At 39.4% G+C, this 144,179-nt stretch overlaps 1 protein-coding gene across 1 annotated transcript; it reads left to right on the forward strand.

The window, feature by feature from the left end:
* Positions 1 to 102,559: 102,559 nt before the first annotated feature.
* Positions 102,560 to 105,172, forward strand: LOC128103272 (protein FAM177A1). The gene has a single exon (XM_052727493.1). The coding sequence runs from the start codon at positions 102,704 to 102,706 to the stop codon at positions 103,328 to 103,330; it is 627 nt and encodes a 208-aa protein (XP_052583453.1). The 5' UTR covers positions 102,560 to 102,703; the 3' UTR covers positions 103,331 to 105,172.
* The last annotated feature ends 39,007 nt before the right edge of the window (positions 105,173 to 144,179 follow it).

Genomic DNA, 144,179 nt, shown 5'->3' on the forward strand with positions numbered 1-144,179 from the left:
TTAATAATAGGAGAAGCAGAGTGGGTCATTTATGGGAACTCTGTGTTATAGCCTCATCATGATTCTGGAGAACAAAAACTGCTCTAAAATGAAATATTCAGAAAAACCACAAAACAGATGGTCCTCTGCTGTGGGATGTTCTGTATGGCAAATGTGTTGCTCTGATTGGTTGGTAAATAAAACACTGATTGACCAGTAGTCAGGCAGGAGGAAGTATAAGCGGGACAAGAAGGAGAATAAAGCTGGGAAATGGAAGGCTGAGTCAGAGACACTGCCAGCTGCCACGATGACAAACAGCATGTGAAGATGCCGGTAAACCACGAGCCACATGGCAAGGTATAGATTTAGAGAAATGGATTAAATTAAGCTGTAAGAACAGTTAGCAAGAAGCCTGCCACGGCCATACAGTTTGTAAGCAATATAAGTCTCTTGGTTGGGTCTGAGCGGCTGTGGGACTGGCAGGTGAGAGAGATTTGTCCTGACTGTGGGCCAGGCAGGAAAACTCTAGCTACAGTCCTCTGTGAAGGGTACTGCAGGGGTCTCCATATCCATCTAGACATTCCCCACAGCCACTGAACAGAGTAGTCATACTGCATGTATTACAAAGGAATACAATGTTTCCTCCTTTATATTTAGTTAGAATGTATTATGATTCCACCTTTATATTGATTCTCTAGAAATGTACTTCAAAGATATTCTACTTTCAAGACTCTAAGTTAGACTACCTCTTTCAAGGGCAGGACAGCAATATAGAGTGACTATTCTTATAAATCAATCAATTTGTAATATGATCTTCAGTGATGCTCATAAGAAAGCAGCCAAGGCATTCTCATTAGAGAGCTCTTAATTCTGCTGGGAAAATTATGTGACAGCTACGTTTTCCATGATAATTAACATCATTATATAGTCTAGCATGGTACCAAATAGGTGAAGAAAAATGAACTTTAAAGTTAGATCAACATAGGTTCAAATTCTAGTTTAAAATTTCTAGTTCTATGTGCTTAAACATATGATTCCATCTTTCTTTACTCACCCAAAAAGAAAAAAATGTTCATCTGAATAAGGCAATATGAAATAATGGATGTCAAGTGCCAGACATACACAACTCTGAAGTTAAATGCTTCCTTTTTCCTTTCATGTCCTTCATAGGACTCTTTGTACTCATAAAACACAAAGAAGCCCCGTAATCCTAGTAAAAAACATCAAAGGTAGAAAGGTATGCCTTATCATGTCTTGACCTCTTGAATTAATAAGACAAAGAATCTGGTCACTTAAAAGAAAGCTAATAGAGGACAGCAATTGGCGTAGAATACTAAGAAAGACTACCCAAATCCTGAGCCTTCTCAGGGTGTTTTAGTGTCTTCCTTGAACCTTCAATGAAGAGACCATGTATTAGTTATTTTTCTGTTGCTGTGATTATTTTAGATCACATTACAGAGAGAGAGTCTAATATGGTAGGGAAGCATGGCAAAAATATTATGGTAAAGAAATCATGGTGGCAGAAGCAGGAAGCTGACTGATTATACTTTTATCCACACACAGAAAACAGAAAACAAAAAACAAGAAGAAAGACCAGGTCACAAACACTCAAAAGTCATCCACAGTGGCATAGTTCTTCCAGCACATTCCCACCTCCTACAGATTCTATAATCTTCCCCAGTGCTATCAACTGGAGACAAAATGTTCAAGGCTTTGGGGAAATTTTCAAGCAAACCACCATAGATCCTCATGGGCTGTGTTTCTTAGAGTGGTTGCTTCAGTATCCAGCAAAGTCTACGTGAAACATACATGTATACTTGGCATTGTGATATTATTCAAAAATGCTTCCTCAAGTCAGAATGTTTCAGGGTAAGCCAAGATCTCAATGCTGATTTGGAAATGTTCCAAACCTTCAGGATTAAATGTCATTTAAAAGAATTGAAAGCACTGATACATATAGAACACAGAGAACAATGCCTCACATATAGTCAATACCTCATGAATCCAGTAAATCATGTTCAACCACAAATGTCAATAGAGTTCTTAATATCAGAGTGGTGTGAGGATGATTGATTCTCATCGCTGTATAATATCCTATAACTTATGAATCTATTACATCCACATATTAACTTGTTAATCTATATTAATGATGTATTAATGATGTTGATGTTTCAACATGTCAATGGGTTGTTATTGTTGTAATAAGGTTTCAGTTCAAAGGAGTGGGAGAGAGATGGAGACTTGTTGAGCTAATGGGTAGAATCTGAAAAGGGCCAACAACTAAGGACTTGGAAATGCTGTCTAGAGCAACCTTGTGAAAATTCAGCTACAAAGGCTTTCTAATGGGAGTCCTAGACCACAGGCCAAGGGACTGAAAAACCTGTAAAGCAGGAGTCCAAACTCAGCAGTTTCTCTGGGTAACAAATAAAATGAATTAAGCCAAAAAGGCATAAGCAGCAGAGAAATGGTAAGAACCCTGCAACCAAGTAATACATAACCCATCTAAAAGGTACACCACAAGCAGCTCTTTCTGGTTGTGATGACTCAGTGTTTCTAGACGTTGTAATATTTCTAGAGAACTCAGAAATCTAGAATTTCATGTGAAATGCTCTACATGTTAAGTGCTGAAGATTAATATAAATAAAATGTCATGGAGCTATCTGTTTGTCATGGTATATTAGGAGCTCATCTCTAGCCAGGTATAGTGTCATACACCTACAATTCCAGTACTAGGGAGGCAGAGTAGCAGGATTATCACAAGTTGAAGGTCAGCCTGGTCTACATAGAGAGTTTTAAGTCAACTAGGGTTTTAAGTCAACCAGGGTTATATTGTAAGAACTTGTAATAAAATATAAAAAATTACCTCATCTCTATCTTAATAATAAAGTTTTGTAGGAATTATATTTATGTATCTAGGAGTGTGTGTGTGTGTGTGTGTGTGTGTGTGTGTGTGTGTGTGTGTGTATAACAACAGTCAATAAAAGAAGAGTCCACAAATTTGAAAGAGAGCAAGGATTGGTATGTAGGTGGTGTTAGAGGGAGGAAAACGAAGAGGGGAATAATGTAATTAATTATATTATAATCTCAAGAAATAATTTAAAAATAAAAAGAATCAAAGAAAGTAAGAAAGTTCGTATAAAACTCCAAAGTCAAAAGAAAGATTGATTCAAGAGATGAGCAAATAGAAGCATGGGAAGAGCAAGGGGTTCTGGGTGGCCATACTATTGCTTTTTTTTTTTTGAAAGTTTTAGTGGTTTATCCACCACCAACCTGATCTTCCTTACTTTGCAGGCATATGCATCATTTTCATGCTTATGTGAGGCAAAGGCAAAAAGCAGGAAAAATCTGGAGAAGAAGATAGTAGCAGGGACAAGTAACTGCCTAAAGCGTGTTTGTGTGTCTCCTCGCCTGTTTAATAAGTTTTTATTGTTGCCTCCCTTGTTATGCCAACATGAACTAGACAAAGAAGCTTCCAAGGATATATCAGACTCCCTTTGTGGAGATCACAAACTGGGGGGCGCCTGTACCTTCTTTTAGCCTGCTTAGAATTCTAGCCTGGGTGACTGGGACAAGATATGGATTTAGAGTTGGTGAAATCCAAGATCAAGATGCCACCATATTCTCTCTTCTTGGTATTTTCTTATATGATAGATAGGGAGAGAGATAGAGATAGAGAGATAGGGAAAGGGTTTATTTGGTTTACATGTCCATTTCCCTGTTAATCATCAAGGAAAGTTAGGGGAGGAACTCAAAATAGGTAGGAACCTGGAGAGGAAACAATTAAAAGACTAGGTATGGAAAACAGGCGGCTGACAGGTGCAAGCCAGGGGACAGCTTCATGTTGGGCAAGGTAGAGAAATAAATCTGTAGGCAAGCTTTGGCTGACTCTCAAGATGTGGAATCTGCATACAGATGTCAAGGACAGAACATTCCAGTGGTGGTGCCTGAGTCTTATTTAGAACATATCTTCTCCTGCTGCTGTCTGGGAGTGCTCTGCCTCTCACCTCCTTACCATTCCTTGTACCACTTAGTTAACAGCATAATTTATGACTCTCTCATCTGAGGTCCTCCCTCTACCTGAGGAAGCACAGTGGCTGAGTAGTTGAGTGGATTTCTAGAGAGAGAACCCTAAGGAGTCTGGGACATTGAGAAAGAAGAGATGGACTTACAGAGATGAGTGGGAATTTGTTCCTCAACCCTGTGTGACTTCCCTCCCTCCAATCTCTCCCACCGTGTTCTCTCTACAGACAGCAACACCATCTGTGGGGAAAGACTGGAGTAGTTCAACAGCCTCACAAAGTTGAGTACATTAAAAGAAGCTCAGATGTGTTGAATAGTAAAGGGCCTCCCCACCTCCTATTTCACAGATGAGGAGGTGGAGCATTGCACACTTCCAAAAAGAACCCTTTTTCCTTCTCCAAAGACTTGCTACAGTTAGGTGACTAAAAGTTACATTCTTCACCTTTCTCTTTCAGACTGTGTTGCCTGAAATGGCTAAATCTTGGATGGTTTGATTCATTAAAGTGCAAAGAATACTGTCAAGTTCAAGGACACATAAAATTTCAGAACTGGAAATAAACTTAAAATCTAGTCAGTACACCCTACCCCTGACCCTAAGCAACTACTTGTGTGTCACATACTGAAAAGAGAGCAACAAAGAAGGCAAGAAACCCATGCTTGAACTCCTAGTGGTTATCCTACCTTGGTGTATGCAAGCAAATGAGATCAGAGCCAGAGACTTCTTGCTGGGGCACGTTTGATTCTTGACAAGGTTCTTTCTGCAAATGAGCATAGCTATGTCTGTGGCCTCTCCTTCCCTCTCTTCCCTGAACTGCTGGTACCCTGAGTTTGGGCATCATAGCATGCCAAAGAGTGAGAAATTCGTTTCTACTTATAATGCTCAGATTATTTTAGAGAGGCTCAACAGATAAGGACCATATTTGAGTCAATAGCAGACAGGTCATGAGCACAAGAATGTTCTCCATTTTACAGTCATTATTTCATTTCATCCCTGTGAGTCAGGAAGATTAGTTCCTTCACCTTATGTCTTGACCTGAATGAAAATAGACTAACTCCAGGCTTGTCTAGGAGGAAACATGCCCCCATCCCATTAGTGTCAGAGGTTACATGCAGATCTAGGTCCAGTCAAATTCCTAAGCCTTTGCACTGAGCCACTGGAATCTGATGCTACAAAGGGGTTTATCTTAGGATTTCTATTGCTGTATGGAAACACCATGACCAAAAAGCAAGTTGGGGAGGAAAGGGTTTATTTGGCTTACATGTCCATTTATCTGTTCATCATCAAAGAAAGTTAGGGTAAGAACTCAAAATAGGCAGGAACCTGGAGGCAGGAGGTGAAGCAGAGGCCAGGAAAGGGTGCTGCTTACTGGTTTGCTTCCCGAGGCTTGCTCAGTCTGCTTTCTTATAGAACCCAGGACCACAATGGGCTGGGCCATCCCCCATCAATAACTAATTAAGAAAATGTCTTACAGCTGAATCTTACAGAGGCATTTTCTCAATTAAGGTTCTATCCATTCACACAACTCTAGTTTGTGTGTCAAGTTGACATAGCCTGGCCGGCACAGAGCTCAATTTCTAGATAAACAAGAATGAGGTACACCTCAACCACACTGAGCTTGCTGTACACAAATCTGTCTTCCTTTGACTATGAGTTTCCAGGAGTCAGTGATGGCCCATTTTGTTTACCACTGTTCTTCTAGCATCTGGGCACATCTAACATCAGAACACTCAGTGTTTGTAGATGACCAATTTAAAAAAAGCACCACCTAGAAGAGATTAAAGGTTCTGCATTCATGTCTTCTCTCCCTTCATAGAACTTCCTTCTCTTTCTTTCCACATTTTGACTCCTGGGCAGACCACAGAACCATATATATATGTATCATTTTTACTTCAGCTAAATTGATTTTTACACTTGATATCCTATCTCTCCAAGCCCCGTTTACAGTAACTGTATCATAAGTATCCTTTAAAACCCAACTCAAAGGCTCTTTCTTCTGAGAAATGGCTACTTCATCATGGAATATAAAGACCTACTTCCTGCCTCATTCTTCTTCAGGATTTCATTGTTGCTCACAGCTCTGCTCTGGAACTTGTTTGCCTGAGTGAAATGAAACCTTTGCCTAAGTGGGGGAAATCTGTCTGCTTCTTCAAAGTTCAAGTGACCTAAAGGCAGGAGTACATCTTCCTGTCTCTACCTGAAGTGTCTAGCACAGTGGCTGGCAGTGAGGAGTACTGAATAAGCAAATGAATGAATAACCAACGTGTGCATAGGTATTCAATAAATTTACCATTTTGAGTAAGTAGTATTCAGACCTTCAATAGCTATTTCTTAATTGTCTACATTACACTGGATGGATTCTATGACCATTGGAGCTAAAGTGTTGGATAAGTCAAAATACACAAGCAGAAACTTTAGAAATAATGAAATAGGATATTTTAGAGAGATAAGGGTGGTGAAGAAAATAATGCCAAAAAAAGAGAGAGAAAAAGCAGTTGAGTGGGAGCTCTTGTGGATAAGCAGTCAGATTATCTCTCTGAGAAGGGGATACGTGAGCAGAACCCAAAGTGACCAGACACACCAAAAGCAGGAAAGACTTAAAAAAATGATCCAGGAAGAATGAATTACCATAAGGACTCTTAGGAGGGACATATTCTGTGGGTTGAAGATACCACAAGGAGCTTAAGGAGCCTAGAGTAAAACAGTTGAGATGAGCTCAGGGACTATGCCAGCTATCTCAGTTCATCCCTGTGGCTGTAGACAGATACCTTAGAATCAGTGAATTATAAGCAGCAGAGACATATTGCTCATAATTTTGTAGGCTGACAAATTCAAAATCAAGGTGTCAGTCCATCTAATGTGTGATGAGGACCTTCTCTCTGTTTTGCTGGTGGTACCTTGTTCTGTAACCTCTCATGTCCCTTTTATAAGGCATGGATCCCAATCCTGAATGTGGAGCCCTTATGACTTAATCATCTTACAAAGACCTCACCTCTTGGTAGGTTGATGCTGGGGGTTAAGCTTCAGCATACGAGTCTGGGTGGGGTAGACATCAAAGTGCAAAACATAACACAAAGGTTCACTGCCTCTGTCTCACCCATTCACTCATAGACATATATTATTTGGGCCTCATGGGCCTTGGCAAGAATATCAAAAGGTTTTAGGCAGAATGGTGGAATTGTTGTCTTTTTGTTTAAGGAGTTCACTCTAGCTGAGGTTAGAACAGTGAATTTTTGAAACTACTATATCAAGAACAGACACAGGAAAAACAATGAGAGAACAAATGCATTAGTCCAAGTGTGAGTTGGTGGTGGCACATCCAGGAGGTGCTACAGTGATTCTGGGACAGAGGTGGGATGAAGAAGGAATTTCAGAAGTGACCTCTGCAGAACATACTGGAGTGCTGGGTTCAGACAGTGAATAAAAGCAGGACTCAGTGGTAGTTATTGCTTGCCCAGAGTTTCTTTGTAGCACATTTCATTACTGGGAGCCCTATAGAGAGGCCCTATTTCTACCACTCTTCTCCACATCCAGAAAGTGGTTAAAATCCAGCACAACCCATTTGCTTTCTCTCTACTCCCCAACCAACCTTCACTCACCTCCTGCATCTTCTCTCTTCAAAATCATTGCTTGAGCCTGGAAGCTGAAATTATTGATTTACTCAGAAAAATACAATTTTAGGAAAACCGGTTTACATTTTTTTAGAAAACACCATTTGCACAGATAAACACTACATGAATGGTTGAGACTTCCAGCCAAAGCAGTCCTCTCTCAGGGAGGGTAGAGCTTTACATTAGCTGACAATGTCAATTATGCAAGAGGAAGGTGTGAGGCAGCAGTTTTCCATAAATCACTTATTTTGGAATAATTTGGTCACTTAGATCAATGTGGCCTGAGTCAGATCAATTTATTGCTTTGAGTATTTTATACCTATTTTATTTTATTTTATGTATGAGTGTTTGACTGGTTGTATGTCTTTGCAATATGTGCATACAGTGCCTATAGGGTCCAGAAGAGGGTGTCGGATCCACTGGGACTGGAGTTACAGATGGTTGTGGGCCACTTTGTGGGTGCTGGGAGTTGAACCAAAGTCTGCTGGAAGAGTAGCAAGTGCTCTTAACAACCAAGCCATCTCTCCAGCAATTCAATTCCTTTTTGCCTTGTAATTGTGGAGCTACTATGGAAGGTTGAGTTCCTTATTATTACAAGTCTGCTGCCAGTAGCAGGCTACTAAATCCCAGGCCAGGGTATTTGGCTGATTTCTTGTACTTTAACTTTACTGGTGTGCTGTGCTTTGAATGTATGAAAAATGATCCCTAATACATCAGTATTTGTGAGGTAGCCTAGTGAAAGTTGATGAAGGGGAAGTAAATGAATTATGTGATTATGGTGTACATGAGTTAACTATCTCAGGAGAGGTTTATCTATAAAACAATGAATTCATTCTCATGGCCTCTCTCTCTCTCTCTCTCTCTCTCTCTCTCTCTCACACACACACACACACACACACACACACACTTTCTTTCTTGGCTCTTTTGCTGAGAGAAACAGCATCCCTCTGGGTTCAAGATAACATCATAGAAGTGGATCCTGGTCCTTCAGTAGCTGGCAACTTGATCTTGAACTTCCTAGTCTCCAAAACAGTGATAAATGCACATCTGTTCTTTTTAGATTATCCAGTCTCTGCTTTTTCTGTTATAGTCCAAAGCAGACCAGGACATGTTAGTTGACAGAGAAGTAGCTATTCATTCAGATCAATTGAACCTAAAGGTGATGTCTTAATTACTTGTCTGTTGCTGTAATAAAATACCTTTAGAAAAGCAACTTAAAGGAGAAAGGGTTTATTTTAGATTATAAAGAGATACAGACTTTTATGGTAGGAAGGATATGTCTGTAGGCAGAGAAGACGGAACAAGAAGCTGTTTGGGCACTTTGCATCTGCCCTCCAGAAGCAGAGCATGAACAGGAAATGGGGCTGAGCTATAATTCCTAAAGGCCTACCACAAGTGACCCATTTCCTCCAGCAAGGCTCCACCTCATGAAGACTAAATGTTTAAACATATGAGGTTATGGTTGGGAATTTCACATTCCAACCACAATGATGGATAATATACCCACCTATGACCCTCATTTTTTCCTCCTCACACTAGTGTGCACTAGGCAGGCTGTTTGGCTCAGCAGGTTATTCAATCAAATTTGCTCACACTGTGTACACAACATCTACTCATTTAATCATTCAAACAAAATTATTGAATGTCTCTAAATGTTCTGGTTATTTCTGTGAGCTGAGCAGGAGCAAGGAGCCAGATCCCTTCTGATAGGGACATTTCAGTGGGGAAGGAGAGATGGAAGTGTCAATTATACATCAATAACACAGCCAGAGAACAGTGTCATGAATAAAACCTAACTGTCACTATTTATATTGGGTATCCCCAGAACAGGGTCTAGCAAACATTTATTGTGGGAAGCTAGAATAAACTCTTTTGTTTTGTGAGCAATATGGCATCTGGCACAATAATACAGCCTCCCAGACCTAGTGTAAAAGTACCCATAGATGGATAAGGATTTGCAAAGAGAAATGTGAGGCCCACGGACAACAGTCTGACAATTTCTTGCCCTAGGAAATATGGAAAAAATGCTAAATGGGAAGAATTAAAAAGATGGTAATATTTAAGCTACGGTCCTAATGCTGAAAAAGGGTAGCCTCATAGACACTGAAGAAAAGTCATTCTAGACAAGGAAGACCATGTGCAAAAATTTCTTTAAGTCATAAGAACTTCAGCATAGAAATGTAGCCAGAAGTTTTCTCTGGTCCCACCTGCACCCCCCCACCACCACCACAGTCCAGACAACTCTCTCTTACCTTCAGTCCTGCAGCCACTCAGACCCAAGTAAACACACAGAGGCTTGTATTATTACAAACTTTATGGCCTATGGCAGGCTTCTTGCTACCTAGCTCTTATAACATAACCCATTTCTATTTATCTATAAGTTGCCATGAGTTTCATGGCTTACTGGTCTGCTGGTGTATTGTTCCTTGGGCAGCAGGTTGGTGTCTCCTGAACTCCACCCTTCTTCCTCTCATCTTCAGTTTGAATGTACCACCTAACCTTATCCTGCCCTGCCATAGGCCAATGCAGCTTTATTTATCAACCAATCAGAGCAACACATATTCACAGTGTACAGAAAGACATCTCACAGCACAGAAACATCTACCTGTGTCATGAGACACAGGCTAGAGGAGAGAGGTAGATAGGGATCAGATTGTTTTGTGTTTCAGAGCCTTTGACACAGTAGTTGTTCAGAAAACATTTCAGGAGCTCTAAGTTACTATTCAAATATATTAAACTGTCCATAATCTTTGCTCAGACCTATGTGAGCCAATTCAAGTCATTCATGCCCACAATTAACCTTCTGCCTTGATCCGTGAATTACATTTCAGCTTTATCTTATATGAAGGGAACCAACCATACCTAAACCCAGCTTCTAGAATGTAGCTTGAAGAATCAGATCTTGTATAAGCAGGCCCTCTCTGATGTAAGATAAGGAGCTAAGGGAATCTTGACTGTGGTCCTTAAAAGGGGAGCTATAACATTCATGCCCAGATGATAAAAGGAGGATGCTTGTTACATATAGCATTAGGTATATTGACAAATATTCTAGTGTACTTTTTCCCAAATATATTCCCATATCCCAAAAGTTATGTGAAGTCCATGGCATGTTAAAGTCAAATAATGACAATCAGATGTAGTGTGTCACCTATGTGTGGAAGTTGTAAGAGCCACTGTTCTAATCACCAAGTATTTCTTTCTGCCTCCATGAGTGTAAAAGCATTTGTCCAGAGGGAGCCTCCTTATAACCATGTGGGACAGATGACAGTTGCTAAAGTGGTGCAGAGCTGCATTGCATTAGGATTTTGCAGTTATGATTGCCCTGTAACTTACTCTATTCTAATGCAGAAACTGGCACTGAAAACCAGCTTGCTGTTATGAAATCTATATCATGTTGACTTAACAGTTGACAGGGGTGATTCAGGGTATCCAGGCTGATATTTTGGCAGATTATGTAGGTTCTGTGAAGCTAATGATTTTTCTGTCTGTTCTCTAAAATAGAATAAAACTTCAGCTTTAGGTTCTGCGGATATTTGTTGAATGAATGAATGAGTATTAATTTTGAGAAATACAGGAATAAAGGGGATTTTAGGCAAGGCAAGAACTTGACTTCACAATGCAAGGATTTGCATTTACCTGGATAATATGATTATGTCTTGAGTAAGAAGAAGGCTAAGGGAACAGAAGGAGAGGGGCACAGATGATCCAGGAGAATTCTGGGATGTGTTTTATGGAGACTTGCATGTCACAATATGTATAACTATTAGCTTAGAGAGCAAGCTATTCAAGGTCAAATACCCAAGAGAAGAAAAGAAATGTAAATTGTGAATTAATATGTTAAAATAAAATAAGGAGCAGCAAAAAATCTGTGCAAGTCAGATTATCCTATTTTGAATGCTTAAAAAATATTGTGATAGGCATGCACATGTCTGAAGGTCACAAGTCATTTGTAAGGAGCAAGTTTTTAAAATCCAATGGGTGAGACAATCAGGAACCAGTAAAAATTACCACAAAGAATATACAAGTCTAGAAGCCATCATTTACCCTTTTGCAACTCTAAAACCTGACAACTGAAGGTTTCCTCATGAGTTGGCAGAAGCTAATTTGGTGGTGAACACAGCTGAACCTATAAGTGTCTCTTCACAATCTTTATCCCTCTTCATGTGAATATTCATGCATGTCACTCCTCCATGTCTGAAATGAGGGTGTTGTCCCAGAGTGCACTGCTAAACCTAAAGAACATGCTGTGTCTGGCATTTCTTAAATCCAAAAGATTCTGAGACTTTCATAAAACTCAAATTTTAGATGAGGAAATACAGACCTCTCCAATGATCAGACTCAAGCTTTAGGAGGAAAACTCTGCTAACAGTTCTAATAATAAACTGGAGAAGTTAGAGGAAGAAGCTCATGAAGAAATTTTGGACAAGCTGGGAATGAAAAATATTGAGTTCTGTAACAAGCTGGAAATGCTGGCAGTGAAGGAGTTTGGGGGATATTTTCCAGCTATATCCACACAAGTCTATGCCTGATTGAAGGTGGGAAGCAAGAAAGGAAGAAATCTAGGATGCACTTCATGCTGCTAGCTTAGAAGAATGGACAGATGGTGAAGAGAATCAAGAATAATCATAGTTTAGGAAATCAATTCTAAATGTTGGTTTGACTGTGTACATATGAGGTTCCTCTGAGTATTGTAGTTGAAAACATGGAGAAGGAGTTGGAAATATGGTTTGAAGAGCCCAGAAGAAAATCTGGTGAAGGGGTTACAAATTTGGAAGGTGTAGTGTATTGAGTAGTGTTCCACCAAAATGAATGTCAAGGCTCTACTCCTCAGTCTGAATATAACCACAATAAAAAGAGATCTTTGAAGATATGTTTACATCAAAGTCTTCACATAAGATAGTCTTAGAGATAAAGTCAGCTATGAAACCACTGGTTGTTAATTTCACAGGAGAAAGAAGAACACAGAAAAAAAGCCAGATGAAAAGATAGATTGAATTCTATTTACAAGCCAGGAATTACAAGAAGTGCTGGAGCCACACGATCTGGGAGAGTGGCATTAGACAGACTCTCCTGAAAAATCTCTAATGGAACCACACACATAAACAACTTGATTTTGGAATTTCTGGACACCACAAAGATGAAATAATAAACCTTTGATATTGTAAGCCGTGTAGTGGGTGACAATCTGTTATGGTGATATAGGAGACTAATACAGAATGCTTCAGTCATGGAAGGAATTCTCAGCAGAAAATATTGTGAATGAGGAGAGAGGAACTCAAATGACACTAACATTGAATAGAAAGTAAAAGACAGAGAAAGGATGGTCAGAGGGGTAAGATGAAAATAGAAAATGGAGAGCTCAGAAAATCATGAACTCCAGGCAGGGAGACATGCTCCTTGGTATCAAATTTTGCAGAGAAGGCATTTAGAATGGAGTCTTTAGAGAGAATAATATCAGATTCACAAGGTCATAGGTGGCTTTAGATAGAAGCAGTTTCAGGAATCTAATGAATCAGTAACGCATGGAAAAAGTCAGCAGAATATTCTTTCAGAGATGTTTGACTCACTAGTGACCAGCTAGTTTCCTGGATTCACCAGGATAGCTGCCTTGGGAATAGTGATAAAAGGAAAGTGGGCATGTTTGTGGGTTGGAAGGGCTTTGAATATAGGGCAAATATTTATAGGCTGAGTAGCTTAAGGATCTCTACTGGCTATTTGTAGGTGTTTGTGTTGTGCAAAGTTGTCATCATAGGAGAAATAAAATAAAATGTAAGGACTAGTCTGTCTAATAAAGACAGTAAAATATCTATCAGCAGTTGGAGTGGAAAACACAGTGTTTCTTTATACAAGACTGTTTCTGTAAAGCAGGGGGAAGTGGAGCTTCTGAGTCTCCCTTGCAGTTAGGTGAAGACATTATCTGTTCACACTAATGAAAGAGATACGTAGGAGAGTAGAAATAGGGAAGAGAATCTTCTGAGCCCTGAGGTATGACAAATTGGCATGCCTTCTCCAGTTTTTCTCTCCCCAATATAAACTGGAAACAGAGAAGTAATGGTTCTTAGTGATGACAGAAGCACAAAGCTGAAGGATCCTGGGTTCCTCCCATCAATAAGAACAAATCCACAATGTATTTGTTATATTACTGAGAAATAAAAATTATCTTAGTCACTAAAATATGGGTGTTCATTTGTTTTAGCAGCAAGTTTTACTCTCAGATAGTCTGCACAATTTACAGAGCCAAGATTTCAAGCTGTTGGGTTCCTGTAACCTGTCATAGAGGTCAATTGGTACCAGTCATGTCACAAATGATCAGCTGACTGTGAGGACCTAGCATCTGTTCCATCCTCATTAAAGGCTTCTTGTTCTTTTAGGACAGCTATTTTAATGCCAGCTACACAAGGGCAGGACTCAGAGAAACAGCCATGCATGTGATGGATCTCTTGTGAAGTTGCTAGATAAGAAAAAAGAAAAAAGTGGAGTGAGGTAACTGTAAAGCTTATAAAGAAGCCTTCTGAGGAAATATGTGCCTGGTGTTTGGGGCACACACTGTGACCAGAGAAAGAGAATGTGCCATCCTAAGAGCAGAGGGAGAGATACAATGTTGAGCTAGATCCCGGAGCACCATGGGAAGGAGTTGGAGCACTGCCCTAAGATATAGAAAGCCAAAAAGCACTACCTGCACCAATTGGAAGAAGAGGTGAGTGATTGGTCTCCAAGCTAAGGTGTCCCAGTCTCTTGGCCTTAAACCCCAAGGCACATCCTGTGCCCCTCTCCCTCCCATCTCTGGGCCAGGAGCCAGCCAGGAGGTAAGAGTCCTGCATGAAGGCTGCTCCACCACTTATGCAACCCATTGTACATTGTAACCTACAAGGGTCACTCTGCTTCCCAAACCCACTAAACCTATCATGCTCCCACAGACAACCATTCCCCCCAACATAGCAGCCACTAGAGAAACAAGCACCACCTGCACCAATTGAAAGAAGAGCAGCCTCCCTGTAAACCATGTTCTGCAGCAACATCAGCAGATTCTATAGGCACAAGGGCCAGCCAAAACATTTAGAAGAACAGACACAGGCAAAACCTATACCAGTTGGAAGAACAGACTCCATAGATACAGGCACAACCCATACTAGTTGGATGAGTAGACCCTAAAGGCATAAGTAAAGCCCACACCAGCCAGAATAACTGGACAATACACTGGATCTAGGCACCCAACCCCCCCCCCCCCCCCCCAGGTAGCTGAGACAACCCTACCTGACTTGACAACCAGCCTGTCACCAGAAGCCTTGGCTATCCAGGCTAAAAGACAATAAAGGAAATGGACAATAAAGGAACAAAAGGCCTATCCAACAAAGACACCACAAGAATGTGATGATATTTTATTTGTGCTAAAATGTGGTGATATTTTATTTGTGCTTTAATAAATAAAGCTTGCCTGGAGATCAGAGGAAAAAAGCCAACCACAACACAGAAGTCATGCAACATTAGCACATGCCTTTAATCCTATCACTTGGCAGGCAGGATCTTTGTGTGTTCAAGGCCACACTGGAAACAGAACCAGGTGTGGTGGCACATGCCTTAAATTCCAACACTAGTTAACCAGAGAGGTCTGGGGGGGGTCTACATAGACAGACAGGAAGTGACAGAGCTAGGCAGGAAGAGGAAGCAATGTAGCTGAACAGAGAGCAAAGCAGATGGCAGAGCAACAAGGCATATAGGCATGGGTAGACAGGAAGTAAGTCACATTTGAAAGCTGCCAAGTTGGTGAGGTAAGGATAGCTGTGGCTTTCCCTATTTTCCTGATCTCTCACAGACTTTTACCTTTCTATCTGGCTCCATGTTTTTTATTTAATAAGACCATTTAGAAATTCATCTACACAAGAATCAACAACTGTACCTATAATTATACCAAACCCAAATGGGTAAAAGGCAATGTAAGAATACACTCAACAACATAACGAGCAATGAGTTCTGATGGTTCTGGTACCACCACAACCTCATTGTTCTACAACATCAAGACCTGAGCATCCCAACGCAGATGAAGCAGATGAAAATGACTTTAAAAATAACTTTATGAAGATGATAGAGGCCCTGAAAGAGGAAATGAAAAATTCCCTTAAAGAAAGCGAAGAAAAGACTCACAAGAAATTGGAGGAAATCAATAAATTCCTCAAAGAAAACCAAGAAAAGGCAACCAAACAGGTGAAGGAAACAGTTTAAGACCTGAAAATTGAAATAGAGGCAATAAAGAAAACACAAACCAAGGAAATTCCAGAAATGAAAAATGTCGGAATATAAACAGGAACTATGTATGTAAGCATAACCAACAGAATATAAGAAATGAAAAGAGAACCTCAGGCATTAAAAATATGATAGAGGAGATAGACTCATCAGTCAAAGAAAAGGTTAAATTGAACAAATTCTTACACAAAACACTTAGGAAATTGGGGACATCATGAAAAGACCAAACCGAAGAATAATAGGGATAGAAGAAAGAGAACTCCAGCTCAAAGGCACAGAAAATATATTCAACAAGATCATAGACAAAAACTTGCCCAACCTAAAGAAGGATATGTCTAAGAAGATACAAGACACTTAGAGAACACTAAACAGAGTGGACCACAAGAAGAAGAAGAGGAAGAAGAAGAAGAGGAGGAGGAGGAGGAGGAGGAGGAGGAAGAGGAGGAGGAGGAGGAGGAAGTCCTTAGCTACCTAATAATCAAAACACTTAAAGATACAGAATTAAGAAGGAATATTAAGAGCCACAAAGGAAAATGGCCAAGTAATATATAAAGGTAGGCCTATCAGAATTACACCCAACTTTGCAATGGAGACATTGAAAGCTAGAAGGTCCTGGACAGATGTTTTGCAGACATTAAAAGACCATGGATGCCAGCCCAGACTACTATACACAGCAAAACTTTCAATCACCATAGATGGAAAAAACAGGAAGTGACATAACAAAACCAAATTTAAACAATACCTATCTATAAATTCAGCCCTACAAAAACTACTAGAAGTAAAAATCCAACCCAAGGAAGTTAGCTGCAACCACCAAAACAGTCAATAGATAATCTCACACCAGCAAATCCCAAGGAAGGAAAACACACACTACCACCAGTACCAACAAAACCAAAAAGTAACAAGAATTAACAATGATTGATCATTAATATTTCTTAATATCAATGGACTCAATTCACCTATAAAAAGACACAGACTAACAGAAAGGATATGGAAACAGGATCCATCCTTCTGCTGTGTACAAGAAACACATCTCAACTTCAAAGACAGACATTACCTTAGAGTAAAGACTTGAGAAAAGATTTTCCAATCAAATGGACCTAAAAAACAAGATGTCATAACTATCCTAATATCTAACAAAATAGACTTCGAACTAAAATTAATCAAAAGAGATGGAGAAGGACATTTCATATTCATTACAAGAAAAAGTCCATCAGGATGAAGTCTCAATTCTGAACATTTATGCCCCAAATAAAAGGGCACCAACATTTGTAAAAGAAACATTGCTAAAGCTTAAATCACACATCAAGCCTCACACATTAATACTGGGAGACTTTGACATCCCATTCTCACCAATGGACAGGTCTGCCAGGCAGAAACTAAACAGAGAAATAAGGGAACTAAGAGATGTTATGTCTCCAATGGACTGAAAAGACAGCTACAGGACATTTTACCCAAACACAAAAGAGTATACCTTCTTCTCAGTACCTCATGTAATCTTTTATAAATATGATGACATATTCTACAACAAAGAAAATCTCAGCAGATACAAAACAAATGGAATAACCCCCTGTATCTTATGGGATCACCATGACTTAAAGTTAGAATTCAACAACAACACAAATTACAGACAGTCTACAAACTCATGGAAACTGAGCAACACTCAACTGAATCACTACTAAGTCAAGGTAAAAATAAAGAAAGAAATTAAAGATCTCCTAGAATTCAATGAAAATAAATACACAAAATACTCAAATTTATGGGACACTATAAAAGCAATGCTAAGAGGAAAGTTCATAGCACTAAGTGCCTACATAAAGAATTTAGAGAAATCTCACACTAGTGACTTAACAGCACACCTGAAAGCTCTAGAATAAAAATAAGCAAGCTCACCCAGGAGGAGTAGATCACAGGAAATAATCAAATTGAAGACTGAAATCAATAAAATAGAAACAAAATGAATAATACAGAGAATCAATAAAACAAAGAGTTGGTTCTTTGAGAAAATCAACAAGATAGAAAAACTCTTATCCAAACTAATCAAAAAGTAGAGAAAGACTATCCAAATTAACAAAATCAGAAACAACAGACGTAACAACAGACACTGAGGAAATCCAGAGAATCATCAGGTCATACTTCAAAAACTTGTATTCCACAAAGTTGGAAAATCTAAAAGAAATGAACAATTTCTGGATAGGTATCACATACCAAAATTAAATCAAGACCAGATAGACAATTTAAATAGACCTATAAACCCTCAAGGAAATAGAAGCAGTCATTAAAATTCTCCCAAATAAAAGAGTTCAAGTTCAGATGGTTTCAGCACAGAATTCTACCAGAATTTCAAAGAAAAGCTAATACCAATACTCCTCAAATTGTTTTACACAATAGAAACAAAAGGGACATTGCCAAACTCTTTTTATGAGGCTAAAGTTACACTAATAACCAAACCACACAAAGATATGACAAAGAAAGAAAATTACAGACCAATCTCCCTCATGAACACTGATGCAAAAATACTCTATAAAATATGGGCAAACTGAATCTAAGAACACATCAAAAAGTCATCCACTATGATCAAGTAGGCTTCATCCCAAAGATTCAGGGATGGCCCAAAATAGGAAAACCTGTTAATGTAATCCACCATATAAACAAACTGAAAGAAAAATCCATATGGTCATCTCTTTAGATGCTGAAAAAGCCTTCAACAAAATCCAACAATCCTTCATGAAAAAGGTCTTGGAGAGATCAGGAATACAAAGAACTTACTAAGAACAATATAAAGCAAACTGACAGCATACATCAAATTAAATGGAGAGAAACTCAAAGTGATTCCACTAAAATGAGGAACAGAACAAGGCTTTCCACTGTCTCCATGTCTATTCAATATAGTACTCGAAGTTCTAGCTAGAACAACAAGACAACAAAAGGAGATCAAGGGGATACAAATTGGAAAGGAAGAAGTAAAACTTTCATTATTTGCAGATGGTAAGATAGCATATAAAAATGACCCCAAACATTCTATGAGGGAACTCCTACAGTTTATGAACACCTTCAGTAGGCAGCATACAAGACTAACTAAAAAAAAAGTAGCCCTCCAATATACAAATGATAAACAGGCTGAGAAAAAACTCAGAGAAATAACACCCTTTACAATAGTCACAAATAATACAAAATATCTTGGTTTAACTCTAACCAAGAAAATGAAAGACCGGTAAGTCTTTAATGAAAGAAATTGGAGAGGATATTAGAAAATGGAAAGATCTCCCATGTTCTTGGATACATAGGTTAAACATAGTAAAAATAGCAATCTTACCAAGAGCAATCTACTGATTCAATGAAATCCCCATCAAAATCTCAATACAATTCTTCATAGACCTCAGAAGAAAAATACTCAATTTCCTATGGAAAAACAAAAATCCCAGGATAGCTAAAACAATTCTGTACAATAAAGGAACTTTCGGCCATATTACCATCCCTCACTTCAAGCTCTACTATAGAGTTTCAGTATTAAAAACAGCTTGGTATTAGCATAAAAACAGACATGTTGATCGGTGAAACTGAAGACCCTGATATAAATCCACACAGTTATGAACACCTGATTTTTGACAAAGAAGCCAAAATTGTACAATGGATATAAGAAAGCAACAAATGGTTCTGGCACAACTGGATGTCAACATGCACAAGAATGCAAGTAGATCCATATCTATTGCCATGCACAAACTCAAGTCCAAGTGGGTCAAAGACCTCAACATAAATCCAGCTACACTGAACCTATAGAAGAGAAAGTGGGAAGTAGCCTTGAGTACATTGGCACAAGAAACCATTTCTTAAATATAAAACCAGTAGCACAGACACTGAGAGCAAAAATTAATGAATGAGACTTCCTGAAACTAAAGAGCTTCTGTAAGAAAATGACATAGTCAATAAGACAAAATGGCCCCCTACAGAATGGGAAATGATCTTCACCAACCCCACATCTGACAGAGGGCTGATCTCCAAAATACATAAAGAACTCAAGAAACTAGACACCAAAATACCAAATAATTCAATTAAAGAACGGGGTACAGACCCAAACAGAGAATTTTTAACAGAAGAATCTCAAATAACCAAAGACATTTAAGGAATTCTTCAATACCCTTAGTCATCAGGGAAATACACCTTGCACCTGTCAAAATAGCTAAGATCAAAATCACTAGTAACACCTTTGTTGGAGAGGATGTGGAGTAAGGGGAACACTCCTCCACTGCTGGTGGAGTTCAATCTTGTACAGCCACTTTGGGAATCAATCTACCTCAAGTCCCAGAAATACCACTCTTGTGGATATGCCCAAAGAATGCTCAATCACACCACATAGTTGACACTTGCTCAACTATGTTCATAGCACCATTATTTGTAATAGCCATAACCTGGAAACAACCTAGACACCCCTCAACCGAAGAACGGATAAAGAAAATTTGATACATTTATGCAATGGAGTATTACTCAGTGGTTAAAAAAAAATCCCATCATCAAATTTGCAGGCAAATGGATGGAGCTAGAAAAAATCATCCTGAGTGAGGTAATCCAGACCCATAACAACAAACACAATATGTACTCACTCATAAGTGGATATTAGATGTTGAGCAAAGGATAACCACGCTACAATCCACAGCCCCAGAGAAGCTAGGTAATAAGGAGGTCCCTAAGAGGGATGCATGAATCACCCTGAGAAGGGGAAATAGATGAGATCTCCTGTGTAAACTAGGGGTGGGTGGGGGAGGGGGAGAGGGGGGGTTGGTGCGGAGATAGAGGGGAGATCGTGGGAGATTGGAATATGATGGATCAGGATGACTGAGTTGGGGTAGGGACAGTAAGGGAGAGCAATGGAAGAGATATCTTGATAGAGGGGGCCATTATGGGGTTAGGGAGAAACCTGGTGCCAGGGAAACTCCCAGGAATCCAAAAAGACAAACCCAGCTAATAATCCTAGTAATAACAGAGAGGGTGCCTGAACTAGTCTTCTCCTGTAATCAGGTTGATAACTATCTTAACTGTCATCCATAGAACCTTCATCCAGTAACTGATGGAAGCAGATGCAGAGATTCACAGCCAAGCACTCTGCTGAGCACAGGGAGTCCAGTTGAATCAAGGGAGGAGGGGTTATATGAGCAAGGAGGGGTCAGGATCATGATTGGGAAACTCACAGAGACTGCTGACCTGGGTTCTTGGGAGCTTATGGACTCTAGACCAACAATTAGGAAGCCTGCCTGGGACTGACCTAGGCCCTCTGGCATGTGGGTGACAGTTGTTTAGCTCAGTCTATTTGTGTAGCCCTTAGCAGTGGGACCAGATCTGTCCCTGGTGTGTGAGCTGGATTTTTGGAACTTATTCCCTGTGGTGGGATGCCTTGTTCAGTCTTGACGCAGAGGGGAGGAGCTTGGTCCTGCTTCAACCTGATATTCCACACTTTGTTGACTCCAGTGGGAGGCCTTACCCTTTCTGAGCAGTGGATATGGGGGTGGGAGGTGTAGGAAGGAGGTGGGCAGAGGGAAGGAGTGGAGAGGAGGGAGGAGAAACTGAAGTTGGTATATAAAATAAATTTAAAAAATTAATTTAAAAAAAGAAAAAGAAAAAGAAGTAGGAAACCCCTGACCTGGCCTAGCCTCTCGTGTGGGAAGAACTTTCCAAAGCACCTGCTCCTTCCTTGAAGACCTGCCACCTGCTGGTCTAGGACCCTGCACAAGTCTTTTCATTGTCCCTTTAATTTACTCTGAGCTTCCTCTGGACACTTCCCAGGCCAGCTGCTTATCCAATTTGCCAAGGATAAGTGAGGCAAAGAAAACGGCTTTGCTCACGGAGAAGTGAGTCCTCTGCAGAGAAAATAAAGCTTGTGGGCTTATCATGGGAGAAGCAGCCCCCATGAGGCACTGAGCACGAAGTCTATATTTGAGCTGAAAACATGCAGGCAGGCGGACGGGCGGGAACCCAAACACAACTGCTTTTCCTTATGTGATGGCAAGTGAATAATTTTGCCTCCTGAGTTTGAGGAAGTGCCTCCTGCTATGAATCGGCACCATCCCTCGTACTAGAAGGCTGTAGAGATATATGGGAGAGCTCCGGGCCTCCGCAGATGGGAACACTTTTAACAGTCACGATAACTCACATTTGCAAACTATACTTCGCTAGCTCCATCTGTGTCGCCCCAGCCTAACATCAATCTAGGGAGGATCGGCCAATTCTATTTTAAACACCAGGAAATTCTGGACCAGAGAAATGAAATGAACCTAACGCCACCAAGATAGTGGCTGCATTATTCTTGTGAAGGTAAGTCCAAAATGTCATTATAATTTCCCCTGTTTAAAATTGTCCATGAGCACTTAAATTCAAATCTTTTCTCATGTCCTACAGGGTCTTATACCAAACATCAGAGAAATAGCCCAACTTTATAAAACCTTTTATTGGAGACCATCTAGGCCCACTTGTCCACACATCATGTATGGATGTTTGTGTAAGACAATGGGAGAATTAAATAGTTGAGAGAGACCTGTATGGGCCACAAAGCTGAAAATATTTACCATCTGGCCTTTTCCAAAACAGGTTTGCCAACTGCTGTGCTCTGAATCAGGCCAGGTACTCTAACCTTCTCTCCTACTGTCTCTCCTATTCATTCTTTTCCAGGTATTTTGGTTCCTCCCCAACACACACACACACATACACACACACACACACACACACACACACACACAATTTCAGTTCTCAGATCATATGCTGACTCTCAGGGAGACCTCCTGTGACCTCTTAGCTAACATGGCCCAAGTCCTAGCATAAACTCAAACTTTTTTAATTTTTGTATTTGTGGCAATATTATTTTCTTAGTGATCATATATATGAGTGTGTGTGTGTGTGTATACTTATTGCTGATATTACCCATCAGACTATCATCTCCATGGGAACAGATATCTAGACTGCATTGCTCAGTTCATACTTGCTGGTAGAATGCTGTCTGATACATACTGGTTTCTTCATAATCAAGTACGAAGCAAATATGCAGATCAAAGAATTAATGAGACAACCACAACCCATTCTTGTCAAAGTCAGATCTCTCAACCTTGATATTATTGACCTTTGGAAATGGAAAATCTGCTGTTTTGTGGGAGTGTTCTGTGTATTATAGTTTTTGTTACACCACCCTTGACCTGCTAGATATCAATAGCTCATCAGCTATGCCATATGAATTGTGACAACCAGAAATATTTTCACACTTTGTAAAATGTCCTCTTTGTGGAGAGTTGTGCCCCAGCTGGGAAACACTGGGTTACATGGTTTTAAAATCACCATGGGGGTTGGGGTTGGGGTTGGGGTTGAGAGATGGCTCACTGAGTACATAGTGCTTTATAGTGCTTGCTGTGCAAGCAAGAGAACCTGAGTTCAGATCCCCAGCAGTAGTAGAAAAAGCCACATCTGTACCTGCAGCACTGGGGCTGTGGAGAGACACAGATCAATGGGCTTGCTGGCCAGCTGGTTTACCAAGATGATAAACTCCAGCTTCAGGAAGAGATCCTGCTTCAAAATGTAAGGTGAAAGAGACAGAGGCACTTAATGGCACTCTCTGATCTCCACACACACTCCTGAGCTAGTGAGCATCCTTGCGCATACACATTGCCCTTGGGCCTTAAAATGTAAGAGCAAGCTTTTACCCAGGACTGCAGGCATTTCAAATTGAGGTTGTACCTATGCGTGACCTCTGCTTTAAGGCCAGCTCCTTGGTAAGCTGATGTAATTGCTCCTTTAAGGAAGCATCCATACTGTTCCGGAAACACTAAGTCCCAAGTTAGAAACCACCTAATCATCTTCAGTGGGGAATGATTAACAACAGGGAGCCAGAATGCATGAAGCTACATGTTATTTCCACTTTCTGCACTGATATAAAGTACAAGTGGTGGGGTGCACTTGAACAGAGAGGCTGAGGGTTCTCTGGGGCATTTTGCCATTTACAGAGATGAGAAATATTAATGTGAGTTGTTTGATTAAGTCTTTTTCCATGACAAGAAGAAAAACGGATGGAGCAGAGATGAAGCAAATGCATCGACTGGCAAAGGCTGCATGATCTCTGGGGTAAGCAGATGAAGGCAGGATGTGGAAGTCACTTAGTGATCTTGTTTTCTATGAGGAAAGTGCTGAGTGCAGGAAACCTGCTGCTGCTGCCTCGCTCCTGTGCTGCTCAGATGGAGAGGTGGAGCAACGAATTCTGCTCACTTCCTGGGGATGGATTCTATTTTCATAGCTGCCTTTCCTCCATGGGGTATAGCTTAATGTGCCACCCAGCAGATGTAACCACATCTTAGAGAAGGGTGATTTTCAACAACAGATGACCCACAGGAAGAGACTCTGCTAGGGACAGACTATCCTGACCATAAAGAACATTTTCTGATGATAGTGGGAACTGGGGCGGGGGCAGAGAAACTGGGTAGCATAGCCATCTCAGGGAACTATGTCTGAGCAAGTAAGTAAATTTCCCCCATGTTCACTCTTCATGGTCCCTGTTCCCTCTGTCACCCTCCAAGGACTAAGTCTGCTTTTTATTCCTCATTACAGCTACCAGGACTTCCTCCATTTCTCAGACTGTACCTAGTACTAAAGTTGGGTTTAGATTAGGATGCAGCCCTGGTTCTCAACTTCCATTGCAGAGAAGAAACAAATTATTCCTAGGGTTTAAGGGCCAAAAATAGACAGGTTAAGTGAAAATAGTGCAGGAAGGAGGATGAATATAGTGTAACCAGTTGTTTCCAATTGTCCTGTACTCTTTCTCCTTTCTGATTACAACACTTACATTCTGGGGATATCTTGGAACACTTAGTTCCTTGAATATGAGTTATCCTAACTTTCTCCATGCCAGATTCAGGGACGACCCATAGCACAAGGCCTTTGCCAGTCATCGTGTCCCCTCCTTCTTCTCATGAGTACAAGTCCAAAACTTAAAGGTGACCTCACCAATTCTGTCATCATTAGTTAGCACTTTAGGATGAAGAGTTTTGGATAAGGTATGCTACTGCTACTTGGACTGAAGAGAGAACAAGATGAAGTCACTGCCAGCAGATTCCACAAGGAAAGCAGAACCATCAGCAACACAGTATAACTGCTCCATGGTGACCAGTTGTACTGGGTGGTTTTGTGTGTTAATTTGACACAAGCTATAGAGTCATCAGAGGAAGGAGCCTCAGCTGAGGAAATGCCTCCTTGAGACCCAGCTGTAAGACATTTTCTCATTTAGTGATTAGCGGAGGAGGGCCCAGCCCACAGTGAGTGGTGCCATACCTAGGCTGCTGGTTCTGGGTTCTATAAGAAGGTAGGCTGAGAAAGCCATGGAAAACAAGCCAGCAAGCAGCTCCCCTGCTTGGCCTCTACATCAACTTGTGTTTCTGGGATCCTGCCCTGTTTGAGTTCCCGTCCTGAATTCCTCAGTGATGAACAACAATGCTGAAGTGTAAGCCTAACAAACCTCTTCCTCTCTAACTTGCTTTTTGGTCATGGTGTTTCATCACAACAATAGAAATTCTAACTAAGAAACCAGATGAGCCTTGGTGTACCACCATACCTGAAGTCATGCCTGCTTCTGAGTGTTGACAATGTGTGACATAAATAATGTCAAATAGTTCTTTTAATTTTTTCTCAAGCAACAACAAGATCTTTTATTTTAACTGAAAAAGGTCTCAGGGTCTCATAAAGGTCTCAAAGGAAAGGTATATGTCCTTATTTTCTTTTGTTATCTGGGGATCCTAAGCCCCTTTATTAGACAATAGATAGGCAATTGTACCTGATAGTTTTCTTTTTATAATTACAATGCTGAAAGCTACTAAGTATGCATGTATTTAAGGACCCAAACATATTCAAGTCACCACACTTGGCTCTTTTTCTAGGAGTATATCTCTTGTCATAAGAATCTATAGTAATTTTGCCTCTAATTTAAAGATGAATAGACTGAGAATCAGATAACAAAGTAATTTCTGTAATTCACATAGCTGATAATAGGCAGAATGGGCAATCAAACCCTGCTTTCCTTTCTGGGCAGAGAAGCTTTTCTCCCATTGAAGCTTGGAGCTACAATTAGGCAGAGCAACACTTGTATCCAGCTTGGCCACTCCGTACAACTGCATGCAAGTTATTTTATGTTTTTTTCCAACTCCAGTATACTAAGTCATATAATGCAGAGCAACACTTGTATCCAGCTTGGCCACTCCGTACAACTGCATGCAAGTTATTTTATGTTTTTTTCCAACTCCAGTATACTAAGTCATATAATGGAGTTGATGTTATGAGAAAAATATTGCAGGCAATGAACTTAGCTTGGACTTGTGGTGTGTGTTCAAATGATATGCATTAATATTACTGAGGAGGAGTGGAATTAGTTACCCAATGCAAGCTATAAAATAGGTGAGAATGCCACTACAAAACAGTGACATCAGGGCAGATGATAAGCAATGGTAGACTGGGGAGGGAGGGTGAGCCAGCATAACTTCCTCCTCAGAGGGCTAAGCTCCCTTAAATTGATAATAAAGAAACTGAGAATGACTTCTAGCTGTTTTGACTTGAGCTTGAGTGGTTTACAATGACATCTGTTGAGAACAAGATGTCTGAGAGAATGACAGAGTTGGAGGATAAAATTGATAAGTGCCCGTATTACACTTGAAAAGTCCACAAGGTGCTGATTTGGACTTGCCATAGCAATCTGAAGCAAAGGAAGTCAGGATCAGAAATAGTCATTCTGAAATTTATCACCAAATACATTGTTGGCAAAGGCTTGGAATGGGTGAGATCACTCAAGGCAAAAAAAAAAAAAAAGGTGGCGCACGCCTTTAATCCCAGCACTCGGGAGGCAGAGCCAGGCGGATCTCTGTGAGTTCGAGGCCAGCCTGGTCTCCAAAGCGAGTTCCAGGAAAGGCGCAAAGCTACACAGAGAAACCCTGTCTCGAAAAAACCAAAAAAAAAAAAAAAAAAAAAAAAAAAGGAAAAAAAGCTAGAAAAGAAGCTTGGAGTGAGTCCAGGGGCAGTCAGCTGTTTTGAAATCAAGCAAATGAAAAGAAGTTGGCAAAGTATGATGATAGAACTGGGAAGGAAGAAGTCAGACAGGAAGGGCATGGCATTGAGAAGCCAGGAGAAGCTGGCACCTAAATAATGAAGTTAGCCAAGCTTGTCAATCACCCCCTCTAAATGGACATTAACACTGCAGAGAAAGGAACAGACTGATAAAAGGATGCCAAGTTACTAACTATATTATATCAATAACCATATCAGCCACTGAAAAATTTGGTTCATGCAGTAATTTAAGCTATAATCACAGATCACACCTGAGTTAATTTTGAGAGTTTAGTCTGGGAAGCCTTAATCCCAAGAACAGCATAAGAAACCACAAATACTTTATATTTTATCCCAGAGTCATTAAAGAAAGCTGGAAATAATGCTTGCACTCAGCACTACACAGGAAGTGTGCTGCAGGCTCTTACTGAGAAATGTGTGGATAAAGAAACTTACACACCATAGATTAGGTTTGTTTGTCTTCTAAATATTTCAGTGACTAAATTTCTCTATGATTCTTTGGTATTTGTTTGGGTTTTATTTCATGTATTTGGGAGGTGTCAGTAGGCTCTACCACTATGTTTGGGGGGAAAACAATGAAGAAACAAGGTCTGGAAAGAAGATGGGGGATTTGGAGAGTCAGTTCAATGGTTAAGAACACTTGTTGCTCTTGTAGAGGAGTCAGATTCCAGCACCCACATGGCAGCTCACAAGTATAACTCAAGATCTAGGAGATCCAACTCACTTTTCTGGCCTCCCTGGGCATGAGGCACATGCACAATGTACATATATATGGATATAAATACTCATACACATGAAAAATTGAAAGTTAAAAAAAAACTTTTTCTAAAAGGTGGAACTCAGAAAAACTAGAGAAGATGATGTCACCAGACACAAATCCAAAACTCAAGAAAATATTACACAGGAAAGCAGGGTGAAGAGAAAATTGTTCCTCAGGAAGTCAAGAAAATAGTAAGCTTTATAATAGTGTCTCTTAGAACATGGAATGGAGCAAATAAATGTCAGGCCACCAAAACTGTTTAGCAGGTGAAGATGATTCTTGCCACCAAAGCCTAATGACCTGAGTACAATTCCTAAAACCCACATGGTAAAAGGAGAGGTCCAACTCTTGCAAGATTTCCTCTGTCCACAATTCATGTGACATGGTACACTTGTGCACACAACTACAAAAGATAAATAAATAAATAATACAAGAAGAAAAATATCTACTTTTCTTTGGAGTGGGGATGAGTCAGGAAATAAGAACAGGCAGCAATTTATAGTAGAAGCTGTGAAAGACTTGTGCAAATGAGAGATTATTAATGATCTCAGATATGAGGAAGGCAAATTTAGCCAACAAAACTATTAAGGTGACTATTCAGTTGACTTCAGATAAACAAAATATGGGTTAGTATAAACACGTCCCAAGTATCACATGAGACATACTTACTCCAAAATTAACAAAGAAGAATTTTTTGAGTAACCATTTCCTAAATTCTGTGTGGGACATGTTTGCTTATCCTGCAAATACATATTTTTAACTTTCAAGAAATTCAAATTTAGTTTTCTGCTGTGCTTCATCGGGCAAACACACCTTATCTCCAATGACTACTTTTTCATGGTCTCTTTCCCTATTGCCTTTTAACATGACTTACTTGGCCAATAAGGTACAAGAAAAAAAATGGACAGAAATTTGACAAAAACTTGTGCATAAAAAATGGTGCTCCAGGAATGATGCTGACTCTACACAAGGATGCATGGTTTAGCCACTATGAGCATGAAAGGCATCATGGAAAGAGTATGGGCCCATGAAACCCAGCTGACTGCAGACAACGGAAGCCCTGGTGAGCACAGTACAGCCACTCTAATTGCCAGTGATGCACAGAAATGTGGGGGAAAATGTCATTGTTGTTTTAAGCCATCTCCACTGCCATCTCTGTGGAGGCTCCTGCACCTCTCACAGAGCTTCTTACATGGCTTGTTGCAGTTCCCCAAGGTGGATAGGATCCTCCTCTTGCTCCCATTTTTCTTCAGATAGCAGCCAAAGTGACCTTTGATGAGCACATATAGTCTTTGTGCTTAAAATTCCACAACTGAGTTTTAATGGTGTTCCTTAATATGTTGCATGTTATAGTTTACCTCATCTCACTGTTATTCATTTAATGAAGAGTTCTGTAGCACCTACTATGTGCAGGCCCCTGAAAAAGTAGCTGAGCTATAATCTCTAGAGTTCTGTAATCCATCTACATTTGAATCATATAGACCAGTTACTAAAAACCCATACTAATGGACCAGTCCAATAATGTCAGATCCTTTAGTGATAAGTCAGTAATTTGCATTTGAAACAAGTCTTTCTGGTTATATTTAATCCTCTCTAGGTTTTGAGGATTACTGGATAAAACGGGCACAAAAAAAAACTGTAGACACTGCTGAGCCTGCAAGCTATGCAAGCTAGTAGATTGAGGAGTTCACATGGAAATTTGATAGAGTGACTGACTCCACAGTGGCTCAAAGTGGAAGCAGGCTGAACAGGGAACTGGATTTTCTGGGTCTAGGTCTCAGTTAATAACAGCCACCATGTATTGAACACAACTATTTTTTGGAAAATAAGGTAGAATCTAAACATACATACTTTAGAATCTTCTCAGTGAATCTTCAAAGTGGGTATTATAATCACATTTTTATTTTTTATTTTGGTCTTGCTCATTCAATTTAAATCTTTCAATTGATATCGGGTATTTTCTAAGATATAGATAAACAATACTTTTTTGGTAAAATCTAGAAAAGTCAGTAAAGGAAAATTACGAAGCATAAACCTGTATTTAAAGGAAGAGTTATACTCTGACATCCCAAATAGAATAAGAATTAAATGATTTTCTCTGGCTGTCAATTTCTCTTGGAATAAAAATCTTCATAATCCATCATCCCGAAAACTCTTTAAATAACATCACTGATTGTCTGTTAGCCAGTAAAAGAAGCCACATTGTCTTTTCTGTTTTCTTGTATTTTCAAGAGAGAATCTGAGTATTTCATGTTGATTGCTTGATTGGCTGCAGAGGGACTCTTTAAAAATACTAAAAGAAAAAATAATCAGGAATCCAGTACAACTCAAACATAAGCTGTTATCCACCATGTGCTTGGATCATTATGTGAAGTTTTATTTATTTTTTTATTTTTATTATTAAGAAATTTTCTATTCATTTTTACATACCAACCACAGATCCCCCTCTCCTCCCTCCTCCCGCTTCCTAGCACTCCCCCCCCCACCCGCAAGCCACCCCACATTCCCACCTCCTCCAAGGCAAGGTCTCCCATGGGGAGTCAGCAAAGCCTGGTACATTCAGTTGAGACATGTCCAAGTCCCTCCCCACTGCACCAAGGCTACACAAGGTGTCCCACCATAGACATGGGGCTCCAAAAAGCCTGCTCATGCACCAGGGACAGATCCCAATCCCACTGTCTTGAGCCCCCCTAAATAGTTCAAGCTACCACTGTCTTGCCTATCCAGAGGGCCTAGTCCAATCCCACTGGGCTACACAGCTATTGGTCCACAGTTCATGAATGTCCACTAGTTTGGCTGGCCATCTGTGTATGTTTTTTCATCATGACCTCGATGTCCCTTACTCATAGAATCCTTCCTCTCTCTCATTGATTGGACTCCTGGAGCTCAGTCTTGCCTGACTGTGGATCTCTGCATCTGCTTCCGTCAGTTACTAGATGAAGGCTCTATGATGACAGTCAGGGTATTCACTAATCTGATTATTGGAGTAGGCCAGTTCAGGCAGCCTCTCGGCAATTGCTAGTAGTCTAAGGCAGGGTCATCCTTATGGATTCTTGGGAACTTCCCTAGCACCCTGTTACTCCCTATTCCCATGATGTTTTTATAATCACATTTTTAAAGAGAAGAGGTTTGGAAAGGAAGGAGGTTTAGAGAGGGGCTGTTGTTTGCCCAAGGACACATAGCTAGGAGTTGTAGGGTGAAGATTTGGCACCCATCTGACTGAATATAGTGTAGGAAGTTTTCATTGCACTGTGGATCCAGCTTGCCCTTCTTGGGTGTCTCTGAGATGGCATAGAGTGCACACATCATTTCTGTGGCCTGGGGTCAGATCCTCTCCGAGCCTACTCTAGATAATGACTGCACTGGTTAGGGGGGCTGTGGAGAGTGGTTTGGAAAGAAGACATCCACCATCTGGAACTGGTTACTAGGCAATCAATCCAGGAGACACCAATTATAAGTCATCTTCTGTCACCTTCAATAAGTATGGCTCCAAAGACCTTGCTTAGGGGCTGAGGAATGGCTGAGTTGGAAAAGGGCTTTCAGAAGATTTCCAGCACTTGCATTTTAAAAATCTTAGTGTTCTACTTGTAACTCAACACCGGAGAGACAGACAGGCACTTTCCTGGGGCTCACTGGCCACTCAGCCTAGCTGAATTGGTGGTGGACAGTGAGAGACCAGTCTCTAAAATAATAATAATAATAATAATAATAATAATAACAATGACTCAAGAAGACACCCAAGGTTGACCTCTGACCTCCACATGCAAGCACACACAAATTCATGTATGTGTGCATACACACACACTCACGTGCATATACACACACACATACACACACACAACCTGCCTGTCTCTTGCAAGAGGAATAGGTGGAGGAAGGCAAGCCAGTGCGTAGTTGAATGATAGAAGTATAAAAAAGAATTAAGGAATGAATGATGAAGAAACAGATGGTGGAGGAACTCTGATCACATGACTGACAGTTCTTCAGTGAAATTAGGAGGAAAATTACCTGCTTGTGAATGTTGATGATGATCTGAAAAGGGCACCAGAAACCCTGGAGCAGTAACCAGTCTCTATGCGGGGGATCGAATGCAATAGCTCACCTAAAGTGGTAGATGAGCCACTAATTGATGATGAAATGAACAGGGAGAGTTCACTGCTGAAGGTCAGTGATGAGAGTAAGATGCCTGGGTAGTGAAGAGCTGGGAGCATTAGATTCAAAGGCATCACAGGTTAATGTGACGGTCAAAGATATTAGCCCATGCTGAGAGCCCTTAATTCTGCACTAAATTAAGTCAATTCAGATCATTTAATTAACTGTGTTCTGAAGTTTTCTCACTTTGAAGAGGAAAGAAACTTGCATTTCATTTTGATTTCTGAGAAAATGAGACTTCATATGAGCACCTCAAAATGTGTTTTAAAAATACAAGAGGTTGGCATTGGTAACTAAGGAAATCCAGAAGGGCAGAAAAGAATCAACATTATTTTTATTTTTTTCTGTGTATGTATACATGTTCATGCATGTGTACATGTGTGTGGGCATCTACATGTACACGTGTGCTCATGTGTGGAGGTCAGAGGTCAGAATCAGATGTCTTCTTTAGTCACTCTTTGACTCATTTTCTGAGACAGGGTCTCTCTTCATCTGGCAATCATATATTTAGTTAGAATGTCTAGCCAGCAATCCCCAAGCATCCTCCATAGTGCTGTGGCAGCCACCACAACACCAGGCCTTTTTACAAGAGTTTGGGAGTTTTGTACTTAGGTCCTCATGGTTGTGCAGCAAGCATTTTACCAACTGAGCCAACCCCCCCAGCCCAAGAATCAACATTTTTATATAATGAAACAAACCCTTTAAGCATATTACACAATGCAATCAGAGCAGGTCTAAAACATGTCTCCAGTTAAGGAAACTGAGTCTGGAAGTCTCCAGCCAGTGAGAAGCAGAGCTCTGAAGTCTGGCTGGGTGCTTGCCTCTGGAAATGTGACTCCTATGACATTGCTTGATTTGCCTTTTCAGAACATAATCCAGACAGATTTTATCTCTTCAAATATTTGCCACACTAATGCACCATCTCCATTGCCACAAGCTGTCCTATAAATTGAACCCAATTAATAGAATCCAATTAACAGCAACCCAATCTAGGGCTCAACTTTCTAGCAATGTTTACTACTCCCTTCTCCTTAAAATGGTAAAAGTAAGGATTGGAAAGAGCAGTTGAATCCAAGCATGACACTAAGCAGAGCATTTTCAGGGGTAATCAAAACACATTACATTTATACAGAGTGTTACCATTGATAAACTGCCAAGTATCTCATGCTTGATTTCAAGTTCTAACCTGATCCTTTGATTTTTCCCAGCACTTCACACAGCTTGCTTGACTTCCCCATCTCTTTAAGAACAACTAGCAACCACCCTATTACTCAGTTGAGGTGTTCAAGATCTATCTTTTCCATTTCCCTCACCCCTTTTTGCTTCCCATCCAAGCCTGAATCCTCAAGCCATTCATTTTCTCTATCCTTATTGGCAGTACCCCACTTGTCTCACTGCCTATACTTTCTCCTTCATCTCCATTTCCATTGCTACCTGCTTCTGATGCAAGCAACACAGTGGTCTACACTATCTTTCTAACTAAAGTAAGTCATGCTCTGTCGTAATCCTCCAAAGGCCAGGTGTTGTGTTGTTAGAATTGTTTTCAATTTAATGTTTGAGTTCTGATAAAAGCACTGTGGTTAAGGGAAATGCCAATGTTAGAAGAAACTAGATGGATCATAAAGGGGGCAACTCCATGCCTTCTTTACATCTCTTCTCTAAGTCAATAGTTTTTTTTGTTGTTGTTGTTGTTGTTGTTTTTTTTTTTTTTTTTTGGTTTTTCGAGACAGGGTTTCTCTGTGTAGCTTTGCGCCTTTTCCTGGAACTCACTTGGTAGCCCAGGCTGGCCTTGAACTCACAGAGATCTGCCTGGCTCTGCCTCCCGAGTGCTGGGATTAAAGGCGTGCGCCACCACCACCCGGCTGTCAATAGTTTTTTAAAAAGTTTTTCAACTGTATTTCATTCACTTCTCTCTAAGCTCGACCAATATCACCACTCCTTGCCACAGTCTTGCTACCTCTTGCATATCTGTTCTTGTTTTTGTCTCTTGCTCCCTAAAGTCCACCCACTACAGCTCCCCCACCACCACATTCCCCAAAGATGCTGAGCTCTAAAATAATTCCCCATCTTGGGGTCTTTTCAGGCACCATCTTTTCATCTCGATATCTTCTGCCTTTGTTTTTTCATGTTGTTTCTCTTTGGTCTCTAGAACTCAGCTTAAAATACAGCTGCTTAGAAAGGCTTTCCCTGCCTACCTCATCTAAAGTAATTCCCTCTCTGCTGTGTGGCTGCTTCCTCCAAACTGCAACTTTCTGTTAAGGCTCAGGAAGTAATTAAGGCTTACAAGTCTCAGGAAGTTTCAGAAACTTACAAGATCCACAAGGTCCTTCCCCAGTGTTATACAGTAAATAATAAACACTAAGGAGGGGATCTTCTAATACTCAGGGATGCAGCTTTCTTGAGTTGTCACTCTGCTCTCACAGATCATCACCCAGGCTGTGCTGGGCTCTTGGTAATGCAGCTGCACTTGAATCACCTGTTATCCTTTAAGTAACAACTAAACCATACTTATGGTATAACCCCAACAAACTCTAACCCATGCATATAGCATAACCCCAACAAACATACTGGTTGTCTAATGCAGACTTGGATGAACTTGTTTTATTGATCTGCCATTGGGGCCCTGTTACATCTCTTCTGGAAAACCATACAACATTCTCCTTCTCTGTAGACAGTGTATAACTATTCCATGTGCTCACCTCATTCCTGTCTCATGCACCTAACTGTGTTCTCATGAGATTAGAGATTTGACCTACCTGTCTCCTCATCTTACCTCATGGCTTGGTATGAGTTCCCTTCTCCCCTCTGCATCTTCTTAAAATACAATTCCCAGAGAAGTATTTGGCATCTGTAATATATTCTGTCTTTGAGACCAGAATTCTATAAAAACAAAACAAAACAAAAAACAAAAAATTTAGCCTTTGGGGACCAAAGAAACTTGTTTCTAATAGAGCATCATGGAAATAAATTATAGACTTTCTATTTCTAGTCCTAAAATGAAATTTCTCAGCAAGGGAAATTTAAAAAATGAATAAGCTCCCATTTTGCATACTGTCTGATTCTGACCCCATGTTAGCCTATTCCTAATGTAGTCTTTAAAAAGAAAGTAGAAAACATGTATTGGGAAGGAAGAAATAAGCTACCCCTAAAACTTACATCCTGAATTCAGATAAGTGTGTCTCAGGAGACATCTTTTGTCATCTCCTTAAAAGCTTTAAATAGTCATCACCCCCAGATCAGTGTTTTGGCATTTAGATGTCTTCCCTTCTTCCATATTTGAGTTCAGTGGGTCAGGAAAATATTAAAATTATGAAGATTCAAAACATCACCTGTAAGAAGGAGACAGCTTTCAAAACAAATGGCACATAACTTTCTGTTTAGTGAATAAAATATTGTGATGCAAATAGCTTCCACTTATACCACATTTTACAGCATGCTGGCACTGAATTAACATCTGTTTTATGTTAGCTCATTGATACTTCACGTTGTCTTCTTCAGGGATGTCACCCAAATGCTGAGGGCAGACATATTACAATTGTTCCACAAATATTTACCTGTTCACAAAGGACCAATCCTCTAACAGAATTATTTTTTATATCTCTCTTTTATAGATGTGAATCTAATGTCTTAGAAAAATGAAGGAATTTTTGCAGCATGTCCAAACAGAAGGAAAGGACTCCAGACTGGTACATGCCTACCCCACACCTACATTCCAGCTGTAATCTGTTCCAGTTCCCGAGCTCATTTTGGATCCAAGTTCACTACATTCTCTAATCCTGAAGTATAAAAGCTTAACATGTCTCCAATCCTAAGGACTTTCATCCTTACACCTAATACTTCCCTATTCACTTTTCAGATGATTGGATCAGCATGCTGTTCCAGATGGGAGAACAACCTCATAAAGAGACCTTCCTTCAAACTGGCATTTGCCCTTTAAATTTGAAAGTCATATGACACTGTATTTCTTATATTAGTTCAGGGTTGCTGAGTTTCTAGTTATTTTTTCAGTCAGTAGATGTACAGGGAATACACATGGGTTAGAAAGTCCAAATCAGTTTTGTAGAGGAATCCAACGGTGGAAACACTGCTTGATTGGCCTTTTCACCAGATACAGAAGAGTCTCTCAAAAGGCTCAACCAGTTCAGTAGGCTTCCAGCCTTCACATGAAGTACAAGAAGGTGAGGTAGGGAGAAATCTTGGCAAAGAGTTAAGGGAGAGTCTGAAGCATCCTGTGGAAATAAGCACAATGATAAAAAGCACTCTTTATTGCATAGGGCTATCATGTAAGCTATGGTGGGAACAGTGTCCCTGGGATTATATGACACAATAGGCTCTATTCCAAATGCCTTACATAGATTCTCTTAATTCTCCCAGCAAACTTTTGTATGAATAGTAGAGATATATGCAATTTCCAATGAACAATATGAGGCTTGGAGAGTTAAAATATCTTATCCAAGCCACACAGCTACTAAGATAAATTTTATCAACAGTTACAAAAGTCATGAAACTATGGCAAAATGTTGTGCTCAGGTAAAATGGACTGGACTTCAGGGGACCTCTGTTTTTGTCATGAATTACTCATTTGATACATGTTTATGGGCATGATCAAATCCCTACCCTGCTTTGATACTCACTTTCCTTATCTTTATAATGAATGTTTGGACTGCACTAGCCAATTTTGTGAAGGTAATTGCATGTGGATAGTTAGCATTTGGAAAACATGAAACTACAGAAGAAAATATATGTAGATAGTCACTGGAGATAATGCTTGCCTGGAATTTTAGAGGTAAGCAAGAATTTGCTGAATGAAGAGGTGGGTCTGGTAAGTGTCTTGTAAGTATGAACTAGTGAACATAATCCTTAGGACATTGGTGCCTCTAAAGTTAGGAAGACTGAGCATACATTGCAGCTAGGTACTTGTCTAAATAGCTAGTTAACTAGTCATCTTGCTTCACTTATATGTACAAAGTAGAATTGTTTTGGGTTATTGAAAAGACTGAGATGATCCTTGTAGTTCCTGGTCAATATAAGCTTTCAATATTAGTGAGCTGCCCTCTCCATTACTTCTATTATTGTTATTAAATCCTCAAGAAAATGACAATTTCAGCATTAAATAGTGGATTTATTTACCCATTTAGCAAACATTTATTGACAGTCCAGGTGTAATATACACTGTAAACTGATAAAAAGGGGTGAGGGTAGAGCAAAGACAGTGAGAGGAAATAAAAATCTAGGTAAAGGAAATAGATCACAGAGAACCAGCTTAGCCAAGAAGAGGAAATTGGTATCATCTTGAAACTGCAGAGACTCAAAAAACAAACCAAGACAAAACAAAGCAACAACAAAACAAAAACAGCCAGGCAGTAGTGGCTCACACCTTTAATCCCAGCACTCAGGAGGCAGAGACAAGTGGATCTCTGTGAATTTGAGGGCAGCCTGGTCTACAGAATGAGTTCCAGGGCAGACAGGGCTGTTACATAGAGAAATCCTGTCTGGAAAAACAAAAAAAAAGAAAGAAAGAATGAAAGGAAGGAAGGAAGGAAAAGAAAGAAAGAAACTGCAGAGAAGTCTAGATGGATTTTTTTAAGCAATGGAACTACATGATCACAATTACAGGATGGTCAAACAAAGGACAGAGGAAGTGATTGATGATAAAAAGAAAGAAGATCCTACCCTGACCAGGAGCAGGATTGAAAGCTCCACATGGAGTCATTGATGATGACTAGAAAGTAGATATAAAAGGTGCTAATGTGATGAAAACTATAATATAAAATTTGATGACTAGTTAGATGTAGATGGAAGGAATTCAGGAAATAAATGGAAGGATGGACAAGTAGATGGATAGATACCTGAGTTTAGATGAATGGATTGATGAATATGTAGATGTGTGGATGGACTGATGAATGGCTTCATACATGAATGGATAGATGCATAGATACAATGATAGATGGTGAAAACAAGCTTAAATATAAAGCTCTTGTAGACATGTATAATTCATGCTTTCTCCTCAGATTCTATGATTACTCATATAACAGCTCATCAATATTCTCCTGAGTTAATGATTCCAATTTATATAAAAAATGTTAGTAGTATGTATTTTAAAATTATTTATGCCTCATAAATATGTTTATATTATTGTATTTCTGGCCTCTGGGAACCCTTGTGGGATACTGCCGGGAGCCATCCCCTGTGGTGGATGAGTCCTACAGAGGATGTAAGGAGTTGGCAGGAGAAGGAAGTGAGCCAGGCCATGGTGGTCAAGAGAATCTTGCAGCCTGACTGACTAGCAGTCAGAGTGTTTCTTTATTTATACAGATTTAGTTAGCAGGGATACATTCATGATGTTCCAAAACATAGATCATAACATTTTTGGTTTTGGACATGTGTTTCACTTTCTTTTGCTCAACTTTTTGTCATCATTAATAAACTAGGACAGAACAGAGTTATCATTTCCAATCATTTCTCCTCAAGTTTTGACATCTATATTAATAAACAGAGTTATCATTATTATTCATTAACCCCAAAAACCAATTTTCGAGAATCTAGAGGCATATAACAGCCTGTGCTTAGGCTGGTTGCTTTGGTTGCTTCAAGGACACTAGACCAAAACAAAATCTTCAACTAAACTGGGCATTTTGCCATGTCTCAAGCAATGTATTATTAACTCTTAGTGGTCAGAGTGCCCAGGAAAAATTCTCAGGTTAAACCTGCTATAGTTATTATTCAAATTCTGGCCTAATACAATCAATGTTCACATTTATATCCTTATAGAATTTGTCTATATGTCTAATCCTGGCATTCTGTTGTTCCTTGGTCATATGACATTATAGTGGCTCTACATGAACTAACTTCTAAGAGAGCAAGGTGCTAATACTTCATACTTTCATCATCTTTCCACTCCATACTTTGTTCACCAATATGTCTCTATGTAGGGCAGAGTTGTATGCCGTGTAATTGTCTGAGTGTACAGTGGGAAGAGGCTTGTGATCTGGACTGTGGCCAACTCCTCTAGCCCACCAGATCTTGTTGACCTTTTTGAATTTACTTTGTTTTGAATATCTTGTTCCAGTGTAAGTAGAGGGACAGATGTTTCAAGAATGTGTCATAGCCTCATAAAGAGACCTCTGGCTCCTTCTTTATGTGTCACAACCTCCAGGGCATAAGAAAGACCTCAACTAGATAAGTATATCTCCCTCAAAGTGTGTGTGGGGGGAATAGTATGTTCAGGACTTTCCTGGATAAGCTTAGAAGCAGCATTCCTGGGAGAAGGCATAAATGATTTATAAGGAATTTTCCATCAATCCAATATCCTCAGGTTGTACAAATATTAAAAGTGCCCAAGTATGTAACAGGTAGAGATGAAAACCAAAGGTGACATGGCAGCCATCATGTGGCTCAGTTTTGCTGGATCTTTGTCAAACAGCTGTGCTGGCTTTATGACTTCTGCCATTCTTTCAGATATGGCTATGCCAGGATACCACTGCTGTTTTTTGTTTTTGTTTTTGAATCTTTGAAATGAAATCATTGAGACAGATGCTCTGAGAATTTCTATCTAGCTCTACCTTTCTGTGGAATTAAATGTCTCCATGATATCATTGAGAACATAAGAGTGTTTTATTAAATTTATTTACAATAAAGAATATATTGGCCATTAACAAATATGTCTTATTTAATTGCATAACGACCCTTCTAAACTTAATGCCTGATTTAAATTACGAGGTTGCCTAGATTTGAGCCCAGTCCTACCATTCATAGTTTTGGAGCACTGGACCTTATAACATAGCTTCATTTTGCAATTCTATTATTTGATGATAAAACAGGAAAGCTATTAGGTTGACCTTCATAGTTTTGTAATACTCTCTTCAACCTGCTTTTATGCTCCTAGAAAGATGTCTAGCAAAATAAAAGGATTGTCCTTTCTTTCCTAACACTAACTCTCTACCCGGGAACTTTGGATCTGGTAGATATTCAAGACCCAGCAGTCAATCTCTCTTTCAATTGCATGCCACCCATTACAGGTAGAGCTGTAACCTACCGTAACCTGCATGGCATTTTTCATCATTTGTTTTACAAACAGCCTAATTACATCTCAAGTTTGAGTCACTATGACAACTTTCAGTCACCATAGGTGGCAAAATTTTAGTCTTTTCTAAACAAGTTGACTAATTATAATATCTTATTCCTGGTATACCATAACACCTAAAAGTCTGCTGTAATCATCCACTCTAAGCCTTACTGTAGAGCTAAACACAAAATGTTTTAACAGCTATTGCTCTATCACTTTCTAGGTTAGAAAGAATAAGCACAAGAGTGAACTTGAGTACAAATGGATCAAGTACAGGAAGGAGATTCAATGAACAATAATTTCTCCTGTGCTACAGTTTTTCTCCTGGATCCATATCAGGCTTAGAAATGCAGAAAATTGTGTGCATAGCCTTGAACATCCATCTTGGAATTCTGCTCTTCAGAACTTATATGGCTGTAAAAATACAATGTCAAATGAACACAACAATCAATACATTCATAGAAGAATGAGGCACCAATCATGTGAATAAAAGTCCTTTCTAGTATGTTTCCTAACAGTTTCCAATTTCTGTGGCAATGTAGTAACCAAAATAATCCCTTTAATATAATGTGAAGCAGGTATCAGATATTTACATTGAACACAGGGAAAGAAATCTGAATCTAGAAATGTTTCTTTATCACCTGCTCCAACAGACTGCAGAAGAAAGAGGAATTTTCTGTACAAACCCAGCTTGGACTGTGGCATTCACCCTTCAGATTCTGGAAGCTAAAGATATACTCAGTGATTTTTTTCCATGCACAGGGAAGGTGAGTCAGTTAAACATCAACTTGGCTAGAGATAATCCTGAACATTGGAAATAATATTTTTCTCCCAATGTATTTCAAATTAAAATTGAAATGTGTTTGGGGAGCATTCTTTCTTCAAAAAGTCCCACATGCATACTTCCTTCACAAAGCAATATTCTGCCTCATGCCTTGAAGAACACTGAGGTTCATCTGAATAGTTAATTACTTTGGAGTTAGGAGGATAGAAAGAGTTTGGATAATACAAGATGCTCATTGATTAGAATTTGATTCTGTCTGTGTGAGTTGGCAACATATGAGATATTTTCTGAGTTCTTTCTCTGTGGCAGACAACTCCTCAGCTTTACACTTCCTCCTACACCTGACTTTATGAGAAACCCAGAAACAAATCCACTTGGAGCTGGTGCTGGAGAATGTGCTGCAAAGGTATATTGTGAGAGGGAAAGTCATGTGGTCATTAAGAACTTCTGATTTGAGAGTTCCCTGAACTTGACCAAATTATTTGACATTTCAGAGACTTATTTTCTTCTATTATGGAATAAATATCAGAGATCTGGTCCAGACTGGCAAACAAATTCTCCCATGCCATCATGCCTCAAAAGCACTGACATGGGACCTGGCATGTGTTAAGTACAGTATCAGTGCAAGAAACTATGACAAGTGAACTGCAAGGCAGAGAAACAGGATAAAGAAGTACTTAGATAAAGGGAGAAGGGGAAGGCTCAGTGACTGATCATCTCCCTAGTATGTGCATGTTCCTAGGCCCCATCACCAGAATGAGATACACAAAAAAGTGAGGGAGGGGAGAAGAGGAGAAAGAAGAGAAAAGAAGAAAAATTGACTCCTGGAATCCCTATGGTGGAAAGAGAGAAATGATACTTGCAAGCTATTCTCTGAATTCCACATGTGCACTGTGGCATGCATTATGCCCCCCCAAATAAATAAATGTAAAACAATATTAAAGTAAAGAAAAAAATGGTGCCAGAAGAATGGTGACTGGAGAGAGTCCTCAAGGTTTAACATAAGAAAGAAGCCAGTTGACAGAGAAAGACTGGAAGCCCATCCCCACTTGTGCTACATACAATAGATGGAGCATGCTCCAGAAAGACCCTTCTGGTATATAAATGTTGGAGAGGTAGGTCCTATGCAAAATAACCCATAAAAGATTGGGGCTGTCTGACCAGGTGTTTTTTGGGTTTTTCTGCCTTAGCTTACTGTCCACTCCCATTCTTTTCCTTTCTTAATAAACTGTCTATGTTTCTATCTCTAACCATGTATCTCCTGGTCCAGTGTTTTGTCCTGAGACACAAGAGCCTAGAAACTGCAGCAAGTACCAACTGAACTCAGATCCATGTCAACAACAGCAAAGAAAAGAGAAAAGGAGGAAAGGGGAGGAGAGAAGAGAAGGCATGCCCCCAACTCTTGGGCCCACTACATGTAGTATACCTGGAGGTTGTGGACACCCTATCCAACACACACACACACACACACACACACACACACACACACACACACACACACACACACACACACCAAAATACATGGGAATACACATATAGGATGCAAACACATAAACATTAAAAATAAAAATAAATAAAAAAATTGCTACTTTTTGAAGCCGTTCATATTGACCCAGGAGAAGTTAAGATGTTCAATTTTGGATTTGCTTTTTTTTGCTGCTTCTTTATGCTTATTAAAGAAAGTATGACCACTGCTTTCATATAAATTTATGGTTACATAGTTTACTCAGCTGTAAATCCTTTTATAGAGATCATTTGACAAAGAAGATAAAAATATACGCATATCTCTTGCTGTTAAAATGCTCAACCCAGAACCTGGGTCTTTTGGGCTTGTTGATCTGGAGAGCTGAAAGAGCTTTGCTTCTAGATTTTAAAACTAGAATTTGGTAAATGATGTCTAACTTGTACCTACATCTGGATTTTACATGCTCAAACATCCCACTGTTACTGGACCTTCGTAACTGGCCTTCCACAATCCACCTGATGCCTTCTTCCTCTGTCTTCCCTTCCCTATCCCAGGCAGGGGTCTATCTGAACAACTGCTATTGGGCACAGCAGGTGATGGTACATAAATGTTTTTTCCTTTGAGAACTTGTAAGTTTATTCCTCTAGGGCTTGTGAGTTACAATGTATGGAGAAAAGAGTCTGTGCTGCAATTTGCTAGAGCAGCTCGTAAAATATAAGGGCTGAACTTAAACATCCTCTGCCTGCTACTGATATCCAAACACAGAATTTATTACACCTGCCTAAACTCTATGTGTGTGTTTGGGAACCTCTCCAGATGTGGGGGGCCTCTCCAGATGTGTGTGGAGGGCCTCTATAGATGTGTAGGGGGAACCTCTCCAGATGAGGGAGTCAAAGGCTTTGTTTGTTCCCTGATTTTGACAAGCAGTGTCCAAGTAAGACCCCTATTCTTTTTTGTGTGTATATAAACAACTGAAGCATTTAATTAAACAAATAAAATGTATGAAAAGACAACTTAGTTTCCATTTGGAAAAGAACAATACAGGTGTTCATTTGCCCAGTTTAGTTCATTCTCTCTCTCTCTCTCTCTCTCTCTCTCTCTCTCTCTCTCTCTCTCTCTCTCTTTGACAGAGTCTCATGCAGCATGAACTTGCCTTGAACTCATGATAAACCAGCCTCAGTTTCTCCAGTATGGGATTATAGGCATGTACTACCACATCCAGTTAAACTGCATACCCTTAAAACACACCTTTAGTCATAAAGTTTCAAATTTTGTTCTGGTTTCTGTTCCTGACTGCTTTGAACTACCCAGATGCACATAAAGTTTCTGTTTTAGAAGGATGTTAGGAACATAATAGTAGAGGTAGATTAGAGTAACATAGTTCTTTTTTGTTATCAATTAAAATTTTTTCATTGATTTTACATCCCGATTGCTGTTTCTCCTCCCTCTTCTCCTCCCATTCCCTCCACACACACCCAGCAACTTCCCCTCTGCCATCCCACATCCACTCCTCCTCTGTTTCTCTTCAGAAATGACAGTCTTTCCATGAGTGTCAACAAGGCATGGCATATAAAGTTGAGGTAGGACTAAGCTCCTCCCTTTGTATTGAGGCTGGGTGAGGCAGCCCAGTATGAGGAATAGGTTCCCTCTTGGAGCCCACCTATATTTCCTAGTGGCTTTACCCAGCAGGTCTGCATAAGAGGATCATTGAACCATGGGCCTGAGTACCAGGTATCTGAGATGGTCAGCACTTGGCTGTGCTGGGGGGAGGTCTTTTGCTCCACCCCTTGGCGTTCCTTTAAAAGTCCTTTGGCAGAGACAGTCAGGGCTGATGGATAAGGATCCAGGTCCTCCTGAGGCTATCCTGTTTTTGTATCTGTTTCTCTCCCCTCTGTTTCTATCTAAATCTCTTATTCCTCATTCCTCAAGAGTCCCTGGGGTAAATAAATGTGGAATCTGTTCTCCCACAGATGGTGCCAATGAACAGGGACAAAGACAAAAACAAACGAACAAAAAACCCAAGGACTTGGTGAAATGAATGAGGGGGTGTTGCAAGTGTAGGCATGCTGATAAGAAACTGATAAAGGCAACAGTATTTTATTTTCAGGTGTGTAGGTTAGGCTGTGAAATGCCACATGGCTGCAGCATAGATTTCTTTCTATCTAGGTTTCTCTCTCTCTCTCTCTCTCTCTCTCTCTCTCTCTCTCTCTCTCTCTCCATCTCTCTTTCTCTCTCTTAATTTCTATCTATAAATTTAAGGAAAAATATAAAGTAGAATATAGGAAAATAATGTAGGAAGAAATTTTGAGTAAGGTAGAGTAGGAATATTGGTAAGAAAACAGAATACGATAAACAGCAAGACAGAGGAACTATGTCCTTAATTTTACAATTGTGGGGCTAAGAACGCAAGCTGGGAAAATTCAGAGGAAAAGAAAAAATGGGCCCAAAAAAGACTCCTATGGGAGCTTTTGACCTGTGAATGGTTTAATTCAAAGTCCCAAGCAGCAGGGAAATAATTTTCCCTGAGGAAAATTCAGATGAAGTAAAACTTTTTGCTTTGCAGACACTGTCACTGTATGGAAACACCATATGGAAGCACCAGGACATCAGAATTAGTATCCCCTTGGCCATAAAGTCAAAGTTTAGAGAACAGAAGTCTTGGGGAAACTTGGTGGTCTTTCTCTCTCAAAAATTGAAAGTTTTCTTGGGAAAACTTAATCTTTCTCTAAAAAACTAAAAAGCTTTTCAGGCATTTGCCTCTCAGAGATTCTCTTTCTGTAAAGGCATAATTAGATTCATCTAGAGAATCAGTATGAGACAATCACTTGTAATGGCTTCAGAAACAACAAATCTCTTGGAATATGGCAAATATTCTCTGCTAAGTCCTGTCTCTCTAAGCTAGAGAAAAGCAGTAGCCAGAAGTTCCCTGCAGTTAGAGCCTAGTGAGAAGAAAGCTAAAGTAAGGAAAGCCTCCCCAAGGTGAAGCTGCAACAGAGGTGGTACTTGGGACCTGGGGAAGGGTCTACTGGCAAGGAGGAGGCAGTAAAACTGAGCCTCAACTGCAGCTACACTGCCATGTCAGAGACACTATCTGGGGGAGGAGCCAAGCCAGGACAGAATGGAGAACTATACAGGAGAAAAGCTCTCTTTTCTATCAGGGAAAGGGCCTTTCTGAAAACACTTTATTTCCAGTGATTTTGTTTTTCCCTCACTGACCCAGCAAGGAGAGGGAAGCCTGAAGGGTTTTTTCCTCTGCCAATAAACCAAAGTCTCAGTGCAGGTGAACAGATGGACACAACTCACTTGGGGACAGGGTCAGGTGAAAGTTCTAATTAGGGAAGTACAAAGTATACCTGTCCTAATGTGAGCTTTGGGAAGACAAAAACCTCCCTTGATAAAAAAGCAGAAGGTCAGCCGGGCGGTGGTGGCACACGCCTTTAATCCCAGCACTCGGGAGGCAGAGCCAGGTGGATCTCTGTGAGTTTGAGGCCAGCCTGGGCTACCAAGTGAGTTCCAGGAAAGGCGCAAAGCTACACAGAGAAACCCTGTCTCGAAAAAAACAAAAAACAAAAAACAAACAAACAAACAAAAAAAGCAGAAGGTTAATTTCAGCATGAACACAAACCACATAGACTCTGTAAACAGAAAAGGAAGTAGCGTGATCAAAAAGCATTATGGGAAATGTAATCTATAAGGACATCTGTAACAGTAGGTTGATTTAGAGAAGTGCACTGTGGGAAATGTAGTTTTGCAACTAACAATGGTGATATTTCCCAGAAACTCTATTTTTTTAACTCAAAATGCAGTTTCTTTTCAAAGCAATGTTAGATTCTTTCTAATATAAGTTAGTTCTGTTATAAAGTAGTCCTAAGAAGTGTAATTACAAATCTTTTCAAAGAGAAATGGGAAGTAATAATTGTTCAGAGATTTCTTTTAGATGTTAAGGTTTATAGAGTAGCCCTATAGAACATAAGTTTAAATAAGAAGTATAAATACATACAGTAAAGTAAGTCATAAGTTTAGTTTAAAAAATGTAGGTTTGTATATAAGGGTAGGATATAGGTTTTAGGTCTAGGGACAAGGTGAGGTTTTAATAAAGGGATTATATGGTGAAAGTTTAATAAAAAAAGTAATTTAGAGTAGGTTTCCCCCCCCCAGTACAAGTGGAACATGGGATGCAGAAAACAGCGTTCATAGCAGACTACAAACTTGGCAGTCTGAGTGGCTTCAGAAGCTCCAGAAGCCACCACCAGCAGCAAAAAGCCTATTCAGACACTGTCAGCTTCAGAGAGCAGCAGCAGAGTATGAGCAGCTGCCACAGTCAGGTGTCCACAACTGAGACCCATGAAGAATCATGGCTTCTCAAGCAGCAGATGCCAAGAGCCAACACAAGGAGCAGCAGCAGCCAGACATCAGCAGCTGAGACCTGTGAGGCATCAGTGCAGTGTAGGTGGCAGATGCCCGCCGAGACAGAGCAAGCAGTGAGAGTCTACAAGCTTTCTTCTGGAATGAAGCCTCAGTGAGGAGCAGAGTGGAAACACAATGCCACGAGAGAGATGAACAGCAGGTAGCAGCTTAGAAAGCCCAGCAGAGATGCTGCTCCTCAGTAAAGGTGAACAGTGGAGACTGCAGAGACCAGACTGTTTCCAGGTGTAGAAGCAGTATCAGTGCCAGAAGAGCAGCTGAGATGCATTGGAGCCCAGGGAGCTGTGGAGGTGAGAGCCATGCTCCAGGCAGAACAGCCAGACCAGGGCTTTGTGGGAACTGCTGAGACTGAAGCAGTCTGAGCTCCCAGCAGCAGGTTATGGCTAGAACCATTGAGTTGACCTGGGGCTACATGTGGCTGTGCAAGGAGGACAGTAGACAAAGGTTTCTGGCAGGACTGCTGGTAAAGCAGGTAATGGGACCCAAGGAAGCCACAGCTCATAGTGTCTGGGTTTCCTCCTGGACCCTAGGTGCTGAGAGTGAGGGCAGCCTCTTGAGCCCATGTGACATGGCGTGAGGTGACTGGGAGCCCTCTAGCCTCCAGACACAGGGGTCCTGAGAATGGCCCCATTATGGGAGGCACAGACAGATCAAGACTGTAAAAGCTGTAAAAGCCTGAACAGAGCTGGCAGCAAAAGCTTTGCAGTTTCTGTTTGCTGGCTGAACAAAGAGCTTTTTAGAAGACCTCACAGCAGCTCAGTTACTATGGCAGTTATTTCATCCTGAGGATAAGTTTCCTGGGAAATACTGCCATAAAATGCTGTTGTAACTGAAAGTGGCTCTGTGTCTGATAATGAAAGTTGCAGAGATGCTTGTTTGAACTAGAATTGTTCAAACTAGCTGCAAAAAGTGAGAAATGCTTCTTTGTATTTGGAAGACTTGGTAACAGAATTTATTCTTTTGAACTTTTCAGATTTCAAAAAATGGAATGGACAGTAGTGATTTCATTGCAATGAGACTATTTTAAATTTACTTATTCATGTAGACTCTATCAACTCTGATGACTTATGGAACTGTTTATTTAAAAAATGGAACTGCTTATGGAACTGGTTTTGTGTTAAAAATTGAGCTGCTTAAATGAAAAAATGTGGGGTTTTTTTTCTAACTAGGCTCAGAATTTAGTTTAAAAATTATAAAGAAAAGGGAGAGTAAATATTCCTCAGTCTATTTAATTTAAAAATATTTTCTTGTCACATGAATGGATTAATGTTATATTTGTATAGTTCTATTAAGAAATTGCTTTTGTATGTTTTACTAAAGTTTTTAAAGTGTAAATGGCTATATTGAGAGTATTGATTTTGAATGTAGGTTTGTAGGAACTATAATTGGTGTATCGTAATATTTATGAGTTATTATGTTAACCTATTGATATTGATGCACCATGGTTTAGTAAAGTTATGGAAATATTTAAGTTTGATATAAATATATCAGAAGTTTATACTATGTTTTGTTAGCAAGAAGTTCAAGTACTTCTATTAAGAGTTTGCTTTTGGATGTAAGTTTGAGAGAACTGTAATTACGTATAGCAATATTTATGTTTGAATTATGTTAACCTGTTAATGATGAAGGTAAGGGAGTCTTTAAGTTTGATGTGATTGCCTCAAGAGGTTTTTGATTTAGAAAGAGCTTGATGCAGCTAAGAATGCTATAGTCATCTTAGACCAGTTCCAAAAAGGATATTCCATCTATATCATCTTCTACTCCTTCATTGGGAGGTGTGACGGTGTGACAGCTATGGAGATTGTTGTGAGCTCTTAGTGGGGAGTTGTTATTTATATATATAACCTAGGTGTGCTCCTATTGGAGCACACCTAGCTTTTCTAGTGACTTAACCAGCAAGTCTGCATAAGAGGATCATTGGACCAAAGGCCTGAGTACCAAGTGTCTGAGATGGTCTGCATTTGGCTGTGCTTGGGGGAGGTCTTTTACTTCACCCCTTGGCATTCCTTTAAAAGCCCTTTGGCAGAGACACTTGGGGCTGGTTGATTAGGATCCAGGTCCACCTGAGGCTGTTCTGTTTTCTTATCTGTTTCTCTCTTTATTTCTATTTAAATCTCTTATCCTTCACTCTTCAAGAGTCCTTGGGGTAAATAAATGTGGAAGCTGGTCTCCCATAGTTCCCAAAATCCAGCCCAAGTATTAGGGACAGGCCCTGATCCCACTACTAGGAGTTCCACAAGTAGACCAAACTATACAACTGTCACACATATGCAGAGGACCTAGGTGAGTCCCATGCAGGCTCCCTAGCTGTTGGTCCAGAGTCCATGAGCTCCTATGAGTCCAGGTTAGTTGTATCTGTGGGTTGCCTTATAATTAACTTGGCCACCCTGGTTCATACAATCCTACCTCCCCCTCTTCAACATGATTCCTGGAGCTCTGCCCAGTGCTTGGCTGTGGATTTCTGCATCTGCCTCCATAATTACTGGAAGAATGCTCGCTGATGAAAATAGGGTAGTCACCAATCTGATTATAGGAGATGGCCAGTTCAGGCACTGTCTTCACTATTGCTTGGAGTCTTAGCTGAGTCATCCTTGTGGATTCCTGGGAGTTTCCCTGACCCCAAAATTTGCCACCCTCACATCAAGACATCTCTTTCATTACTCTCCCACTCCATCCCATCTTCAACCCACACAACCAGATTCCTCATGTTCCCATCCCTTCCATGCCCCTAGTTTGCCCAGGAGATCTCTTCTATTTCCCCTTCCCAGAAAAATCCATTTCTCCCTCTTTGTGCCCTCCTTGTTACCTAGCCTCTCTGGGGCTGTGGATTGTAGGCTGGTTATCCTTTGCTTTACACCTAATATCTTATGTGAATATACATACCACATTTGTCTTTCTGGGTCTGGGATACATAATTCAGGATGATTATTTTCTAGTTCCATCCATTTGGTTGCAAATCTCATTATGTCATTGTTGTTAGAACTGAGTAAAACCCCACTGTGTAAATGTACAACATTTTCTTTAATCAATCTTCAGTTGACAGGCAACTCGATTGTTTCTGGGTTCTGGCTATTATAAGTAAGATTGCTATGAACAGAGTTGAGCAAGTGCCCTTGTGGCATGATTGAGCATCCTTTGGGTAAATGCTCAAGACTGGTATAGCTGGGTGTTGAGGTAGATTGATTCTCAATTTTTGGAGTAACAACCATCTCAATTTTCAAAGAAGCTGTACAAGTTTGCACTCTGATCAGCAGTGGAGAAGTGTTCCCCTTACTCTACTTCCTCTCCAACATAAGGTGTCATTAGTGTTTTTGATCTTAGCCAATCTGACAGGTATAAGATGGTATGTCAGAGTCATTTTGATTTACATTTCCCTGATGGCTAAGGATATTGAACAATTCTTTTAGTGTATCACAGTCATTTGAGATTCTTCTGTTGAGAATTCTGTTCAGATCTGTACCCATTTTTAATTGAATTATTTGGTATTTTGGTGTCTAGTTTCTTGAGGTTTTTATATTTTGGAAATCAGCCATCTGTCAGATGTGGAGTTGGTGAGGATATTTTCCTATTCTGTAGGCTGCCATTTTGTCTTATTGATGGTGTCTTTTGCCTTACAGAAGATTCTCAGTTTCAGGAAGTCCCATTTATTAATTGTCAATATCAGAGTCTGTGCTACTGCTGTTCTGTTCAGGAAGTTGTGTCCTATTCTTTCAAGGCTACTTCCTACTTTCTCTTCTATCATGTTCAGTGTAGGTGGTTTTGTATTGAGGTTTTTGATCCACTTTGACATAAGTTTTGTGCAGGGTGATAGATATAGATCTATCTACATTCTTCTACATGCCGACATCCAGTTATGCCAGCACCATTTGTTGAAGATCTTTCTTTTTTCCATTATGTAATTTTGGATTCTTTGTAAAAAAAAAAAAATCAGGTGTTCATAGGTATGTGGATTTATGTTAGGTTCGAGGATTTGATTGAAGTGATACCACTCTCTGTTTTTATGTCAATACCATGCAGTTTTTATTACTACAGCTCTACAGTAGAGCTTGAAATCAGGGATGGTGATACCTCTAGAAGTTTCTTTATTGTACAGAATTGTTTTAGCTATACTGAGTTTTTTGTTTCTCTATATGAAGTTGAATATTGTTTTTTCCAGGTCTGTAAAGAATTGTCTTGGAATTTAATGGGGATTGCATTGAATTTGTAGATTGTTTTTGGTTAAGATGGCCATTTTATTATGTTAATCCAACCAATTCATTAGTATGTGAGAGCTTTACATTTTCTGATATCTTCTCCAATTTATTTCTTCAAAGACTTGAACTTCTTGTCAAACAGGTCTTTCACTTGTTTGGTTAGAGTTATCCCAACATACTTTGTTATTTTTGGCTATTGTAAAGTATGTTTTTGCCCTGATTCTTTCTCATTGACAGTTGTGTATAAGAGGGCTACTAATTTTTTTAGCTAATCTTGTATCTAGCCACATCACTGAATGAGTTTGTCAGCTGTAGGAACATCCTGGTAGAACATTTGGGACCACTTATGTATACTATTATATGATCTGCAAATAATAAAGGTTTGACCTCTTCCTTTCCAACTTGTATCCCCTTGATCTCCTTTTGTTGTCTTACTGTTGTAGCTAGAATTTTGAGTACTATATTGAATAGACATGGAGAGAGTGGAAAGCCTTGTCTTATCCCTGATTTTAGTGGAATTTCTTTGAGTTTCTCTCCATTTAATTTGATCTTGGCTGTCAGCTTGCTGTATATTACTCTTATTATGTTTAGGTATGTTCCCTGTATCCATGATCTCTCCAATACTTTTATTATAAAAGGGGGTTGGATTTTGTCAAAAGCTTTTTCAGCATCTAATGAGATGATCATGTTGTTGTTGTTTTTTTTCCTTTCAGTTTGTTTATATGGTGTATTAAATTGACAGATTTTCATATGTTGAACCACCCCTTCATCTCTAGGATGAAGTCTACTTGATCATGGTAGATGTTCTTTTTGATGTGTTCTTAGATTCAGTTGGCCAGTATTTTATTGAGTATTCTCATGAGGAAAATTGGACAGTAATTCTCTTTCCTTATTGAGTCTTTGTGTGGTGTGGTTGTCAGGGTAACTGTAGCCTCATAAAAAGAGATTGGCAATGTTCCATCTGTTTCTATCATGTAAAATAATTTGAGGAGTATTGATATTAACTCTTCTTTAGAATTATGGTAGAATTCTGCACTGAAACCATCTGGACCTGGCTGTTTTTTGGTTGGGAGAATTTTAATGATCACTTCTATTTCTTTAGGGGTTATAAGTATTTTTAAATTGTTTATCTGGTCCTGATTTAATTTTGATATGTAGTACCTATTCAGATTATTTTCCATTTTGTTTAGATTTTCCAATTTTGTGGAGTACAGGATTTTGAAGTATGACCTAATGATTCTCTGGAATTCCTCAGTGTCTATTGTTATGTCCCCTTTTTCATTTCTGACTTTAATTTGGATATTCTCTCTCTCTCTCTCTGCTTTTTGATTAGTTTGGATAAGAGTTTGTCTATCTTGTTGATTTTCTCAAAGAACCAATTCTTGGTTTCATTGATTCTTTGTATTGTTCTTTTTGTTTCTATTTTATTGATCTCATTCCTGCATTTGATAAATCCCTGCCATCAACACCTCCTGGGTGAGCTTGCTTGTTTTTGTTCTAGAGCTTTCAAGAGTGCTGTTAAGTCACTAGTGTGAGATTTCTCTAAATTCTTTATGTAGACACTTAGTGCTATGAACTTTCCTCTTAGCACTACTTTTATTGTGTCCCATAAGTTTGGGTATGTTTGTGCATTCATTTTCATTGAATTCTAGGAAGTCTTTAATATCTTGATTTCTTCCTTGAGCCATTGATAACTCAATTGAGAATTGTTCAGTTTCCATGAGTTTGTAGGCTCTCTGTAGTTTGTGTTATTGTTGAACTCCAACTTTCAGCCATGGTGCTCTGATAACATACAGGGGGTTATTCTATTTTGTTGTTGTTGTTGAGATTTCTTTTGTGATCAAGTATGTTATCGATTTTAGAAAGGTTCCATGAGGTGCTAAGAAGAAGGTATATTCTTTTGTGTTTGGGTGAAATGTTCTGAAGATGTCTGTTAAGCCCATTTGAGTCATAACATGTTATTTCCCTTATTTCCCTGTTTACTTTCTCTCTGGCAGATGTGTCCACTGTTGATAGTGGGGTATTGAAGTCCCCCTCTGTTACTGGTTGGGGTTTGATGTGTGTTTTATGCTTTAGTAATGTTTCTTTTACAAATGCAGGTGCCCTTGTATTTTGGCCAAATGTTCAGAATCAAGACTTCATCATGATGGATTTTTCATTTGATGAATATGCAATATCCTCTGTCTCTTTTGATTAAATTTAGTTTTAAGTCTATTTTCTTACATATTAGTCTGGCTACACCAGCTTGCTTCTTAGGTCCATTTGATTGGAAATCTTTTCCCAATTGTTGTTCAAAACTTAGATGGTCTTTTAATTAAAAAAAAAAAACCCAGAGCCAGATATCAGGGTGAAAGCTGAAAGATCAGAGAAGCAAACAGCCAGCAACTTATTCTTACCTCTAAAAAATCCTCAGCCTAAAGAGAGTGAGTTCCTCTTTCCTCATGCCACATATAACTTTCTGCACTGCCATATTACTTTCTGGGATTAAAGCCAAGTGTGCTTCCCAAGCAAAGGCCTGAGATCTCAAGTGCTGGCATTAAAGGTGTGTACCACCACTACCTGACCTCTATGTCTAATTTAGTAGCTGGCTCTGTCCTCTGGTCCACAGGCAAGTTTATTAGAGTATACAGTAGATCACCACATTTCCCCTTTTTTGTCTAAAATAATAAAATAAGTTCATAACTAATATAAGAAAAACTATATACAGCAAGTACAATAAGTATATTCAATATATGCAGTCAAGAATTACATTAACAATATACAGTCCATTAACATTTGACAAATTCAGACAATAAACTCCATTATTTATCCTATTTTGGTGAGTCCAAAATGTTGTACCTAATTCACTTTCTAGCCTAATTTATATTACCAACCAAAAACTATCTTTTAATGTCTTTGAAACTTATACACATTACACCTATTTAGTGAGTTTCTTTTCTGAATTTGTTAACAAGGAAAACTGTAACAATCTAAGTTGTAATTCCACTCCCTCAGAGACCCAAGAAGGAAATAGTATTACCTAAATAAGCAGGAAGTGCAAACAAGTAAGTTCCAAAAAATGTGAGAAATGATAGAAACAGCTGGCTGCCTGGACTATGATTTCTCTGCAATGTTGGGACCTCCATGTTCTGCCTAGCATATCTGACAGACTCATCTGTGAAGCAGGATTTTCTAAAGGGCCTTCCTACCTTGTCTTGGCAAGGTTCAGCAGTCCTTTCTTTTGTGTACTACTTGTCCATTTTGGACATCATGCTGTCTGCAGTCAAGGCAAGGGCATTTTCTTGCCAAGTGGCTAACTTTCCACAATGAAAGTAAGCTTCATATGGAGTTTCTTCGATGCCCATCATCTTCTCTGAAGTAGGTTGATGCTGCCAGGAGCAGACATGTTTCATTGTCATAAGAACAAAATCTATGTTATTAAAATATCTTAAATGCTATATTCTGTAAATCTCTGAAGTGTTTGAACATGACCTGTCTGTCTAGAATGTATCTCTGTTTGACCTTAAAAAAATACCTAACCTGATTGCATGTTTGATTGTAATAGGTGACTAAATACTAACTTGCAATTCTTTATATCCTAGTTAATTGGTAATAATGTTCAAGGATTAGCAATTTGCATTACATTGTTAAATGAGCTGTATAGGTACAATACAATTATGAGATTAGTGGCAACAAAATAGTCCCTTAATTGTGGTTTTTCTTCTGTACCATATCAGGTGGCTCTTCTGACATGGTATAGATTTTGCATTTTCTTTTAAGAAGTATGCTTGGTTTTAGAGAAGGAGAGAGGCACACTCCAACTCCAAAGCCGGCTTTAATTTTTAATTGAACTGGGACTGCATAAAGACCATTTGTATTATGTATCCATAAAGAACAGCACAAACATCTATGAAGACTTATAAAATTTTATCCTCTTAGATATGTGATATACCAATAGGCCAATTTACTCTTTTTCTTGGGAAAGTTTTCTGGATGATTTGTCCTTTTTCTTCAGATGTTTCATTCTTCCAGTCCAGTGGTCTGATTCTTTAGCCTTCATTCTGCTGTAAGACAAAATCAAAACCCTTCCCCAACTCTAACTTTGGAGAGGTTCCAAATCTAATATTTATCAATTTTGATTTATAATTTCTCCTGATTTTTTATTCTCTTCTATAGCTGTTCTATCATCCAGAGCAATATGGTTTTTTACAATAGACATTAGGTTATTTAATTGCTCTGGGAAGGGGTTTCTTCCATTTTTACTTCTCTGATATGCTCCAATAGGGAGTTTCTCAGCAGAGTCTGCTTCACTCCTGTGAAAGAAAGTCTTCATACAAAACTCATTCAAGAGATTTATTGGGAGGGAGGAATCCAGGAGAGTGGGTGCCTCTGCCAGGGTGGAAAAAGGCAGCTCCCAACTGAACAGGCACAGGGCTTATGTAGGGCTTCTTAGGGGTGGAGCTTTTCCAGGGGAAGATTTTCAGTGTGGGAATTGATCAGATTTTAATTCTTGAGCTTGGACAAGCTCACAGATTGGCTGAATTTTATGCTCAGGGATTGGTTGGTCTGGTGCTGAGTTGTTCAGGGGCAGAGTGTATTTCTTTAGCTCTGGTTCCAGGGCCAAAATGTGTTTTTTTTCACTGGCCCTTTTTAACCTTTTGGCTCTGGGTTCATGGCCAGGGTGTGTGTTTCTTTTACTGGCTCTGGTTTCAGGGTTAGGGTGTTTCTTTGGCTGGCTATGGTTTCAGGTTCAGGGTGTGTTTCTTTGGCTGGCCCTGTTACCCTACAATGATGATTGAAAGAATTGCTGGATATAGTAGTCTGGGCTGGCATCTTTGGTCTTTTAGTGTCTGTAACATATCTATTCAGGCACTTCTGGCTTTTAGAGTCTCCATTGAGAAATTGGGTTAATTCTGATAGGTATGTCTTTATATGTTACTTGGCTTTTTACTTTGAAGCTCTTAATACTCTTTTTTTTTTTTTTTTTGGTTTTTCGAGACAGGGTTTCTCTGTGTAGCTTTGTGCCTTTCCTGGAACTCGCTTAGAGACCAGGCTGGCCTTGAACTCACAGAGATCTGCCTGGCTCTGCCTCCCGAGTGCTGGGATTAAAGGCGTGTGCCACCACCGCCCGGCAGCTCTTAATACTCTTTCTTTATTCTCTGTGTTTAGTATTCTGATAGGTGGTGAGGGTACTCTGTTTTTTGGTTCAGTCAATTTGGTGTTCTGTAAGCTTCTTATACTTTTATAGGCATGTCCTTCTTTAGGTTGGAAAAGTTTTCTTTTATGATTTTGATATATTTTCTGTGCCTTGCTGTGGGATGTCTTTCTGTATGCTATGAATATGTGTGGCTCCCATTGAATAACAAATAAAGCTGTTTTGACCTATGGTAAGAAAGCTTACAGCCCAGTGGGAAATCCAAGCAGAGATACAGAGAAAAAAAAAGAGCAGATTCGGGGAAGATGCCAGCCCACCACTGAAGGAGCAAGAAGATGAGTAGACTGGTAATGTGATGGCCATGTGACAACATATAAATTAATAGGAATGGGTTAATTTAAGATGAAATAGCTAGCTAGCAAGAATCTGAAGCCATAGGACATACAGTTTGTAATTAATATAAGCCTCTGAATGATTATTTTATTAGTGGCTGCAGGACCATGTGCAAGAGAAATTTGTCTGGACCTTGGGGCAAGGTGGGATCAGAGAACTTCTGTCTACAGTGCCTTTGAGCTAAAAATCTTTATTCTTAACATCACCACACCAAAGAATACATGGGTCAAAAGAGTGATACCAAATGTGACTGACTGATAGTGTCTCCTGGGTAATTTGATCTTAAAGACAAATTCCCAGCGCTGCAGAGGTAAGCACTTGTTTGTCTTGCAGAGGATACAATCTTGTTCCCAGCACCCACATGGCAGCTTATGGCCACCTGTAACTCCAGTTCCAGGGTCTCTGATGCCCTTTTATGGCTTCTGCAGGAACAAAGCATGTATGTGGTACACACATACATGAAAGCATACACTCATACACATAAAATAATACTAAGAAGATATAAAGTTATTTGTGTTTCTAGTTCTTATTTTGTCATGGATTTTTTTTTGTTTTAGTGGTAGATAAGTACATTACTGAAAGTGCAAAACTTAATATGAAACTCTACAGCTTCCATTCCAAATACCAAACTACATGAAAGTTCATTGGGTTGTATAGACTTTGGGTCTGTTTAATCTTTGTGTGTGATGTATTTAATTATTTGAAAGTTTTTTAGAATAAAGTTTTGGGGATTTGTTGTTGTTATTGTTGTTTTGTTTGTTTATCTGAACCAGGTTCCTCTGTATTAACCCTAGTTATCCTGGAATTTGCTCTCTACACAAGACTGGCCTCAAACTCAGAAATCCACCTGCCTCTGCCTCCCAACTACTAGAATTAGAGGCATGTACCACCACTGCCTGGCATAAAGTTTCTAAAAAATAAGTAAATAAATCTTAAATACAAATTCCTGAACATTTTCCAGTACTTCTGGATTGGACTAACCAAATCCAATATGTTATTTTTTTAAGGTTTCCCCTTTAGATGCTTTATATGCTGTTTGTAAGAATATAAATTATTACATATACTATGAAAATCTTAATAGAAAAATAGAAGTACCATGGGACCCAGCTGTACCATGCCTGAACATACCTGAAGAAATTGAAGTCACCTTATTGCATGGATATGTGCCTACCCATGCAAATTGCATCACTATTTACAACAGCAAAGATATGCAGTTAGCCTAGGCACCCACCAAAATGCATAGATAAAGTACAATAAAAGAATATCACTGAGATGAATAAAGATGTCATTTGTAAGAAATTGTACAGAGCCATCATTGCATTAAGACAAACCAGGAAGAAATTATTGTGTATTATTTCTCATAATTGAAATCTACAAGGAAAAAAACCCTCAAAAGTAAAAGGGGAACTATTTGTGATGAAATGTGGTGGAGAAGGGAAGGGAAAAAAGATGGTAGGAAGAGCAAATATGATCAAAGTGTTTCAAATACATGTATGAAAATGTCACAATAAAAATCATTATTTATACAATTAATATAAATTAAGTGCTGTGGGATGTTCTGTATGGCAAATGTGTTGCTCTGATTGGTCAATAAGTAAAACACTGATTGGCTGGCTAGGCAGGAAGTATAGGCAGGACAAGGAGAAGAATAAAGATGGGAAGTGGAAGGCTGAGGCAGAGAGACACTGCCAGCCGCTACGATGACAAACAGCATGTGAAGATGCCGATAAGCCACGAGCCACGTGGCAAGGTATAGATTTATAGAAATGGATTAATTTAAGCTGTAAGAAAAGTTAGCAAGAAGCCTGCCACGGCCATACAGTTTGTAACCAATATAAGTCTCTGTGTTTACTTGGTCGGGTCTGAGCAGCTGTAGGACTGGCAGGTGAAAGAGATTTGTCCTGACTGAGGGCCAGGCAGGAAAACTCTAGCTACAATTAAGCATGTTTTAAAATTAAGCAAACAAGAAAACCTTCTCTATTACATCTAAAAACCAGTCATGTTGGGAGCCACTGACCTAAGGAAAGTTATGGTCAAAGATATTAGGCAATTGTATTTCAGTCAATGAATGAGATTTTCACACAATAAATGCCAATAAAGATTCAACTCAATAATTTAAAAATAAGTAATTTAATTAAAAGTGGACAAATGACCTAAATAGATATATAGCCAAAGAAGATTTGCATGAAAAAAGATCAACCCAATTTATGATCAGGTATTTGCAAATTAACACACAGTAATATCCTACCCCCTACCCACCAGGATGGCTTCAACCAAGAACACAGTTGATAATCAGTGCTGGTGATAATGGGAGAAACTAACACCCCCATAATCTGATGTATTCATAAATGGGACAGCCACCATTGAAAACAGTTTGATAGTCCTCCAAACAAAGTGATTAAGACAAAGCTATGCTATGACCACATAATTCTGCTCCTAAAGATATACAAGAAAAAATAAAATATTTTACATAAATTCTTATAGTAGCATTGCTCAGACTAGATAAAAAGTAGAAAAATCTGAATATTTTTGACCAAAAATGGATAAATAAACATGGAAGGTCGATATAACATAATATTGGGCAACAGTAAGAAAAATGAAGTACAGACAATGCTACACCATGGATGGACCCTAAAATTTGTAGTAGTTTTAAAATAGCCAGTTATAAATAACCATGTATTATATGATCCATTAGTGTTAGAGACTGAGAGCACATTAGTAGTTGCTGAGATGCTCAGGGAGAAGGGCTGGAAAGTGAGGAATGATGATTGATAGGTATAGAATTTCTCTGTGAGGTATGGTGATATTTTATTTGTATTAAAATGTTATTTGTATGTTAATAAATAAAGTTGCCCAAGGGTCAGAGCTATTAGCAAGCCATACGAAAGCAGGGCAGTGGTGGCGTATGCTTGTAATCCCAGCATTTGGTAGGCAGAGCTAGGTAAGTCTCTGTGTGTTCAGGGATATAACCAGTATTGGATACACATGCCTTTAATCTCAATACCAATCGTAGAAAACCTGGAAGGCTATACAGACAGACCGTGATGAGGTGGTCATGTGGTTGGGTTTAGAACCAATGAGAAGGCAGAACAGGAACTCTATATAAAGACTTTAACACAGGGGTAGCTCTGGTTCGGTGAGGTAGGACCACCGCAGGAGGAAGGGTAAGGTTTTAGCTCTTAGCTCTGACCTCTTGGCTTTCTTCTTTGCATTGGTTCTGTGTTTCTTATTTAATAAGAAGGTTGATTACATCTACATTTGGTGCCCAACGTGACAAGAATCCATTAAAAACCACTTGGCTTGGCTTGGCAGCAGGTCCGGTTTCCAGCCTGGGCAGCCCGGCTCCCTAGCTCAGGCCCAAATCTGACTGACCGGCAGCTGGAGCTACTTGCAACTGCCACAAACGACTCAGGCCTGCCCTGCCGAACAGGGCCCCTGCCTGTAAAGCCAAGACTTGACTCGGCTCAAGTGGCTACACTTTCTTGCTCTCTCTCTCTCTCTCTCTCTCTCTCTCTGGATTCACACCTTGAACACCAGGTGACTGTTTTGAAATTCCCTCAGATTCTACTGTTCTATGCAGACTTGGTAAGTCAATTAACATATCTATTTAAAAGAGATTTTTTTTTCTACATTAAAAAATGGGCTTTATGTGTACATTGGAAGAAAATTGGGCTTTGTTTGAAATTTTAGGCACTCTGACAATGGAACAACTATATGAGAAGATTAATATTGATTGAATTATTCAGTTTATTACTTTTCTTATCCTCATTTTACTGTTCAAAAAGATAGTCAATTTAAGTCCCAGGATAACAGTCTTAGAAAAACTTGTTAAATCTGTAAAAATGAATTATAGAGAAATTCAAATTTAGACAGAAGAAATTAAGAGTGAAGTTGTTTCAAAATTAGATCATAAGGTTACAGAAAGAAAGCCAGTTTTCACACAATCACCCTTAATTTATCCGGTAGCCCTACAGCAGCTACCTGATAAAGAGAATGAACAAAATACTTGGATTCCAATTAAAATGTTAGACTTATGAAGATTTAAGGAGGCAATAGCCTCTCATGGCATGCACTCCCCATATGTAAAGCAAATGTTAAACACCTGGTCAACTTGTAATAGGATTCTACCAAAGGACTGGCAGGATTTGGCACAGGCTGTTCTTGAATCCAGACAAAATTTCCAGTGGAAAATGTGGTTCAATAATGAGGCTAAAAATGTAGAAAAACAATGGAGGAATAATGGAATACAAGTCTGCCAGGATCAGCTTATTGGAGAAGGCCAATATGCTTCAGTATAAACACAATGTTTATATGATGTCCAAGCCCTAGTTCTATGTCGAACGGCAGCCTTGAATGCATGGGACAGAGTTGAAGACCCAGCGAAAAAAACTGAGTCATTTACAAAGGTTATACAGGGCCCAAAAGAATCTTTCACAGATTTCTTACAAAGACTGGCTTCAGCAGCAGAGAATGGTCCCACATTCAGAGGCTAGTCAGATAATAATTGAATCTTTGGCCTTGGAGAATGCAAATGCAGCATGGAAAAGAATAATCAGGCCATTAAAGGCAAGATCTGCACCTTTGGGAGATTGGATTAGAGACACGGTTAATGTTGAGGCTTATGACCATGATGATATGTGGGTAGGAGAAGCAATTTCAAAAGGTTTGAGGAATGTTAGATGTTTTGGATGTGGAAAGCAAGGACATTTGAAAAGAGATTGTAAACAGGTCATTCCTAGAAATAATGTTTCTTCAAGGAACACTGGCAACAGAATGCCCCTTCCTTCTGGAGTATGCAGAAGGTGTGGTAAGGGAAAACACTGGACCAACGAATGTAGATCAACAAGGGACAGACAGGGTAAAGCTTTGTCTCAAGCTTCAGGAAACTCCCAGAGGGGCCTCAGGCAGGCCCCCACAGTAAATCCAGTTCAAACCATTCCTGCAGTTGTAGAGGAAACCCCTACTCAAAGCAACTAAATAACCAAATGACTATAGAAATAAATCATGTTGGTCAAGATGATGAAACAGAGAAAATAGGAAATTCAGAAAAAAACATAAAGAAATTTTTTTGGCAAACTTCTATTAATGAACAAAGACCAAAACTAACAATAAAAATAAATGGCGTTTTGTTGTCTGGTCTGGTAGACACAGGTGTGGACATTACCATAATTGCACCAGAATTTTGGCATCCAACTTGGCCTCTTCAGGAGGTAAACATTCAACTGTTAGGAATTGGGACATTATCTGGAGTGAAACAAAGTACAAGATGGCTTGAATGTATAGGTCCAGAAGGACAGAAAGGAAAATTAAAACCATATATGGCTAACATAGCTATGAACCTGTGGGGTCAAGACTTGTTACAACAATGGAATACTCAGATTAATATCTCTCCAATCTCAGAAACAAATCATAAACTAGTACATGTTTCTGAGAGAAATACTAGAACATATTATTTTAATGAGTGCTCACCAGACATCAATGTCATACAAGAACAGGGCACAACAACTGATGATCTTCCAAAAACACCAAGAGCTCTACCTTTAAAATGGTCAACAGACAAGACTGTATGGGTTCAGCAATGGCCTTTAATGACAGAGAAACTCCAGGCTTTAGAAGAGCTGGTAGAAGAACAGTTAAATGCTCAGCATATTGAAGAATCAACCAGCCCATGGAATTCTCCTGTATTTGTTATTAAAAAGAAATCTGGTAAATGGAGAATGGTAACAGACCTTAGAGCAATTAACAAAGTAATTCAGCCAATGGGCTCTCTAGAATCTGGAATTCCTTTGCCTACTCTGTTACCAAAAGGATGGCCTCTTATAGTTATTGATTTAAAAGACTGTTTCTTTTCAATACCCTTACAAGAAAAAGACAGAGAAAGATTTGCTTTCACAGTGCCTACTTATAATAATTCTCAACTGGTTAAAAGATTTCAATGGAGGGTTCTCCCACAGGAAATGTTGAATAGCCCAACTCTGTGCCAATATTTTGTACAACAGCCATTAGAATTGGTATGTAAAAAATTTACTAAATCTATAATTTATCATTATATGGATGATATTTTATTAGCTGACCCAAATGTAGATACTTTAGAAAGAATGTTTGAAGAAGTAAAGAAAATTTTGCCTTGCTGGGGATTACAAATTGCTCCTGAAAAGATACAAAGAGGAGATTCTATTAATTATTTAAGATATAAAATAGTGCCGGGCGGTGGTGGCGCACGCCTTTAATCCCAGCACTCGGGAGGCAGAGCCAGGCGGATCTCTGTGAGTTCGAGGCCAGCCTGGGCTACCAAGTGAGTTCCAGGAGAGGCGCAAAGCTACACAGAGAAACCCTGTCTCGAAAAACCAAAAAAAAAAAAAAAAAAAAAAAAAGATATAAAATAGAGCTACAAAAAATTAGACCCCAAAAGGTGCAAATTAGGAGATATCGACTAGAGACTCTTAAAGACTTTCAAAGATTATTTGGAGGCATTTGTCATTTAAGAATTATTGTTGGGGTAAAAAATGATGAACTAAATAATTTGTTCAAAATCTTAGAAGGTGACAAGGACTTAAATAGTCCAAGAGAATTATCACCTGAAGCTGAGAAAGAATTGGCCTTGGTAGAAAAGAAAGTACATGAAGGGCACATGGATTGTATTGATCCAAACCTGGATGGCATTTTGGTTATTTTACCTTCTAGGCATTCTCCAACAGGAATATTAATGCAAGGGGAAGATATTATATTGGAATGGATATTTTTACCAAATAAACCAAATAAAAAATTAAAAACTTATGTGGAAAAAATTTCTGACTTGATTTGGAAAGGAAAATTGAGACTTCGTCAATTAGCAGGAATAGACCCAGCAGAAATTGTCATACCTTTAACTAAGGAGGACATTGAAAAATTATGGACAGAAAGTGAACCTTAGCAAAGAGCTTGCAGTAATTTTTTGGGAGAAATTAACAGCAAATATCCCAAAAGTGATAGAATTGATCTTATAAAGAGAGCTGATTGGATCTTGCCTCGAATTGTGAGGAAAAAACCCATATCTGGAGATCATACATTTTATACAGATGCCAACAAACAAGGAAAGGCAGGTTATAAATCAGAAAATTTATGTAAAGTGGTTCAAAGTCCTTATAATTCAGTTCAAAAATCAGAATTGTATGCTATTCTGTTGGTATTAATGGATTTTTCAGAACCTCCCAATATAGTTACTGACTCTCAGTATGCTGAAAGAGTAGTATTACATATTGAGACTGCAGAATTTATCCCTAATGCTTCAGAATTAACTTCACTATTTATTCAATTACAAGATATAATCAGGAAAAGGACTCATCCTTTATATATAACTCATATTAGATCCCATACTAGTCTGCCAGGCCCTCTAGCACAAGGCAATGATAAGATTGATAAATTATTGATAGGAAATGTGCTGGAGGACTCAGAATTTCATAAAAAACATCATGTCAATAGTAAAGGTTTATAAAAGGATTTTTCCATAACCTGGCAACAAGCCAAAGAAATAGTAAAGAAATGTCCTACTTGTTCCTTCTACAATCAAACGCCATTACCAGCAGGATGTAACCCAAAGGGTATTCAAAGGAATGAAATCTGGCAGATGGATGTGTTTCACTTTGCAGAATTTGAAAAATTGAAATATGTACACAACACTATTGATACTTATTCAGGATTTCAATGGGCAACTGCTTTGAGTTCTGAAAAAACTGATTCTGTAGTCACTCATTTGCTAGAAGTTATGGCCATCATGGGTATACCTGCACCAATCAAAACTGATAATGCTCCATCATATGTCTCTGTTAAAATGGAACAGTTTTTTGCTTATTACAATATAAACCATATTACAGGTATGCCACACAATCCTACAGGTCAAGCAGTTATAGAAAGATCAAAGAAACTCTAAAGGATATGCTAAATAAACAGAAAGGAGTAACAAAAACCTCCAGAAATAGACTACATAATGCTCTATTAACTTTGAATTTTCTCAATGCCAATGAGAAAGGAACAACAGCTGCAGAGAGACATTGAATAATAGAATAAACTACAGAATTAAATCAACCTATATACTTTAAGGATGTGCTGGCCTCAGAATGAAAGCAGGGTATGTGTTACATTGGGGACGAGGTTTTGCTTTTATTTCTACAGGAGAAGATAAGCTGTGGATACCATCAAAATTGATAAAGGTTCGATTTGAACAAGAGAGACCTCTTAATTAGAGGAAGTGATAGTTCATCAACTATCATAAACATCCAATTTAAACTAACTTACACCAGTAACACATGCCTTTTCATTTAATCAGATAGCTTGTCAAAAAGGAACATCCCAAAAAACCTTGGGGAAAGGTTTTTGTTTTTGTCTTTTAGGAGAATGAAGGTTAAGGAATTTGAAGAACACTGGACAAATGAGACAACTGAAGAAAAGGGACAAATCATCTATCCCAGGAAACAGAGTGAAATGGCCTATGGGTATGTTATCTAAAAAATTTAATGTCTTCCTAAATGTTTGTTTCTGCTTTTCTTTAAAGATTTAACATTATTGGTCTTCTAATGGTCCCAGTTCAATTAAAATTTAAAGCTGACTTTGGAGTTGGAGAATGGCTCTCTCCTTCTTTAAACTCAAGCATGTTGTTAAAAGGAAAATGCAAACTCCCTGTATCATGACAGAAGAAAAGAGCCATCTTCTGCTATGGGACAGGAGAAAAGCCAAATTAATTAAGGGACTATTCTATTACTAATCTCAACTCTTTGATTCTATTCTGATTCTTTAAACTTTTCTTAAAGTATGAATTTTATATCAAAATTTACAAGATTAATATATATAAATATATATACATTTTGAACTTCATTAAGATATAAATGGTCATAGAGTACTAATTTATTCTAAAAAGCCACATATATAGTCTTTGTGTTCGAGTCTCTTCTCAGGTTTCTGCAGGAATTCACGGCCAGGCCTAACATCAACTGAAGTCTCCAGGAAGAAGATGGGGCCCCACAACAACAACAATTCCACGAGGACAATAATAACATCACTAAGCTGACAAACATCATTTACAGATCAGCTTTGGACTACAAAGTGCTCAGAGCAATTTAGAGAGGGCTAGCTGAGATGATCCAGTCTCAAAGACTACTTGAATAAGGACTTGAGATAAACCCTGAACTTTGGCATTATACACAGACTGGATAATGAAGGATATAGTTATCTTTCCTAGAATTTGACAATTAACCTGAAATTTTTCTTTCAGGATAAAGATAACTTCACCCATACCCAGCAGGAAGCAATTTCAAGAATACAACGCCCACATTCCCAAAGAGGTGGTATAGGGCAGGTGGTTTTTTTTGTCTTTTAATGGGTTTTGGGTCTGGGATAATTTTCATTGATTAGGGGGGTTGGTTACAAGTTGTTGTCAAGGGTTAGGAAAAGGGCTAAGCAAAGGAGATTAGATTTAAGGGTCTTATTTTAAAACAAAGAAAGAAAGAAAAGAAAAGAAAAATGTAAATACTTTACATTGGATTGGATTGTTTTATATTGTATGCAAATTATATATATTGAAATTGATATTGTTAGAAAATGCTATATGTATATTTCTAATTGTACTTACACCATTCATTTAACAATGTAATGCAATTTTCTGATCCTTGAATGTTGTTATTACTAACTATTAGTATATAAAGAAATGAAAGTTAGTAGTTAGACATTATAATAGAACTTGTAGTTATATTGGGTATATTTTCAAGATTGAGTAGATATGTTTTAGATAGACAGGTTATCTTCAAACCCTTCAGAGATCTACAGAATATGGCATTTAAAATGTTTAATAACTTAGAAAATTTCTTTTTGTCATGACTATGAGACATGTTGGCTCCTGGCAGTACCAATCTACTTCAGAGAAAATATGGGCATTGAAAAAACTGCAATTGGAGTTAACTTTCATTGTGGCAAAAGCAAGCCACTGGAAAACATTGTATCCTCGAATCAACTGCTGACAACAGGACAAAATGGACAGACAGGACATGAAACAAAGGACTACTGATTCTTGCCAAAACAAGTGTGGTTATGGCTTTACCAAAAGGCATCTTCTGAGGCCAGCACAATATGGCACCATCCCTGAAGTGGCCTTCGCAATCTGTGAAAGTTACAGTGCCCTTTTCTTCAATGGCAGCTGAACAGGCAGTGGGCCGATGGCTTCTGATGTGCAATGGGACAGTAGCTGAAACAGTTATTTTTGAAGAGTAATTAAGCTCATACCTCTCAATAGTAGACTGGCATTTAATAGAGGGATGTGGAGAAGAACAGGATGCTGAGATGAAGCCACATACACACAGCCAAGAAGAATGGACAGCTGAATTCAAAAAACATCAACAATTTCCAGAATTTAAATCCTGAATCATGACATGACACTAGTGGAATTCAGGTGTTTCTGGTATATAGACTGCTCTCACCCAATGTGAGGTTGAACTGCTGACCTTGTGTACATCCTACTTCACAAATGAGTCTGTCAGATGCGCTAAGCCTATAGGCTGAAGATGATGCCCCAACACTGTGGAGAAACCTCAGATGACTGTCCAGGCAGCTGGCTGTTTCTGTCAACTCACAATTTTTTGGAAGTTGCTTGCATGTACTTCCTGTTTTTATTTTTGTTAGCTAATATTATTTCCTTCTTGGGTCTCTGAGGGAGTTGAAGATTAGTTAGTTATAGTTGAAGATTAATTAGGATAGAAAGTGAATTAGATACAATAGGATAGATAATGGAATCATTTTCTCTGAATTTGTCAAATACAAATGAACTAGACATTGTTTAAGTATTTATTACTTGTATATATTGTATATAGTTATTGTACTTTTGTATATAGTTTTTCTTATGTTAGTTATAACCTTTTTCCTTTTTTTATTAAAATAGAAAAGGGGAAATATGGTGATATTTTATTTGTATTAAAATGTTATTTGTATGTTAATAAATAAAGTTGCCCAGGGGTCAGAGTTATTAGCAAGCCATACGAAAGCAGGGCAGTGGTGGCGTATGCTTGTAATCCCAGCATTTGGTAGGCAGAGCTAGGTAAGTCTCTGTGTGTTCAGGGACATAGCCAGTATTAGATACACATGCCTTTAATCTCAATACCAATCACAGAAAACCTGGAGGTCTATACAGACAGGCCATGATGAGGTGGTCATGTGGTTGGGTTTACAACCAATGAGAAGACAGAACAGGAACTCTGCATAAAGACTTTAACACAGGGGTAGCTCTGGTTTGGGGAGGTAGGACCACCGCAGGAGGAAGGGTAAGGTTTTAGCTCTTAGCTCTGACCTCTTGGCTTTCTTCTTTGCATTGGTTCTGTGTTTCTTATTTAATAAGAAGGTTGATTACATCTACAGTGAGGACTATAAAATGTTCTAAAATTGACTGTGGTGACAGTTGAAAACTGAGTTTGCAAAAAAAAATAAAATTGGATCATACACTCTACAAATAGATGAGTTGTGTGAGGTATGAATTGTATTTTAATAAGTTGGGCTTTTAATCAGACAAGACAATCAGCTGGTCCACTCAGTCATCAGGATTTCATCATTGACTTGGACACACACACACACTCCTACCACATAATTTTGGTTCAGCCTTTTCTTATTTATTTTTACTTTTATTGAAAATGGATTTTTTTCTCACTTATATCCTGATTATGGCTTTCCCTTCCTCTATTCCTCCCAGCTCCTCCCCACCTCCCCTTCATTCCAGATCTGCCCCCATTTCCATATCTCATTAGAAAACAAATGGGTTCTATGGGATAATAATAAAATATAATATAAAATATAAAACAAAACTAACACATCAGATTTGGACAAAACATATAATCAGTAGGAAAACAGTCAAAGAGAAGGCTCAAGAAACAGAGAGTAATTCATTTGTGATCTCAAGAATTCCATAAAATCACTACATTGGAAAACATAATATATACACCAAGGACCTGTAGAGTATGTATATATACATATACATATACATATATATATATATATATATATATATATATATAGAGAGAGAGAGAGAGAGAGAGAGAATGGAAGTGCCCTGACACAATATTCTGAGACAAAGTACCTCTAAAGATGCTGTTGAGTTCATATTCTGTTGGCTTTCTAGTGCTGGGAATGCAGCCTGCCCTTAAGAGTAGTTTGTTTCCCCAGTGAGACACCCTTGGAGAAATGTAAATTTTCTTTTTCAAGTGGTTATCACTTGGAGATTGATTTTGGGATAAGGATGAAAGCATGTGTTCACTTCTTTCAGCTTTAGGACCCCAATGGGTACAGACTCATGTAGGCCCTGTTCATGCTGCCTCAGTCTCTGTGTACCGATCATGTTGATTTAGAGGGCCTTGTTTCCTTGGTTCCCCCATCTCCTCTGGCTCTTATATTCTTTTGTCATGCTCTTCTGCAGGCTTCCTTGATTACAGAGGGGATGGATTTCATGGAGACATTGCTTTTAGGGCTGAATGTTCCAAGGTCTCTCATTGTTTCTATAATGTCTGGCTGTGAATCTCTATATTTGTTTCCATCTGCTACAGGAGAAAGCTTCCCTGATGGTGGCTGAGCAAGGCACTGATCTTATGATTATAGCAGAATATATTTAACAGTCACTTTATTGTTACATTTTTGTATGTGTTTTTCAGAACAGTAATATTTAATTTTACCCTAGGTTCCTGGGCTATCTAATCTCAGGTTATTTGTCACCCAAGCAGTAAGGTATGGGTTAAATATCATGGAGTTGGCCTTCAGTCAAACCAGACGTTGTTTAGTGTGATGGCTATTCTTGGTTGTCAACTTGACTATATCCGGAATGAACTACAATCCAGAAATGGAGGGCACACTTGTGATCTGAATCTTGAGGCAGGAAGACAACATGCCTTTGATTCAGATCATGAAACTGGAAGACACAGGCTTTTGATCTAGATCCTGAGGCAGAAAAACACAAGCCTTTAAGCTAGATATTGAGGTGGGAAGGCACACCTTTAATCTGGGACACACCTTCTGATAGAAGCCTATATAAGAACAGTGGAAGAAGGAATTTGTCATTCATTTTTTGCTGGTTTACCTTCACCTTGTCAGCTGAGACACCCAGCCTCATAAGACTGAAAAGCTACTAAATTCTTGGACTTTCCATTTACAACTACTATTTTTGGACTGCAGCCTGTAAGTCATTCCAGTATATATGTATGTATATGTATATGAAGAGAGAGAGAGAGAGAGAGAGAGAGAGAGAGAGAGAGAGAGAGAGAGAGAGATTCATTCCACAAGTTCTGTGACTCTAGGGAACCTCGACTAATACAGTTGGTTACTTCCACAAGCTTTGTGATGCCATTGCCCTAGCATACATTGCAGGCAGGGCAGAATCCCATTGTTGATCTAAAGGTTTATAGCTGAGTTTGTGTTTCTCTTTTGGTAGTGTGCAGAGCACCTTCCTTTATCAAAGATGCTAGAATGTAGGAATGAAGATTCAGTGTAGGTAGGCACCAGCTCAACTTCTCCATGTTCAATGAATTGTATATCTGTTATCTTCAGCAATCGGGCCTTCCAGTCAGTTTATGGAGATCAACCTATAGTCTTAGCAATAGCCTGCCTTGTTTTGGGGTTTCCATGGGACCCCTTTGGCCAAAAACTCAATTAGATTTAACCTAACCATGATATTTAAAGGTTCATTTGGTGATGAGATGGCCAGATGGGGTTCTGTCTACTCCCTTATTTGACAATTTTATTTATATCACTTTCATAGATGTATATATTTTAAGGAGCTTCTACTGTATTAGGTTTCCATACCACTCCTCAAAGGCCTTTAATTTTATCTGTCTGTCCCTATATTCTCTCCCTTGCCCAGCTGTTCTCTCCCCTTCCCCACTTGATCCTCATGCTTCAGCCCCAAATCCATCTATAACTTTCTGTTCTATTTTTCCTTCCTATTGAGATCTACTTGCCCCTCATATAATCCCTTACTCAATACCTACCCTCTGTGGTTGTACAGATTATATCTTGATTATCTTTGACAGAACAGCTAATATCTACGCATAAGTAAATACATGCCATATTTGGTACTCTGGGTCAGGGTGACCTCACTCAAAATGATTTTTTCTAGTTCTATCCATTTACCTGTGAACTTTATAATTATTTTTTAATACCCGAGTAGTGCTCCATTGCATAAGTGTACCACATTTTCTTTATTCATCTTTCTGTTGAAGGACATCTAGGTTGTTTCCAGTTTCTGGCTGAGTAGAGCATGAATGAACATGGTTAAGCAATTTGCTCTGTGGTAGGATGAAATAACCTTTGGATATATGCCTAAGAGTGATTTATCTGAATCCTAAGATAGATCAATTCCCATATTCCTGAGCAATGGCCAGATTGATTTCCATAGTAGCTATGCAAGTTTGCGTTCTACCAGCAATGGATGAATGTTCCGCTTGTTCTATATCCTTCCTCACCAGTAAGAAAAGTTATTTATTTTATTGATCTTAAGCATTCTGATAATATGAAATGAAATTTCAAGTAGTTTTGATTTGAATTTCCCTGATAACTAAGAATGCAGAACATCTCTTGAAATATTTGTCATCCATTTCCTCTTTTGAGAATTCTATGCTTAGATTTGTACCTCATTTTTTAATCTTTTTATTGTTTTCTTGATATCTAGGTTTTAGAATACTTTATATATTTTGGATATTAGCCCTCTATCTATAAGCATATGAGATCTTTCCATCTTCTGATTCTTAAATTTCTTTCTTCAATGACTTGAAGTTTTTAATCATACAATTCTGTGGTGATGTTTTATTTGTTCTCTAATAAAGCTGGCCTGGTTATTAGAGGAAAAAGCTAGCCATTATAAGTAAACATAAAAGTCTTGCAATGTTAGCACACACTTTTAATTCTATCACTTGGAAGGCAGGGATTTTTCTGGATCTATGTGAGTTCAAGGCCACACTGGGAACAGAGCCAGGTGTGATGGTACATGCCTTAAATTCCAACACTAGTTAACCATGGAAGTCTGGAGGTCTGTACAGACAGACAAGAAGTGACAGAGCTGGGCAGGAAGAGGAATTTATATACCTAGACATAGAGAGCAAATCAGATGGCAGAACAGCAAGACATATAGGAGTGGGTAGACAGAAAGTACCTTGCTTTTGGAAGCAGCAGAGTTGGTGAAGTGAGGTTGGATAATAGCTCTTTCTATTCCTTTGATCTCTCTCAGGTTTTCATTCCTATATCTGGTTCTGTGTTTTCTAATAATAAGACAGTCTAGAAATTCATCTACAATTGGCACCCAACATGGCACAAGAATTAATAAAAAGCTGTTTGTGGCCTTACACGACAGGGGTTACAGGCCTCCCAGCTCAGCCAAAGCTGCATGCTGCCAGATCTCTACCATGTGTGGCCAGAGTCCTTTTGGCTTTCTTTCTCTGGGTGGGTGGTGGGTTCTCTCTGGATTCCCATCCAGATTCCCATCTTGGACTGCCACCACACTAGGTAGCTGCTTTGAAAATCCCTCATACTTCTACTGTTCTATGCAGTTGACAGACTTAGTAAGTCAATTAAGATATCTTAAAGGGAGAAATTAGTTAAAAGGGAATTTTTTCCCCCACATTAAAAAATGGGAAACACTTTTACAATGGAAGGAATTTGGACTCTGTTTAATCACACATTAGGCAGCCTGAAAATGGAACAATTAAATGAGAGGATAATTAATGTTGATGGGATATATGTAACATCAATTATAAATATTTGTTTGATCTTTTTATTTTAACATTAGGAAGGTCAATTTGAGTGCCAAGATAAAAGCTTTAGAAAAAGCTGTTAAAATGAATTACAGATAAATTCAGACCCAGACAGAAGAATTTAAAGGTGAACCTAGTTCAGAATTGAATTATATTGTTACAGAGAAACAGCCTCAGTTTATCAGACAACAAACTTTAATCTACCCCAATAACCTTTCAGGAACTGCCAAATGCTCAAGGGCTTTCACAAGTTAACTGGACTCCAGTGGAAATGTTAGATTTAAGGAGATTTAAAGAAGCTATAGCATCATTTGGCATGCATTCTCCATTTGTAAGGCAGATGTTAAACTCATGGTCAACTTGTAATAGAATTATCCCTCAGGACTGGAAATAATTAATTATAGCTGTCCTAGAAGTTGGTCCACAAATATAGAGGAGAACATAATTTAAGGAGGATGTTAAAACTATAGAACAACAATGTAGGACTAGCAGTGTGAAAATTTCCCAGGATCAGCTTCTTAGAGAAGGTGATTACACTAATATACAAAGACAATGTTTATATGATAATCAAACCCTAATTCTATGCTGTATGGCAGCCATGAATGTGTGGGACAGAATTGAGGAAGCAGGGAAGAAAATTGAATCATTTACTAAAGTTATACAAGGCCTGAGAGAAGCCTTCATGGATTTCTTACAAAGGCTGTCTTCAGCAGTAAATAGAATGATACCAAATTCAGAAGCTAGATAGATAATAATTAAATCTTTGGCTTTTGAGAATATTAATGCAGTATTGCAAGAGGGTGATTAGACCATTAAATGTCAGATCAGCACCTTTGGAGGATTGGATCAGGGACACAATTAATATTGAGTCTCATGACCATGATGATATGTTGATAGGAGAGGTGATAACAAAAGCTTTGAGGAAAAATAATAATGTTAATTGTTTTAATTGTGGTAAACAAGGTCACCTAAAAAGGAAGTGTAAACAGGGCATTCCTAGAAACAATGTTTATTCAAAAAACAATGGCAACAGAATGACCCTCCCTTCTGGATTATGCAAAAGGTGTGGTAAAGGTCAACATTGGATTAATGAATGTGGATCACCAAGGGAAAGACAAGGTAATTCTTTGCCTCTGCTATCAGGAAACTCCCTGAGGGGCCTCACACAGGCCCCCATGGCAAATTCAGTTCAGTCCCTTCCTGCCATCATAGAAGAAACCCTTTCTCAGAGTAATTAAATAACCAAATGCCTATTGTTAAAAACCACACTGCTTGGGATGATAGAAAAGCTGTAGCAGAGAGAACAGGAAATTCAGGAGAAACCATAAGGTGACTTTGTTGTTACACTTCTATAAATGACCAAAAACCAAAATTTAAAATATGAATAAATGACATTCTCTTGGAAGGTCCGGTAGACACAGGTGTGGATGTTACAATAATTGCACCAGAATTTTGGCATCTAAATTGGCCTCTTCAGGAGGAAAATGTTCAGCTGTTGGAGATTGATACATTATCTCAAGTGAAATACAATGAAAGATGGGTTGAATGTATAGGGACAGAAGGACAGAGAATAAAATTAAAGTCATTTGTGGTTAATATAGCTATGAATTTATGAGGCCATGATCTATTACAACAATGGAATACCCAGATTAACATTCCTCCAACCTCAGAAACAAATCATAAACTAACACATGTTTCTGAGAGAAATATTAGAAGGTATTATTGTAAAGAACAGTCACTGGTCATCCAAATGGTACAAGAACAAGGCACAGCAACTGCTGATCTTTCAAAGACACCAACAGTTCTACCTTTAAAATGGTTAAAACCAACAAGCCTGTATGGATTCAGCAATGGCCTTTAACAACAGAGAAACTGCAGGCCTTACAAGAGCTGGTACAAGAGCAGTTAAATGCTCAGCATATTGAAAACTCAACCCACCCTTGCAATTCTCCTGTATTTGTTATAAAAAGGAAATCTGGTAAATGAAGAATGGTAACAGATCTAAGAGCAATTACCATGGTAATTCAGCCAATGGGTTCTTTGCAACCTGGAATTCCTCTGCATACTCTGTTACCTAAAGGATGGCCTCTTATAGTTATCAATTTAAAATACTATTTCTTCTCAATACCCTTACAAGAAAAAGACAGAGAAAGATTTGCCTTCACAGTGCCTACTTATAATAATTCTCAGCCAGTTAAGAGATATGAGTGGAGGGTTCTCCCACAGGCAATGTTAAATAGCCCAACCCTGTGCCAGTATTTTGTATGACAGCCATTGGAAGTAATACATACACAATTCCCTAAATCTATAATTTATCAGTACATGGATGATATTATACTAGCTGATTCAAATACAGATAACTTAGAATGAATGTTTGAAGAAATAAAGAAAATTTTGCCTTCTTGGGGATTACAAATTGCTCTTGAAAAGATACAAAGAGGAGATTCTATTAATTATTTAGGATATAAAATAGGTCTACAGAAAATTAGACCCCAAAAGGTGCAAATTAGGAGAGATCAATTATGGACTCTTAATGACTTTCAAAGATTATTTGGAGACACTTTCCATCTAGGAATTGTTGGAGTAAAAAAATGATGAACTGAGTAATTTGTTCAAAACCTTAGAAGGTGACAAAAACTTAAATCATCCAAGAGAATTCTCAGCTGAAGCTGAGAGAGAATTGTCTGTGGTGAAAAAGAAAATACAGGAAGGACATGTGGATTGTGTGGATCCAAAGCTTGATTGCATTTTGGTTATTTTACCCTCTAAGCATTCTCCTACATGACCAGGCCTAATAGCAAAATTTTAAGTCTCCAAAAAGATGATGGGGCCCTACAACAACAATTCCTTAGGGACAATAATAATACCACTAAGCTAACAAACATCACCCAAAGTTCAGCTTTGGACTACAAACTGATCAGGACAATTTTGAGATGGCTATCTGTAATGGTCCAGTGTCACAGTCTGTTCAAGCAAGGATTACTTGAGATAAGCCCTTCATTTTGCAGAGACTGGACAACAAATAATACAGCTACCTCTCCAAGGACTTGACAATTAACCCTAAATTTTTTGTTTCAGGATCCCCTAAAGATGCTTTTGCCCACAAAGAGCAGGAAGCAATTTTAAGAACATGACACCCACATTCCCAAGAGGTGGGTTGGGTGGTTTTTGTTCTTTCAATGGGTTTTAGGTAATAGTCATTGCCTAGGATGATTGTTTACAAGTTGTTATTGTTAATGGTCAGGAAAAAGACTAAACAAAGGAGACCAAATTTAAAGTTCTTGTTTGAAAAAAAAGGAAAAGAAAAAGAAAAAAGAGGATATAGATAAGAGGTAGATTATTGAATCTACTCTGAAAAAAAGATATAGAAATGATAGAATAAAGGGTCATTTACTGAATCTACTCTGAAAAGAAAAAAGAGGATATAAATATGATATAGATAAAAAAGGTAGATTATTGAATCTACTTTTGAAAGGCAATTACTAGTTTTAAATATTTTACTTTGGATTGGATTTTTGTATATTGTATACAAACTATATATATTGATACACATTTGAGATTGATTTTGTTAGAAAATGCTGTACATATATTTCTAATCTTGTTCAGGATATTTTACCTATACAGTTCATTTGACAATGTAATGCAAATTACTAATCCTTGAAAGTTATTATTACCAACCATTAGGATATAAAGAAATGAAAGTTAATAGTTATACATTACAGTTGAATTGTAGTCATATTATGTATGTATGAAGGTCAAGCCGAGATATATTTTAGATAGATCAGTCTTCAAACCCTTCAGAGATCTACAGAATATGGCATTTAAGATACTTTAACAACATAGATTTTTTTCTTTTTTTTTTGTGGCAATGAGACATGTCTGCTCCTGGCAGCACCAATCTACTTCAGAGAAGATATGGGCGTTGAAGGACCTCTGCTGGGGATGTCTTTCTATATGCTGTGAATGTGTTGCTCTGATTGATTGATAAATATAATGCTGTTTGGCCAGTAGCCAGGCAGGAAGTATAGTATAGGCAGAATAAGCAGAGAGGAGAAGGCTGGGAAGTAGAAGGCTAAGTCAGGAGATACTGCTGGTCACTGCCACCATGAGAAACAAGATGTAAAGTACTAGTAAGCCACAAGCCACATGGCAAGGTATAGATGAATAGAACTGGGTTAATTTAAGATATAAGAACAGGATAGCAAGAAGCCTGCCATGGCCATACATTTTATAAGTAATATAAGTCTCTGTGTTTACTTGGGTCTGAGCAGCTGCAGGAGCTGGGTGGACACAGGCAAACTTTAACTACAACCCTCCATATGGATTTACTTTCCCTGTGGCAAAAGTTAGCCACTGAGCAAGAAAGTGGCCTTGCATCAAAATGGACAAGAAGGACATAATGCAAAGGACTACTGATCCTTGCCAAGGCAAGTGTGGTTGCAGCTTTGGCAACAGGCATTCTGAGGCCAGGACAATTATGGCATAATCACTGAAGTGGCTTTGCCATATGGAAAAGGTACAGTGCCCCTTCCTCTGGAGGTAGCTGAGCAGGCAGAGGGCCAATGGTTCCTGGTGTGCAGTGGAACAGTAGCTGGAACAGTTATTCTTGGAGGAGTAACTATGCTGACAGAGTCTGGCCTCTCAATCATAGACTGGCATTTAACAAAGGAGATGAAGCCACCAACAAGCTGAGAAGAATGGTATGATGAAAGAAGTCATCCACAAGCCAAGAAGAATGGGAAACTGAATTCCAAAAATACCAGTAATTTCCAGAATTTAAAATCCGGAATCATGACTTGACACTGGTGGAATTTAAGTTTATCTGGTACATGGAATACTCACACCAAATGTGGGGTCAAGCTGTAGGCTTTGTGTACATCCTGCTTCACAAATGAGCTGTCAGATATACTAAGCCTGTAGGCCAAAGATGATTCCCCAATATTGCAGAGAAATCTCAGGTGACTGTCCAGGAAGCTGGCTGTTTCTATCATAACTCACATTTTTTTTGGAAATCACTTGTTTGCACTTTCTGTATTACTAGGTAATATTATTTCCTTCTAGGGTCTCTGTGGGAGTTGAAGATAAGATAGTTATAGTTATAGCTTTCCTTGTTAAGAAAATCAGAAAAGAATCTCACCAACAGGTGTTAAGTGTGTAAAACTGAAAGACATCATAAGATTGTTTTCTGTTGGTAATACAAGATAGAATAGAAAGTGAATTAAGTACACTTTGGATTCACCAAAATAGGACAGATAATGGAATATTTTCACTGAGTTTGTTAAATGCAAATGGACTAGACATTGTTGGTGTATTTATTGCTTGTATATATTGTATACAGTTATTGCACTTATTGTATATAGTTTTTCTTGTATTAGTTATAACTTTTTTAATTTTTTATTAGACCAAAAAAAGGAGAGGAATATGGTGATATTTTATTTGTGCTCTAATAAATAAAGCTTTCCTGGAGATCAGAGGAAATACCAAGCCATTATAGGTAAACACAAAAGTCTGGCAATGTTAGCACACACTTTTAATCCTATCACTTGGGAGGCAGAGATCTGTCTGGATCTATGTGAGTTCAAGTCTACCCTGGAAACAGAGCTAGGCATGATGGCACACAACTTAAATTCCAATACTAGTTAACCTTGGAGGTCTGGAGGTCTGTACAGACAGACAGGAAGTGACAGAGCTGGGCAGGAAGAGGAAGTGATGTAGCTGGACAGAGAGAGCAAATCAGATGGCAGAACAGCAAGGCATATAGGCGTGGGTAAACAGGAAGTACCTTACTTTTGGAAGCTTCAGAGTTGGTCAGGTGAGGTTGACTGGTGGCTCTTCCTATTCCTCTGATCTCTCTCAGGTTTTTCCCCCTATATCTGTGTTTCTTGGATCCTAATGGCTCCCTTGGGGAAGGGAGTGAGAAGGAGCAGCATCAATGACTCAGACTCCAGGAATCTGTTGAAAGCAAATAATGAACTCATTTATTCAATAACAGGGTAGGCCTTATATACCCTCCTCCCAGTGCCCAGTAAGTGTGGTCGTCCCTCATTGGCTGGGCATGAACAGGAACTCTGACAGTGACTGTTGATAGGCCTTCAGGTAGATTCTGCATGATCAGGAACTCTGACATCAACTAGAAACTCTGACAGTTCCTGTTGCTAGGCCCTCAGGCAGACTCCAGGTTGGCTTTTAAGGAGTACACTATGTGCATGCCTTGGCTACTGGTCTGAGCCAATTTCCTTGACCCTGTGGGCCTGTCCTACCACATATCTGGCTCTGTGTTTTCTATTGATGACTGTTTAGAAATTCATCTACACAAGTCTTTAGCTTGATTAGAATTATCTCAAGATAGTTTATCTTAGTTGAGACTATTGCAAAAGGTGTTGTTTGCCTGATTTTATTCTGTCATTGTCATTTGTATATAGATGGGCTACTGATTTGTGTGTGTGAGAGTGAGTATCCAGGTACTTTGCTCAAAGTGTTTATCAGCTGTTGGAGTTTCCCAGAGGAATTTTTAGGATGAATTACGTATACTGCCCTATCATCTGCAAATAAACATACTTTGACTTCTTCCTTTCCCATTTGTATCACCTTGATTTCCTTCAGATGTCTTATTGCTGTAGCTAAGACTTCAAGTACTTATATTGAATAGATGTGGAAAAAGTGGATCTGTCTTGCTGCTGATTTTAGTGGAATTGCTTTGAGTTTCTCTCCATTTAAGTTGATGTTGTCTATGGGCTTGCTGTAAGCTGCCTTTCTTATGTTAAGTTATGCCCCTTGTATCCATAATCACTCCAGGACTTTTTTTTTTTTTTTTTGGTTTTTCGAGACAGGGTTTCTCTGTGTAGCTTTGCGCCTTTCCTGGAACTCACTTGGTAGCCCAGGCTGGCCTCGAACTCACAGAGATCTGCCTGACTCTGCCTCCCAAGTGCTGGGATTAAAGGTGTGCGCCACCACCGCCCGGCTACTCCAGGACTTTTATCATGAAGGAGTGTTGGATTTTGTCCATGGTGTTTTTTACATCTAATGAGACAATCATGTGGTTTTCATTTTCCAATTTGTTTATATGATAGATTACAATTATCAATTTACAAATGTTGAATCATGCCTGCATCTCTGTGATAAAGCCTAATTGATCATAGTAGCTGAAATTTTGATGTGTTCTTGGATTAATTTTAAATATTTTGTTGATAATTTTTGCATCTATGTATGTAGGGACAATTGGTCTATAATTCTCTGTCTTTGTTGGGTCTTTATATAGTTTGGATATCAGGGTAACTGTGCTGCATAAAATCAATTGGGCAATATTTTATGGAATAATTTGAGGAATGTTGGGATTATTTTTTTTTAATTCTGGTAGAATTCTTGCTAAAAATCATCTGTATCTGTCTGTTTTGGTTTAAATACCTTTAATATCTGCTTCTATTTCATTATAGGTTATAGGTCATTTTAAATTGCTTATATGTTCTCTTAGAACCACCATCATTGTGTCCCTTAAGTTTGGATATGTTATGTATTCATTTTCATTCAATTCTATAAAATCTTTTCACTTCTTTCTTAATTTCTGTCTTGACTTATATTTCATTTAATATTAAGTTGTTTATTTTTCTCTAGTTTGTAAGCTTTCTGTCGTTTCTGTTGTTCTTGATATCTCACTTTAATCTGTGGTGGTTAGATATTATCCAAGGTGTTTGTCTTAGTCAGGGTTACTATTGCATGAAATACCATGACCAAGGGGTTGGAAAGGGTTTTATTTTGCTTTAGTTCCACAGCATTTTTTCATCATGAGAGGAGGTCAGAACAGGAAGTGAAACAGGGCAGTATACTGGAGGCAGGATCTGATGAAGAGGCCACTAACTGGCTTGCTCCATATGGCTTGCTCAGCCTGCTTTCTTATAAAACCCAGGACCATTGGCCCAGAGATAGCACTATCCACAATAGACTAGGACCTCTTACCTCAAGCAATAACTAAGAAAATGCTTTACAGACCTGCCTACAACCCAGGATTATGGAGGCATTTTATTAATTGAACTTCCCTCCTCTCAGATGACTTTAGCTTGTGTAAAGTTAACATAAAACTATTCAACACAGTGTAGATGTAACCAACCTTCTTATTAAATAAGAAACACAGAACCAATGCAAAGAAGAAAGCCAAGAGATCAGAGCTAAGAGCTAAAACCTTACCCTTCCTCCTGTGGTGGTCCTACCTCTCCAAACCAGAGCTACCCCTGTGTTAAAGTCTTTATATAGAGTTCCTGTTCTGCCTTCTTGTTGGTGGTAAACCCAACCACATGACTGCCTCATCACGGCCTGTCTGTATAGGCCTCCAGGTTTTCTATGATTGGTATTGAGATTAAAGGCATGTGTATCCAATACTGGCTGTATCCCTGAACACACAGAGACTTACCTAGCTCTGCCTACCAAGTGCTGGGATTACAAGCATACACCACCACTGCCCTGCTTTCCTATGGCTTGCTAATAGCTCTGACCCCTGGGCAACTTTATTTAATAACATACAAATAACATTTTAATACAAATAAAATATCACCATAACACAGTGTTATTTTAATTTTCTTGTGTCTGTTGAGAGTTGCTTTGTGTCCTAGTATGTGTCCATTCTGGAGAAAGTTCCATGAACTGCTGAGAAGGTCTATTCTTTTGCATTTTAGTGAAATGATTGGTAAATATCTGTAAAGTCCATCTGGTTTATACCATCAATTAGCTCCAGAATTTCTGTGTTTACTTTTTGTCTGTATGACCTGTCTATTGATGATAGTGGGATATTGAAGTCTCACACTTATCAGTGTGAAAGGGTCAATATGTGATGGAAGCTGTAATAGTGTTACTTTTACAAACTACTTGCCCTTGTGTTTGGTGCACAAATGTTAAGAACTGTAATGTCCTTTGGTAGATTTTCCCTTTGAATATGTTGTGTTCTCCCTTATCTCTTCTGATTAGTTTTGGGTTTGAACTCTATTTTGACATATATTAAAATGGCTATACCAACTTGCTTCTTAGATCCATTTGCTTGGAATGTCTTTTCCTATCTTTTTACCTCAAGGTGATATCCATCCTTGATGTTAAGATATGTTTCTTTTATGCAGCAGAAGGATGGATTCTGTTTTTATATCCATTCTGTTAGTCTGTGTCACTTTATTATAGAATTGAGACCATTGATGTTGAGAGATATCAATGAGCAGTGTTTGTGTATTTCTGTTCTTTTGTTGTAGTGTGTGTGTGTGTGTGTGTGTGTGTGTGTGTGTGTGTGTGTGTGTGTTTTCCCTCTTTTGATTTTCTTGTCTGGGATGATTTATTCCTATGTACTCTTGGGTGTGGTTAATAACCACTTTAGGTTTGAGTTGTCTTTCTAACACCTTCTATAGGGTGTAGATAAAATTCTAAACAGTCTTAATAAATAAGAAATGCAGAGCCAAATATAGAGGTATTAGCCAAAAAGATCAGAGAGCCACCACTACCTTATCTTACCACCTCACTATCATCACTTCCCCAGAAAGAGAGAGTTTCTTCCTGTGTGACTTGTGTTTTTATTGCTTTCCTGTTCTGCCTTTTCATTGGTTCTGAGCCCAGTCACATCACTTCTTCATCACTGCCTGTCTATACAGACCTCCAGGTCTCAATAGTTGGTACTGGGATTAAAGGCTTGTGTCACCACACTTGGCTGTGTCCTTGATCACACAGAGACTCTGCCTGCCATGTAATCAGATTAAGAGCATGTGCTACCACCGCTGGATTTCTGCTTAATGGCTATTTGACCTCTGATCTCCAGGCAACTTTATTTATTAACATACACATAAAATATCACATTTCATCACAAATCAAATATCACCACAATAGGGCTGGATTTTTAGATAGATATTGGTTAAATTTGGTTATATCTTGGAATGTCTTGTTTTCTCCAACTATGTTGATTGAAAGTTTTGCTGGATATAGTAGTCTAGGCTGGCATCTCTGTCTCTGTCTCTGTCTCTGTCTCTGTCTCTCTCTCTCTCTCTCTCTCTCTCTCTCTCTCTCTCTCTCTCTCTCTCTTTCTGGTTTTTTCAAGACAGGGTTTCTTTGTATAGCTTTGATGCTTGTACTGGATCTCATTCTGTAGATCAGGCTGGCCTGAAATTCACAAAGATCCACCTGGCTCTGCCTCCTGGGTGCTGGGATTAAAGGCATGCACTACCACCACCTGGCTCTGTTCTCTTAAGATTCTGCAGCACATCTGTCCAAGACCTTCTGGTTTTTAGATTCGTCATTTAGAAGTCAGGTGTTATTCTAATATGTTTGTGTTTATATATTACTTGGTCTTTTCCCTTGCAAAGTATAATAGTCTTTCTTTCTTCTGTATATTTAGTGTTTTGATTATTATGTGCCAAGGGTTTTTTCTTTTGTTTTGTTTTTTTGTTACTTTTTTTGTCTATTAAGTGTTCTGTGTCCTTCTGGTACCTTGATAGGCACTGCTTTCTTTAGGTTAGGAAAATTTTCTTCCATTAAAATACATTGAAAATATTTTCTGTGCCTTTGAGCTAGGTATCTTTTCCTACCTCTATTCCTATTATTATTAGATTTGGTCATTTCATAGTATCCCAGATTTCCTGTATGTTTTGTTCCAGGATTTTTTTTTTAGATTTAATATTTCCTTTGATGAAGGTATCCATTTCTTCTATTGTGTCTTCTATGCCTGACATTCTGTCTTCCATCTTTTGTATTCTGTTCATGAGGCTTGTCTCTAAAGTTCCTGTTTGAGTTCCTAAATTTTTCATTTCCAGATTTCCCTTAGTTTGGGTTTTCTTTATTGATTCTATTTCTACTTTCAGGCCTTGAACTCTTTTTTCATTTCCTTCCACTGTGTTTCTGTTTTCATAAATTTCCTTAAAAATAATTTATCTTGTCTTTGCAGACTTCTATCATATTTATAAAGGCTATTTTAATGTCTTCTTCTTGTGCTTCAGCTATGTTGCAATACCTAGAGCCTGCTGTGGTAGGGTTGCTGGGCCCTAGTGAAGACATGTTTTCCTGTATGTTTATTGACTGAAAAATTTGGCTGGCATCTAGGTATCTGGGTTTAGGAAGATTATAATTCTAGGCGTTGATATCTGGCCTTGTTTTTGTTGATTGGGTGTTTTGTTCCTTGGTTTCTGTTACCTTCTCTGGTTCTTAGAAGAATGTGGTAGCTGTATGTTTCCTGGTAGGAAATTCTGGGATCCTGATCATTGTGGCTACTGGGGGTTCCAGGTAAATTGTGTTCCTAGGCATTGGTAGCTGTCACTTAATAATGTGGATGAGCTAGGATATGTGGCTGAAGGGGTCCACAAGAGGGAGTAAAGCAGGGTGTTCTACCAGGATCTGCTTAGTCTCCTGGCAATGGGGGCAGAGAGTGACAAGAGTTTGTAGCAGATAGTCTGCTACAGATCTAGGGGTGAGACTGGAGGATGGGACTTGGAATAATGGAGGAAGATCTGAAACTAGCCTTTCTGTTTTGCTTGTCAGAGTGGTCTGGGTGTTCCCAAGGACAACAGGTTAGAGTTGGGAGCTTGGATATAGCAATGAGTGGGGGGAAAGAAGTTTGCAGTTGTAGGGTGGTAGATCTGTGTGATCCAGTCTAGATGGGGGCAGAGGTGGAAAAGAAGAGTCTCTAGGTGGTCTTTTAGAGAGACAGCTGAGGATAAGATGGGAATTGGATTTTGAGGAGCTGAAGGAGAGGTAAATCTCTGCAATTAGCCTATCTGCTTCACTGTCTGTAGTCAATCCTTTTTAAAATTATTTATTTATTTGTGTGTGTGTGTGTGTGTGTGTGTGTGTGTGTGTGTGTGTGTGTGCGTGTGTACCACTCTACCTCCCATCCCTATTCCCTACCCCTACAGCATGTGAGGGCCCTTTTGTGCTGACCACTTGTGAAGGTCAGGACAACTTGAGGGAGTTAGTTTTTTCTATCTAACATGTGGATCCTAAGGGTTGAGGTCAACTTGTCAGACTTAGTGGAAAGTGCCTTTTCCCTCCTGAGCCATCTCTCTAGGCCAATAAATGTGATTAGTTATTTTATAAAGGGCTCAATGTTGAATGGAATGCTGTCTCACCTCCTCTTTACATCTGCCATGAGAGATCAGTGCCATCCTCCTAAAGAATGCAACAACCACACACCATCTTGTATGCAAGAAATGGCCCTTATCAGACACCAGTTCTGCTAGCATCTCAAACTTAGATTTAACCTTCTACCTCCTCACACCCCCAAAATAGGACATAAAGTTCTAAGGCTTATGAATTCCTCACTAATTTTGCTATGACAGCTAAAATGGACTGAGAAGCCATATGATCTTTTCAAAGCTACTAAATACATTTGGGAATATAAATAGAATGCATAGATCCTTTGCTAGACAAACTATCTAGACAAAGTATACTCTGTTGCCTATTTATGAATTTTTTCCTGAAAACTAAGAAAAGAAACTCTCTTTAGTTGTTAAATGTAGCTGAAGTTTTTCTGGTCCTGCCCAGCTCCCATGGCCCTGTGGCTGCTTGGACCCAAGTAAACACACAGAGGCTTATATTAATTAAAACTGCTCGGCCATTAGCTCAGGCTTATTATTGACTAGCTCTTACACTTAAATTAACCCATAATTCTTATTTATGTTTAGTTACATGGCTTGGTACCTTTTCTCAGTTCTGCCTTCACATCTTGCTTCCTCTGTGTCTGGCTAGCAACTCCTGACTCAGTCTTCCTGTTCCCAGAATTTTCCTCTCTGCTTATCCCACTTATACTATACTTCCTGCCTGGAAACTGGCCAATCAGAATTTTATTTATCAACCGAATCAGAGCAACACACATTCACAGCATACAGAAAGACATACCCAGCATTTCCCCTTTTCGTTTTTTCAAAAAGGAAGGTTGTAACTCTAATTAGTAAAATTACATACAACAAAACAATTATCAAGCAAGAATTATAGTTATAATATCTAATCTATTTGTATTTGGCAAAATTAAAGAAGATATCCTATCTATCCTATATTTGTGAGTCTAAGGTTCCATATCTAACTTACCTTTTATCATAAATAAAGAAATTATAACTATCTAGTCTTCAACTACATCAACGACCTCAGAAGGATATAATATTACCTAAGTAATCAGGAAGTGCATTATAAATAAGCAACTTTCAAAAATCTAGAATGACAGAGACAGATGGCTGCCTGGACAGTCATCGGAAGTTCCTCTGTAAAGTTGGGACATCTGTCTTCAGCCCACAGGTCTAGAGTCTTTCAGTCACTTCTTTCTGTGTTCTGTAGAATGTCTGGCAGTTTCTTTTGTGAAGCAGGAACCTGAAGGATCATTTTGTCTCGCAAATTTCAGTGGTCACCTTCCTATGGGCCCTGCATTTCCAGTCAATGCAACATTTTGTCAAGCAGTCTAGGCAAGAACAGTTTCTTGCCCAAATGGCTATTTTTACCAAGAAGAAGACAAATTCCATATGAAGTGTCTTCGATGCCCATCCTCCTCTCTGAAGTAAATCAGTCCTGGAGGAGCAGATGTGTCCCACTGTCCAGAGAGTCTAAGTTTTTAAAACATTTTAAGTGCCATATTCTGTAGGTCTTTGAAGTGTTTGAAGATTACCTACCTAATTGAATTATATCTATGTATACTTAGAAAACTTAACATGACTATAAATTTGACTGTCATAGATGATTAACTATTAATCTGTATTTTTAATGGCACATTAAAATTTTAAATGAGTTGTATACACATAACACCTTAAACAAGAGTAGAAATATACATACAATATAACAAAATTAACTTTAAATTTATATCAATAAGCTAAAATCTATACCAATATAAAACATTTTAAACAAGTTGTTGCTCTTTAAAAGTAGGTTCAATAATCTACCCTTTCATTCTATCATATTTATATCCTATATTTCTATATCATAGTTTCCTTTCTTCTTTTAGAAAGAAATTGATGTTGAGGAGAAACTTCGGGTGTCTCTCCAGGCAGCTGGCTGTTTCTGTCAACTCACATTTTTTTTGGAAGCCGCTTGTTTGCACTTCCTGTTTTACTAGGTAATATTATTTCCTTCTTGGGTCTCTGAAAGAGTTGAAGATTAGATAGTTATAGTTACAGTTAGTTGAAGACTAGAGAGTTATAGTTATAGTTTTCCTTGTTAAGAATTTCAGAAAAGAAACTCACTAAAGAGGTGTAAAGTGCATAAATTTTGAAGGCATTATAAGATAGTTGTCTGTTGGCAAAACAAGTTAGGATAAAAAGTGAGTCAGGTACATTTTGGACTTACCAAAGTAGGATAGATAATGGAATATTTTCTCTGAGTTTGTCAAATGCCAATGGACTAGACATTGTTGAGGTATTTATTGCTTGTATATATTATATATAGTTATTGTACTTATTGTATCTATTTTTCTTATATTAGTTATAACTTTTTTATTCTTTTTTATTTTTATTAGAATGTGGTGATACTATGCTGAAATATGATATTTTATTTGTATGTTGATAAAAAAAGTTTGCCTGGAGATCAGAGGTCATAGCGAGCCATAAATAGAAATCAGGTGGTGGTAGCACATCCCCTTAATCTGATCACATGGCAGGCAGAGTCTCTGTGTGGTCAAGGACACAGCCAAATGTGGTGACACAAGCCTTTAATCCCAGTACCAAACATAGAGACCTGGAGGTGATGAGGAAATGATGTGGCTGGCCTTAGAGACAATGAGAAGGCAGAACAGGAAGGCAATAAAACTCAGGTTAGACAGAAAGAAGCTCTCTCTGGGAGAAGCTATGGTGTGGTGGTAAGCTAAGGCTAGTCATGGCTATTTGCTGTTTCTCTGATCTCTTCGGCTATTACCCCTGTATTTGGCTCTGTGTTTCTTATTTCGTAAGACTGTTTAGAAATTTGTCTACAGTTAAAGGGAATCTATTCTTCACATCATAATAGTGACATTTAAATGCTTTTGTTTTTTCACAAAATCATAAATAAAGCAAGGGTACCTATTTGTCACCACTCTGTTAAACACTGCATGACATAGTAGCCTTGCAACAAGGCAAGCTAAATAAGTAAAAGGCATAATAAGTTGAAACAAAGAACATAAGAAATAAAACTAGCCAGGCGGTGGTGGCGCATGCCTTTAATCCCAGCACTCAGGAGGCAGAGCCAGGCGGATCTCTGTGAGTTCGAGGCCAGCCTGGGCTACCAAGTGAGTTCCAGGACAGGCTCAAAGCTACACAGAGAAACCCTGTCTCGAAAAACCAAAAAAAAAAAAAAAAAAAAGAAATAAAACTGTTTCTTTGCAGATTTCATGGTTATTTACATACAAAAACAAAGGAACTGACAAAATAGCTACCAAAACTAGTAAGTTTAATAAAGTTGCAAGGTTTGAGATCAATATTATAAATATTAGCATGCAGTTGGAAAATTAAATTTTAAAATTCTATTTATATGTTTAAAAATATGACTAAATTAACCCATGTCAAGATACATACACTGAAATTTATAAAACATTGTTAATATAAACCAACTATGTAGAAATATAAGCCACAAGCAAGTGCTGGTCATTAGTTAGATGTATACATTTCATGCATGGTTTATCATTTGCATCTCTCACTAGAGTGTAAGCTGTTTCAGAGAATGAATTTCTTCTGTTTCACTTTCTGATGATTCTTCAGTGTCTATTAATGTATGGGTTTGGGAAGATTGTATGCAATTCTAGGTGCTAATATATGCCCTTGTCTTTGTTGGGGGGTGTTTTGTTTTTTGGGTTCTGTTGACCTCTGTGGTTCTTAGGAGAATGTGGTGGCTGTGTGTTGCCTGGTAGGAAATTCTTCTGCCATCCTGATAGTTGTGGTCACTGGGAGCTCCAGGTAAAATTTGTTTCTAAGTATTGGGAGCTGACATTTAGTAATGGGGATGGTCTGAGGGATTGGGGATCCACAGGAGGAATAAGAGCAGTGTGCTCCACCAGGATCTGCTTCTTTCAGAGATAGGGGCAGAGAGTGAAGAGAGACTACAATAGCTAGTCTGCTATAGAGCTGGGGTTGAGACTAGGGGATTGGATAGGGTCAAGAGGAGGAATAATGAAGATTTGAAGCTCAAATATTTGCTTCACTGGCTTACTTGCATCTCTGTCAGGCTTGGGTGGCCTGTTCCTACAGAAAGTCTGCTGGAGTTGGGGGCAGGGATAACAAGATGAGTGGGGAACAAGGTTTGAGAGGCTCCATGTAATCCACTGGAGATGAAGAGTAAAGAGGAGGCAGGGAGGCCCTAGCACGTGGTCTGCTGCAGAGCTGAAGATGAGACTACAGTATTGGATTTAGAGGAATGAAGGAAAAGGTGAAAATCTGAAGTTAACCTTACTGCTTCCCTGGTTGGTTGGAGTGCTAGCCTTTTTTCTTTATCTAGCTATATCAACCATTCCAAAACACAAAGATTTATTTAGCTCATAAATCTGTAGATCCACAGTGTAGTATATCTGTATGAGGCTGAATTTGGTTATCTATATATATATACACATACATACATACTCATATATCTAGAGTCAGCTGGAACTATTTTGGGACTTGGTGGTCTAGTACTGTGAAAATCATTTGGGAGTTGGGTGGTCTAGGATTGTATCAGCTGGCATGATCCATCTCTAAATCATGTAATGTTCTTTCCATGGTCTATTCTGGCTGTGTCCACATGGTAATTATAAAGTTCTCAGAGAATTAATGGAGGAAGTCTTCCAGGCTGATGGGCCCTGGAAGATTAAAGGAAAAGATTAAAGCAGGCCACAAATACACTCAAAATCCAAGGGTAAAGCATGTGGAAGTCTGTGAACACATTGCACTAGGCAAAGATACCTAAAGATGTAAAAGGTTGATAAAATTTTCCTAATCAGCCTATTTCAAACTCAGTAAATCTAGTTTTTAAATCTCATATTATCCAGTCATCTTGTAGGTATCTTCACCCACCATTTGTTGCTTCTTATAAAAAGCTAAGTCACCTGACCTTCAATCATATTTCTTAGTTGAAATTAGATTTACACTACTTATTTCACAAAAGAATAATTTGAGGTTAAATACAAAGAGATTATTTTGTATTTATACCTGCAAGTATTTTTACTATTTATGGATGTAAGTAAAATGAAGTTCAAATTATTCCATACTGGAGAGTCCAGAAGATCCTGAAAATTTAAAACCTATTTTGACAAGACCTGTCTTAAAATAAAAGCAGAGTGTAGAAAATGTTTAGACATCCAGTGTGATTCATCCATTTAATGTGTTATGTCTCAGTATAAGATGCAGTGCAATCCTCAATACTCCTTGTAAGTGAGCATAAAGAAAAAGACTACATCCTAAGGTCAGAATATGAGACAATTCAAGAAGGATGGGTAGTGGAAAACAGTAAATGTTTTTGAGAAGATAAGAGTTACTTCATCAACAGTAAGGGGGGGTTCATTGGGTGTGGCAATCCCCATTCATTTTTGTAAATATGAGTTGAGAAGTTGCAAGTTGAGAGACACTTCATTGAATTCTGAAACACAGAATTATTCCTAATCTCAAAGAATGGGCATTTTAGAGAAAGAGGACAGCCATAAAACGCTGGCAATTAAGTGGGAAAAAATGTTTTGCTGGAGGATATTGGTTTCTTTAGGATGCTTGCTTTCCATGAAAAGAACAGACAAAAATAAGAGTTCTGCAGGTTTGATAGTGAGTGGAAGATGAAAACAACCTGGCTAAAGAAATGGAAAACTGGGGCACAACTTGAGAAAGCATTGTTTCCTTTTAATATTTGGTTTTAGTTTTATGTGAAGACAACCATAGTGTGTGTGGAGACTAATGATGGAAGCATACAGACAAACATAGGAAAGAAGAAGAGAACACAGTCTCCTGAAGGGATGTCGAATGCAAGACATGAAAGGATGGTTTGTTTTCCAATAGAGTTGAGACTGCTTCTTTCTCTAAGGCATAAAGGAAAACTTGGCCAAATGGTCACATTCTTAAACCAAATATCTGAAAACAAAGCAGTTGGTACCATGGGTTCTAAAAAAGGAAATCCAGAGAGATTTGTTGTGTTAAAAGATGCATTTCTAGGAAGTGTGTGTGTGTGTGTGTGTGTGTGTGTGTGTGTGTGTGTGTTAATGTTTAAGACTATGTGGAGGCCAAAGGAGGATATCAGGTAGACTGATCCATCACTTTATCACTTTCCACCTTACTCTTTGAGACAGGATTTCTGGAAGTCAGAAAGCCCCCGTGATCCTCTAGTCCATGGCAACAACATTAGGGGTTACAGATGTGCACAGCCATGCAGGCTTTAGTGTTGGTGCTGAGAATTTAAACTCAGGTAGTCATGCTTGCACAGCAAATGTTCTTACCCACTGAGTCATCTCCTCAACTCTATTTCCAGAGAGTCCCAAGGATAGTTATAGAAATTTCCACTGGCAAAATAGGACAAAATTATTAAGATTGGGAGTTTCCAAAAGAGCTTTGCCATGGCCTCCATTACTGATGGGACCAGAGAAAACATCTCTCTTGAGACCAAGCGGGACTGGACAAGGGTAGAACACTTGGGAGAGAAACAATGGCTGAGCAACTGACAAGAAAATCGGGAAAGGCATTAACCATCAATCAGATCCCATATTATTTAGAGCTACTGCAGAGGGATGTCTTCAAGGGGAGATGCTTAAGAGGTCATGATGGTTTATAGGAAGCTTAATTAGGAAAGTTAATCAGATGCAAAATTATCCCAATGAATTCCATACATTCCCAGGCTGACATGTTACAATTTGAGGGTTGCCTGCTGCTGTGGGTTTGCAGGCTGCCAACTCCTCTCTATTACTACAGATAACTGTATCAGCTGCATAGTGTCTCTATAAATAAATGTGCAGGGTGTGTCGCACTTTTCTTGGGTCCCACTTGTTTTTGGGCCAGGTCTTGCAATTGTTCTTGAGGTTGTGCCTGAAAGAAGACAGTTCTGTCAGACAGTAAGCCATCATAGTTTCTGATATTGACTGAGTGACAAATTGTGCCACCCTCATTCCTGGAAAAAAAAATGCTTTCCATCACCTGAATATAAACACCAATGCATCTGATTACCACTCCCTCTTCCTTTGCTAGGGGTATAAATGGGCAAGTTTGGAGCTGAGAGAGTTGACAATTTTCTATTTTTCTTTCTTAACAGTGAAATTTTAAATAACTGCAGTGAAAAAGAATTGAGATTACATTTAATCATAGTCTTGTAGTTTTTTTTTAAAATGCAGTTCAAACTTGGAAGTCAGAGAGTTCTAGACTTGGAAAATTAGAGCTGTTATTTAGGATCTACTGACTTCTCTGAGTTTTAGTTTGTCTTCTAGATGACTGGGTTAATGACATGCATGAGTGTGTGTGTGTGTGTGTGTGTGTGTGTGTGTGTGTGTGTGTGTGTGTGTGTGTGTATGTCTATGCCAATGAACAATACAAAGATAGATGACTGATAAAGATATATTGGCTGAAAGATGAGTAATAGAAGTAATGATGATAATGATGAAGATAGATGGATGTGTGCATGGAAATAAATGGATAAACATACAAAGTGGTAGAGAAGAAGGCAAGGCAAAATGGAACGAAGGAAGAGGGATAGTAGAAAGGAAGAAAAAAAGCACATGTCATTCAAGGACTACTAATTAAGAGCACAGCCTCTGGAGTGAGGCTGCCTATATGACATCTAAGATGTTTCCATTACTGGCTGTGTGAGTGTGGGCAAAGCCTGCCTCAGAGGATGGACGTGAAGATTAAGTTCAATCATCATATAAAAATCCCTGGCACACAACTAAATTAACAGCAAATAGTTACTGCATATCATGTCAGTTACCAAGCTAAGCATTTTATGTGTGTTAACTGATCTAACTCAATATAGCCACAGGGAAGATACTGTCCCTGTTTTTAACTAAGAGGATAAAGCTTCAAGCAAGCCTCTGCAGCCAGGAGGCCCATGTGTTGCCTGACCACAGGACGGCAATTCACAAGGTCTGGACAGAGTTGTGGCTTTATGACAATTAACGTGCCCAAGATTACACAGGCAGCAAAGAGCAAATCAATCCCTTAAATCCAGGTATGTCTGGCACTTGACTGTGCTTTTAACGTCTAAACACATTTTACCATGGGGCTTATTATTACATTAGCCAAATGAGGCTAGTTGAAAAATCAGTTTAATGCTCAGATAGGTAAAGAAGAAAAAAGATTATCTTGACATGTCCATTTGTCTTTGTCTTCTCCATCTGGAGAACTGCACAGATTCCATTAGCAAGCCTGGAAAGCCAGCTTACATGGGATTTAAAATTCTTTTGCACTTAAGCTCCAGATACTCCCTCCTCCTGGTTAACTGGGTGTGGTTTGTCCTTTACCAATACACCAGCAATGACCCTTACAGTCTATGCAGTATACTGCTGCCACTCTTACCCCTCTGCCCATGACTGTTTGCTGAGAAAACAAATGTCAATTTTAATACTAGTCCTAGGAACTCTTCATTTGGAAGCAAGCATGCTGTTCTATTCCTTCAACTGCTGACTGCCTGGCCTCAGCACAGGAGAGGCATCAACCTTAGATAGTCCTTCCTGGAGGTGACACTGAAGACACCAAGTGCTGTGTCAGACTCACTCAGGAACTTTGAGCATCTCACCTGATACTGCCCTCCCATTAGTGACTTCAGCTCAGTTTCCCTGTCTTCACACCACCTACAGATTGGGCTTAAATCTAGCATTAAAAATTGCCAGAGGACCCTTGTGTCCATGGCTAGGAAAACTTAAAACCTTTACTACATCTTCCTTCCTCTCCTTAGTGAAGGTGGTTCCTGCCTGGTCACATGGGGAATGCACAGGCAAGTGAAAATGGAAGTAGATTGGTAGAGGAAGGGAATGGCAGAGACATAAAGAAACTGAGTGGCAGAGACAGAGGTGGTAAGAAGGGACCAGATCATAACACTGAAGAAGACAAATTGTCTGGGAGAAAAAAGACCACTCACATCATTTAAAAATAACTCTGTGTACTGGGTGGTTTTGTGTGTCAACTTGACACAAGCTAAAGTCATCAAAGAAAGGAGCCTCAGCTGAGAAAATGCCTCCTTGAGATCCAGGTGTAAGATATTTTCTCATTTAGTAATCAATGGGGGAGGGCCCAGCCCGTGGTGGGTGGTGCCATCACTGAGTTGTTGTTCCAGAAGCTGGGCTGAGCAAGCAATGGAAAGCAAGCCAGTAAGCAGCTCATCTCCATGGCCTCTGCATCAGATCCTGCCTCCAGGATCCTGGCTGTTCAAGTTCCTGTCCTGACTTCCTTCAGTGATGAACAGCAATGCTGAAGTGTAAGCTAAATAAATCCTTTCCTCCACAACTTGCTCTTTTTTCCATGGTGTTTTGTTGCAGAAACAGAAGCCCTAACTAAGACACTATGCTCCTCAGATATGGCTTCCAGTCTCAGAACACATGGTTTATAAATATCCAACATGCAAGCATACAGACACACAGTGTGAACCATCCTTCTCACTATACTGAATGAGGCATGAGTCCTTTCTAGTGTAATGATGTTATCATAGGCTATCCAGTACTGCAGCTGGAGTCTTAAAACAGCCTCCAATCAGCCCAAAGTACAAAGGTTAAGTTCAACCATTTACTAGCACAGCCATGCCACAGGCCATGCCCTAAGCTTTTGGAAGTGAGTCTCTTTTTTTTTTCTTTTCCAATGATCTAAACAAATTAGAAACTAAATATATCTGTCCCAAATAAGTAAATGAGGATGAAGTTGGGTAAATAAATGATCACAGAACAACAACAAAAAAAAATGACTGCCTTAATCAGACTATAAGACAGTGTCCAGGAGCCACAAGAATCTTCTTAGAAAACAACACAATTGTTACCGTAAAGGGTATGTTTAGGCAGGCTTTTGAGGGGTGAGGAGGGTAGGTTGACTAAGGGTAGCAAGTACTCCAGGAACAATGGAAAAGCATGGCTTTCTGGGAGAGATAAAACAAACTAAATACTGTTAAGGAGTTCATATGAAGGAAGGAATCAGGATCATAGTGGCAGAAGCATCTCAGGGACTCTCCTTTTACACATGGGTGCTTACACATTTGGCTATGTGGACCCAGAACTCAGTAGTACCAGTCTGAAGACACAGACTTGAGATTTGTCAGCAAATACAGGCCATGAGAGAGTTTATTAAAGGAAATTGCTTTGAGAAAAGATCCCTATGTGTAAATCAAGGAATTCCTCAGGATTGCCTCTCATGATTCATCTCCTGGACATGTCTGAGAAGGCAAAGCTGAGTGTTGGAAACACACTATTTTGTGTGCTAACAATATATACATATTAAACATTAAAACATCCTGTTATTGAAAGATAAATAGTTTTTATACATTTCAATGTGTGTTAAGTTTCAAATTTTTAGCTTTCAATGGATATATTTAATCACAATGCAGCAGTTTCATTAATGTCAATATTTATAATTCATGGCAAAATACATGCTTAGCAATTATTTGAGGTCAAGATGAAGTTTTCATTTTAAGTCAATTTAAGTACTGTTGAAAGGACATGTTATATTCCAAAATCCTTTTCAGATATAATAATTCAAAGCATACAACTGCTGTCTTGCAGTTAACAAAGAAGAGATACATTAGAGAAAAGATACAACATGTTTAAGTACATTCCTGCTGTGGATATTGCTTTGTATAAATAAAATGCTGACTGGCCTGTAGCCAGGCAGGAAGTATAGGCAGGACAAGCAGAGAAGAGAATTCTGGGAACAGGAAGGCTGAGTCAGGAGACGCCAGCCTGCCGTCCAGGGAGCAGCATGTAAAGGCAACAGGTAAAGCCACAGAACATGTGGCGACATATAAATTAACAAAAATGGGCTGAGTTGAACTGTAATAGCTAGTCAATGGTAGGCCTGAGCTAATGGCCGAGCAGTTTAATATTAAGCTTCTAGTGATTATTTTATAAGCAGTTGTGGGGTCCATCGGGCTGGGCAGAACTGGAGAAAACTCCAGCTACACATTCCTTTTAAATTAGCTTAACTTTGAGTAGCTTCTCCATGCTAGTAATGAGGAGAAACTAAATTCCAGCTCAGTTATAGCCCAGGAATACAGTAGTAATGAAGGTACTACATAGAAACCCAACATGAATTGTGGGGGCACAACAAGAGTGATGCCTAAGTTTATGTGGTAATTTCCTTCCTCCTTTTTACCTTCTCTACATTCTATTCCCTTCTGAGCACTCCCTTCCAACATCAAGTTAGATGATCTGTGAGAAGGTAATGATTAAAAGAATTTGCCTCATGACATCACTAATTAAAACACCCACTTATAGTCTATATTCCAGGCATAGTGGTAAGCTCACAGTGGTAAGGAAGCATCTTTGTGAGAGACAATTGAGCCAAGTTTTAAAGGGCTCTAAGAACCACTGTTTGGAAGACTCAGAAAAAAAAAAAAACATTGCAGTCAGGATGGATAGTAAAAACAAAAGTTGGAAAGCCAAATTTCATTGTAGGGTTGTTGATCAACAGAAAGACCAGCATGACTAAATAAGTAAAAGAGAAAGAAATATGACATAGAGAGGAGGAAAAACACAGGGGTGCCGTGCTGTGAGGAGTCCACATTAAACCAAAGAAGTTACAGAAGCCACATATTTAGTCTGTGAAATGTCTTCCCAGTGCCTACATGACAATTACAGGGACTATGAGTAAACAAAGTAAGCTTTACACACACCCATACACATACACATAGTTATGGAAACACACATGCACACATACTCATGTACACACACACACAGAGAAACATACACACCCACATAAAAACATACATCAGTGCATACATTTTCAGCCTGTTAGATGCAGGAAATGCCAGGTTTTATCCTGTTCTTCAAATTTTGTAATACCATTCATATCATCTGGAAGGGCCATTTTAGAGGAAAATAAGGTAGAAAGGTACAAAGAGGTTTTAATGTTTTTAGTTCATAAGATGTCATATTCAGGGCTGGAGAGATGGCTCAGCCATTAAAGGCTAGGCTCACAACCAAAAATATAAGATGTCATATTCAGACAATAAGAATTATATATGAAACAACATGCTCAACAACAACAAAAAAGGTCTGATAAGAAATCAAAGGGAAAGTTTAAAAATATGTCAAGACAAACTAGAAGGGAACTTCATTATTATAAATCTCCCTCTGCTACATTCCAAAGTAATTACCACCTACAGTAAAGAAAAAGAAAAATCTCAGCCTAACATTGCATCTTGAGAAATTAGAGAAAAGAAAGAGACAACCAAGATTAGCAGAATGAAGAAAACAATAAACATTGGAAAGGAAAACCATCAACTAGAGAACAGAAAAATTATATTTAAATCAACAAAGTGAAGTCAGTCAGCTTCTTGAAACTTTAAAGAAAACAACAAACCTTAGGCAGACTATGGAGAGAGAGAGAGAGAGAGAGAGAGAGAGAGAGAGAGAGAGAGAGAGAGAGAGAGAGAGATGCATGTAAATAAAATCAGAAATGAAATTGAATGTGTTATAACAGAGGCATCAGAAGTTATTAAAGGATCACAAAGAACTACAGTGAACAATGATATGCCTTCACATTGTATAACACAGGAAAAATAGATAAATTCTTAGAAATACACAACCCATAAATATTGTATCCAGAAGATTCAATAGCCTGAAGAGACAAATGGCCAATTGAATAAAGGAATGGTCTTCCCCTATGAATAAGGGGAGACTACTCTCTATATAATAGCATATTGTTTGTATCCATCCTGAAAGAAGATCCTGTCACTTGAAATAAAGAAGATACCAAGATAAATGAAATTAGACAATACAGAAAGAAAAATGCTACATGAGTAAAGCATCTCAAACACATTGAAATCAAGAGTAAAATGGTAGTTACTGAAAATTTTTTGGATAGATACCACATACCAAAATTAAATCAAGATCAGATAAACAATTTAAATAGACCTATAACCCCCAAGGAAATGGAAGCAGTCAACAGAAATCTCCCAACCAAAAAAAGTCCAGGGCCAAATGGTTTCAGCTCAGAATTCTACCAGAATTTCAAAGAAGAGCTAATACCAATACTCCTGAAATTGTTCTGAACAATACAAACAGAAGGAATATTGCCAAACTCTTTTTATGAGGCTACAATTACCCTGATACCCAAAAGACATAAAGGCACAACTAGGAAAGAGAATTACAGACAAATCTTCCTTATGAACATTGATGCAAAAATTCTCAATAAAATACTAGCAAACCAAATCCAAGAACACATCAAAAAAATCATCTACCATGATCAGGTAGGCTTCATCCCAGGGGTGCAAGGATGGTTCAACATATGAAAATCTGTCAATGTAATAAACCATGTAAAACACATGATCATCTCATTGGATGCTGAAAAAGCCTTTGACAAAATCCAACACTCCTACATGATAAAGGTTCTAGAGAGATCAGGAATACAGGGAACATAACTAAACATAATAAAGGAAATATACAGCAAGCCAACAGCCAACATCAAACTAAATGGCAAGAAACTCAAAGCAATTCCACTAAAATCAGGAACAAGACAAGGCTGTCCACTCTCCCCATACCTATTCAATATAGTACTCAAAGTTCTAGCTAGAGCAATAAGACAATAAAAGGAGATCAAAGGGGTAAAATTGGAAAGGAAGAAGTCAAACTTTTGCTATTTGTAGATGATATGATAGTCTACATAAGTGACCCCAAAAATTCTGCCAGGGAACTCTTACAGCTGATGAACACCTTCAGTAATGTGGCAGGAAACAAGATTAACTCAAAAAAATCAGTGGCCCTCCTATATACAAATGATAAATGGGCTGAGAAAGAAATTAGAGAAATATCCTTTACAATAGATACAAATAACATAAAATATCTTAGGGTAACTCTAAACAAACAAGTGAAAGACTTGTAGTACAAGAACTTTAAGTCCTTGAAGAAAGAAGCTGAAGAAGGTATCAGAAAATAGAAAGATCTCCCATGCTCATGAATAGGTAGGATTAATAGTAAAAATGGCAATCTTACCAAAAGCAATCTACAGATTCAATGCAATCCCCATCAAAATCCCAACACAATTCTCCACCGATTTCCAAAGAACAATACTCAACTTCATATGGAAAAAATAACCTAGGATAGCTAAAACAATCCTTTATAAGAAAGCAGTTTCTGTAGGCATCACTTTCCCTGAACTCAAAGTTTACTATAGAGCTATAGTAAAAAAAGCAGATTGGTACTGGCATAAAAACTGACATGTGGACCAATGGAATTGAATTGAAGACCTTGACATTAATCTGAATACCTATGAACACCTGATTTTTGACCAAAAAAAGGCCAAAATTATACAATGGAAAAAAGAAAGTATCTTCAACAAATGGTGCTGGCATAACTTGATATCTACATGTAGAAGAATAAAAATAAATCCTTATCTATCACCATGTACAAAACTCAAGTCCAAATGGATCAAAGACCTCAACATAAATCCAGTTACACTGAATCTCACAGAAAAGAAAGTGGGAAATAGTCTTGAACGTCTTGGCACAGGAGATCACTTCCTAAATATAACACCAGTAGCACAGACACTGAGAGCAACAATTAAGAAATGGGACCTCTTGAAACTGAAAAGCTTCTGTAAGGTGAAGAACACTGTCAATAAGACAAAAAAGGCATCCTACAAAATTGGAAAAGATCTTTACTAACCCCACATCAGATAGAGGGCTGATCTCTAAAATATATAAAGAACTCAAGAAAGTAGACAGCAAAATATCAAATAATCCAATTAAAAAATGGGCTACAGAGCTAAACAAAGAATTCTCAACAGAAGAATCTCAAATGGCCAAAAGACATTTAAAGAAATATTCAACATTCTTAGCCATCAGGGAAATGCTAATCAAAACAACTCTGAGATACCAGAATGTCAGAATGACTAAGATAAAAAAAATACAAATGACAGCTTATGTTGGAGAAGATATGGAAAAAGTGGGAACACTCCTCCACTGCTGGTGGGAATGCAATCCTATAAGCCACTCTGGAAAATCAGTATGGCAGATATCTTAGAAAATTGGGAATCCACCTACTTCAAGACCCGGCAATACCACTCCTGGACATATACCCAAAAGTTGCTAAGCCACACCACAAGGACATCTCCTCAACCATGTTCATAGCAGCATTATTTGTAATAGCTGAATCTGGAAACAACCTAGATACCCTTCAACAGAAGAATGGATAAAGAAAATGTGGTACATTTATACAATGCAGTATTATGCAGCAGTAAAAAACAATGTCATGAAATTTTTAGGCAAATGGATGGAACGAGAAAAAAAACATCCTGAGTAAGGTAACCCAGACCCAGAAAGACAAACATGGTATGTACTCACTCATAAGTGAATGTCAGAAGCAAAGTATAACTGGGCTACAATCCATAACCCCAGAGAAGCTAGGTAAAGAGGGGGACACTAAGAGGGACACACATGGATCGCCCTAGGAAGGGGAAAGGGTTAAGATCTCCTGAGCAAACCGAGAAGGGGGAATGGAGGGGAGGGGATGGGATGGGATGGGAGGTGGAAACATGTGGGAGAAATGGGGAGGGAGAGCAATGAAAGAGATATCTTGACAGAGTCTACCATTAAGGGGATGGGGAGAAATTTGCAGCGAGGGAAAACCCTAGGAATTCACAAGATTGTCCCCAGCTAAGACTCATAGCAATGGTGGAGAGGGTTCTTGAACTAGCCTTCCCCTGTACTCAGATTGGTGTCTACCCTAATTGTCATCATAAAACATACATCCAGTGACTGATGGAAGCAGATGCAGAGGCTCACAGACAAGTACTTGGCCAAAATCCTGAAGTTCAGTTGAAGAGAGGAAGGAAGGATTATAAGAGCAAGAGGGGTCAGAATCATGATGGGAAAAACCACAGAAATATCTGACCCATCTAATGGGAGCTCATGGACTCTGAACTGATAGCTGGGGAGCCCACATGGGACTGAACTAGGCCCTCTGAATATGGATGAAACTTACATGGGTTCATGTGTTTGTGGGTCCCCTGGCAATGGAACCAAAACCTACCCTGGGTATACAAACTGGCTTTTGTAGACCCCATTCCCTGTGGTGCAATACCTTATTCAGCCTTCATGCAGGAAGGAGAGGCTAGGTGTAGTCCCAACATGGTATAATAGCCTATGATGACTACCCAAGGGAGGTCTTACTCTCAATGAGGAGGAGATGGGGGTGGGATTGCAGGTAGGTGGGGGGAGTGGGAGAAGAGGAGGGAGGGAGAACAGGTTGGTATGTAAAAGGAAAAAAAGTCTTTTTTGAATAAAATATTATATAAAAAAGGGTAAAATGATAGTTATGACAGGTAGATATAAAAGGTATGGAATAGAGCAATGCAGGTCAACAGAGAAACATTTTGCAGTAATGGAAGGTGAATAAATCTAGAGATACAATAAATTACTCACCTGTAATAACTATCTTACCATGTAGATGCACATCAAAGTAACATGTGGTATTCCTTAAATTTATACAGTAAAAAATTAATGTTTTAAAATTATGAATATCATCAAGGTTACATAAAGTCATGATTATAGTACAATATATGCATCTCCATTTGGTAATAACATTTAAAAATTTTCAAGTTCTGGGAACAAAGGAACAAAGATGATGGAAGGCACAAAAATAAATCAAGAATATGCAAATAGAGCATAATTTTCCTGATTTGAAAATTTAAAAAACATCCAATGCAATGAATGAAAACAAACCCAAGTCAAATGGTATTCAGAACACTAAGGATGCAGAGATATAACTCATAAGATAAGGAAGAAAAGGGAGTCATTCATATAGCAAGCAGTCAAAAATATTCCAAATTTCTTAATAACAATATGAGAAGATAGTGGGCAGAAAGAACTTTATTTCTAAACTACAGCTCTATGCCTAGCTAAAACATCAATCAAAAATCTGTACACTTAATGATTTTTCAGATATGCAAAGACTTTTTAAAAACATTTTATGACTTCTTTCTTGGGAAGTAATGAGAAACATGGGAACAGCAGGTAGAAATAAACCCAGAATAACTGATAAGGATTATGCTCATAGCATAAGGGGTCTTTTAATCCAAGATGGATCTCACCTAACAGCTCAGAAGATCATTCAAAATATCAGTTAAATAGAAAACACATGATCTATGTGGAAACTAAACAAAAAAATATGTTTTAAAAAATGGAAAAGGCTTTGGGATGATTTGCTGATGTAAAAAAAATAGCAATCTAAGCAGAAGGAAAAATTAGTAATAGCCTCAGGGAGAACAAAGTTGTACACAAAGGGAAAAGTAATTGTAAGTTATAAATATTACATTGCTCAGCCATGAATAACATTTGCATAGTCATGATAATGTAACACAGATATTGATTAAACTAAAGTTGTTGTTTAGCAAAATTTGAAAGTTGAGATAATGGCACAGGTATAAAAATCAACTAATTCTTAGATAATGTCTAAAATTGAAAACAAAACAAGTAACAATGTATACTGTTAATTCAATATTAGTAAGTAAATATTGAAATGATCAATAAAAAGATATTAAAGGTTTGTATATGTAGCTCAGTTGGCAGAGTAGTTGTATAGTATGCATGAGTCCCTGTGTTCAACTCCCCAACACAACATAAACCAGGTGTGGTGATGCACACCTGTAATCCCAGCACTTGGGTGGGTGTGGAAGTAGGAGGATCAGAAGCTCAATGTCTTTGCTGGCTACATAGCAAATCCAGAGTAAAAAAGAGAGGAAGTGGGTTAAATTATTGCTTTTGGAAAAAATCTGAGTAAAAAGTGAATATTTGTTACTTTTATGTCACTGGCCATAATGCCTGAAATGGTTTCAAAGGGTTTCAGTCACTCATTGTGGAGATGGCATTGACAGAGCAGCTCAGCTCATTGCAGAGGGATTATGTATTGGAGACTATTCATATCAAAGCAATCAGTGAAGCAGAGAGTGATACAGAAACCAGTGGTAGGGTGTAACCTTCAAAGGCCTACCTCTAAGATCTTCCTTTCCACCTCCTGAAAGTTCCTAGTATCCCAAGACAAAAATCACCAACTGGGGAATCAGTCATTAAAACAAGAGCCCATGGAGAACTTCTAGGGGCCACTATAATGCTCATAGTCCATGACAACATCTTCTTGGTGATGTTTTGCAACAGTTTGTAGCAATGCAATGATCTGAGCAAGGCAGAGGATGTCAGCTTCCAAGGCCCTCAGGTAGTACCCAACAGCCAACAGGCAATTAGAGGAACATTCCCTTTGAGGCCTTCAGTAAACCCTTAAGTATCCAATCAGATTGTTTTTGGGTTTCCTCTATGAAGATCATAGACCTACAGTTATTTGGTACCAAATGAGAGATGAAAATATATTGTCTTCTCTAAGAAGACCTTAGAGATGGCAAAAAGTCCATGTCTGTTTTGCATTACAGGAATTTCTCACATATCTATATCCACCACATTTCATACTTCCCTTAAAAAACAATTAAAAGTCCAGGCGCGCCCTCCCCGGGAGGGTGGGCTGTGTGCTGCGGGCCCGGCGGGCACCGGTGTGCGAGCCTCCGAGTGAGCCTCCGCGCGGGCGGTGGGGAGCGTCCCTTCGATCACCCTCCGTGTGGCCGCTGCCCGGGCCGGCGTGACGATGGACCGAGAGCCGGGCTGCGCGGCGGCGGCGGGAGAAACGGAGGCGGCGGCCGCCGCGGCGTTCGGAGACGCGACGCGGCAGATGAGTAATGAAAGAGGCTTTGAGAATGTAGAGCTGGGAGTCATCGGAAAAAAGAAGAAAGTTCCAAGGAGGGTCATCCACTTCGTCAGTGGAGAGACCATGGAAGAGTACAGCACCGATGAGGACGAAGTGGACGGCCTGGAGAAGAAAGAGGTGCTGCCCACTGTTGACCCGACAAAGCTTCCCTGGGGCCCCTACTTGTGGTTTTACATGCTTCGGGCTGCCACGTCAACCCTCTCAGTGTGTGACTTTCTTGGAGAGAAGATTGCATCTGTTTTGGGCATCAGCACCCCAAAATACCAATATGCCATTGATGAGTATTACCGGATGAAGAAGGAGGAGGAGGAGGAGGAAGAAGAAAATAGGATGTCTGAAGAAGCAGAAAGACAGTACCAGCAAAACAAGATGCAGGCTGACTGCACTGTACAGACAGATCAACCGGAAACAGCGGTGGCCAGCTCGTTTGTGAATATCAACTTTGAAATGGAGGAGGGCTGTGAAGGACTGGAGAGCAAACAGCAGGCAGCCTCTGTCCCACCGTAGAACCAAAGGACTGTCTAGAAAGTGCTACCCTAAAGGTCAATCAGGAACTCTTGACATCTTGTTTAGTGGGGCTTAAAACAACTATTTATATTTTAAATTATTAGGGGAAAATCTTTCTTCGTTCTTATGCTGTCTATCACAGTCAGATCTGAAGTTGGGATGTTTTTATTATGAGTTAAATTAGCGCCCTCCCCTCCTCACCGGGCTTCTTTCACATACACTGACCAGTGCTAAGCCCAGTGCTTTGGTAAGACATCATTTAGCATGGCATGATAACACACACCTTTAATCCTAGCACAGAGAGGCAGGGGCTGGTGGTTCTGTGTGAGTTCAAGGCCCACCTGGTCAACATAACATAATGAGCTCCAGCCTAGCCCGTGAGACCCGTCTCAAAAAAACCAAAAAATAAAGGTGTTCCACATTAAAAGGGGAGTTAATTTGTTCCTTGAGATTTTTGGTTTTGGGACATTTGTTTAAAAAAAAAGGGTAAGTATTGACTAATTGTCTTTGGAGCTAATAATCCTAACAGCCTCAGACTGAAGTACCCTACATTGCCTCATGCAATGCCTGCCTCGCATTTAACATACCTGCCCATTAATTCCACACTAGGATGGCTCAGAGTGTGCAATAAAAGGAGCAAGATGGAGGCACTGTGGATTTCCTTTGTTGAGACGATTTTATGGGAAGTGTTGAATGTACTACTCTGAATCTTGGGTTTTTACTTTTACCACAAGCCACTCTTGCATTTTTCAGTAGTTACTAACTTGCTCTGGTCACAAAGTAGCACTAGTTGCCGAGTGAATTTGTAGTTCCGTCAGGTGTTGGTCCCTCGTGACTCCCCACGTGGCTGGCACCTTGGGTGTGTCACACTCAGCCCTCTCTGCATCAGGCAGGGTAGCTGGGGATGAACTGCTCACAGTCTACTTTTGTTCACCGTTTGAAGTCACGGTAGAAAGCTGGACAGTTGAAGTGAACCAGGTTTGACCCTCTCTCTCCTCACTAGGTTATTCCTTTACAAAGTTGTGTAATATGAAGCGAATTTTGAGAAATAGTCCTACAGACGTGTTAAGAACCTTTTATATGTATAACTGATTTATAACCAGATGTGGATAAAGAGAAACGTGGACAATGTTTTAGATGCTGATCTTTTAAAAGCCTTCTCATAGCTTTTAGAAATGAACACTTATAAACTGGCCTTCTAAGTAGCATGGGGTTTTCCGTCTTCAGTGTGTACGTTTCAAACATGGATAGGTGAGCATAATTGTAGATACTTGCCAGTGGACCTCTCAGTAAGTTCAACGTCAAGCTGGATTTTTAACTGAATATTCAAAGTTTGAGTCAGTTTCAGTTGGACTGAAATTTGTAAGGCTCAGCAAGTATGGAGTCTTCCTTGGAGTCGTGAGCTAGCTCCCTTCATGGGTGCAAACGATGTGGCTTAGTTCTTAGAGGTTTATCTTTAGATTGCGTAATTAATGACACTATCAGTTAGTTTCCCAAACCAGTCTTAGTTGATAGTTGCTGAAACATGCTGGCCTGACCTCTGCCTCTTGGCTTGTTTTTAACAAACTTTGAGACGGTGCCACCCCCTCAGACCCTAACTTGTTAGGAGGTGAAGGCAGGTGGTCTTGAGGCATCTCTCCCGACACGCTGCACCCCAGAGTTTACGCCACAGCCTCTGGTTACATTAGGAGGGAAGGACCTGCAAAGCCCTGCGGTGGCCCAGTTTGCTTCCTGCTTGTCGGGCAGTGGCGGGTTGTGTGCTGAGTTATGACTCACTGTGCCTTACGTTTGTGCTTTGGTTTATGCAGCTATAAAATGATCATAAACGGGGTAAATGGTTCATCTTCTGCCTGTCTCACCTCTTCCTACTCTCCAGTCCCCAGCAGAATTATTGTCCCCTCTGCATCACGGTCCACGACGTTCTACTTTCTTCTCATCTCCATAAAAACTGAACACAGGCAGGAGTGGTGGTGCATGTCGGTACTCCCAGCACCAGGGAGGCTGAGGTGGGGTCATGAGTTGGAGGCTGGCCTAGACTACAGATCAAGACCCTTATATTTCAACAACAAAAAACCCATAAACACATGAGTTAGTATAAGGAATTAGTAATTCTCTAACAAAAACCTTTAATAAAAGCTACAGTTTTGTAAGTGTAACTTGATAATGGTTAATAAAATTAGACAAAAAAAAAAAAAAACAATTAAAAATGCATTATGAGCAAGTCAAGTTTCTGTGCTGAGAAATATTACACAGGGAAGTAGCTACAGCAGTAATTTCTACAGATGAAAATGTTAGACACTAGAGTTCATTTGCAAAATAAGTCTATCAGCCAATGGTCAGGAATGTAGCATTGTCTTTGGTAGGCTGTTCTGGTTCTAAAAGTTCCACACCTTGCCCCAATACCCATCTGCCTGTGACCCTAGTAATTTGAGACATGGAAACCTAACTGCCAGCTCTCATTGTACCAAGAGTAACTTCCTGAGACAGGGAATCTGCCAGCCCTATTTGGACCAAGAGCGGCTCCTTGAGTCACAGAATCAGCTAGCTTGGATTGGGCCCAGAGCAGCTCTCTGAGATACAGAATCTGCCAGCTCCAATTAGACCAAGAGCCAAGATTGAACCCAGAGGGGCCCCCTGAGACACAGACACAGCAAGCACAGAGTGGACCAATAGCAACTCACTCAGACACAGGCACCTCTTACACCTATTAGAGGAGGAGATGGGCAGACGTCAATGCAAAAATACATACAACAACATAAAGAGCAATATGGCATTACCAGAACCTAGCCTTCCTCCAACAGCAAGAGCTGAACATCACAATGTAGAAGAAGCAGAAAAAAAGTGACCTTAAAAATAGCTTCTGAAGATGCTAGAGGCCTTTCAAAAAAAAGGAAAAATTCCCTTAAAGAAATTGAGGAAAAGACAAACAAAAAATTGGAAGAAATCAATAAATCCCTTAAAGAAAGCCAAGAAAACCATGAAAAAGCAATTAAACATGTGAGGGAAACAGTTCAAGACCTGAAAAATGAAAAGAAACAATGAAGAAGACACAAACAGAGGGAATGCTGAAAATAGAAAATCTGAGTAAATGAACAGGAAGTACAGAAGCAAGCATAACCAACAGAATAAAAGAGATGGAAGACAGAATCTCTGACATTGAAGCTACAATAGAGGAAATAGATTTCTCAGTAAAAGAAAATACCAAATCCAAAAAAGTCATAACACAAAAAGTCCAGGAAATCTAGTACACCATATAAAGGCTAAACCTAAGAATAATAAGGACAGAAGAAGAAGAAAAAGAAGAAGAAGACCAACTCAAAGGCACAGAAAACATATTCAACAAGATCATAGAAGAAAACTTTCCCAACTTAAAGAAGGAAATAACTATGAAGATACAAGAAGCCTATAGAACATCAAACAGACTAGACCCCTCAAAAAAGTCCCCTTGCCACATAATAATTACACAGCTAAACATACAGAATAAAGCAAGAATATTAGGAGCAGCAAAGGAAAAAGGCCAAGTGACTTATAAAGGCAGACCCATCAGAATAACACCTGACTTCTCAACAGAGACTTTGAAAGCAAGAAGGACCTGTACAGATATAATGCAGACACTAAGAGACCATTGATGCCATCCTAGACTAATATACCCAGCAAAACTTTCAGTCACCATAGATGGAGTGAACAAGACATTCCAAGACAAAACCAGATTTAAACAATACCTATCCAGAAATCTAGTCCTACAGAAAGCACTAGAAGGAAAATTCCAACCTAAAGAAGTCAGATATACCCAGGAAAACATGAGCAATAGATAACCCCTCCACAGTAAATTCCAAAGAAGAGAAATACACACACACTACCACCAAAAGATAACATAAATTAACAATCACTTGTCATAAATATTTGTTAATATCAACGGACTTAATTCACCTATAAAAGACACAGGCTAACAGAATGGATACAAAAGCAGGACCCATCTTTCAGCTGCATACAAGAAACACACCTCAACTTCAAAGACAGACAGTACGTCAGAGTAAAGGGCTGGGAAAAGTCTTTCCAATCAAATAGTCTTAAGAAGCAAGCTGTGTAGCTATCCTAATATCCAACAAAATAAACTTCAAACTAAAATCTATCAAAAGAGATCAAGAAGGACATTACATACTCATCACAAGAAAGATCCACCAAGATGAAGTTTCAATTCTGAACATTTATGCCCCAAATACAAGGGCACTCACATATGCAAAAGAAACATTACTAAAGCATAAATCACACATTAAACCCCACATGTTACTAGTGGGAGACTTCAACACCCTACTCTCACCACTGGACAGATGTGCCAGATTGAAACTTAACAGAGAAACAAGAGACTTAACATATGTTATGACTCAAATGGACTTAATCAATATCTACAGAACATTCCTCCCTAACACAAAAGAATATACCTTCTTCTCAGCACCCCATGGAACATTCTCTAAATCAAGCACATACTTGGTCACAAAGCAAATCTCAACAGATACAGAAAAATTGAAATAACCTCCTGTATTCTATCAGACCACCATGGTTTAAAGCTAGATTTCAACAACAACAAAAATTACACAAAGCCTATAATCTCATGGAAACTGAATAATGCTCAACTTAATCAGCAATGGGTCAAGGAAAAAATAAAGAAAGAAATTAAAGACTTCCTAGAGTTCAATGAAAATGAATGTACTACATACCCAAACTTATGGGACACTATGAAAGCAGTGCCAAGAGGAAAATTCATATCACTAAATGCCCACATAAAGAAGTTGGAGAAATCTCACAGTAGTGATTTAACAGCACACCTGAAAGCTCTAGAACAAGAAGAAGCAAAGTCACCCAGGAGCAATAGATACCAGGAAATAATCAAATTGAGAGCTGAAATCAATAAAATAGAAACAAAGAGAACAATACAAAGAATCAATAAAACAGAGTTGGTTCTGAGAAAATCAATAAATAGATAAGCCCTTATCCAGACTAACCAAAAAGCAGAGAGAAAGAGAGAGAGAGAGAGAGAGAGAGAGAGAGAGAGAGAGAGAGAGAGAGAGAGAGAGAAAAATCCAAATTAATGAAATCAGAAATGAAAAGGGAAGCATAACAACTGACAATGAGGAAATCCAGAGAATCATCAGTCATACTTCAAAAACCTGTACTCCACAAAATTGGAAAATCTGAAAGAAATGGACAATTTTCTGGATAGGTACCACAAACCAAAGTTAAATCAAGACCAGATAAACTGTTTAAATAGACCAACAACCTCTAAGGAAATAGAAACAGTCATTAAAAGTCTCCCAACCAAAAGAAGCCCAGGATCTCATGGTTTCAGCACAGAACTCTACCAAATTTTCGAAGAAGAGCTAATTCCAATACTCTTTAAATTGTTCCACACAATAGAAACAGAAAGAATATTACCAAACTCTTCATTAGACTACAGTTACCCTGATACCCAAACCACATAAAGATGCAACAAAGAAAGACAATTACATATAAACAAACTGGAAGAAAAAAACCACATGATCATTTCATTAGATGCTGAAAAGTCCTTTGACAAAATCCAACACCCCTTCCTGATAAAGGTCTTGGAGAAATCAGGAATACAGGAAATATACCTAAGCATAATAAAGGCAATTTACAACAGCCAACATCAAATTAAATAAAAAGAAACTCAGAGAGATTTCTCTAAAATCAGGAACAAGACAAGGTTGTCCACTCTCCCCATATTTATTCAATATAGTACTTGAAGTTCTCACTAGAGCAATAAGACAACAAAAGGAGATCAAGGGGATGGGATACAAATTGTAAAAGAAGAAGTCAAACTTTCACTATTTGAAGATTATATAATATACATAAATGACCCAAAAAATCCTACCAGAAAGTTCCTACAGCTGATAAACTCATTCATTGGTGTGGCTAGATACAAGATTGTCTTTAAAAACATCAGTAGCCCTTGTATATACAAACGAAAAATGGGCTGAGAAAGAAATAGGGAAACAACACCCTTTACAATAGCCACAAATAATATAAAATATCTTGAGTTAACTTTAACCAAGCAAGTGAAAAACCTTTATGACAAGAAACGGTTCTGGATGTTGGATCATCTGGGCCATGGTGTCATCAGAGACCTTTCAGGTGGTCTTGGCTGGTCAAACCTGATGTGTCTTAATCTGGAACAAATCCATAGCCTCTTGTTTTCTGTGGAAACAAAAGAGACTCTTTTCCAAAGCAACATATCCTTACATCCAAATTTTGAAGTCAAAGTATCTTTAAAATATACATACTGGTTTAACTCAGCTTCCTTTACAATCAAATATCTTTCTGTAGTTAAGAATCCCAAAGACAGCACAATCCAGATTCTCTGTGTAATGTTTATCTTCACGTGGCTTATTTTTTATATTAATTTTACTGTCTCTTTAAAGACTTTATTTTTTAAAACTATGTATTTGTTTTTATACTGTATATATCACCTTTTTTTGTCTCTTTCAAGCCTACGTATATTTTACACACATTTTAAACTATTACATCTGAATCTGTCTTATTGTGAATCTATTGCTTTAAGCTGCAGCAGCTGTGGCTGCTGTCTCCTCAGCTTTCCAACATGGCGGTGGTTTACCACCAGCTCTGGGAGCTATCGTGGGTCTATGCTTTTATCCAAGCAGCGTATAGCCCAGAAACCTCTTTTTTTGTTTTGTACTAGCAAAGTCTAAATCCACCATGCAGCTTAATGTGCCACTTGCAGAGGTCTTATTCCCGCCATACTGCAGGTTGAGCGCACACTCCAGGAACCCACCAGTAGCTCAAACTGGCAGCTGCCGCTCATTTGAGAGAGACAATTAGGAAGTTGTGTTTAGCTCCATTTTAGAATCTTTTCTCAGGTTTTAGGTGGAAACTCTTGCCACCACGTTGGACGCCAACTGTGGGATGGTCTGTATGTCAAATGTGTTGCTGATTGGTCAATGAATAAATCACTGATTGACTGTGGGCCAGGCAGGAAAACTCTAGCAACAGGGGGATGGGAACATGAGGAATCAGGATAGTAGAGTTGGGAGGAGGATAGAGAGGGAGAGCAATGAAAGAGATATCTTGATAGAAGGAGCCATTATGGGGTTAGGTGAAACCTGGTGCCAGGGAAATTCCCAGGAATCCACATGGATGACCCCAGCTAATACTCCTAGCAATAGCAGAGAGGGTGCCCGAACTGGCCTTCTCTTATAATCAGATTGGTGACTACTCTATTTGTCATCATAGAACCTTCATCCAGTAATTGACAGAAGCAGATGCAGAGATCCATAGCCAAGCACTGGGCCAAGTACCAGGAGTCCAGCTGAAGAGAGGGAGGAGGGATTACATGAGCAAGGGAGGTCAAGATCATGATGGGAAAACACATACAGACAGCTGACCCAAGCTCATGGGAGCTCATGGACTCTAGACCAACAGCTAGGGAGCCTGCATGGGACCAACCTAGGCCCTCTGCATGTGGGTGATAGTTGTGTAGCTTGGTCTGTTTGTGGGGTCCTTAGCAGTGGGACCAGGATCTGTCCCTGATATGTGAGCTGGCTTTTTGGAACCTATTCCCTATGGTGGGATACACTGCTCAGTCTCGATGCAGGGGAGAGAAACTTGGTCCTGCCTGATATGCCATGCTTTGTTGATTCCCATGGGAGGCCTTACCCTTTCTGAGGAGTTTATGCAGGGTTGGGAGTGAGTAGGAACAAGAGGAGAGGAGGGAGTGGAAACAGAGGTTGGTATGTAAAATAAATTTTAAAAATTTATAAAAAAAAAGACACCTTGACCAAGTCAGCTTATGAAAGAAAGCATCAAACTGGATGCTCACAGTTCCATGGAGTCCAAGACCATCATGGCAGGGAGCATGGCAACAGGCAGGCAGGCATAGTATCAGAGCAGTAGTTGAGAACTTTCATATTTATCCACAAGCACAAGGCAGAGAAAGCTAACTGGGAATTAAATGGGCTTCTGAAACCTCACACCCATTCCCAGTGACACACCTCCTCCAATAAGGCCACACTTCCTAATCCTTTTCAAACAGTTTCACCAAGTGAGGATCAAGTATTCAAACATATGAGCATATCATGGCCATTCTTTTTTTTCTTTCATTTTTCTTTATTAAGAAATTTTCTACTCACTCCACATACCACCCACAGATTTCCCCCTCCTCCCTCCTCCCACCCCCCAGTCCTCTCTCCCAAGCCACCCCACATCCCCACATCTCCCAAATCAAGGTCTCCCATGGGGAGTCAGCAGAGCCCAGCACACTGAGCCTAGGCAGGTCCAAGCCCCTTCCCACTGCACCAAGGCTGTGCAAGGCATCACACCACAGGCACCGGATTCCCAGAAGCCTGCCCATGCACCAGGGACATATCCCGATCCCCCTGCCTGGGTGCCCCCCAAACAGTTTGAGCCAAACAACTGTCTTCCGTATCCAGAGGCCCTAGTCCAGTTCCATGGGGGCTCCACAGCTACCAGTCCATAGTTCATGGGCTTCCACTAGTGTGGCCAGTCATCTCTGCACATCTTCCCACCATGATCTTGACGTCCACTGCCTACAAAATCCCTCCACTCTCTCATCAATTGGATTCCTGGAACTCAGCCTGGTGCCTGGCCATGGATCTCTGCATCTGCCTCCATCAGTCACTGGACAAAGGCTCTATGATGACAGCTAGGTTATTCATTAGACCGGTCACCAGAGTAGACCAATCCAGGCACCCTCTGGACCACTGCCAGCAGACCAAGGTGGGGTCATCCTTGTGGATTCCTGAGAGCCTCCCCAGCACTCTGCCTATACCTATTCCCATGATGTCCTCATCTATCTATCGATGTCCTTATCTATTATGGTATCTTCCTCCCTGCCCTCCCACTCTGTCCCTGTTCCAGCTTGACCCTCCTATTTCCCTATGTCCTCATCCCCCACTCCTCGCCCACTGACACCCCCCCTCCACACACACAGTCTACTCATGTAGCTCTCATCCACTTCTCCTTCACAGGGTCATCCTATCATGGCCATTCTTAATCAAACTACTATACCAAGACAACTTATAGAAGGAAGAGTTAGGATTATAGTTCCAGAGGGATGAAAGTCCATTGTGGCAGGGATGTATGACAACAAGTGGCCAATATGTGGCAGGAACAGGAAGCTGAGTTCTCACCTCTTCAAACAAACAAACGAAAGAAACAAAGAGGGAAAATTGAGACTGGTATGGGGTATTTAAATTCTTAAAGCCTTCCTCTAGTGGTGTACTTCATCCCACAGGGCTACATCTCCAAAACCTCTCCAAACAGTGTCACCAACTGGAGACTGAGTGTATAAAAGTCTGATTCCTTGGGGGAACATTCACATTCAAACAATTACAATAGCAATGGTGATGATAGTGGTGGTGGTGGTAGTGGTTATTGTAGTGATGACTGTACAAACAAAACATACTGCCAAATATATCGTGTCTTTTTTCACATCAATCTGTAACCAGATACTCATGCACTTTCCATTTTAGAATTATGGAAATCCAGTCCTTAAGTAGAGAAATACTTTAATCAAGGTCATCTTATACCTAAGGTAACAACACAAAAACAGAAGCACACATGCCACTTGAAATGCTGGACAGCGGCTTGAAATTCAGTTGCTGAGAAAATTATCCAGAAGATTCTTTACTTTGCTGGGAACTGCCAAAAAAAATCGTTTTATCTTTTCATGGTTTTTTTTCTATTGAATCTTCTGTCTCTTTTCATCCCTCTTGATTATCCCTTTCCCTGTGAACTCAGTTTTTCAGATTTAGTCTGCAATGTTTTCTAATAAGAGACTTTTCCCCCTCTGCTTTATAGAGACATGGAGAGAATTAACAGTTAATTTAATGTTTTCAAAATGCCTTAAGCACCTTGGAATTAAATATGTCCTGTGAAAATAAATAAATAAAGGCTTTAGAGCACAGAAGCATCAGTCTTCTCTAAAGCACATGCTCAGAGTATCTAAATGCATGCATACACACAGCCTGCTGAAAATCTATGGATCCCACCAGGCAAGCACCAAGCAACCCTGGAATTTGCACTTTCATGTGTTATATTACAAAGAAAAGATGAAAGGCAAAATTCCATCACCCACCACATTCTCTCTCATATATATATATATATATATATATATATATATATATATATATATATAGAGAGAGAGAGAGAGAGAGAGAGAGAGAGAGAGAATCAAAGAGATAATGCAATACAAATGCCTTCCTTAAGTACCATCAACAAAATCTCCCCTATCCACAGCACACACAAATACCTTTCCTATACCTTTTGACCTCCCTTTCCATTCCTAACATCTCACTAAGAATGCTTTTCCAGGATTCTGTTCACTAGAGCCTATGCAGGAAAGGGTAAAGGCAGGACAGCTCTTCTTTTAGAGCCAGAAAGATAGCAAGAAACTTAAAGCTTCTGTGACAGCAATATCTCCATTTTTCTGTTGGTAACCCATATGTCGGTACTGCCATTCCTGATTGCTGCAGACAGAACCTCTATTTTTGCTACCTAGCCTTCACCTCCCAAATCTCAGCTTATATCTCCTGAGACCTCAGCATTCATGGTAACTTGAGGTTCAGAAATATTCTAGAACTTGTAACCTAGCTAAAATCCATACAAACTTGGAGATTAACCTAAAACCATTTAGACCATCTTGGGGGGGGGGGGTACTACAGAATCATTTTATGTAATAAACAACTAATATATGAATGGATGTTTAAGGTATAACTGTGGTTGCCAAGGTAATGTGAATTTAATATCAAAGGAAAAAAAAAAAAACCTAGTATCCAGGTTTACTCCACCAGCCTCATGATGTATGCTTTCATTAATTGCTTTCCTTTCCTTTTATGTGTGTGTATGTGTGTGTCTGTGTGTGTGTGTGTCTGTGTGTGTGTGTGTAAGTTCTGTGTGTGCATGTGTGTATGCATGTTCATACATGCATGAGGAAGCCAGAGGTTGGTGTTGAGTATTTTTCTCAAGTATTCCCCCTTTGTTTACTGAGGTAAGAGTAAGATCTCTCACCAAACCCACAGCTCTCTAATTCTGCTAGTCTAGCCAACCAGTTTGCTCAGGGATCTGCTGCCTCCGCCTTCTAAATGGATTATAGGCAGGTGGCCATATCCACTCAGCTTGTCTGGACTCTGGGGATCCAAACTCTAGCCTTCATGCTTTCACAGCAGGTGTTGTACCTGCTGAGCCATCTTTCCAGCCCTGAGCTGTTTTTTTCAAAGGTCACTCTTGATTTTCATCTTGAGTAGATTGTAATAGTTGACAGGACAGCACAGGACATGAGTGTCCCTAGCCTCCATCATCTGGGAGAAAATCAAAGGGGCAATGAATGGCATGTCTTCATTGGCCCTGGGCACACACTGGGTAAGCATAGTTCTTCTGCATTGTCTCACCCATACTTGGAAAAATATAAAAAGATGGAAATATCAAGCATAGCTCTTCTGCCTTGTCTTGTGTATTCACCCATTGTTGGAAAAATATAAAAAGCTAGAAATGTGATTGTTCACATTTTATTCATGAAATCAGTGAATGCCAATGTCTTGAACTATGTCACTCCTGAATGTTTATCGACTGTGACCTCTGTGAAGGTGGTATCTCACTCATTGGGTCTCTCAGAAGACATTGCAGAAAACAGGTATTTGGTCCACACTTACTGAAGAAAAATGAAAAGTATAGACTAGAGGAATTGAAATGCATTCCTGTTAGCCTCCAAAATCTGTGCATCTTACCCAGAATCCAACCATTCTAGCCACATGTGAGAGGCCAGAGTTCCTGATCCTACTTTAGGAAATGCCCCAAACTCAGCATATTGTGGTCACATTCTTCTTCCTGAAAACAAAGCATCCCATGGTGCTTCTTTGACATTGTAAGTATTTCTCGTTCTTATTTGTTTGTGGTTTCCTTTGCCTTTCCTATTTCCAGAGATGGGCTTTGAGGTGGGGCAACACCCAACAGATTCCTCCACATCTCTTACGGAGTGACATTTGAGTGAGACGTTGGTGTTCCTAACAAAGTCCTCTCTTAAATTTGAGTACCACCTGTAGAAGGGAACTTGTTTTATTTAAAAGCTTTGGATCCTGCCTTGAGGCACCACTCAGACCTGAGTTCACACTCTATATTTCTTAACCATAGAGCTCCAGTCCAAGTGGCCTCCTGGCTCCTGAGTAAACAAACTTATAATGATGCTACCACCACAGAACCTTTGCACTAACTCTTTCCACAGCCTCTTCCTGAAAAACTATTTCACTTATCACCCTCTCTGTGTGTGTCTCTCTACCTCCCTCCTTCTCTCTCTCTCTCTCTCTCTCTCTCTCTCTCTCTCTCTCACACACACACACACACACACACACACACACACACACACACACACACACACACACCCTTCAAGTTACTGCTTAAATGTCACCTTATCAAGAAGCCATTCTTAACTACATGATCTGAAATACACTTCTCACTATATCATTTTCTGTGCCTTTGGCTTGATTGTTCATTGTCACAACTTCACTACCACCTGCCATGTTAGAGATGGATTTATTTAATTTCTCTCTTACTAAGTCAGTATCTTTCCTTTGTTACCTGTGAAGGTCTAGACTTGACTTTACAGGCTCTATCTTAGGGAAAGGGCCACCATCTCAGACCACCTGCTGTACTCAGTTCCAGGAAGGATCTCAGGAATGTGCCATGACAACTCTAACAGATACAGAGCAGTATCCTCCTACAGACATCCTGTCTGCAGTTTATGGCCCTTGAAGATATCTAGAGCAGTCCAGATAATCCTGTTCAGCTGGTTGTGGTTCCCTGCCAAAAGTCTAACCCAATGGTTTCAAATGTGGTTTCGTGCCCAAAGTCTAGACCAATAGTTTCAAAAAAATCCCACCTTACCTTCTACCCAATCCCAAGAATGTAATTCCCAGGTTGTGTTTTCTCCCTATAAAAACTCTCTACACTGGGGCTCCTGGCCACTGTCACATTTCCTTCCATCTGCCATGCGATGGCACAGGTTGAACCTGAATAAAAGGACCCTTATGTGCTTGTTTTGGAAACCGGCTCCTTCGTATTCTCTGGGGGTTTCTCGAAATAAGTACAACAATACCCATTCTGTCTTCAGTGCCTGTAACTCGTTGTATACTCAACCATTTATGTATGAATGAAACCATGAGTAAATGGCATTTCCACATATAAAGGGCAAACATTTCTACATATAAAGGACAAACATACATGTCTTCACTACTTTCTTTGATATCCATCTCTAACCTCACTCATGCATCACAGGAGTCACCCTACAGAGCCCAGGCAGAGCATACAAATTCTTTTCCCACTGCATCCAATAACTGTTGATGTCAGTGCTTACAATGAAAACTAATTGACCTGCTAAGGCTAGTGCAATTTCTACACTCATGAGCTGAGCAGTCCACATATAAGACAGGGAGACCTTCACTTGTCACTCTAGATTGAGGACAAGACTACATCCTAGCAATTGGCTTATTCTTTCATGTCATTGTTTCTACTAGGACTTCAATCTACTCCTTTCATTAGGCCTACAGCTGTGCAGGTGCAGGCTTGGACCAACTCACAACAGCAGATCATGTCCATCTCCTGGCTGCATTCAGCATCTTCAGGTTGGTAGCTTGTAATTCACCTCAGTGAGAATATTGACATTGGGGGAATTGGTGTGTAATTTTCTGACCCTGTTAACTCTAGTAGTTAAGGAAAATATGGCAGAAAAAAAGAACAAGTTCAGATGGAATATTTTTCTCACCAAGAACTGAGGAAATTGGAGCTACTTCTGGGGTCACTGTCCCAAGGCCATTGTCCCTACCTTGTTTCTATTTGGCTTTAGAAGACAGGTAGAGGAAAGAGGAGAAGAGCCACCTAAACAGAAAGCAGCATGGTTACACCCAATAGAGAAATAAAAATGCCAAGTTGTGCCATTTGTGAAGTGGTATAGTCTCCTTGATCCTCCCATGAGAACCCCTATTATACTTCCAGAAGCCCATGATGAGACCCCCTTGCAAGGGGAAAGTAAGACAGAGAGAGTCGGAATGGCAGACACTCTAGTTAACCATGCATGTCCAAACATGCTTGCTATAGTTTCTATAGCAAAACAGTTGAAGATACTATTAACATTTTCATAACTCTGGTACTACCTACCCCACCTGTACTGATCAACTCTGAAAATGGGATTTAGAAAAACACACTGCAGTGAACACAATAAAATGACTCCTAGGAGCTTCAGTGACTCAGGCAAGCTAGCATGCATCAGACTCATTTAGAGAGGTCATATGAAATGTACCAGACAAACCTCATAATGAGATTCTGAGCATAGGTCTGGTGAAAGACCTTGTAATCTATGGTCTAATAAAACTTTCTAAGTGATTTTGATGATGATCCAAGTTAAACTTCATAATCAACTTACATTTCTCTTTTTCGTTTTGTTTTGTTTTTCAACTAGATGAATTCTTTTTTAAATGCCTGACAGGAATTTAAAAAACAGGCCTTATCTATAGTGAAAAACAAGGGAACCATGAGCACCACTAGGGAGCTGAGGAGATGGATTCATAAGTAATAGCACTTGCCTCACAAGCATGAGGACCTGAGTTCAGATCCCCATCACCCATGTAAACAGCCAGACATTTTAGTACACATCAGTAACCCCCAAAGGGTTGTTGGAGTTTTCTTGTCACTGGCCTAGCTGAAAAATGATGAACTTGTCTCAAGGGAATAAAATGATGGAGGAAGACATAACCCATTCTCCTCTGGGCTTTACTCACACACTCATTGGTATATATTTCTGCACACACATATGTACATACACTGCCACCACCCATATACCCCACAGCCAACACATGCAAATACCAAATACATAACAGAGAGGAAGTGGAATATAGTGTGCCACTAAGCACATATGGAATATTTAATATGTGCAGGCATTGCCTTGAAATCTTTTGCTTAAATTATTGGATGTAAGCCACAAGCAATCAGTAAGTAGAATTCTTTTTTTGTTTGATTGTTTGGTTGATTTTTTGAGACAGGGTTTCTCTGTAGCTTTGGAGCCTGTCCTGGAACTTGCTCTGTAGACCAGGCTGGCCTTGAACTCACAATAAGTAGAATTCTTAAGGCACTGAGAGATGCTGTTAACATGCCCATTTTATAGATGAGGAACCTGATACCTGGAAAGCCAGAGCACCAATAAAATGCAAAGCCTAAATTTATACCTGAGCATGCCATGCTTCATCAAGAAGCTTATTACCTCCTGAAGACTTCCGTAGGTAAGACAATCCTATCATTTAAATCTCACTGAACAAAGGGAATTTTGTACACTAATTTTAGGCATTTTTTAAAAGGGTCAAATTGCACTTTTCTGGATTTTTCTCCTATAGAAGTCAGAGCTTGTTGAGAAGATTAATATGGATGGAATGCAATCAGAGTAATTGGTTTGCATCAAGCAAAAGAACCAACAAATTACCTTGAACATGACCTTTTGGAGGCAGCCTTCTACTTGGCTCCTATTCTCTGGCTCCAAATTGTTTCTTGTTAATTGGTAGTTTGTTCTCTAGTCTGGCTGCCTGTTTCTGACACTGGGTAATGTATTGTGAGATAATCTACTTTCTGTGACTTCACAGGGTTCCCATGGCAACCTTCAATGCCACTTCCCTGTAGAACGGCTGCTTCGTTTGTTCCAAATGTGTTACAGAAATGTAAACATCCTTGATAAAAATTTTCACCAAAATGACAGTCCAAGCAGAGGATGGTATTTATATAATTGCCACAAGGAAGTAATCTATAGTTATTTCAACCTCTCTCCTGAGAGCAAAATAGAAAAGGTGTAGGGGTTTTGGTGTTTTGAGATTTTTTTTAACCTACTCAGTTTAGGCAAACAAAATAAAGGAAAAGTTTGCTTAACAAGACATAATTTAAGATACATAGCACTCCTGTTAAAAGACATCATTCATTGAAACTATAGTTCATTAGCATCAAGGCAACCACACTCCTGGAAGAGAACATCCATGCCTATCAGCCCAGCAACCACAGACACAGGGCAGGTGCTCCCTGTAATGCTACCTCAGGTGACCAAGCTATCCTGACATTCAAAACTAAATCCAGGATTATCTGGTTGTGGGAGAGATGTTTTTCTTTTTCATTCTTGCTGGCTCTGCTCTTTCCCCTCTAAGTGAGCTCCCAGGAGATTACTCATCTGAGGGTGCAGCCTCCAGGTACAGAGAGACAAGAAAACCTGAATCCTTTCTACAGCTTTATTGAGATATCATGAACACAAAACCCCTGTATATGCAGTGTATGTGAGTTGTTGAGTTTAGGCAGAACATGTAGGTCCTGAAAGCGTTTATACCTCATTATCCCCTACTTCTTTGCACCCTCTGTTCCTTCCGTGTGGCATGGAATTCTCACCTTCTGTGTCAGTTCATTCTAGTTCTCCTTTACAACCAAGTTTGAGAATCATATCCTTTATCCAGCTGTGTTAGGTAAAATTCTTAAATAACCCCAAGGTTCCTGACTCCTGGTGCATGAGCCTTGCACAATTTCCTCCTCTTGTACCTATGATGGAATCATGAGTGCAGTGGCCCTATCATGCTCTGAAGACACTGTTTTTCTCAGGTCCTACCCACCTTTGGCTCTTACAATCTTTCCACCCCATTTTCCATGCACATCATGCTATTTAATCTAAAGTATATAAGCTTCTGTGGATTCTGGAATCTGGATCCTACTTCACGTGGATAAAAAGAAGACTACCTTTCTTAGCCATTCTGACAGGCATAAGGTGGTATCTCAGAGTTGTTTTGATTTGCATTTCCCTGATGATTCGGGATGTTGAGCAATTCCTTAAATGTCTTTCAGCCATTTGAGTTTCCTCTGTTGAGAAATCTCTGTTTAGTTCTATAGCCCATTTCTTAATTGGACTGTTGGGCATTTTGATGTCTAATTTCTTGAGTTCCTTATATATTCTGGATATCAGTTCTCTGTCAGATGTGGGGTTGGTGAAGACCTTTTCCCATTCTGTAGGCTGTCGCTTTGCCTTGTTGACCATATCCTTTGTTCTACAAAAGCTTCTCAGTTTCAAGAGGTCCCATTGACTGATTGTTTCTCTCAGTGTCTGTGCTACTGGTGTTATATTTAGGAAGTGATCTCCTATGCCAATGCATTCAAGACTACTTCCTACTTTCTCTTCTAGCAGGTTCAGAGTAGCTGGATTTAACACTGAAGACACCTTATGCTGGAGAGGATGTGGAGCTAGGGGAACTCTCCTCTACTGCTGGTGGGAATGCAAGCTTGTACAACCACTTTGGAAATCAATATGGCGCTTTCTTAGAAAACTGGGAATCAATCTCCCCCAAGATCCAGCTATACCACTCTTGGGCATATACCCAAGGAATGCTCAATCATACCACAAGAGCTATGTTCAGATCAGCATTGTTTGTAATAGCCAAAACATGGAAACAACCTAGATGCCCTTCAACTGAAGAATGGATAAACAAAATGTGGTACATATACACAATGGAATACTACTCAGCAGAGAAAAGCAATGACATCATGAGGTTTGCAGGCAAATGGATGGATCTAGAAAAAATCATCCTGAGTGAGGTAACCCAGACTCAGAAAGACAAACATGGTATGTACTCACTCAGGAGGATACTAGATGTGGAACAAGGATGACTGGACTGCTACTCACATCACCAGGGAGGCTACCTGGAAAACAGGACCCCAAGAAAGACACAGGGATCGCCCAATGAAGGAGAAATGGAAGAGATCTACATGAACAGCCTGGACATGAGTGGGGGTAATTAAGGGCAAGGGTCGAGGGAAAGAAAGCTTGGGGGAGCGGGAGATCCCAGCTGGATCAACAACAGAGAGGGAGAAGAAGAAATAGGAGACCATGGTAAATGAAGACCACATGAGAACAGGAAGAAGCAAAGTGCTAGAGAGGCCCACAGAAATCCACAAAGATACCCCTACAACACACTGCTGGCAATGGTCAAGAGACAGCCCAAACTGACCTACTCTGGTGATGGGATGGCCAAACACCCTAATTGTTGTGCTAGAAACCCCATCCAACTACTGAGGGATCTGGATGCAGAGATCCATGGCTAGGCCCCGGGTGGATCTCTGGGAGTCCAATTAGCGAGAATGAGGAGGGTTTATATGAGCGAGAATTATTGAGACCAAGGTTGGATAAAGCACAGGGACAAATAGCCAAACGAATGGAAACACATGAACTATGAACCAATGGCTGAGGGGTCCCCAACTGGATCAGGGCCTCTGAATGGATGAGACAGTTGATTGGCTTGATCTGTTTGGGAGGCATCCAGGCAGTGGGACCGGGTCCTGTGCTCATTGCATCATGAGTAGGCTGTTTGAAACCTGGGGCCTATGCAGGATCTCTTGGCTCAGCCTAGGAGGAGGGGACTGGACCTGCTTGGACTGAGTCTACTAGGTTGATCTCAGTCCTCGGGGGAGACTTTGCCCTGGAGGAGGTGGGAATGGGGGGGGGCTGGGGGGAAGGTGAGGGGCCGGGAGGGGGGAGAACAAGAGAATCTGTGGCTGATATGTAGAACTGAATTGTATTGCAAAATAAAAAAAAAATTTAAAAATTAGCTTTGAAGTAACAGGAAGTTGTGAAACTCAAAGGACATTATAAAATACAATAAAAAACAAGTATTTATAAACCAAAAAAAAAAAAAAAAGAGTTGTCATGGTCATGGTGTCTCTTCATAGCAATAGAAAGCCTAAGAAATTACCACAAAAAAATGATAAATGTTAAAGAGATAGATATGTTAATTAACATGATTTGATGAATCACAGCATCATATTGTACTGCATAAATACATACAATTATGATGTGTCAATCAAAGCAAAAAAAGGAAGAAAGAAAATTTATACAGAAAAATTTTCAGTGGGAAAAGGGACCTACCATCCACAGTGACAGACACTAAGTTTAGAATGTGGAATAAAATCAAGTTCTTACCTTCTTGGAGCTTAGAGTGTGGTGAAAGGCATAAAATATAGATTTTAACTTACAAAATGTGACTAACTCTATAAAGAGAAAAATGGGGTGTACTAAGAGAAGAAATCTTTAAGTGCTGAAGTACCAGCAAGATCTCAATTGGGGGAAATAATAATTAATTGAGCTAAATGCGTTAATTGGCTAAACAGCATGTGCTAAGGTCCCTCAAAAGGAATGAGCAGCAAAATCTTTGGAGACTTGACACATTCTACATGATAGAAGCCTGAAGATAAAGAGAACATCTAGGAAGAAGCCAGAGGAAAATATCAGACTTATTGCTGGCTGTGCATGGACATGGAGAAAAGGCATGAGGAACAGGAAGACAGGTGGGCAGATGTTGTTGCAATAATGTTCTCAAGACAATGGCACAGTGGCTAGAGCTCATGTTGAGAACCACGGGGAAGCGTTGAAGGGCTTAGTAGTAAAGTCCTCATATTACTTGTACACAAGTTCACTCTGGATAATGAGCATAGGTCAGAGGGAGCCAAGTAGGGATTAGAGTAAGATAGTTACATGATAACTCCAGAACAGTGTTACTGGTGGTCAGGGTCTAGTCAAGATTTTCTAGGTTCATGGACTCTTCTTCAAGGAACTGAAAGAAAGACATACACATGTTTAAAAACTAGTTGGAACTCATTTAGAATGAAGTAAAAGCACAGATCAGAGAGAAATATGCTCTGAAGAGTGACAGCAGGCTGCATGAGTGACAGTGTACTCGAGGGCCTCAGGTATAGCCTAAAGCTTCTTTTATGGGGTCCACAAAAGGAGTTTAGTTACTTGGGTGTGTAGTTTGAGTGGTTCTGTATTTTTTGTATTAGCATATCCACTTAGATATTGATATAAAATGTTTAAAATGTAGTAATCTATTTAATATCAAATATATAATTTGAGTTGTCTTTCATAGGTGGGCATATTAATAAATTTAAATGAACGTTTAGTATGAAACAGTCTTTTTTCATGTTTTTCCTTTCCTCCCCCCCTTTTTTTTTTAACTTTTTATTGATTTAATTTGTGGATTTCACATCATGCACCCCAATCCCACTCATCTCACTGTCCCTTCATAACTGCTCTCTGTCCTTGCAACCCCTCAAAATAAAATAAAATTTAAAAAAAAAAATCTTATCATCAAGGCTGTAGTGTGTCACAGTGAGTAACACAGTATACCTTTTAGTACATATATCTTTACTTGCAAGTGTTTGTTGCAATGAGTCATCGGTCTCATTCAAGGCCTCTGACTTCTTCTACACTATCAATACTGGATCCTCACTGGGACTCCTCTTGAATATCCTATTGTTGCCCTGTGTCATAGAGATTCTGTAGCTTTGGATCTTCTCTACCAGCCCCTTCACTTGCTCCAGCAATTCATAGATAGGGTTGATGTTGAGGTGAGCCAACTCATAGCCCTGGATCTGGACCTAGGTGGTAGCTGAGTTGGTCAGCCTGCCAGTCCTCTAGCATCCTCAACACCAGAGAGAGCTCTCCAGCACTGCCCCAATGAGCTCACCTAATGCAGCAGGCAGCAAAGAGAGGGTCCAGTTCTCCAGCTTTCACACCCTCAGGGCCTGCTCATCCATACCCACTCCACCAGGACCAGCTCTGCTGTGCTTCCCAGGTAAATTGCAGGGGCCACTCTCCCGAGTGTTGCATCTAGTAAGGGGCAGAAACAACTCTCCTATTCTCTGAGACCAGCTCTCCCACCTGATGCAGGTGGAAAGGGGCAAGGAGAGGTGTGAAAGCATCTCTTCCTTGCCCATGCTATCACATGACAGACAAGAAGTGGGGCCAGCTCTCACACTCATGCCCTCACTGGCTCACCCACACCCTGCCAACAGGGTCATCTCTACTATTCTGCCCAGGTGGTTTTGTGTTTTTATTGACACACTTAGGTTACATATATAGGCAAAAATGTCAGCTCACTTTCAGATTTTGAAAACCCACCAAGTTCTGAGCTCAAAATCCCTCCAATCCCTGAGCTTGCCTCAAGCTCAGGACTTGAAGTCCCTCCAATACTTACCCTGGAAATCTCCACCCTGGAAAACTTTACCACCAAGAAACCATATAGAAAGCCTGCCTCCTGGTCAGTTCTTTGGTGCTTCTCTACTGAACAGAGGCAGCCACTCTCTTATATCTTTCTCAATAAATCTCTTGTGTGGGGCCTATTGTACAGTGTGATTTTGTGGTATTTCTTGGGTCCTGACTGCCAGGATACCTTTCCCTTCAGATCTGTAACATTTGCACTGGGGAAACCTTTCCCCTCAGAGCTGTAATACTTAGAACACTATATGTGTCTGTTCCTATAATGCATTTGATTTTAATCATATTCATACTTCATTATACATAAGCACGTGGTGATAAGTAGGGTATGCACTCTAAAAGTTCACTTAAAGGGCACAGTTTGCCTTATCAGGCATGTTCCAGAACCAGTCCAAGCTGTATCAGCAAAGCCTACCCCATGAAATCTACCACTGCTACCCTTGTACTCAGACACAACTAGAGTATGATTGAACAGAATCTGTCTATGCTTGATGGTCATTACAGGGCAAAGGAACATATTCTACCACTCATAGAGAAAAAGTGCATGCAACTCAGTACAGGTCCTAGGTGGTTAGGTGTATTGTTCGGAGAGTGGTACTCTAAGCAAGTGTTGAGTGGCAATTTCTCCCAAGATTAAAGCCTTTCATCTTGGAGGGAAAATCATTAAGACACAGATGTTAAATGAGAGTTGACACAACAGGATAATTTAAGGCAGAATGTTTGCAGGGAAGTGAAACAATAGGATATTCTAAGGCAGTGGTTCTCAACCTTCCTAACTCTGTGACCCCTTAATACAATTCCTCATGTTGTGGTAACCTCTAATCATAAAATTATTTCGTTGCTGCTTCATAACTGTAATTTTGCTTCTGTTATGAAATGTAATGTAAATATCTGATATGCAGGCTATCTGACATGTGACCCTTGTGAAAGAACCCTTCAACTCCAAAGGAGTTGCAACCCACAGGTTCAGAACCACTGTTTTAAAGGAGATATGAAATGTTCCATCCTGCATGGAAACCCCTTAAGCTCAGGGAGTGAACAACTCAAAGTAGCTTCAGGAAGGAACTGAAACTGACAAGATTCACTAGGTCTCTCCCTCCCCAAATACATAATAGCAGTTTAGGATTCATAAGAGAAGCTCTCAGACCTGAAAGAGGTTCAGACCAAATTAGCTACCTGGAAAGGAGACTGTCTCTTCAATCATTTTAGCTGCCTGCAGGTTGTATAGTGTGTTCCAGTTTTCCAACTTCTTTGAGCTTCTAGCATACAACTAATCTGCTAATGTGTTAAGCCTATAATAGATGACAACACATGCTAGAGTGGGCTTTGGTGGTGCAACTATCTTTTGAGTAATTTCTGCTCCTGTTAATAATATCTTGCCCATATTTTTGAAAGTAGCCCCAATAAAACCCATTGACTCACCAAGTTGTACTTTGGTGGTGTCCTTACTTTGGTTTGTCCTGAATTTCCTTAACTGGGAATTTCTTCACATCTCTCAAGGAATAGTGTTACACAACAGCATAGAAAATGTAAAGTTAAGGAGGCCAAGAGCATTACTAGGAAGGTGTATGTACAGTCCAAGACAAGCAGAGCCCCAGGTTATTAAACTATTCTTATGCTTGCAGGAAAGCAGCTAGGTGCGAATGATTGTTGTAGATGTGAAAAGGGGCAAATCCCGAGGGCTTCTGGAGAGTGTGAATTAACATAAAATGAGCTGAGAAAGAATACAGGAAGTCTCAACACAAAGTGGATAAGACTTGGGGAAGTGTCTACTGTCATCCTGCATGTGTACAAATCTGTATCAATGTCCCCTCAACCTCCTGTATCCCTCCCAGCCATCTTATCCTACCAAATACCTACTGTCCCTTCAGAACCTGACTTGAGTTTACTTCTTCCATGAATCAGTCACTGACCACTCATCTCTTCTGTTGTCTCTAAGAATCTGAGTAACCATCCTTCTTTATGAGAGAATTCTCTGTGGAGGTTTTGTCCTTGTATTGCCAGGTCCCACACAGTGAAGAGTTGCTTCAGGAAAGCACTGTCCTTCAAAACTCCATTCTCATCAAAAACAAATTCATTATAAAGTAAAGGTATTTTTCATGATCAGGGAAACAACAGAAGAAATACCCCGCTATGGAAACCCCTATCCCTCATGGCAGCAAATGCCTCTAAGTGCACTGGTACAGCTGACAGCCTGTCCAACAAGATAAACACAATGATTTCTAACTAATATCAGACACAAAAGAAGTCTGACATAACTAGTTTGTTAATCCATAACTGAAGGAGACCTTTTAAACTGTAGGGGTCTTCCTCCCAGACCCTGGATTAAACACAAACCACACCGAAACACCTGTTTTCACAGAGAGATCCTTTTTTAAGCAGGGAAGAAAAGTTAAAGTGACTGTTTCTGGCAGAAAATTGCAGCAAATGACCTTCTGGATGTAATTTCTAAGAGATGGAAAAGGGGAGATCTGTGTTAGAATGGGCAGGATGTGGTGGTAAAGGAGATAGGGGACAGGGAAAAGGAAAAGGACAAAGGAAATATCTCTTCCAAGTACTTGTCCTGGAGGGACAAAGGACTGCCTCTGAATAGAGAAAAGAAGTGGTACATGGCAAATGGCAGTTTATAAAGACAAAGAGGGAAGTTCTGTGTTAGGATGAGGTGTTTAATTTTAATTAGGCATGTTAATTAGGTGAACTAAAGGGGGCTTTTGATTGTTGGACTTTGGTAGTCATTCTGAGGAATGATTCTGGCACAAGAAGGTAAGCAAATAAAGAAATAGACCTTGGTTGTTAGCTTTAGGGATGTAATCTAATGGTTTTCAGCAAGGCAGAGAGAATAGGGGAGGAGGAAGAAGGGCAAAGCCTGCCAGAGTCACATATTTGAATGGGCTAGTGTCTCTTCAATAACAAACTAGACGAAATTTAAAGGAGTCATCACCCTAACAATGAAAGACAGAGCAGGAAAAGAAAATGCACTTTGTTGGTAACATTGGGGTATATTGCTATTAAAAAAAAACACAAAAACAAAACAGCAGTGAATGAGCTTCAGATCTAGTCTGTAACAATATAATTATTGCAATTTTAAAACAAGGAAATTGCGGCCATGGCCACCTGCATAGTGCTGTCCACATACAAGTTTCATTCATCTTCTCAACTAATGTATGAGGAATTAGAGAAATTAAGAATCTTACTTATAAAGAATAAATTAAAATTCTATATGGTATGAGGAAAGTGAAACATGAAATAGACAAGGACCCCTGGTGTCTTCAAGTATACTGGTGATGATAGGATAAGAGGTAGTACCCAGAATGTTGTTCTTCTCATGTGAAAACTATACTCTGAATATTCATTTTTATGTGTGAGCTTATAATATCAAAATATTGAAGACACAGCCTGTTTGCTTAGGGTCACAAAATTAATCTGTGGCAGAATTGGCTGGCACTTCAATTCAGACTTGGTGATTCTAAATCTGGTATCCCTCTCATTATTCTTTGTTGTCCTCATTGCATAGCAGATGATACCCTGAGTGATGTCATGATTCCACCAAACTAGCATCTGTACCTCACAGGGTAACCAGCAGGAAAACATGAGTATCTTCATTGACTAGTATTCCCAAGTTCAACCCTGATGATGCCATTTATTATTACTGTTGATATAACAGCCCGTGCAATCTATCAATTGTATATGGCTATGTCTGAATTTTTATATGTAAAATTATTCAATCACATTGCAATTGTCCTTTAAGACAAGTCTTATTGTTCTCACCATGCAGAAGGAAAGATTAAGATGAGGCAGCTCACTAACCAGATAGGATCAAATTTATTTCTGTGTGACTCCATGATTTTGTTCTATTCACTGGCTTCATCTTGTAGGAGTCCCATCTGTCAATCATGTGCTTTAAGTATAAATACAAAGTTGTACAAGATTTCTCAGGTCCTGGCTAAGTGACCACCCCTCCACCATCGCTGGTTACACAAGAAGAACAAATGTATAAGGTTGTTAAGGTTGCCTTTCATCTTAGTTTACTTTCCTGTTGCTGTGACAGATATCATGACCAAAAGCAACTTGAGAAAGAAAGGGTATATTTCATCTTACACTTTCTAGTCCATCATTTAAGGAAGCCAAGGATGAACCTGGAGACATGACTGAAACAGAAACCATGGAGAATCACTGCTTACTGCCTGGTTCCAAAGCTTATATTCAACCACCTTTCTCATACAGCACTGGTCCTCCTGCCTAGAGATGGTACTACCCACAGTGGACTAAGGCCTCCTATATCAAATAGCAATTAAGAAAATGGCCTACAGATATCCCCAAAGGGCAATCAATAATGACAATTATTCAACTGAAGTTCCTTCTCTCCAAGTATGTCGATGATGACCAAAATTATATCATCACAACTTCATCCAGAGCATTGCACATGCTGGATGCATCATATTGCAGTGCTCACAAGAGATGCCAAGCATGTATGTCTACATATTCCATTGTCTTCTAATTATTGTTATGAACATGCTTGAACAAGAAGGCAACAAGAAAGATAGACAGATTGAGAGAGAGGAACTCTTCACAAAGGGACTTTGACCTCAACTGTCCACACAGCCATCTAGATAGGGTAAGATATGATTTTCCTCCAAAGATCTATTGCTAAAAGTTTGATCTAGGTGTAGAAACATTGAGAAGTAGTGGAAGCTTTCCACCTCTAAATCTGTACCTAGCCTCAGATCTTTTATTATAAAATAGACCAAGATAGTGGGCATGTTAGGGTTTATGCCCGTGTTGTCATAGTAGCTGGATGGCCTGAACCTCAAGTAATCAGATTAGTAATTACACATTACCATATTACCTGGAGGTGATGCAGGAGCTGAAACTCCTTGCTGGTATAAGAAATGGTGCTTTTTATTTGTAGATCCACCTGCCTCTGCCTTTCATGTGCTGGGATTAAAGGCATACACCATCACACCTGGCTGAGAGAGTCCTTGCTTATACAGGAGCTAGCTGACATTTTCCATTTTATCTCCAGTGCTAGACTTATAGACTTTTCTCTGCTTCATTCTCATATGAATTATCTTCCTGTAACAGTTCTTGTTGAATTAAAAGTGCAGCTTCTGGCTAGCAAATACAATGAACACACACACACCACATGACAAGTGAGCATCATACTCATGTAGTGGGTGGCTGTTCCAGCTTTGACCATAAAGCACTACCACTAGTGAAGCAGCAGGTAACTGCTACACCTACCTATGACCTGCCCTTGGGGTATGGCCTCTTGGAATCCTTAAGGTGGGAGATGCATATGTGCTGGCTCTCTTGGCTACCTTGTGGTCGATGTTGGATTGCAGACCAAGTCAGAGTTCTCTAGAGAACCTGCACCTCACCTCTCCTGGATCCTGTAACCAATCCCTTTACTGATTGTAAGTCATCCCAAAATAAACCTCTTTTAACTATCAGATAAACTACGTGGAATTGCCTTGTTAATTGCCACTTTATCTGGTGCCCAATGTGGGGCACAAACCCATGACCCTTAGATTGCTTCCAGGCTAATATGATTTGATCAGCCAAGACCCCCCTAAGAGGTCTCCAGATGATCCAACATCTAGAACAGCTTCAAGGCAACTTGCTCAGGGAATACAGCATCACCGACTACTCCAGTCAGGACTTAACCATAATCCTAAAATTTTCTTTGTGTCCCTATAAGACTATCAGCACCCTCAATTAGCAGGAAGTAGTATGAGAAGCTATGCTCAAATCCCCAAAATATTGTTTATAAATGTTTATTTTATTTAAAGGGGGTTGATTGTAAATGCAATCTCTTTCTAAAGAAGATAAGGGGATATTATAGATATGATAGGATAAAGAGTAACAACCTGTTTATAATGTTTTACATAGCTATGAATTTTAGTTTATTGATACAAATTTAAAGTTAATTTTGTTATAAGGCACTGTCAGCCACCGCCATACTCTTGCTATGGCTCTAATAGCTCTGACCCCCAGGCAACTTTATTTATTAACATACAATTAAAATCACATTTCAGTACAAATAAAATACCACCATATTACTGTATGTGTATTTCTATTCTTGTTTAAGGTATGTTTGTGCATCTCATTTGAAATTGTAATGTATAATTAAGAAATACAGATTAGTCATCCATGATAATCATACTTATAGTCATGTTAGTTAAGTTTTCTAGGTATACTTAGATATAATTCAATTAGGTAGGTAGTCTTCAAATACTTCAAAGATCTACAGAATATGGCAATTAAAATGTTTTAAAAACTTAGTCTTTTTGGATAGTGAGACATGTCTGCTCCTGGAAGCACCAATTTACTTCAAAAAAAAAGAGGGGCATTAAAGACACTTCTTCTTGGCAAAAATAGCCATTTGGGCAAGAAACTGCTCTTGCCTGGACTGCTGATAATGTGTTATATAAACTGGACATACAGGACCCAGAGGAAAATGACCACTGATTTTGCCAAAACAAGGCAAAATGGTCCTTCAGGTACCTACTTCACAGAGGAGACTGTAAATGAATTTCTAAACTGTCTTATTAAATAAGAAACACAGAGCCAAATACAGAGTTAAAGCCCAAGAGATCAGAGTAAGAGCCACGACTACCTTTAGCTTACCACTCACTGTTGTCCTTTCCCTGGGAAAGAGAGAGACCTTCTTCCTGTGTGTCTTGTGTTTTATTGCTTTCCTGTTCTGCCTTCTCATTGGTGCTAAGCCCATTTCCTTATCACTGCCTGTCTATACAGACCTCCTGGTCTCTATGGTTGATACTGGGATTAAAGACTCAAGGGTCATCAGCTTGGCTGTGTCCTTGACCACACAGAGACTCTGCCTGACATGTGATCGGATCAAGGATGTGGGCTACCTCCACCTGACTTCTGTTCCTGGCTCGCTAATGACCTCTGATATCCAGGCAAACTTTATTTATTAACATACAAATAAAATCACATTCAAGCACAATTAAAATATCACCACAGGAGACTGCCAAATATTCTACAGGACACAGGAAGAAGTGACTAAAAAACTCTAGGCTTACTGGCTGAAGATGAATGCCCCAACATTACAGAAGAACTTTGGATGACTGTCCAGGCAGCCAGCTGTCTCTGTCATTCCAGATTTTTGGAAGTTACTTACAATGTTCTTCCTGTTTACTTAAGTAGTAGTATATCCTTCTGAGGTCTTTGATATAGTTGAAGACGAGATAGTTATAATTATAGCTTTCCTTAGTCATGATAAAAGATAAATTAGATATAAAACTTTAGACTTACAAATATAGGATAGATGCAATATTTTCTTTAATTTTGCCAAATACAAAGACTAGATATGATAACTGTAATTCTTGCTTGATAACTATTCTATTATATATTTAACTTTTACTATGTTAAAGTTAAAACCTTCCTTTTTGATTAGACAGAAAAGGGAAAGTGCTGTGGGATGTCTTTCTGTAAGCTGTGAATATGTGTTGCTCTGATTGGTTGATAAATAAAGCTGCATTGGCCTGTGGCAGGGTATAATGGAGCCAGGCAGAAAAATCTAGGAGAGATAGTGGGAGAAGAAAGGAGAGTGGGGCAGACACTGCCAGCCGCATCCTGGAGAAGCAAGATGTAAAAGTACTGGTAAGCCACAAGCCATGTGGCAAAGTATAGATTTAGAGAAATGGGTTAATTTAAGATGTAACAGCTAGCTAATGAGAAGCCTAAGCCATTAGGCCATATAGTTTGAAAATAATATAAGTGTGTTTATTTGGGACAAAGTGGCTGCAGGATGTGGGTGGGAGAGATTCATCCTGACTGCAGGGACCAGGCGGGACACAGGAAGACTTCCAGCTACATACTCATATACTCACTGGGACCCACAACACCTCTCTTAGCCATATATTTAAATATAAAAACTTAGAGTAATCTGTATCCTCAAAAATAGAACTTATAAGAGCAATTGTGCAGAATGCAGAAAATTCCAAGAGCCCTGGCAAATCTTACATTGACTGCATGTTTCTCATTCCATTTATGAACAGTAAGCTGGTTTTCAGTCTATAAAATACCCCCTCTCATCCACTCCATGCCATGAACAATTTTTGTAATGTTTACTTCAGCATAGAATAGATGTTAGCACTTTTCCACAGCCATCCTCTCCTTTTAAAACATTCTGTCATCTACTTGTTAGTGTCACTGAGTCTCTCTCCTAATGCCACTCTAACAAGTACTCTTTAAGGCCAGAGCTTTTGTTTGTCATGTAAATGCCATCTCTTATGTTCCAGGGACTCACATACTCAGTTCTTAGCAAATATTTGTTGCTTGATTGAAGAAATTATTAAAGAATATCAGAAGAGAACTTGTTTTAACTTTTCAAATAGAAATCAACATTTGGAAGTACTTTCCCCAAAAAATTTATATTAAATGAAGTCAAGTCAGACATAATTCCTTATCAAATTCCCAGGTGAGATGGCTCTGTTCCCAAGGATATTACTTCCTGGTAGCTAATGTTAGATACCATAATGAAGACATACCAGAGGCTAACTTACCTTTGAACTTCCATTTTGGCCAAAGCTAGTCAGAGTGAAGTTTTCATTACTTGTGGCCAAGATTGATGACCTATATTGCAGAGTTTTGAGGGTGGAGAAACACTGATCTTGCTCAACAAAATCCTGCTAGAGAAAGATTATAAACAAAGATGTTAATGAATGTCTATACCATTCTGTTATGTGTCAATAGTGCTGTTCTATGAGCCTCATATACACACAGGTCCTCCAAACCCATGGATTGCACATCTGTAGATTCTCCAACACAGATAAGAAATACTCAGAAAGACAATGCATCTGTACTTAATCTGTACAGATATTTTTGTCATCATTCCCAAAACAATACAGAGCTATAACTATTTACAGGGCATTTGCATGTTATTAGGTATTATAATAAATCTATAGATGAGGAAGATATACATAACAGCATATAGAGGCTAGGCCGTTCTCTATAAGGGGCTTGAGCATCTATGGGTTTGTGTACCTTAGAGAGTCTTGGATTCAATAGCACTGAAGATGGCTATATATGAACTCACGAATTCTCACAATGACTTTATAGGAAAAGACTAATGAATAACTGAGGCAAAGAAAATTAATGAACTGCATGAGGCATACAGTTGGTGAGTAGAAGAACTTGGGAAGAACCCTCAACATACTTGCTTCAGCAACCACATGATGCTTCTCTGCATTCAACTATGTAAAGTATTTGTGTGAGAATCAGAGTACTACAAGAAAGACCATGAAAAGATGCTGAATTTGCCCTTTTCCATACCCTGTAAGATATTTGGAGGTTCAAGAATGATACTTCAGGTAACAGGGCAGTGGAAAATTACCCTGCTGTGGCCTGCTACTGAACCCTGAGACTTGCAAATCCCTGCCTCCATGACTCAGCATTATCAATGTTTTATAGCAATGAAATACAACAATGTTTCAAAGTTGGCACCAGACAATGCTTCCGGCTGTGCTGTACTTTTCCACTGGCTTACTGGGCATACTTGAAAGACCCCAATAAAAGCCTACCCCTCCACTGAGCCCTCTGCTGTCCATTCTGTTCTTCCCTCCAATAAACCTCTTGTATGAGGTTTGCTGCTTGGTGTGACTTTGTGGTATTCTTGACTAACTTGAAAACTAGATGTTGTGATTTCATGAGTGCAACATCTCTGTGTGTCGAGAAGACAGTTTTCATAGCAGTTTTTCCCATCTTCATAACCTTAATTCCCTATCTTCAGCAATACTCCCTGAGTCTTGGAGGCAAGGAGGTATGATATTGTTGTCCCATTTGGGGCTGAGCACTCCAGAGATATTTGTTCTTTGAACTTCAACATGCTGTGAGTCTATATTAACCACCAACCACTTGGAAAAAAAAAAAACTTATGATGAGGACTGGAATTTGTCTAATCTTTCAGTATGAAGATATGAATTTAGAAGATAGTTTATGCCAATTTTGCAAAATAATAGGTTCTTCCTTAGTGCCTATAATCTCCTAGCCATGGATTCTGGGCTAGATTAGCAGTTTCAGGTATAAGTTTCTTCCAGTGGAGTGGGCGACCACCATGGACTCCTGAAACTCCAACCCTTGTCACTCTGCCTCAGCAATATCACCATGTAGCTCAACCAGAACAGTGCCTTTGTGAGGGAAGCCCAGACCATTGCTTACCTCCCTTGAGAAATGATGGTTCTGCCTGCTGCCCAATGTCTGCAAACACTTCATAGATATTGTCTTGTTTTGTGGCTTATACTGAGACAGGAAGTCTGATCTCCATTATTCTTAACAATTTTGAAATTATTTTTTAAAACAAAATTCTCTTTTTGAATTAAATCTGTCACAGGAACACAATACAGCGGAAGGACAAATGTGAGAATTTCAAGATTTTGCTGCATTTAAACTCATGCTGGACAAAATTCTTTTATCATTTGTGACATATCTGTGGCTCCTACATAGACATCAAGTTTAAAATCACTGTCTGAATCAGTCTCTATATCTCTAGACCAGAAAAAGCAGTAAAATACCCTTAGGAGTATTTCTAAAAACTACTTGACTTTACATTTTTTAAAATTCACTTTATAAGTTTCTACTTGGCAAATGTTTTAACATAGAAAAATATATTAGAATTATACTACATTTAAATATTTTAGGGCTCTGGAGAGAAGGTGCAGCAGTTAAGAGCACTTGTTGCTCTTGAAGAAGATGAAATTTTAATTTCTATAGCCTACATGCAGGCTCACAACCATCTATAACTCTAGTTCCAGAGGACCAGATATCCTCTTCTGTCCCCCATGGGCATAGCATAGATATGGTGCACAGACATACATAAAGGCAAAATATCTAAACACATAAAATTAGAACAATAAATCTTTAAAAATTAAAATACATGTAGGTTAAAGTATGTGTTTTGTTATTTCCCCTATAAAAGAACATGTCTTAATAGCTTGATGACCTCCACACTAGATCTGAGGTTAGCAAACATATCCTGTAAAGAGTAACAATCTCTCTCTCTCTCTCTTTCTCTCTCTCTCTGCTTACCAGCCACTATGTATGCCATAATGATCTGCCTTGTCATGGGCCCATAATCAATGGATGGCACCAAGTAGGGAATGTCTAAAAGCTGTAACTGCTAAAATAACTCATCTAATCTCCCACTGAGAACGTAAGGAAGATCTGTAGACAGTGTTGGGAGGATGTGGTAGTTTAAATGCAATTGCCCCCCATAATCTCAAAGAGAGTGGCACTATTAAGAAGTAGGGCTTTGTTGGAGTGTGTATGGACTTGTGGAGGAAGTGTGTAACTGTGTGGGCAGGCTTTGAGGTTTCTTATGCTCAGGATACTGCCCAGTGTCTCAGTCAACGTCCTGTTGCCTGAAAGGTGTAGGACTCTCAGTTACTTTTCCAGTACCATGTCTGCCTGCACTCTGCCATGCTCCCCACTATGATAATGGACTGAACCTCTGAAAGTGTAAGTGAGCCACCCTAATTAAATGGTTTCCTTATCCGGGTGGTGGTGGCACACGCCTTTAATCCCAGCACTCAGGAGGCAGAGGCAAGCAGATCTCCGTGAGTTTGAGGCCAGCCTGGGCTACAGAGCGAGATCCAGGACAGGCACAAAGCTACACAGAGAAACCCTGTCTCGAAAAACCAAAAAAAAAAAAAAAAAAAAAAAAAAAAAAAGGTTTCCTTATAAGAGTTGCTGTTTTCATGGTGTCACTTCACAGCAATAAAAACCTTAACTAAGATAGAGAACTTATCTAAGATATCTGTATGCAGATCATCAGGAAGGTTTTGAATTACTTTAATACGAAAAAATTAGTTGTTCTTTAAGGTATCAATGTGGAAAAATATACAATGAAGAGAAAATAGTATAATTAAAAAGAAATCATTCTTACTCTTCTACTTGACACAAAAACTGAGAATCCTATAGCATTGTTCAAAACTAAATTGATAAGAGATGTTTGAGTCATGGTGGAGAAAATCTATGAAAGAAATGGGAACGTCAATGTGGGCAAATTTCAAACCTTGCTTATGCTTGCATAAGTCAAGAGAAGTACTGAAGTAAAATATCATGGAACAAAGCCTTTGTGTTTCATTCTTTCCTTAAGAATACATTAAACTACACATTGGAAGCAAACCATAACAGTATAAGGAATGTAGGAAAGATTTCCATTTTGTGACTTCTGTCTAGGAACCCTTTGGAGACTCCCACTGAAGAGAAGCTCTATAAAGGCAGGCAATGTTTCAAAGCCCTCAGTCAATCTTCATTTGGGGGGCAGGGCATGTGTGAAGATTTACAATGGGAAAGCAAACTATGAGTTTTCTGAAATGTGGTGAAGGCTTTGATAGCTCTTCATACCTCAAAGAACATGAAGGCATACATGGTAAAGATTAAACTTAGGAATTAAGGAATGTGGGAAGGCCTTGACTTCTACCTATGACTTCAAAATACATAAGGATTCACACTATAGAGTCACCATATGATTGTATAAAGTGTGGGAAGGCCTTCATTGCACCTTCAAAACCTACTTTAATGTGTGAGAAAACAAGGACTCCAAGAAAGCTTACAGTTGTCTGTCTTTTTAAATACCTATGAGAAAACACCAACGTGAAGCCCTATGAATGTTTGCTATATGGAAGAGCTCTACAACCCCTTCCCTGAGTATACACATGAAAAAAAATCAAAACATAGAGAAACACTATGGCCTAAGGAGTTTGGGAAGTCCTACATATGTCCCTAATCTTTTAATACACTGTGAGGGAGCATGCTTGTGATTGGAGGAGTGGAGGGTGGCTTCTAACTCTTCTTCATCTTTCATTGCATATATAAGAACTCATAGAGGGGCTGTGGAGGTATCCCAGTGATAGTGTGCTTGCTCAGTGTGCATAGGGTCCTAGGCTCAGTCCTCAGTACAAAAACAAAGCAAAAAAAACAAGCAAACACACACACACACACACAACCAGACATAATGGGTGAAAGAAACCCCATGAATGGAAGAAATATGGGAAAGCCTGTATTTGTTATTATGAGCCCTCTGTATCCACATGAGAACACACACTGAGTGAAATCCCCGTTGGATGTAAGGAATGTGGGAAGGTATTTTGGCATATACTCCCACTGGATGTAAGGAATGTAGAAAGGTATAAGATGAATCGCAAAACGGTCTTATTTATTAAAAAAAAAAAAAAAAAAAAAACCACAACAACAACAAAAAAAACCCCACAGCCAGATATTGGGGTGAAAGCTGAAAGATCAGAGAGACAGAACAAGCAACAGTCAACCTCACCTTGCCATCTCCTCAGCTGATCTTGTTTCCTTAGACTGAAAGCCTTGAGTTCTCTCCCAAATGGATCTCAGCTGAACTGCTGCTAAAAGTCTCTAGCTCCTGGTCCTCATGCCTTATATACCTTTCTGCTTCCTGCCATCACTTCCTGGGATTAAAAGTATGTGTCCTTCCCAAGCAAAGGCATGAAATCTCAAGTGCTGGGATTAAAGGTGTGTGCCACCATGCCTGGCTCTGTTCCCAGTGTGGCCTTGAACTCACAGACATCCAGACAGATCTCTGCCTCCCAAGTGATAGGATTAAAGGCGTGTGTGCCATCACTGTCTGGCCTCTGTGTCTAATCTAGTGGTTATTCTGTTCTCTGACCCCTGGATAAGTTTATTAGGGTACACAATATATCAACCACAGAAAAGCATTTTGGAATACTTTAATATATATACAAAAATGTACACTGGAGAAAACACTTTTGAATATCTGGAGTGTGGAAAAACTTTCAGTTGCTCTTCATTTTTTCAAGGACATGTGAGAATCCACATTTAAGAAAAATCCTATGAATGCAAAGTATGCAGTATAGCTGTCATTCATCTTTGTTCCTTTCAAAGGCATATAAGGATTTGCACTAGAAAGAACATGAGACATCTGGAAAACTTCCTCTAATCTTAGACAGCTTCTGAGAGCTCATACTAAGGATCTACCCTGTAGTTGTGGTAAAGTAGGAGATTATCACTCACTCATTTAAAGACATGTGGAAACCTAAGTGAAACTATGTGTGTGCAATGCAAGTTGTAAAGTTGTCTAGTATATCATATCACTTACTATTTATCAGAAAACTCACACTAGAAATAAAATCAACATCTTACCATTTTAAATAATGATATATAAATATTTTAGGTTTGATGGTCATAGTGTCTCTGTCAAAATTAATACACTAGCTTTTCTAATATGAAAATAATCATGTTCCAACAAAATTGTATTTACAGAAACAAGCAACAGGCTGACTTTGACCCACTAGCATAGTCTGTTAAACCCTGGTCAAGGTGACTTTGAAAGACATTTTAGTAAGAAGATATTCCATTCAACCTCATTCTATAAATAACAAAAGAATTTGAGTGTAACTATCTCTGCCTGATATCTATTCTTCAGGGTTTTCTGATGGGTAACTTAATTGTCAACTTGACTCAACCTAAAATCATATGAGAAGAACTTCAGTGAAAGATTGTCTACATTGGGTGAGCCTGTAGGCATGTCTATTCTGTATTAATTAAGTTAATTGATGTTCAAAGACCTAGCCCAGTTTGGGGAGCACCATTCCCTAGGGGTCCTGAACTGTATAAGAGCAGAGAAATCAAGTTAAGCACAAGCAAGCAAGCATGTATACACTCATTCCTCTCTGCTCCTGACTATGGATGTGACATGACTAGCTGTTTGAAGTACCTGACTTGACTTCCCCACGGTGATGGACCATAACCTGGAATTAGAAGGCAAATAAACCCTTCCTCTCCTAAGTTACTTTTTGTAATCAGAAAGGAAACTAGAACAGGGTTCATATAATTTGTGCTTCTCAATCCTAACCTTCCTCCCATACATACACATCCCTTCTTTAACAGGAATCAAATACACAGCAAAAAAAAAAATAATAAAGTACCTATTCAAAAGTCGGAGTGGTTAAAATTCAGGCACTGAAATAAAATGGATACAAATCTTAGTTTCACTGTGGAGAGGCAGGTTCTGTTTTATTACTTCTCTGGTCCTCTATATCTATCATGTGTCAAGCAGGGACTCTATCAGTTATTTAGCATCAAACTTGACACATGGTCTGTGCTTTTAAATGTTGAATCATTCTTAAAATCTCCTCCCTGGGCTCTTTTCCTTTCCAAAGCAAAAGCTGAAAGAACAAGGAGAAAAAGAAAAATGATGAAGAAGGCGTGGAGAGTGCGGAGAAGGAGGAGGAGAATAAGAGAGAAGGATACAGTGTGTGTGTGTGTGTGTGTGTGTGTGTGTGTGTGTGTGTGTGTGTGTGTGTGTGTTTGGTATACTGTGCACCCCAAAAAACTTATCTAGGGGTCAGAGAACAGAACAGCCACTATATTAAACATAGGTTTAGGCAGTGGTAGCACATGCCTTTAATCCTAGCATTCAGGAGGCTGATATCCATCTGTATCTCTGTGAGTTCAAAGCCACACTGGAAACAGCCAGGCATGGTAAAACATGCCTTTAATCCCAGGAAGTGATGGCAGGAAGAAGAAAGGTATATAAGGCATGAGGACCAGGAACTAGAGCTTTTTTAAGCTTTTAGCTTTTGAGCAGCAGTTCAGCTGAGATCCATTCGGATGAGGACACAGAGGCTTCCAGTTTGAGGAAACAAGATCAAGCTGAGGAATTAGCAAGGTCAGGTTAGTTGTGGCCTGTCCTGCTCTGATCTTTCAGTGTTCACCCCAATACCTGGCTCCGGGTTTGTTTTTATTAATAAGACCCTTTAAGATTCGTACTACGTGTGTGTGTGTGTGTGTGTGTGTGTGTGTGTGTGTGTGTGTGTGTGTGTGTGTGTGTGTAACTGAGAACATAAAGCTCAGAAGAGTTAAGTAACTTATCTAATATCACCAGCTAAATAGTGGAAACAATGAGAGAATCCCTCCCAGATCTGCATAACTTCTCAACCTAAACTTCTTTATGTACAAAATCAAATTTAATATTCACACCTCTCAGGGCCTCATGGAGGAATAAATGAGATCATATCTAAATGGTACCTGGTTTAAGAGAGGAACACAGACCCAATCAGTTCCCCATAGAGGCAACCATGGTGTCCTGGAGGAGGTACGGTTTGGAAAAGACAGATCAGACTCAGGTCACTGTGAGCCCAAAGCCATTAGATGTGTTTCTATGTAAAACACGGTCCTTGCAAAACAGCCATCATATTCATTGTATCAGCTGTACCTGCTTGCAAGAGATTATCAGGCTTATTGACTGTTGATAGTTCTTCATAGAAAGGAGGACCAGGGAGGCCCATTGGGTCTGACCTGAGATTCCAGCTGTTTCATCCAGCCATTTATATGCATTTCTGCCCTGAATGCTAATCGCTTTGGGGTTTCTAATGCCAAAGTGCATAGGACTGGGAAAGTTAACAGAAAGGGGGTTTGCCTGCATGGCTATGGGGAAACCAATCATCCTTGCTGGGTGACGACTTTCCATTGCAGCTGCTTTGGGGTCACATATGCTCGTTCAGGCAGTGCCTCACACATGTTCTGTGAGTAATTCCAATAAACTGGTTTCCAAGGCAAATTTAGGTGGGATGGTATTTTGGTTTGTCACTGCATTCTTTTATCTTTAATTAAGAGATTTTCTACTCATTTTACATACCAACCACAGATAACCCTGTCCTCCCTCCTCCTGCCCACCCTCAGCCCTCACCCCCAGCCCACCCCCTATTCCCTTCCTCCAAGGCAAGGTCTCCCATGGGGAGTCAGCAGAGCCTGGTACATTCAGTTGAGGCAGGTCCAGGCCCCTCCTCCCTGCACCAAGACTGAGCAAAGTGTCTCACCATAGGCACTAGGCTCCAAAAAGCTGGCTCATGCACTAGGGACAGGTCCCGATCCCACTGCTTGGAGGCCCCCTATGTAGTGGGTCCGAAAGTTGCTTGCATCCATCTACCATTTCTCAAGTACCATTATACTCCTTCTCAGGTCTTTGATGGGATTGAAGACTAGCAGTTGTAATTACAACTTAGTAGATAGAACATATTAAGTATTAGATTCAGGTTCTTTAGGATAGGACACCTTTTGGAACGATCTTTGTAACATGCCATTTGCCTATGCTCTATACTTCTCTGGATTTTAGGATGTGTTTCTTGCTTGATATTGTTTGCATTGGTTGTAGTTCCATCTTATCTAGGTCATTATCCCTCATTATTCCTGCACAATATTTGATAACCATTCCTTTTTATATAGTCTTGTATTAGGTTAAAACTTTCTTATTTAGACAAAAAGGGGGTGATGTAGTGGGTAGCCATTCCAGCTTTGATCTGGAAGTTCCAACCCCCATTGAGACTTCGACAACTGTCATGCCTACAAGGCAGGGCCAAGGGAGGTGCCTGGAGACCCGAGATCTGGATGGGCCAGCACTTGCTCTCAGTTCCGGGACCCTGGACAGTGGAGGTGGGCCAAACAGAGCTCCAGAGAACACCGCTGGACTGCGATACACCTTCCCCAGACCCCGTGACCTACCTATCCCTTAATTTGTAAGTTATGCCATTAAATAAATCTCCTTTTAACTACGTGGAGTGGCCTTAATAATTTTACCCATACCCCTATACAGTTCAAGCTGAACAACTGTCTTGCTTATCCAGAGGGCCTAGCCATGGGGGCTCCTCAGCTAATGGTCCACAGTTCATGTGTTTCCACTAGTTTGGTTGTACTTTTTCCAGTCATGGTCTCGATATCCCTTGCTCATAGAATTCCTCCTCTCTCTCATCGATTGGACACCTGAAGCTCCACCTAGGACCCGGCCATGGATCTCTGCATCTGCTTCCATCAGTCACTGGATGAGGCTTCTATGATCACAGTTAGGGTATTCAGCCATCTGATCACCAGAGTCACTGCATTCTTATGAGGAGGAGATAGGTGTTTACATCTTCTCAGGGCAGGAATTCTCAGAATATTATAGTATCTCTCTGTGGTTAAGCTTCTGCAGGGCATCATGAATTATTATGAACTCTATGGCCTTAGAAACTGTAATGCACCCTCCTCCTTCTCCAGTGTCACCCACTGGAGAAAGAAGCATGTGTTTCTACTCTCAGAGGAAACAGTCAGGGCTGTGCACATGCTGGATGCCCTGACTACTCTGCTACACACAATTGCCTGATAAACAGACAGCAGTGTCATTGTGGAGAAGTCATAAGCACTTTTCTGCTTGAATTGACAGAGAAATATTTATCCAGAGTTGTGAAAAAATTCTCCAAAAGACATTACATTTAAAAAAAAAAGAAAGAGAAAGAGAAAAGAAGGAAGGGAGGAGGGAAGGGAAGGGAGAGAGAGAGAGAGAGAAAGAGAGAGAGAGAGAGAGAGAGAGAGAGAGAGAGAGAGAGAGAGAGAGAGAGAGAGAGAGAGAATACTTGCTGTATTGGAGAATCAGTGCTTCCCTTTTGACATTTCATAAGGCATAAATTCGATAGCAACAGAGGTCCCAGAGACACACTGTTAGCGAAGCTGTAGGTAAAGGAAAATGGAGAAGCCCATGAGCCACATGTCCCTGCCTTTGTTATCTTGAGCACACTCTTGTTTATAGGATCTCCTGAATGCCTGTCTCCTCCAGAGTTAGTCCACCAGAAACTGCAGCTTCAAATTACACTGTTGAAAATACCTGTTTTAATACCTACTCTTGCTCCTTTCCCTCTAAGAAAACATCCTGCCAGGCAGCATCACTGGTGGCTGAATTAAGAAATGTATGGGGGGAGGGACTCTCTGGCATTTTAAAATTCCTTATTTCTGACTGGCTTTTGAAAGTCACCCATTGCTCCTTTCAGACTGGGGTAACCCTAAGACCAAGGGTGCTTTAGTCAGGGGCTCACTAATTACAGTGCTACAGACAACCAACAGCAGGTTTCAGTGAGGTGCTTGATGTAACAGCTTAGAAATTTAAAATAAAATAACACGTAAGTGGAATTCAGAACTAGTCATCTCAAGATGAATTTCAGGATCTCAATTTTTTAGAGCATGCTGACATTCTACAATCTTCAAGCTGTAGTTACACACAATTGACCTTCTTGTTTTATTTAAAACACAGATTTGGGATGGAGGAAATAGCTAAGTCAGTATACTGTGTGATGTGCAAGCATGAGGAACTGAGTTCGATCCCTAAAACCCACACTAAAAAAAAAGCAGGGCACAGTGGCACATGTTTGTTACCTCAGAACTGGGCCTTTGGAGACAGGTGGATTCTTAGGGCTTGCTGTCTAGCCAGACTAGAGAACTGATGAGCTTCTGCTTCAGTAAAAGTCTCTGCCTCAAAAAAGGCAAGGTGGAAGGCTTCTGAGAAAGAACACTCAAGATTGTTCTCTGGCTTCCACAGACACATGCACACATGTACATGTGTACCTGCACACATATGCACTCACACACTGAATGCATACACTCATATATAAAGATTAAAATAAAGGGCAGGTTCATCACCATCATTCACAAAAGTTACTTTATAGTGGAGTTCATAACTGCATCTAAAAGCTGTAGGTGTGCCTTCTGACTCCAATGACTACAGAGTTCTATACACAGAGGAAGGACACAGTCAGGCAGCAGCCTCTAGCTAGTTCAGATCACCTCTGGTTTTGTTCCTTGCTTTGTAACTTTGGGCGTGTGACCTAACCTCTCTTGGCTTTGCTTTCCTTACCTGTAGCTTTTCAATTGAGTATAATCCTTCAGGTGTCAAAGAGTAGCTTCTGACCCATATTTGGACATGAGGTG

Source organism: Peromyscus californicus, unplaced genomic scaffold, assembly GCF_007827085.1.
Source record: "Peromyscus californicus insignis strain IS unplaced genomic scaffold, ASM782708v3 Scaffold_8__1_contigs__length_139910024, whole genome shotgun sequence".
Classification (NCBI taxonomy): Eukaryota; Metazoa; Chordata; class Mammalia; order Rodentia; family Cricetidae; genus Peromyscus; species Peromyscus californicus.

Bases quoted from the DNA above. Each gene is read 5' to 3' on its own strand.
- LOC128103272 (XM_052727493.1), top strand. From the start codon at position 102,704: ATGGACCGAGAGCCGGGCTGCGCGGCGGCGGCGGGAGAAACGGAGGCG.